Source organism: Phacochoerus africanus, chromosome 7 (genome assembly GCF_016906955.1).
Source record: "Phacochoerus africanus isolate WHEZ1 chromosome 7, ROS_Pafr_v1, whole genome shotgun sequence".
In the NCBI taxonomy this organism is placed as follows: domain Eukaryota; kingdom Metazoa; phylum Chordata; class Mammalia; order Artiodactyla; family Suidae; genus Phacochoerus; species Phacochoerus africanus.
Genome location: NC_062550.1, coordinates 91,433,261 through 91,577,439, shown reverse-complemented (window position 1 = coordinate 91,577,439; position 144,179 = coordinate 91,433,261). Strand labels below are relative to the sequence as shown.

At 39.5% G+C, this 144,179-nt stretch overlaps 1 protein-coding gene and 1 pseudogene across 3 annotated transcripts; both read right to left on the bottom strand.

Moving 5' to 3' along the window:
- Positions 1–27,088: 27,088 nt before the first annotated feature.
- Positions 27,089–139,990, bottom strand: NTN4 (netrin 4). 3 transcript variants are annotated; one of them, XM_047788243.1, is made up of 10 exons: positions 139,946–139,990; positions 135,714–136,243; positions 98,475–98,753; positions 71,732–71,858; positions 69,445–69,633; positions 41,593–41,806; positions 41,117–41,232; positions 37,732–37,800; positions 35,098–35,268; positions 27,089–28,522 (listed from the first exon to the last, which is right to left on the bottom strand). In XM_047788243.1, exons 2-10 carry the CDS (start codon positions 136,185–136,187, stop codon positions 28,386–28,388), a joined length of 1,776 nt encoding a protein of 591 aa, XP_047644199.1. In that variant the 5' UTR covers positions 136,188–136,243; positions 139,946–139,990; the 3' UTR covers positions 27,089–28,385. The 3 variants fall into 3 exon arrangements, with proteins under 3 accessions (XP_047644199.1, XP_047644201.1, XP_047644200.1); XM_047788245.1 differs by lacking the exon at positions 139,946–139,990 and adding an exon at positions 139,819–139,838; XM_047788244.1 differs by lacking the exon at positions 139,946–139,990 and adding an exon at positions 139,050–139,182.
- On the bottom strand, positions 93,333–97,086 carry LOC125131520 (receptor of activated protein C kinase 1-like; annotated as a pseudogene).
- Positions 139,991–144,179: the final 4,189 nt, after the last annotated feature.

Below are 144,179 nucleotides of genomic sequence, written 5' to 3'. Positions count from 1 at the left end.
GCGGCCCTGGAAAAGGCAAAAAGGCAACAACAAAAAAAGATTACATTTTAATGTAGCATTGAAAAGTTGTATATTCAGAAGGGCGTGAAAATAGAGCTTTGGGATATAAATGTTTTTCTGAAGGAACAAAAGTTTGTCATTCTAAGACTGGCCTACTGTCTATATTTTCTTGATTGGAATCAAACCACAATTCTGATACCAAGAAAAAGAGCCACACCAAAATAATTTTTCATTTCATTACTGTGACATGTGTTGTGGGCAGGATAATGCAATTAAAGGCAGTGGAAACTGCCAAATATGGGAAAGATTTGTATGACTGATTCACACATTACTAAAGACAGGCACTAAATATATATCAAAATTTTTTGGATTATAGTCAAGGAAAAGCTGTCTGATTTTTACAGTCAAATGTAATTCATCTAAGAAAATGGAAAACAAATGCAGAGTACAGAGTGTATCCTGGTATTCTTTATTTTTTTTTTATTTTTTTGCTTTTTAGGGCCGCACTCATGGCATATGGAGGTTCCCAGGTTAGGGGTCAAATGGGAGCGGTAGCCGCCGGCCACAGCCATAGCAACGCGGGATCTGAGCTGCGTCTGCACCCCACACCACAGCTCAGGGCAATGTCGAATCCTTAACCTACTGAGCAGGGCCAGGGATGGAGCCCGCAACCTCATGGCTCCTGTCTGATTTGCTTCCCCTGAGCCACAACGGGAGCTCCCATATCCTGCTATTCTGTAATTAATATGCTCTGAAAGTTTCTTGTTAATAGTAAAGTGGTGAAGAGGATCCGCAAGTGTATGCCAGCTGGAGGTCACCATTTGATGTCAAATATCATGCTGTCTGTAAGAAATGATTTAGAAATTGATAAATAAAGAAGTTCCGAACTTTGTAACATTGTATAATAAAGTAAAATAATTTTATAGCTAAATATATGCTATTCATCTATGAGTAAAACATTTCTCTGTACATTTAGTATATTGTTCTATTTTCATGCCCTATTATTTATTTATTTTTGGCCATGCTCTCAGCATATGGAATTTCCTGGGCCAGGGATCAAACCTGCGCCCCAGCATGGACCCAAGCTGCTGCAGTGACAATGCTGGATCATTAACCCACTGTGCCACAAGAGAACTCCTCATGCTCTTTTAAATACACACCTTTAAAAAAAAAAAATACACACCTTTTCAATCCTATATTAAAATGTGATCTTTTTGAAATTATTTTAAGTGACACCGAAGGACCCAAATTAAAATTTAAACATTTGTGATGATAGTGTGCAAGTAACTGAAAAAAATCCTGCATTATATTGATGTTCTCTCTGAGAATTGATGGCATTTTATTTTATTTTTGTTGTTGTTGTTTTTGTTGTTGTTATTGTTGTTGTTGTTGTTGCTATTTCTTGGGCCGCTCCTGCGGCATATGGAGGTTCCCAGGCTAGGGGTCGAATCGGAGCTGTAGCCACCGGCCTACGCCAGAGCCACAGCAACGCGGGATCCGAGCCGCGTCTGCAACCTACACCACAGCTCACAGCAACGCCGGATCGTTAACCCACTGAGCAAGGGCAGGGACCGAACCCGCAACCTCATGGTTCCTAGTTGGATTCGTTAACCACTGCGCCACGACGGGAACTCCTGATGGCATTTTAGAATCAAAGAATTTGAAATGTCTCTTTTCCAGGTATGGATCAAAACTCCTCTGTCTGTTACTACTTTTTCTTGGGATATCTGTTGTATTCTAGTTAAGCAAGATTAAACACATTGTCCAATCCAGGACCAAGAGAACTACAGGAAGAGGATATAGGCATTATCTTTATCTTAGAACAGAGGAGAGACTATAAAAAGAACTGGGCTGGCCTTGATGAAATCAGCTTGGACTGTTAATGCCTGAGCTATAGTGTTATTTGGGAAAGGAATGACCCAGGCTTCTGGAAATGCATTGAAGTGATAATCCTTGAGGCTCTCAGAGCAAAACCATACCTTTGTGGGTGATAGTTTCCATGGTGACTGTGGAAATTTGTCATCTGGGAAACTCAGACATTTTGGAAGAAGCAGATCCTGGGACTGGAAATAAAGCAGGACTTGGGCCCTTAGAATTCGGGGAGAACTCTTTTTTTTCACTGGACCTTTTGGCATTTTGACTTGATTTTGCTACATGGACATGCCAGTACACTACCAGTGGTGGGGGTGAGCCAGTGTTTGCCACATAAATGCAGGTTGAAAACTAGGCATAGAGGTGCCCTGAGGGTTCCTTGTGTTGGTTTCTGGTCCTGTAGGCTCGGAAATAAGCCACATCTTAGAGCTGTTGTAAATTACTTGCCGTGCCAGTGATTCAAACATTGGCGTGCGTATGTATTTCTTGTGGGGAGCTTGTCATGTGTGCAGATATCTGAGACTCACTTGCAGAAATTCTAAGTAAGTGTGAAGTGGGACTCATAATCTTGTTTGTAACAAATGTTTCAGATAATTCCTTTTTTTTTTTGTCTTTCTCTCTTTTTAGGGCTGCGCCTGTGGCATATGGAGGTTCTCAGGCTAGGGGCTCATTCGGAGCTGTAGTCGCCAGCCTACGCTACAGCCACAGCAACGTAGGATCCAAGCCGTGTCTGCAACCTACACCACAGCTTGTGGCAATGTCGGATCCTTAACCCACTCAGTGAGGCCAGGGATCGAACCTGCATCTTTATGGATGCCAGTCAGGTTCGTTAACCACTGAGCTACAACGGGAACTCCTGCCTCAGATAATTCTAATGCATTTAGTTCACAATCTAGCAGATAATCTTAGGAGCTGTTCCAGTTGGTTACTTTCGATCATTCGTTGACATCTTGTAGATGGTAGTCTGCTGTGATGAGTTAGTTATCAGAAAGACCTGTTGTCTACTTAAAAGGTATGGGGCAAAGAGGAGAGTGATGCCACACCTCCAAGGCCGTGACAGTGGGAGCAGTGGTGGTGACCAAGCTGAAGAAAGCTATTTTTCATAGAGTAACTACCTCATCAGGGGCATCGTGAGAGGCAGCAGCCTTAGGCTGCTGGGGAGGTGGCAAGGGTGAAGTCTGCAAGGGTTTTGCAGGGGGAGAAATAAGAGCAAAGAATTTGGAGTCAAGGATCCAATTTAGGATAATAGGGCTCAAGATCACAAAGTAGTTTTCAAAAGAAGGAAAGAGCACCGTTTCTCCCGCCCCATTCCTACCCCAGATGTAAGTAGTCGGTAAAGACTGACTTCAGTTTCCCTCAGGGGTGACGAACAGGAAGAAAAGGCAGAGGGTGACACTGCTGCTCTTGGGAACTGTTTGTATCAGCCAGGCTTCCATGGCTGCTCCCAGTGGTGCTGCTGCTCTTGGGGATTTTCTCCAGCTGTGTGTTTGGCAACTACTCCCCACCCTTTCCCTAACATGCTCAAGCCACCTGGTGGCTGGAAACCTCAGAGTTGCCTCTAGAGGGCGCCTGGGTCTCTACCAAAGTCCTCAATGGCCTGAATAGTTAGAGATTTTACTTATCTTCTAAGAAATTTCTTTGTGAAGGCTATACTAGTCAATGTCCTGTGCTTTCTATCTTCCTCATTGCTAGGCTCAGGTTTAGTTTCCTTCTCTCTCCTCTGGCCCAGAAAACATTTTTTTTTTTTTTTTTAAGGGCTGCACTTGGTGCATATGGAAGTTCCCATGCTAAGGGTTGAATCGGAGCTGCAGCTGTAGGCCTACACCACAGCCATAGCAATGCAGGATCCGAGCCATATCTGCAGCCTGTGCTACAGGTTGCAGCAGTGCTAGATCTGTAACCCGAGTGAGGCCAGGGATTGAACCCGCATCCTCATGGATACTAGTCAGGTTCGTAACCTGCTGTGCCACAACAAGAAGTCCATCAGGAAACATTCTTGAATCTTCCATTAGGTACCCCTTTCCCAGTGCTCCCCCTGTACTGCAGGATATTGATGGTAGAGGCCATCATTTTTTCCTGCCAGACCCATTCTCAGGAGTCTAATGATCTTGGCAATAGCCTTATTTTCCTCTTTTTGTGTTGCCCCAGGTAGGGTATGGGACCACAGAGGCAGACTGCTCAAGTACCACTATAGGAATGGATCCCAGAGAACCCTAAGGTAGGTTTGCAAACTAAACCTTAAAAACCACACACCTAGGAAGAAGCACCAATAATATCAATTTCCAGGCAAGAATAAGTGAAAAGAAGTTCTTCTCTGTCAACCTCAAAGAAAGGCAGTTTTGACCTTTTGTCCTCAATAGATTGTTTGCTTGAAATAAGAAATGTTCACATGGAATAGCTGCCATTAATATGGGTGACCTAAAGGTTAATATAGCCCAGGGAATGCTTTTCATTGTTCTGTATTGTTTGTTTCCCTTTTGTGAAATTCTGTGGCCAGGGAACTGCATAGTTCCAGTATGCGGTCCAGTAGCACATTACTAATTGCATTCTTTAAAATACAGATTTATGTTGGTTTGTTTGGCCATACCAGGAGAGAAACCAATGCAGGGGGTTATAAAATGTCAAGGTTATAAACTTCATGGGGCTTTCAGGCAAATGAGGAATTTTTATTAATTCTTTAAATGCAAATGTCTCATAATGTCTCTACTTGTCACATCCCCTGCAGCGCTCCAGTTAGGAAAGGATTGCAACCTGCTCGGTTGGGGGCCAAGTGGAGGGGAAAAAGAATCTGATTATTCAGAGGCTCTCTGTTGTCAAATTGTGCAGTTGAATAAAAAAGACCCTCCTTTCCCCAGACTCCTTTCCTAAAAGAACACATATCAAATACAGATGCAAAACAGAGGAATCCCTCTCATTTGTAGCCCCTCTCAGGATACATTTTAGAATGAAATCTGCAAGTACCTTGGCAAGCATCCAAGATATCAGGTAAATTGTTAACCATCTGACTATTCTTTTACAACACTAAAATTGAGTGTGGTATTAAAGGAAAACCTCTTTATTTTAGTCTAGTTGTTCATAGTCCCATTTTAGTCGCCCCTAAATAATCCTTCCTAAGAACTTAAAAAAGCGTGCTTTTCTTTTTCCACTTCTGTCCTGTAGCAACAAAAATCCAAACCTAGAAAAACAAATCAACATGTATCAATCACCTTCATTTTTCCTGTCAAGGACATATTGTATAACCATGAAAAAGATCCTAAATCTACCTTCTTGGAACCAACTCAGCAGAACCAACTTTTCACACTTTAATACATTACCTGTAGCCACGTGTTATTCCTGACCCGTGTTTTGTCTATAATGCCTAAGTATAGAGATTTGATGGTTAAAGAAGGAGATTACTTTGTAAGGTAGTTCTCAGCCTGTGAGCTGAGGACTCCTGAGATACTGGGGATTTAGAAACAGGGTTCTCTGATCACCATGTGAGACAGCGCTGTCTGTAGATCAGTAAATAACAAGTCTTGCACATAAATGTGCTTTATGAAGTCAATGCCATCGTTTTTTACTATTGTATTTTCAGTGCCTGCCTTGGTGCCTGAGACTTATTATGCATTCTATAAATAGATAGACAAATAAAGGAAATAATGAACATGATTGTCCTAGCATGTAAATGTAAAATATAAATTTATTTTAAAAGCATTACTAAATTCATAGTCTGTCATCATGATTTTTTTTTATTGTGGTAAGCTCTTCATTATATAAAATTTGCCATTTTAACCATTTTTAGGCAGACAGTTCTGTGGCATTAGTCATCATGAATTCTTAATAGATACTAAGAGCACAGATACTAACTTAAGGGATTCTAACTAAATTTATTTATTTATTTATTTATTTATTTATTTTGCTTTTTAGAGCCACACCCACAGTATATGGAGGTTCCCAGGCTAGGGGTCTAATGGGAGCTACAGCTGCCAGCCTACACCACAGCCACAGCCACGCCAGATCCAAGCCGTATCTGTGACCTACAACACAGCTCACAGCAACGCCAGATCCTCAACCCACTGAGCAAGGTCAGGAATAAAATCCGCAACCTCATGGTTCCTAGTCGGATTCATTTCCGCTGTGCCATGGTGGGAACTCCCCTAACTAAATTTAAACAGAGTCCTTATACCTACAAAGTATGGAAACCATTTATATTCAGTTTTCCTGGTGGGAAGTCATTCCATCTTAACTTTTTCCAGAGTTATAAATCTTACCTATTCAAGAGCTGGCATGTTTCATGATTGGGCCAATAAAAATGTTAAAAAGTTCTTATTTGTATTGAGTTGAAATGTCTCCCATTGGTCTCTCTTTTCCCATTGGTCTTACTGATTCTAGTTGGAAGAAAGGAATCAATAAATTGTGCTTTCTTCCAAAGAACAGCTCTTATTAATTGCCAGCTTTTCATTGTTTTCTGTTAGAGCAACTTTATTATAGAGTCTTGATTAAATCTAACCAAAATTCCTCCTATTGAAATTTAAAATTAAAAATTTTTTAAATTTCCTGCTTTATCTCAATTCTGGGCTTTAAAAGACATGGACAGTAATATAAAAAGCATATGTGGCTTGGATAAGCTGGGCATGTCTTCCCCAAACCCCAGAGACTAAGCCCTGGTGGGACAGTTCTGACCTTTGCTTGTGCAGGGGCGGCCTTACTCAAGAGAGAGCCTCACTCACGCCTCTTTCTGTTAGTACTGATGAAGCACATACTGGGCTCCTGCCCTTGTCCACAGCCAGCCCGGCCCAGAAGAGACTTGACATTTTCTCCCCACAACCCTATGTATGCCTACTTTTAAAAACATTTTTGAACTCAAAGCTTTCACAGAATTTCTTTTCCCTGATTCCCCTCTCCCCATATCTTCTGTTTCCCTCTTCATCAGATATTTGGGATGCATTTTTTAAACATGTTCTTTTTCCTCTTGTTTTCTTCTCTTGTCATTCTCTTTTCTCTCCACTATTCTGCCTTTGGCCATTGATTTCCTTCTGTGATTTGTTTACCAACAATAATCTCTATCTGAATTATCCATCTCAATTAAGAGTGAATGTCAGTGTTAAATCAGACTCCTGGCTTCATGTTTTGATGAAGAATTATTATAGTCAGAACACAGTGGGCCTAGTGCTAAGTCACACTCCAATGAATGATGAAGGAAGGCTGACTATTGAGTGAAAGACAAAATAACAAAACAAGCTCGTTGAAGCTGCCAGTCCATACTTGGCTGCCTCTTGTGTTTCCCTGATTACCAACACCAGAACTGGCTATGAGTGGCTATGCTTTCTCTTTTTTTTTTTTTTTGTCTTTTTGCCATTTCTTGGGCTGCTCCCGCGGCATATGGAGGTTCCCAGGCTAGGGGTCTAATTGGAGCTGTAGCTGCCAGCCTAAGCCAGAGCCACAGCAACGCGGGATCCGAGCCGCATCTGCAACCTACACCACAGCTCACGGCAACGCCGGATCGTTAACCCACTGAGCAAGGGCAGGGACCGAGCCCGCAACCTCATGGTTCCTAGTCGGATTCTTTAACCACTGCACTACGACAGGAACTCCCGGCTATGCTTTCTTTTTTCCAACTCCCATCCCATGTTGATTCACAGACACTTCAGAAGGATCCACAAGTCCAAAATAATTTGCAATTAATACAAATACTTTCATTCTAGCCTTTAATTAAGGCCTATAAAGGAGTTTTGTACTTAATGGTTAAATAAAGTATATGGGAACCAATATCTAAGTTTAAACATTTTTATCTGCTTCCAGAAGATCAGTTCCTAGACAAGATCTTGACAGTTTAGTGCTTTAGTAATTTCCACAAGTAAGCCTTTGGCAAAATTTATTCATTACACAATATGGAATCAACAACGGCTACTTTTACCTGGTTTTCTTTTCTCCCATCTCACAAAACCACTTATGCTCAATCAAAAGTTATCAGTTTCTCTTTAATTCTTTTGGGTTTGTTCTAAAGAATTAACCTGAAAAAACTTGTTGAGGCCAACTAACTCCAGCTATGATGTCAGAGTTGAATTTGGCTAAACCAACCCAGTTGGGCCATCACTTCTAAGGGCAATATAGGCCTTCCACAGTGATAAGTGACCTGTCCCCTTTTCACTAGAACGGGGAGTAATCTTGTTTTTTCTTACCAATAAGGAAAATTTTCTGTTTGCTTTTTAACATAAAATAGGAATTCTGTGGGTCATTATTCCATGGTGATCATCCAAATACATATCTAATGATAGGTTTCAGAGGATTCCAGAATGGAAGAAAGCCCTCAGGTAATACGGTCTGTTTCCACAACAGTCCTTTATGCCAGTGTTAAAGAGTCTAAGTTTGCTCTTGGTCATTTCCTCACCATGTCAAGTGGCATTTTCTCTGTAAGAGTTGATAGTGTTAATCTCCTCTTGGAAGAAGAAAATATTCTTCTTATTCTTCTCTGAAAGCACTTGGAATGTGTCTCCAGAACCATATGTAGGTTTCTTATCCTTTGCATATGGAGGGAACTTCACTCACCTGCCATTAATAGAGCATATCCTTCAAATTACAACTTCAAAAAGCAGACATCAGTGAAGGAAAAGAAAGGAGGAGGTACTGTTCGAGACAAAAGGAGACCTGAAGGCCGTATCAGCCAATGGAAATCTATGGGCCTGGTTTAGATACTGATTCCAGAAAAACAATTGTAGAAAGATTTCTTTGACATAACTGGGACACTTGACCCTGGAATGAATACTAAACTATATTAAGATGGTTAAAAAAAAAAAAAAAAGGAACTTATTGTTAGTTTTGTTAGACATGATCGTTGTATTGGGTTTATGTTAAAAAAAAGTTGTTTTTGGTTAGAGATACAACTGAAACATTTATAATTGAAATGATAATATATTTGAGATTTGCTTTAAAATATTCTAGATAAATAGGAAATTCCCTGGTGACTCAGCAGGTTAAGGATTTGGCGTTATGACTGCTGATTACTGCTATGGCGTGGCCCAGGAACGTTCGCATGATGTAGGTTTGGCCAAAAAAATTCCAGAAAAATGCTAATTGTTGACACTGTGTACATGGAGATTCATTAGATTACTTGCTTTAATTTTGAGTATGATTGGAAATTTCCTAAAATACAAAGTTGTTTTTTTTTTTTAATTTTTTTAAGGAGAGAGTAAGGGCACTTCCTTTATTTTTTTCCACTGTTAATTTGTTATTGTTATTATTCTTGTAGCAGAGAATAAATATTATTCAATCTGGGTCTTCCCTTATTATTTGTTATGATGGTAAAATAATCTAAAACCTAATCACTAAGTTAAATAATTATAATGGCTGGTTATTTTTAGTTTTAGTTTTTTAGTGCTAACTACTCTATTTCAGGTACTTTACAAATATTTCATTTAATTAACAACTCTGTAGAGTAGGTTATATTATTCTCCTTCTACAGTTGAAGAAACTGAAGTTCAAAGAGCTTAAACAATTAGTGTAAGTTTAATAAAGCAGCAGGTGATGGAGCCTGAGGTTGGACCCAGATCTGTCTCATCCCAAAGCCCATTAAATTTGCACTACCATCCTACCTCTCAGTCTATGTGTAGTTTGGGGCTTTGCTGACTAGAGACAGCCAAGTCTACAGGCTGATTAGCAATGATTCTCCTAAAACATAACCCAGAGTGTGTCACTCCTCAGCTGAAAACCTCACAAAAACTTTCTGGCTCACCTAGTGAAATTCAAAATGTTTACAGAATCTATAGGGTCATTAATGTTAACCCTCCCTATCACCCATTCACCCATCTCTTTCAACTCTCCCCTTTGCTTACTCTGCTCAGCCACACCGGCATCTTCAGTGCTTTTCCTTAAATGTGCAGAGCACCCTCCTTAGGTCCTTCACTTGGTGTTCCCTCTGCCTGAAATACTTTCTCCTGTGTTCCCTCCTTTCCTTCCGTCATTGCTCAGATGTCTTCCCATCAGGGAGGACTTCCCTGCCCATCTGAATTGGGTAGCACCTCTACTGAAGTTTTCTCTCTTCCTTTTCTACTGTCATTATTTTTCTTCATAGTTCGTGTCACTACCTGATGTTATTATATACTTCTTTGTTTGTCTGTTTTCCTTTATTAGAATCTAAACCCAGTGAGGACAGGAACTTTGTCTCTTTATTCACTGCTGTATCTGTCACACCTAGAATGGGGCCTGGCACATAGTAGTTTCTTAATAATATTTTTTTATGACTGAATGACTCTAGGCCTCTTCAGCACAATGACCTGAGTCACCAGGTCGCATACATCATGTCCAGTAACCAGGCAGTATGTGGGACTGACATGGAATCACTGATGAAGACCAGCAGCACTCTCTGATACCCTGTTTTATGATGTGGTCATTATGTCAAGGTTAACATTCCGGGTTCATCATTTTCCAGCTGCCTGACTATGAGCAAATTTCTTAACTCCTTTTAGTCTTATTTCCTCATATGTAAAATGAGATAGTAATTATTAGCTAATTACAAGATTATTAGATACTCAGGTAGAATACTGAACAAGTTGTGTAGTTCACATCTTCTTTTTATGATAAATCAGACATTTCCCCTCAACTCCAAAAACTTTCTTTGCTTTCTTAATTCCAGACATCTAACCGGGCAGCCAAGAACTCTGAAAGGCCTTTGGCTGGAAACTGAGGGTATATTAAAGCCGATGTACTCTCCCTTTTGTCTGAGCATGTAGATGACATGGAGTAATCTCTATGATTTATTGAATTAGCTTTCCCAGGATTTTTTATGTTGCCAGATAAAATGATCACTTTCCATTTTGATAAAAATCACTTCATAATGGGGATTAGATGGTACCAAAATGACAGTGGTCTCTGGGGCTCTATCATGGTTTTTTTTTTTTTTTTTTTTAAAAATCCAAAAATCTCCAGCATGCCAAAAGTTTGCACAAAGACTTACTGTTATTATAATTTTCCAGGACTTAATAAATTATCCATTGTTTTGCTATAACCTCAAAACATTCAAAGATCCTAGCTAGGAGGTTAACAAAAAAATGGTGCAAAAGTATGGATGCATTGCTAAAAAAATTTTCTTAATCCCATGTAGTATTTTTTTCAAGTTTGAATGAAAAGTAGTATAACCACAGGAATGTACATTAACAAAAGCAATAAGCTAATTAAGTAACACACAGATATTGTATTGTCTGGGTATTAATGCTTGAAGGTCATGTCTTAGTTTACAATGGCAAAGGAAATTTATTAAGGGAGGGTATTTGGCAGGAGTCTTTTTGTCCTGCAAGGTATGTACAAGTTAAGATAATCAACAATCCTTTTCTTTTTTTGTTTTTCTTTTTTTTTTTTTTACATTGAGTATAACCTTAAAGAAGAGAAATATCTGCAACATATTCTTCTTGCTTATTGTATTATGGTGTTTGACTCACGGGATCTTGGGAAAAGAAGAGAAGTATACCAAGAGAAGAGGACAGGAGGAAAACACTCATTGGGCATAAAGCCTGGGAGTTAGTATTCTAGTCAGTTGGCTCCAGTAAGGGAGACAAAGCCTTGTGCAGGTTTCTGGGATTTAATACCTAAGAGAGCAGGAAGCAAATGAGCACTGAGACATGTGGCACCCTTTTCCTGCCATCTCTAAACAAACATAGCAACAGTCCGAAAGTACAAAGGTGGGTCTGGCATGTGGAGCTGAGTTTCCTGGTTGATTTTATCTCTTCCTTGGCATTTGGTCTGTGTTTACAGTCTAAGTAACAAATATGAAGTAATGAAGCAAAGGAGGGAAATACAAAGTAATGACCATAACACAAAGGTATTGTTTACTTTGAGCCTTTTGGAGGGTGGAGGAGGGATGGAGGAGGCAGCTGTACTCCTTCTATCTTTTGTTCATCTGTGGCCCAGGCTTGCTGCAATCAACAGTCCACAGTTACCCAGTATTGCACCATAGCTACTGGAGGGCAGTGAAGGCTGTGAAAAGCATGGGATGTAATTGTAACTTTCAGGGAAACCTGTGGGGACTAGTGATAACAGCTGGGTGCCAAGGACTCCTCAGTATTGGTCATAAAGAAGATTCTCAATAAATATTTGAAGTGACGTGACTCTGACACAGTCTCTAGTCATAGACTCTAGTGCTTTACCAGTATAGCTTAGGGTGTTGTAGGTCTGTGTTGGGAGAACTAAGAAATACTCAAGGTTTATTTTGCACATGTGTCCCTGTTATATCTGTGGGTAGTAGAAGGGGTGGGAGTCATGGAAGAGAGACCAGAAACATACTCAAAGAAGTGGACTAAAAGAGAGACAGTGGGCCCATGTCCTACCTCAGAGACCCAAATGACAGAGTCAAGTGGCAGCTTTGAGTGTGACTGTGGTGTGTTTCTTTAGGTTCTCTACTTTGTCTAGGGCTTTTCCAAGTTTGATTCCAAAAGGTGTTTTATAAAGAACTGTGGGGCACAACCTATGCAAGCAGTATGTACAGTCAGTAGAGAAACTGCTGTGACCCATCTTTGATGAGGGTAATGCAGAGTCCTTAAGTATATATAAGAGTGTATATATAAGAGCTTTGCCACTGGGGAGAGTCATGGCTGAAGGGAGCAACAGGAAATGTGAGACTGAAGAGACTGGTTCCTACCAGACAAGAGTCACTCAGCCTGGTGGCACAAATTCTGAAGTAAATCAAATAATGAAATAGTCTGAGAGCAGAGACCAGAGTTAAAGCTGCTTCTGAAGGTGCCTAATGTAATGTGAGAACAGGCCGCTCTGAGTGGCTGTGCCATAGGCGGCCAACATAGTTACTCTTCGCTTTATTTGCAAGGCAAAACAATGGAGGAAGGGGCAGAGACCACAAAAGGATTTTATGACAAGGAGATGTAACTAGAACCCAAGAGTAATGAAATCTGAGAGATTTCATGTGTCATTTGGCAGTTTCCCAGTGAGCACCACTGCCAGATGAAGTACCACTGCATTCAGGAACATACATTTTTACTAAATGGCAGTGACCAAGTAGCAGTTAGCAGTTTCCAAGTTTGACAAATTCAATTCTCTGTTGATAGGGTGAACTAGGATTAAAGCAGAATATAGTCAGTCTTCCCTACCCATGGGTTCTATATCTGTGGCTTCAACCAATCTTTCATCAACAATATTTGAAAAAGAAAGTTTCAAAAAGCAAAATTTGAATTTTCCACACACTGTCAACTATTTACATAGCAGTTACATTGTATAGGTTATAAGTAATCTAGAAATGATTTAAAGTATATAGAAGGATGTGAGGATGTCCATAGGTTTTACGCAAATACCATGTCATTTTATGTAAGGGACTTGAACATCCATGGATTTTGGCATCTCTGGAGTTTCCTGGAACCAACCCCCTGTACATACCAAGGGAGGTACTTGGACTGTATTCGTTTCCATGTTTTCTTTTGTGATTTGAACACTGATGTCATTACTTCCTAATTTCCAGTTTTATGATTGTCTTTATTCTCTCCTAGGACCAGTCAGTGAAAGAATATTTAGCTAACAGATAACAGGCAAATACCATACATAGCAACTGAAGACATATGGGTTATGAAAAAACATCATGTCCCCATAAATTCAACAAGGAAAATCCTAGCACATATCCAGTAATGACTTCTCATTTTAAACTGCAGTTCATTTCACGTAGTCCTCGTGTTCTAGAAAACAGCACCTATTCATCCTTTGCAGCCTATTGGAAGGCCTGGCATGAGAATGCAGGAAATGTTCTCCAAGCCAAACACCTGTGTGATACCAATAATATTTCACTGCGTGAGACATTTGTTGGTACCTTTTAGGCTTCTTGGGACAGGGTGCAGATTGAGCCACAAAGTAGACAGAATGGCTGCTTTTCAGGATCATTGCTTGCTCACACCCTCTCTCCACTTCAGCTCCCTGCTAAGAGTCCCTAGAGGGGCCAAGTAGAATTTTAAGAAGGAAAAGCATTTGCACAAGGTGGAAGTCACTAAGATGTGGAGCCTGAGGCAAAGAGGACTAGAGATGAAAGAACAGAGCCTATGCTAGCAGGGTGGGGGCTATCACCACGTTCTGAACTCTGTGAACTTTCAGTGTGCTGTGAGTAGTCCAGGAGAATGGACAGGGCTGGGCTGGGGGAAGGAGAGCAGCAGGGACTGGGAGAGCAAGTCTATAAACAGCAGCCTGGGATTGGGAACCTGGCCTAAGCACCATTCTATTCAGTTTTATGTTTGGCTTTTTTAGATTCCACATGTTAGTGATATAAAATATTTGTCTTTGTTTGGCTTATCTCACTAAGCCTAATGCTTTGGAGGTCCATCTATGTTGAGCAAATAGCAGGATTTCCTTCTTTCTCATGGCTGAGTAATATTCTACTACATGTAGTAGAATATTACACACACACACAAACACACACTCCACATCTTTCTTTGTCCATTCATCCCACTGACAGACACTCAGGTTTCTGCATCTCTGCTACCGTGAATAATGCTGCAGTAAGCATGATAGTGCAGATATCTTTTCCACATCCTGTTTTCATTTCCTAGGACTTTCTCAAGGCCTTTTCCTGGCTGGCCTGCTGGCCCTAGGAGGACGAGAGACATATAAAGTAGAACTACCTGCCTGGCCCGCAGACCTGCAGATAGAAGCAGAGATGCCTAGATTAAACCCCAGTCAATCGACAGGAGAAAAATTAAATTATTGTTGTTTGTGCCACTGAGTGTTGGAAATGGTTATGGGGCAATAGCAACTTCTGTTTACCTATGACTCCCAAATATGAATCTTTAGCCTTTGACCTCTCTTCTTTTGTGTTCCAGACTTACACATCCAGCCGACTACTTGGCATCTCCACTTGATGTCTAATAGGCATCTTACCCACCCCCCCCGAAACAACCAAGATGGACTCTCTATTTTTATCCTTAAATTTGCCTTTTTTCCATATCAGTAGAAACTGTCATCCTTCCTATTGTTCAAGCCAAAAACCTAGAGGTCATTCCTGGGTCTCCATTTCTTCACTTTCCACATTTAATCCATTAGCAAGTCCTATGGGGCTTCCTGAAGAGTACTGCATATAAATACAGCCACTTTTCTCATCTTCGTCAACATATCATCTCTTATTTGGAAAGTTTCAATAACCTTTTCATTGGTCTTTCTGTCTTCACTTGTATCCTTTTTAAAATCTATTCTCCACATATCAGCCAGAAGGACTTTTTAAAAGAGTAAATCAGATCCTGCCTCTTCCCTCTGATTGCTGACTCATTACTTAGAATAAAATCTGGGCTCCTGAAAGATTCTCATGTTCTGGCCCCTGCCTGCCTCTTCAGACCTCACATGATACCACTCTCCAGCCTGAGTGGCTGTTTGCACTTCTCCCACTCCCGTGTTCTGCCCTGGGGGACACTGTACTGGCTATTTCCTTTACTAAGAATGCTCCACCTCCTCACTGTAGAGTTCCCAGCTTAAATATTACCTCCTTCGAGAGGCCTTCCCTGGCCGCTTTTGTTTAAGTGGTGACCCACCCCCATCACATCTGCTCGGTAGAATTCATACCGTGTTGCGCTGCCCTGTCTCCTTCAGTGGCAGCAGATGGTCTTTAGCTATTGGTCTCCTTAGGGACTGTTTCAGCTGTAGGAAGCAAGGTCACATCCAAAGAGGTGTCAAAAGGCCTGGTCACCTGAGTCCAACTCACAACAACCATGCAGGATCATTCCACTCCTACTATCCTCGTGGCAGGGCCCGAAGCTGTTGTTGGGCCTGTTTTGCAGGGCACCTTCTCCCGCTGCCCTCTCTGGTTCCTTCTCCTCCCTTTCCACAGATATTGATCCCTGCTGTTAAACATTCTAAATTCCACCTCAGTGTTCATTTCTCAACACCAGAAAAGTGTCATTTCCTTCAAGTGTTTAAAACTCTTTGAATTGTTTCATTGATGAGTTTGTAAATGTATCATTTGTTTCTCCTACTGGAATGTTTGTTGCATGTGCCGGAACCTGATTTCTTTACTGTCGTGCCCTCGGTTTCCTCAGGCTCAGAACCTCATCATCATCACCAGAGCAATCGCTCTTCTCTGGTGGCCTAGCAGTTTAAGGATCTGGTGTTGTCGCTGCCGTGGCTGGGTCCGATCCCTGGCCTGGGAACTTCTGCGTCCTGAGGGCGTGGCCAAACAAACAAAAAACCACATGTAATAGCAAACACCTAGTATTTATTATATGCGAGGTACCGTTCTAAATACTTTACAATTCACTTCATCCTCACAACAACCCTGTAAGGTAGGTACTATTATTTCCCCATTTTAGAGATTGGAAATACGAAATACAGAAATGTTAGTTGGCTAGTGGAGGGCCACACAGCTGGTAAGTGACAGAATGAGTGAATATTTGAATCTAGGCAATCAGAGTTTAAATTTTGTGTACTTAACCACTCCTTATGCTGTTTCTTTTTGTAGCTGCTGTTCAACATAAATGTTAAATGATTGAATAAAGGGAATAGTTGAATTTTTTTTTTTTTTTTTTTTTTTGCTTTTTAGGGCTGCACCAGTAGCATATGGAGGTTCTCAGGCTAGGGGGTCTAATCAGAGCTATAGCTGCCAGCCTATGTCAGAGCCACAGCAATGCCAGATCCAAGCCGCTTCTGTGACCTACACCACCCCTCACAGCAACGCCAGATCCTTAACCCACTGAGCGAGGCCAGGGATTGAACCCGAAACCTCATCGTTCCTAGTCGGATTTGTTGCCAATGTGCCATGACAGGAACTCCTGAATATGCTTTTAGGAATATTTGTTTATTCATTTGACAGGTATTTTCTGAGTATCTGCTGTATGCCAGGCACTTTGGTATGCGTAGGGATACAGTATGAACCAAATAGATATGATCTCTGCCCTCAAAGAGCTTGTAGAATTTAATAGAGGAGATAGACTAACTAAATGTGAAAATGAGTAATTATGTTATTACGATGTGTTACTTTCCCTCCTTCTAAGGTGATGGTCTAGAAGTAGTGTTACTCTCATTGCTGTCTAAGATGTTTGCTTTCCTTTTTAGGCAATCATAGCACCACCTATACCTGTTCCCTACGGTATACTATTAAGTAATGGTGCCATGATGGCACCATTTTCTACATTTAGTGATTTTTTTAAGAAAACATTATAGGGAAGTCATCATTTCCCAAGCTTAGTAGGGAGAAGAAAATGGAGATGCTGAGGTTCTTATTGATGGTGGTACCTAGCTATAGGGAGAGTTACTGGTTCCTTGTCTCAGGACTCAGTCTCTAAGTCCTTTGAGCAAGTGATCCAGAGGACCAGAAGGAAGAGAGAGATTCAGGGAGAGCCAGAGCAGCTGGCTGGCTCAAGAGACCGAGAAAGCACATGTTAAAAAAGAAATGCTACAGTATAACCACTAAAAGCACAGACTCTGGGGCTCAGAACTGGCCTTGTAATTTTGCTCTATTACCTACTGCCTTTGATGCAAAGGCCTAGTTGCTCACTTGGGCTTCCTCCTCCTCGTGTGTAAAATGAGAATAGTAATAACACCTGCCTCAAGGTTAGCATCAGTTGTTGTGAAGGTCATGCATATAAAGCAGATCTCAACAACAATGGAATTTGGATTTCAAGGGAGATATGGCATCAGAATTATCCCGGTCATTATTATAAACTGCATTGTAGAGTCCATCTCCTTTGCCTAATGAAATTGAAAAGCAGAGAAGTTGCTAATCAACATAATTCAAATCGCCTTCTCTGTAATGTCTCTCAGACTGTCTCATTCAGGGCTTCCTTGGCACTACTTACTTGTGATTCATTAATAGCACTTATCCCAGTGTGACATATTATCACTTGTTTGTATTGTCTCCCCAATTAGATTTCTATTGGCTAGTGTTTGAATTGCATTTATAGTCTTCTCCCTCTTCCACCTTTCAGTTATTGGAATAAGGGCACATGTTCTCAGTATTGGAGGAAATACGTATTGAATCTGTGGCTCTGTAAAGAAATGGTTTCTCTTTGCTGTGTAATAATTATCCCCGCAATGTTAGCATGGTCAGTGTTTTTGACTCCTGGTAACAGTAGCCTAAGTTTTTTTCGTTGAAGCTTCATACCTCTAAAATGCCATTGCCCAAAGCCTGAGGATAATTCACCAAATTCCAGATTGGCCTCCCTATAGGATCAGCTTATAGTTCATGATGATACAAGGCAGGGAGAGAACTTGTGGAGTTAATCACTAGGCTCTGGTCTATTAAGTGTGCAAAGCATATACAGATGGTGCTAAAGCTTTGGTATAAGTGGAGGAACCTGAATTTTTCTGCAGCTGGAATGTACTAGAACTTCCCAATGGCTTGAAAGAATGCGTAGAATTTCTCTGTCTATTATGGTCACTGTTATTTCTCACAGGAACAAGTGAATCTTCCCTAGCTGCCGTGACTGGAATAGATGAGCCCCCAGCAGGCTTGTGGGGAGCAAAGCCGGCCAGTGCACCATGGCTTGGGCACATGGGAGCCCTCTGTTTCTCACGCATGGGTGTCTGACAGAGCTGTTATAAATCTTTAAAGCCAACAGGAAAATTAATGAGCACCACACAGAGCAGGACCTTGTCAGCTCCATAATGGGTGGTGGGAGGAAGAATTCTGCTGCTTCCCCTCAGGCATTTCGTGTAACTCAAAAAACGCCTTTGTGATCATTTGCCAATTTTAACAGCTTTCCACTCTGAAAAATTTAGTCATTTATTGCTTTCAGTTCATCTGGCAAAAAACAGTGTTCAGTACAATCAAAGTGATGGGGGTCCATTGCATTGAATTTTCCCTTTAGTGATTAAAAAAATATATGTCTCTTAAATCATTTAGGGCATTAAATGCTCTATAAATAATCCCTACAAGGTATATATAGAGCAGGAATTATTATCCCTATCTTCTGAAGGACCTCCCCAACTACAGTATAAGCTCTATGATAGAGGGATTTTGTTTTGTTCACGACTGTACCTGCAGAATAATGCCCACTGCATAGGGGGTCTTAACTATCTGTCTTCAAAGTGTTATTCTGAGAGTTAATTGAGATAATGATTGTGATGGTGTTTGGCACTCTGATAATGCTGGTTCTCCCTCTCCCTTCCATAAATTCTGCTGTTTGAGTAAGGAATTTACGTAATGGATGACCTACTCAATGGGAGAATAAGCTAGGCAAGCATCTACTGATTGCCACAAAAGTAGATTTTTGTTTGTTTGTTTGTTTGTTTTTGCCCTTTCTAGGGCCGCTCCCGTGGCATATGGAGGTTCCCAGGCTAGGGGTTGAATTGGGGCTGCAGCTGCTAGTCTACGCCAGAGCCATAGCAACGCCGGATCCGAGCTGCGTCTGCAACCTACACCACAGCTCACGGCAACGCCGGATCCTTAACCCACTGATCAAGGCCAGGGATCAAACCTGCAACCTCATGGTTCCTAGTCAGATTCGCACCACGACGGGAACTCCCACAAAAGTAGATTTTTAAAGAACTCTTCGTGTTGCAGAGTACTTATTGTTTTGTTTGTACACCTGTAATTTTTATTTTCTGTTAAACAAAGGAAAATACATTTCATAAAGGTATTGAATCAAAGTCCTGAAAAATCAACTGTGGCCAATATGAAGCTTTAAAATACCACTTCCCAAGTAGCTTTTACCTAATCCTGGTAGGGTAACATCTGGGGGCAAGTAAAAACTTGGAGGGATCTTTCTTTCTTTCTTTTTTTAATCTAAGAAATACATATATTTTTAATTCTGTTATATATAATGATTTTAATTTTTTTTTCCATTATAGGTGGTTTACAGTGTTCTGTCAGTTTTCTACTGTACAGCATGGTGACCCAGTTACACATACATGAATACATTCTTTTTTCTAATATTATCATGCTCCATCATAAGTGACTAGACATAGTTCCCAGTGCTGCACAGCAGGATCTCATTGCTAATCCATTCCAAAGGCAATAGTCTGCATCTATTAACCTCAAGCTTCACATCCACCCCACTCCCTCCCCCTCCCCCTTGGCAACCACAAGCCTGTTCTCCAAGTCCATGATTTTCTTTTCTGTGGAAAGGTTCATTTGTGCCATATATTAGATTCCAGATATAAGTGATATCATATGGTATTTGTCTTTCTCTTTCTGACTTCCTTCACTCAGTATGAGAGTCTCTAGTTCCATCCATTTTGCTGCAAATGGCATTATTCTTCTTTATGGCTGAGTAGTATTCCATTGTGTATATATACCACATCATCCTAATCCAATCATCTGTTGATGGACATTTGGGTTGTTTCCATGTCTTGGCTATTGTGAATAGTGCTGCAGTGCACACGTGGGTGCATGTGTCTTTTTCAAGGAAAGTTTTGTCTGGATATGTGCCAAAGAGTGGGATTGCTGAGTCATATGGTAGTTCTATGTATAGATTTCTAAGGTACCTCCATACTGTTCTCCATAGTGGTTGTACCAGCTTACATTTCCACCAACAGTACAGGAGGGTTCCCTTTGCTCCACACCCCCTCTAGCATTTTGTATTTGTTGACCTATTAATGATGGTCATTCTGACTGGTGTGAGGTGGTATCTTGTGTGAGGGATCTTTCTTTTTTTTTTTGTCTTTTTTTTTTGTCTTTTTTGTTGTTGTTGTTGTTGTTGCTATTTCTTGGGCCGCTCCTGTGGCATATGGAAGTTCCCAGGCTAGGGGTCGAATCGGAGCTGTAGCCACCAGCCTACGCCAGAGCCACAGCAATGCGGGATCCGAGCCGCGTCTGCAACCTACACCACAGCTCACGGCAACGCCGGATCGTTAACCCACTGAGCAAGGGCAGGGACCGAGCCCGCAACCTCATGGTTCCTAGTCGGATTCGTTAACCACTGCGCCACGACGGGAACTCCGGATCTTTCTTATAGTTAGTCTTCTTTCCTGAGACATTTGGTGAGACTTGTAAAATTTTGGAGGATGCAAATTAAGTATACTTATAAATACCTCATTAAAAACAATCTATTCACAGTGTTTTTGCTCCAAAATGCTTAGTACAACTTTTATCCAAGGCAGAGAACAAACCGATAAGAATATCCAGTTTTGTATTCTCTATTGTTATAAAAAGCTCTCAAGGTTGCTGAAGGTCACTGCTGGGCAAGTCTCCATGTGTAAGAGGTTGGAGTGTGCACATGTATATAACAAATATTTCTGAGGTTAAGGAATTCTATTTGCTGTGATGCAAATTGTGTACTTTCCCTTGAGTTTTCTCCCAATATGTATCAAGGAAAATATTGTCCTAGATTTTATTTCTCATTTATACGAATGGGAAAGAAAAATGTGAAGTCCATGTAGATTATTTGTGGCTTGAATCCTTATTTCTGAGAGAGGTTAAGTTAAATGGTCCCTAATGCTTTCCTTTCCCAATGTCACTGCTTTTTACCTCTCTCCTTACTTCTTAAGCTTCTGAGTGGGGTGCAGTTGAATATGTGAACAGGACTGGCACTGCCTAAGGAAAATTAGGAAGCTGCCTAAGCAGCCTGATTTATGAGGCATTGAAAAGCACAGCTGACCAAAAATATCTCCTTCACTGGACCGTCATCAGTGCCTGAAATTCCCATGATAAGAGTTACCCATTAAAAGTTTTCTGCAGACATGCATGGTTTATTTGAGTCAATAAAACATCTTGTTTGGGAGAAATAGGAAGATGGGAAAATGGGAAAATATCTCATTAGAATGATTTATTTATCTTATCAGTCTCTCCATCTCTTGGTCCAGAGTAGCATCTTAAATAGTAAGTATACCGTTTAAGGCTGGAGGGAAAGTCGAGAGTTCAGAGTTTTGCATAGACTCTGAGCAGCATGGAGTCAGTAAGCACCTGGGAGGAGATTGCCCAAAATGGACCAAGGAACTAAGGTACCAAAGACAAATTTAGGTGTTTCACAGTTCTGTTTCAGGCCAGGTTAAAAAGTAGGGTACATGATAGTTGGAGGGATATCCTTTCAATTCCCTTTCTCCACCATCATCTTAGTTCTTAGGTACCATAATAGGATTAATGATTCTGTTATTCATAAAATAGTATTTGTGGTGAAGGCCAAGTAACTTTATGACCAGAGGGAGGTACATCATAGAAATGGAATCAGTGATAATTCTAACTTGGCTGAGACGGTAAGAGTGTCTAAGACCAGTGTTTCACAAAGTCTTGTCTGTAGACCACTGGTATCTGCGTCCCCACTGGTACTTATTAAATTGTCCCTTCCACGGAGTTCCCGTCGTGGCGCAGTGGTTAACGAATCCGACTAGGAACCATGAGGTTGCGGGTTCGGTCCCTGCCCTTGCTCAGTGGGTTAACCATCCGGCGTTGCCGTGAGCTGTGGTGTAGGTTGCAGACGCGGCTCGGATCCCACGTTGCTGTGGCTCTGGCGTAGGCTAGTGGCTACAGCTCCGATTCAACCCCTAGCCTGGGAACCTCCATATGCCGCAGGAGCGGCCCAAGAAATAGCAACAACAACAACAACAACAACAAAAAGACAAAAAAAAAATTTGTCCCTTCCTGGTTCCCACCCAGACCTGAAACAGATATTCCGAGGTAGGGGCCTTGGACTCTGCACTTTAAGAAACATGTCTCTTGATTGTTTATGCACATTATTTGAGAATCATTGGTTTAGAGGCCTCAATAGATCAAAAAGGTTAAACATATGGGTCCTAGGAGTTCACTGATGGTGCAGTGGATTAAGGATCCAGTGTTGTCACTGCTGTGGCTCAGGTACTGCTGTGAAATAGGTTTAATCCCTGGCCTCTGTATGCTGTGAGTACAGTCAAAAAAAAAAAGAAAAGAAAAAGAAAAAGGTGTAAATTCAAGCTTCAAATCCCAGCTCTGCTGCTTACTTATTTGGTGACCTTGGACACCCTCTGGCCCTCAGTTTCTGCCTAATTACAGTACCAACTTCACAAGGTTATTAAGTGATGCCTGAAGAGCTAAGTCATGTAAAGTTTAGCACAGTACCTGACACTTAATAAGGGCAAAGTGATAGCCGTTATCAAGATGAGTATGTTTATTAGAAAAGACTCAGGCAATGTTTATTGGTACTTTGTCAAAGATAAATTTAAAATGTATTTCAATATATGGCAGAACCGTTTGGTTCCCTGATTTCCTAATTACCCATTACCTAAGGTTTTTCTGTTGTTTTATACTCTTTAGCTTTTCTGGCTCTTTAAACATAACTAACAGCAAAAGAGTTAGGTGGAAAAATTTTGTAATAAATATTCAGAACTATCTCACACAAATCATGATATCTAGCCGAGGAGGAATTGGTTGACTATGTTCTACTTTGCAGTGTTTGCATATCCTTACTAAAACACACCACCTATTCCTTTTCTGGCTGTTGCTTTCCTTTGTTCTCTTTAGCTCTACCTTTGTTTCTTGCCTCTTGCTCACCTTGGCTGACAAAGTGCCTACATTCTCTATTTTTTTCTGTTTCCTTGTCTCTCTCTGGTGTAGTTCCTTCTCATTCATCTTGCAACCGGAATTGCTCTACAGAACAAGATTAAGAGTTGAGAGAACTGATTTGAAATGCTGTTGAATTGCATGGTAGTTTATTCAGGGTCATTACTGATAAATTCAAAAGTGGACCTTATGACTAAAGAGATGTTAGAAAATCAGACCAAGAGGAAAAGAGCAAAGATAAACATGGACTCATTATTTTATCTTAGTATAAATTATGGAGAACAGTTTTACCCTAATGGCAATGTAACAGTGGGAAAGATAGTAGAAAGTTATGTAATCGCAGGGTAGAATAATGGGATACATTATACTTTGGAATAAAGGGAAGGGAAACTGGCACAAATATTGACCGTCGATGTTCTTCCTTCAGCTACGATCTGAAAGAAGCAGCCAATGAGGAAGATGGTGCGCTCGGCATGATCTCTCATAGATTCCTTTCTGCATGCTAGGATCCCCTTTTGGTGGTTGAATTATGAACTCTGCAAGTTAGAATGCTTGGGTTTAAACCCAGGCTCTGCAATTATTAGCTGAGTGTCCTTGGACAGTTTAGTGTTTCTTTGTCTAAGTTTCCTTATCTAGGAAATGCAAATAATAAGAGCATTCCTTTAGGAGTGCTTAGGAGGATCAGATGAGAACACATATAAAGAACTTAGAAAAGTTCCTTCTTTGTAGTAAATTCTTAATTGTTGCTTTCTCTTTGTGTGTTATCTTACTTTGTTCTATTTACTGAGTTTGAAATCCTCGGTGGTGTCTTGGCTGAGGAGGAGGTGTCCAGGGAGTTTCTGAGCAGACCATTTTGCTCACACTCTGAAAATCTGCTAACCATGGTTATTTTTCTTCCTGAGGAGCAAGGTTCCCTGTCAGGCTGCCATTCCCCTTTATTCACATAAGTGCATTATGATTTATTTGGTCATCCCTAAAAAATCTTGCATAGCCTTGGATTTATAAATTAATGTATTACTAATGTACCCACTTTGAAACACAGTCATCCGCCTATAACTACATATTAAGAAGCTAGAAATATATTCAACATTTACCAAAACCCTCTCATAACAGAATATGCATCTTAATTCTGGAACTATCTATTTGGCCGAGTGCACATTTGTTTCCCTCTCATAACTAGCATTCTGTTTTGTTGTTGTTGTTATTCAGCATGTATAAGCTGACAAATAATAGAGCTGAGAATTTGTCACTTAAAATATTTCTTGTCTCAAACATGGTAATGCTTGAAAAGCAAAGAAATGTTTATATCCCTTTGGCAGGAGTGTAGGAAAGCAGGAACAAGGGCATCATTTTTCAAAAAGTATTCTCAGACAAATCATTCTCTGAGAGACTGAAAAAAAAAAAATCAGTCATGCAAGGCACACCCTTTTGCTTCTATTCCATTTTTATCATACCAATCTCCCTTGCAAAATTGAGGTTGTTCATAAATATTTTCCTTCCAAACTGTGGGAAATAAATTGTGAGTAACTTTGGCTCTTTGATAAAGTTAGGTTAGGGGACTGCTTATCATTGAAACAATGAGCACAAAAGCAGTTCAGTCCTGGGGCCTCTGACAGAACTCTGGGCAGCAGAGGCGGTGCTCATGCTCCTTGTTCTCAGGCATTCCAGGGCAGTGGCAAAGGGACAGCCAGCACAAGGAATTTTCAAGGTTCTTTTTCCCACCCCTCAGAGTTGATAAGCTTCTAATCATTGAGAAAGGGATTTGTTCTGCAAGGACCCAAAGTATCCCAAAGAACTGTGTTTACCCACAACAGGCCTTGCTCTCTGTTTAACATCTCCAGATGGACACTGCGTTTTGGACTCATGGTCACATCCCCACAGATTTGACCTCATTTAGTAGACACTATTAAAAGATTATCCTTTATTGAGAATTTCCATTGCATCAAATACTAAATATTCGAAACATTCCTCTATGGGGAAAGTGATGTAATAAGAGTGCGTAGGCCGGGGTGACCTCAGGCAAATTATACAGGTAGCTCTGTGGAGATTATGTAACTAATCTGCTGACTAATAAAGCCCAGCAGCACAGAGAGTAAAGCTCTGGGGGCAGAGACTTTCCCACTAGCTCTTAAAGGAAGTGTTCATGTTCATCTGAAGCCGTAGATGGAAGTTTTGTATAATTCTGTTGCCTTGGTACTGTGATGATTATTTTGAAAGATGCCAGAGATTAGAAAGTGTGGTAGAATGATGGAATGGAAATGGGATCACAGGATGGCTTGCTCACATTTCATTTTGTTGTTTATTTTTACAAATGTGGAGCTTGCTTGCTTGCTTGCTTTCTCTTTTTTCCTTCTTTTCCTTCTTCCCTTTGGAAGCCCGTAACGTTCTGTTCACAGGAAGTTGAAACTGCAGTGAAACGGCTACAAGTGATTTGAAAATCAAGGCATTAAGAAACGATTATAACAGTGACCTTTTTTTGGAATGTTGCCAGAAAAGGTGTTGAAAGAGCACCTAATAAAGATTCTGTCAAAAGGACTGGAAATATAGGGGCCAGCAATTTGGCAAACTAGCTAAAGTAAACCTTCGGTTAATGTTTTCTTGAATAGACTTTAAATAATTGGTTAAATTTGAATTGAAAAAATAAATTATAAAAGCAATAAGTAATAAATGAAGCAAAGTCAAGCAATGCAGATATATGCAAAATAAAAGGTGAAAATCTCTCTCCTTCCCTTGCAGGGGGAAATACTGCTATAATCTGTTAGTCTTTCAGGCTTTTTGAAACACTGTATATATTATTTATTTATTTGAAACACTGTACATATTCTGTGTTTCTGGGGGTGAGGACTAATACTATGAGTATTGTTCTGTCATTTTCTTTCACTGAATAATATATCATGGACATCTTTCTTCTCTTTAAAAAGTAAACATTATTTATATTCTTTTTAATGGGCAATAGTTGTTTTATATAAAGTAAAATGGAAAAGAAGGTAACCTGGCAATTTTGAAACTTAAGAAAATCCCATATTTGATGTATTTAAAATATTTTCTAGGTATAGTATACTTACAACATGTTTTATAAGTTGCTTGTAAATGATGCCTACTAGATAGCATCCTACCTACCAGGATAAGAGAGGACTAAGTAAGAAATTTAGAGATAACAGGTTATAAAAGCAGTTTTCATGAGAGTATGTATAATTCCAGTTCTATAAAAGGTATGTATATGTGTAGAAACAGTCTAGTACCATCTATACTAAAATGCTAACAGCTGTTATCACAGGATGGTTGGAATATAGGTATTTTTTTCTCGTTATAGCTTATTGTATTCTTAACAACTTTTTTTTTTTTTTTCTTTTTAGGGCCATACCTGTGGCATGTGGAAGTTCTTAGGCTAGAGGTTGAATTGGAGCTGCAGCCGCTGGCCTGTACCACTGCCACAGCAATGCCAGATCCAAGCCATGTCTGCGACCTACACCGCAGCTCACCGCCAGGCCAGATCCTTAACCCACTGAGCGAGGGCAGGGATTGAACCCGTTTCCTCATGGATACTAGTTGTGTTCTTAACCTCCTGAGTCACAATGGGAACTCCTCAATGATTAGTTTTATTACTTTTTAAGTTAGTTAAAAAGTAAATGTAATATAAAAAATGCAGTGCATCTGATGGAAAAATTGCATGTCCAACACCTACAGAAATTAAACCCATATGAATTAGCTTCCACTCCCCCCCCAAACACCAGAAAGGAGTTAGAAATACCGGGTCCTTATTTGATTTTCTTAATTTAAGGAGTTTGGTTTGAGTTCCCTCATTAACAGAAGGTGATCTTTAGCGTCAATGAAAGAGATGATCAGGAAATGAAACAAAAATCAACAGATCATATTCCTTTATTACATATATGAAATATAAAAAAATTAACAGAGCAATATATATATATTTTTTGCAAGTCCACAGGACCTCAGGAAAAAATATGTTCTGTATGTGAAGTTAATCTTATGGCACTGTGGTTCACGTTGTGTGTATTCAAGTACAGAAGAAATGGTATGTATAGTGGTTATGCATGGGTACAGAAGATGAATAATAATGAAAAAAATTGTAATTTGGTGAACTATCACATACATTGTGTCAAAAAATGAGTAAATAGAATGACCATATACTGTTAATAAAGACAAGGAGGAAACAGTTTCAATATTCAGGTTTAAATACTAAACACAAAAATAAAACCAATTCTGTGTCTACAATCATTTTTGAAGTGTATACAAGTGCACTGCAAATAAATGGGCTTTTTAAAATTTAAAGTCCATTTCCTCTTTATCCAAACATATTATTACACATATGACTCCTTTCTCTTATTTTAAAGTTTCTTCTTGTTTTGTTTTTTTAAAAAGTTTCATCCTGGCCAGTGTCCGTGGAATCTAACCTCTAGCCTGAAGCGGAGACTTCATGCAAATATATTCTCCTTTCAGGTTGCCTCTTCACATAGTTTCTCCAAGTGTTCAAGGTTAAAGGGTACAACTTCCTTTATATGGTCACTTTTTTCCCACACATAGTAGTAGTGCTTCTGTTTCAGCAGGTTTCCTTATATGCCCTTTTCTTTTCTTTCTGTCAACAGCAGTCTCCAAACTTTCACAACACAAGTGGTAGGTAGTAAAGTGCTTTATACAATGGAATACTATATACAGGTGGAGAGATTCCATTTAACACCCCACAGACCAAAGTTCACACACACCACGTAAGAGAAGGCTCTTTTTAAGAAACACCTTTTCTGATAGTAGGGTTGGGGATTCCTTAAAATCTCATTAATTACTTCAAGTAGCACAAAATGGAAGTAACATATCTGAAGCTGAGAGGAGTCCTTGTTAGATGCATTGCCCTTAATGGATCACTGCTAAATATCATACTGCTATTAACATATCCTTGACAGTTAGGAATTTCAGAATCAGTCCCAAAGAAAACAGGTATAGAATTTTTCATTTCTCTTTATGAAACAAACTATATTTAAACATGGACCCCAAAGAAATAGGTTAGACAAGGCCCATGCATTAGAACATGTCTATATATTTTGGCACTTAAAAAAAATTCCAGTTTCATTTTTGAGGTCTCCTTTCCATTAGGTTTGTGTTTTGTACAAAGAGAAATGCCATTATGTGCTATACACCTCTCCTGCTACTTGCACTCTCTTTTCAAAATATCCATGACTTTTCTTCCAAGAGATGGTTTCCAGTGCTGGACAAAACTCTTCATATTCACCACTAGTTTGCCTGTTCTTATATCCTCATGTCCTGCTACAAGGTACTCCAAACCTAAAAGAGAACAAAATTAGAGGCTATCTAGTATCATAATTTGTTGAAGGGGAGATGTGACTTTAGCAGTTTTATACATGCATGGTTCATGGTTTTATAAATTCATAGCTGGAGTAGAGAGTCATAGGTAATAACAGCTAACATTTAGTAAATATTATGTACCAAGTGCTTTAAATGCATTATCTCATTTAATCTTGAAAATAACCCTGTGAAGTAGGTATTATTTTTTTTCTGTCCTTGTTTTGCAAATGAGGAAACTTCAGTTTGGTATGATTAAGGATCAGTGCTTCCCAGGAAGCAGCAGCACTCTGACTCAAGCTCTGGCCTGAGTGTAGAACCTTTTTTTTTCCCTTTTATGGCCAACCCATGGCGTATGAAGTTCCTAGGCAGGGACTGAATTTGAGCCACAGCTGTGACCTATGCCGCAGCTGTGACAATGCTGGATCCTTTAACCTACTGCTGCCAGGCCAGGGATGGAACCTGTGCCTCCACAGCAACCCGAGGCGCTGAGTCAGATTCTTAATCCACTGTGCCACACTGGGAACTCCTGAGGGTAGAACTTTTGCTCTTTACTATACCACCTTTTATGGTAAAGAAGTCAGGATCCTATGGGTACTTAACATTTTGCTATAAATCATTATTTCTTAGAGACTCACTGTATGTGGTAGTGTATATTAAGGAGGATTTTATAAAAGTGAAACAGCCATTTGAGAAAACATTTGAGAAACAACCAGTTGAGAAAACTTTTCAGAAAACATTTGAGAAAACATTTGAGAAAACCATTTGGAAGATAGCTAGGGTTATAGAGAATAACACATATTTCCTATGTAAAGTTTGTATGTTTTGGAATATTGGATGTTTGTTTGTTATACTTAAAAAAATGATAAGACTTAACCAGATCTAGTGCTGATTTTATAATTCAAAGTTCTTTTCAGGCTTCAAGTAAAAATTTTTGGCAAACAGCCACAAAATAATGAAAGGACACTCTCATTACCTGTATATTAATAAAAAGAAATATGATAATCTCCTTCAGTAGTTGTTTATAGTAATATTGATATAGGTATTTTAAAACAATTTTATTTAATATTATAGGATAGAGAAAATAAGTAATTACACTTGTAAAATAAAACTTTTCAATGTAAGATAAAAAGACACATACTTTAAAACTCAGGGGAAAACATGAGATGTTACCATTCAATTGAAAATGTCTGTTTAAACTCATGGTTTATGTATAGTCTTGTTCATTCACTGAAATGGCTTAAAAAATGTCATTCCAGTAGTAATGAACACCTGTAACAAACATAATGTGGTCTCTAATAACAGGTATCACTAAAAACAAACCAAGGCTTCTTGGTGAAATGCTTTTTCTAGGTCCAGGGCAGGAAGATACAAGGGAAGCATGGGACTTCTTAATGTGCTTAAAAGCAAGGAAGCTTTCAGAGATTAATGGGGATTTTATTCATTTATTTATTTAGTCTTTTGTCTTTTTAGGGCCGCACCCACGGCATACGGAGGTTCCCGGTTAGGGGTTCAATCAGATCTGTAGCTGCCAGCCTACACCACAGCCACACAACGCCAGATCCGAGCCGCGCCTGTGACCTACACCACAGCTCAGGGCAACACCAGATCCTTAACCCACTGAGCAAGGCCAGGGATTGAACCTGCAACCTCATGGTTCCTAGTTGGGTTTGTTTCTGCTGCGACACGATGGGAACTCCTAATGGGGATTTTAAAAGAACACAGGAACCAGTAGGAGAGGGTTATAACTTGCTAAAGTTTTGAAAATTTGAACACTAAGAACGTAATAATTGTGTGTTGAAACATGTCAACACAACAAAAATCCCTAATTCCAAAGTGGTACTCAAACAAGAGAAATCCAAAGAAAAATTAGGTTATCATCTTGAGGTGGTTGTTAAAACTGTGGAAATTGGAAATTAAAGGGGAAGAATTTAGCATTTATCCTGCTTTTACAGTAGGAACTATATTTCACAGTAACCTAATAGCCCAGCTTGGGAGAGAAAGTTCCCTTACAGAATAATGTCAACTAATAAATGAAGGGAATTAGATGAAATTAGAAAAACATTATTTCTCAAACTCTAATGAAACAATTCATTCAGGAAAGGATTGCCAATTGGTGATAAAATCATTAAATGAATAGTTAATGAGAAGCTGGATGTTTGTATAGTGACTAAGTAACTCACACTCATTGTTTTCTAGCCTCGAAAGGGAAAACAAAACTGCCCAATGGAGAGATCAGACTCATCATTCTAACCCCCGAGTCAACTTTAGCAACCCCGATGGTGGGTCATCCAGGTACTATGTATTATCTGATGAGATTTAACATGAAGCACACAACAATATCTATAATGAATTCTGGTCAAAATGTTTGTGTTGAGTCTATCAAGCTATTCTTCAGATATCATAAGAAATGTAGGAAGTAGAGGGACAAACTAAATGATACCACAAAGAACCAGCCAAACAAATATAAAAGGCAGGATAATCGGCAGGATACCTGGTCTGATTTCTTCAACACTAAAAAGAAATTGTGCTTGAATAAAAGAGACGTGAGGGACTTAAAAACCAGATACAATGTGTAATTCAAGACTGAACACTGGCAAGGACAACCAGCTTCTAAAGGACCTTTTGAGATCAGTAGGGAAATTGGGATATAATCTGAGTATTAGAGTATATGAAATAAACTAAAATTTAAGTTAACGGTCATTAACTGAATAAAGTAGGCTACGTACAGACTAAAGCATGTACTATAATTTCATTTTTGTTAAAAAATACAATATATACATGCATAGAGATTGCTGTGGAAGGATTTGCCCTCGGATGTTAACAGAGATCATCTCCGGGGAGTAGGAGTGTAAAATTTATTTTTTTAAATTTTCTTTTAGAAGTGTAAAGTTTTTAAAAATTCCCCTAAATTTCTATAATGTACCTGTATTGCTTCTATAATAATAAAAGGGTTATTAAAGACTATTAAAAGAAATGTCCTAAACTTAAAAATAGCTATGATGGGATTTTCAAAAAAAAGAGAGAAAATAATGACACAGGTTTCAAATACTGGAGAGCATTAATGTAAGATGAATTATAAGGTATTTAAAATTTTTTATTTTTATTTTATTATTATTATTTTTTTTGTCTTTTTGCCTTTTCTAGGGCCGCTCCCTTGGCATATGGAGGTTCCCAGGCTAGGGGTCTAATCGGAGCTGCAGCAGCCAGCCTGCGCCAGAGCCATAGCAACGTGGGATCCGAGCCGTATCTGCAACCTACACCACAGCCCACGGCAACACCGGATCCTTAACCCACTGAGCAAGGCCAGGGATCGAACCCGCAACCTCATGGTTCCTAGTCAGATTCGTTAACCCCTGCGCCAATACGGGAACGTCCTAAAAATTTTTAAAGGGTAATCCTTACCTTCTGCATGAAAAAGAATCCCAAGTATTTGATTAACAGACTAGTTAAAATATAACGGACTTTTTTTTTTCTTTTCTTTTCTTTCTTTTTTTTAAACGTGCCATATGGAATTTCCCAGGGACTGAATCCAAACCACAGCTGTGATCTATGCTGCAGCTGCGGCAAAGCTGGATCCTTTAATCTACTGTGCTGGGCTGGGGATTGAATCCTGGCCTCTGCAGTGACCCCAAACCACTTCAGTTGGAATCTTAACCCAATGCACCATAACGGGAACTCCAACATAATGGGATGTTGTTTGTATCATCTCTAAATTAAGAAATCCACATTTTTTTTAAGGGTTGCACCTGTGGCATATGGAGGTTCCCAGGCTAGGGGTCAAATTAGAGCTGTAGCCAGTGGCCTAAACCACAGCCACAGCAATGCCAGATCTGAACCTCGTCTGCCACCTACACCACAGCTCACAGCAGTGCTGGATCCTTAACCCAGTGAGCAAGGCTAGGGATCAAACCTGCGTCCTCGTGGATGCTAGTCAGATTCCTTTCTGTTGAGCCACGACAGGAACTCCCTGAAATCCACATTTAAACATACAACAGGAGTGTCTGTCGTGGCTCAGTGGGTTAAGGACCTGACATTGTCTCTGTGAGGATGCAGGTTCAATCCTCGGCCTTGCTTAGTATGTTAAGGATCCGGCATTGTTGTAAGCTGAAGGGTAGGTTGCTGGTGTGACTCAGATAGGTGCTGCCATGGTTGTGGTATAAGCCTCAGCTGTAGCTCTGATTCAACCCCTAGCCCAGGAACTTCATATGCCACAGTTGTGGCCTTAAAAAAATATATCTATGTAATAATTTTCAGTGTTAAGTCTAGTATTTTAAAGGACTTTCCTATAAATAGAACAAATATAGGAATTTGCCATCATTTTGCAGTATATACATAAATTAATTAAAATGATGGTGAATAAACCCATAAATTATGGGATAGCATCATGCCAAAAATTATTGTGGAAAACAATGTTATCTGTTGCATCACTTATTAGCATGTTCATTTTATTTTCCTATCTCTATGCTTTTGACATCTACCTAGCTACAAGTTTGAGGGCACAAAGTTTACTTTGTATCTATAGAAAAAGAAAATATACTTTAGTGCTAGTCTTGGTATTCTAAAATATATAATTGATGAATGAGTAGATATATGCATGCATGCAGGAATGAATGAAGTAGCAGGGATGCCAATTAGACTCCTTTTCGAAAGTAGCAAAAGGAACAAGTTGGAGTGTAAGGTTTCAGAGTTTTCTTATCAGCTTTCTCTGGCTTTTTCTGTTGAACTTGTAAAAATGGAAAAACAAAGTGAAATGAAAGAGTGTCTGGTTTTGCTTTGGCAGGTTCCAGTCTTTTCATCAAAGCGAATAAACATGTTTTCAAGAATTCTTTGAATAATTGTTCTTATGTTTTCAATCATGATGAACTCAGTTGATTCTTTTACCCTGTTTGGCAGAAACCCTATTAGGAAGTATAGCTCACTTCCTGGAGGGTGGCTCAGATGCTCAAAGCTTTTGTTTTTAATGTCTTACTAAAAAACTGGATGGATTTCTTTTCTTTTGCCAGGATAGTAGAAAGTGCTTATAGGGATAACTCCCAGGTAGAGATCATTGGGAAATAAAATTTAATGACTCTCAGTTTCTGGTATTCAAACTCCAAGATTCTGATTACTTCATTTGTTCTTTGGAAACATTTATTATTTAAAATGTCTGTAAAATTTTTCCTTATTAAAATTTAGATTAATTTAAATAAAATGCAAAGAGTATGAAAGATTAGACAACGATCAAAAGTCAAGAGTTTTGGCATTCTTGCTGTGAGGCCCAGCTGGTTAAGGATCCGGCTTTGTCTCTGCAATGGCTCACTCAGATCGCTGCTGAGGCACAGATTCAGTCTCTGGCCTTGTGCAGTGGGTTAAGGATCTGGCATTGTAGCAGCTGTGGTATTGGTCACGGCTGTGTCTTGGATTCAGTCCCTGGCCTAGGGAACTTCCATATACCAAGGGTGTGGCAAAAAAAAAAAAAAAAGTCAGGAGTTTCATATTACTCTTCAGTTTAGATTGGGAGATGGGGATATTTTATTGATAATTTCTTTCTTTCTCTTTCTCTCAGTTATCTGTTTCTGTCAAATTTATTAACCAAAGACCATAATGGCTTCTTTTAATATAACTGTCGCTTCCTGGACTTAAATTTGAAAAGAATTAGACCAGAACACAAATTATGAACCTGTCTTAGCAGTGCCGTTAAGACATAGATGGCAACTATGTGAACAGGGAAATACAGAAGATTTTAAAATATATTGTCTTACTAGAACATACTGTCTGGGTACTACATTATAATTATTTCAGTATTAAAGTAGGTCCTGGAGATAGTATTATCAAAAATCTAAATTCCATCCTCACATGTAATGAGAGAGACAGAGAAATAAACATCTTATGACATAGCGTGAAGAGTGTACTTATTGAGTGAACAGGAAAGAATCCTATGCTCACTTGCTTGCTTCTATGTCTGCCATAACATTGAAGGTGCAAATTTCCCTCCATTCCAAATTTCTCTAAGATTCTGTAGTGGCTTTTGTTGTTTGTTTATTTTTGCTGCTTCTAATTTGAAACCAGAATGATCATTTAGTGAAAAACGAGATGATGAAAACTTGAGAGTTGTTTTTTATCCAGGAGAAACAGATGCTTCTCATGCAATAGTAAAAATGAATTCAATATTATTTGCACAGATGGAATTTTGGGATTTGAACTTCCTTTGGGAGCAAGTTCTAACCAGGACAATGTAATAGGACCTAGTTTTCCAGTACAGTATTAGCAGCAGATAAATTCATGAAAGTGCTTTCCTTGCTACTGGCACCTGGAACCGATCTGAGACTTCTCTTTCAGGATAGAGAATATCATATTGCTGGATTTAAAATAGTTTATTTTTATAGAGCATGTAAAAGAGAAACTTTTTTTATATCAGTTCAAAGAATTCCATTTGGATTTCCCCCAGAATTCAGATGGTGAAAAGGAGAGATGCTCTTGCTGAGTTTATTTAGGATGTAGTTCAGAGAATGTAAGACAAGCAGCAAATCAGCAGAGACAAGGTAGGTATCAAGCTAGAAAAGTCTAATGCTCACCAGGGTTGAGGATTGGACAAGTGCAGCCTCTGTTAGTCCATGATTCTGGGTATAATGTTCGCTTTCCTCGTAAAATTTTCAATTTGGTAGATTTTAAGACTTTTTTAATCTTCACATTGACCTCAGCATGAGATCCTTTATCATGAGCTGATAAAATCTTTATTTTTAGCACTGTAACAACATAATCCCAAAAGTCAAAATGCATGGAATTTTATACTATCCTTTGAACTGTGAACAACTTAAATAAGCATTTCAGAGTATAACGGAGAAGTGAACTAATGATGATAATGTGGAAATTTTCTTTAAAAGTCATTAGAAATTAAGAAGTACAAACAACTATGTATAAAATAAATCTACAAGGATATATTGTACAATACAAGGAATATAGCCAATATTTTATAATAACTATAAATGGAATATAACCTTTAAAATCGTGAATCACTAGTTGTACACCTAAAACTTTTTTTTTTTTTTTTGTCTTTTTGCCATTTCTTGGGCTGCTCCCATGGCATTGGAGATTCCCAGGCTAGGGATCAAATCGGGGCTGTAGTCTCTAGCCTACACCACAGCCACAACAACGCCAGATCCGAGCCACATCTGCAACCTACACCACAGCTCACGGCAACGCTGGATCCTTAACCTGCTGAGCAAGGCCAGGGATTGAACCGCAACCTCATGGTTCCTAGTCGGATTTGTTAACCACTGAGCCACGATGGGAACTCCACATATATATATAATTTTTTTTGGTCAAATATGTCTTTTTAAAAAAATTTTTATTAGAGTATAGTTGACTCACAATGTTATATTAGTTTCAGGTGTACGGCAAATTGAATCAGATATATATATATATATATATATATCTGATATATATATATATATCTGATATATATATATATCTGATATATATATGTATATATATATATCTGATATATATATATCTGATATATATATATCTATCTGACATATATATATATATATGTCCATTCTTTTTCAGATTCGTTTCCCATATAGGTTATTACAGAACATTGAGATTTCCCTGTGCCATATAGTAGGTCCTTGTTACTTACCTATTTTATATGTAGCAGTGTATATATGTTAATCCCAACCTTGTAATTTATCCCTCCCCCCAACATTTTTCCTTTGGTAATCATAAATTTTGTTTTAAAATCTTTTGAGTCTATTTCTGTGAAACTTCTGTAATATTGAGGTCAACTATTTATACCTCATTAAAAAGAAAGAAAATCAATAATTAGGCTCATTGATTTTGTACCAACTTCATCTCATTTATCTGTATTGACTATCTTCTTTCTTTGATGTTTTCAACTGCTGTTTCTTTCCATATCACTATGCTAAAAGAATATCACCCATTTGCCTACGGCAAATAAATTCCGCTTTTTAAATAGAAAAAAGATGCACAGGAAGTAGAATTGTTATCCTGGTTTTTATTTAGATTCAACTATATTATATACTCTTATGGCTAGCTTTGTGTTATGGCAAAGAGCAAAATGTTACTGCCAGAATGTATTTTACATATTCTAAAGAGATTAAATAATATTATTAATTACTTGATTTTTTTTCTCCTGGTATAAAATTCAGACTGACTGAGGTTAGGAAGCTGTCCTTCTACGTGATGGCAGAGATCCAGTTTTCCATATGACTCATGATTCTACTATGCTCTTCCGTCTATGAAATGGTTGTGGGCAGAGATTAATTAATGGGCTAAGTTGCAGTGGAGAAGAAAGTAGACCTCAAGAACATTGACTGCAATATTCTGTATTATTAGGAGAGTTCCTACTGGTTCATCTATGTCTTGATGGACAATTTTGTGTAATAAGAGAACCTATCTTTAATATACTTAAAGATAAACATAAAGCCATTTAGAATTTGAAGACAGCAATAGTCTTTACTTAGGGCAATGACATTTCCCTTTGTCCATACACTTTATTTTCCTGGTATTTGAAAGGTAGAGGAGTCTAGAGTATATAGAGAGGGCAGGGAAGAGACTCAGGCAGAGAGCTAGTCTCAATGCAAATATATTTCCTCTTCCTTCTCCCTACCACTTACTGAGCATCTAGTATGTGCAAGGTAATATGCTGTGTGTTTTTCAAAAATCTCATTTCATGGAGATGTGGCGTCATCCTTATTTTACAGATCGGGAAGTCTGGAGAGACTACCCACCCAATAAACCAGAAATAAAACCCATGTAGTCTGAATCCAAAGTCTGAACTTTTAATCACTGTAAAATATACTGCTTTCAGCTGATTGCTTCGTAGTCCTAAGTAGGAAAAAGTAGCCCAGGAATCATTATAGATTCCCTTTTAGATGAATAAAACAGGAAGTATCCATAAGAAAGGATTATGGTCATGATTTTTCTCTCTTTGTTGTTTGCCTCTTTTCCACATAGTAGGATGACCTTGCCTTTGATTTAAAAGCCTCCTGCTCTCACCAGGACATCCAACACCTTCTCTATTAGGGAAATCTAGGTCAAGACCAGAATACTGTGTTTACTATTATTATATAAAACTGGTGCTTTGATTTATTGAGAATGTCATAGACCAGGCCACCCATTTCCTTTAAAACTCTTTGTATTTAGTTAAATAGATCCTTAGAAGCATTCAAAGACTTCAAACTTACCATATGAATATTTCATTCCACAGAATGCCTTGGAGTTTCCTAATACCTGTTCCTTACACTCGCATTTACCTACACAAAGTAAGTGAAAAAATGCTGTTAGTCATTTAGAAACTAGCAAAAAATTGGCAAGTAAATCCAAGTGGCATAACCCTTTAAGGCTTGAGAGATTCATACAATATAATCCATAAGAAACCATAAAATCACTCAAAAAAAATAGAGTCATTTAACTAAATTAGTTATCATCCAATATTGACCTAAAAGAAATATAGAAATGTGGAAGCAATGATATAGTATAATGTTTATAATAGATATTATAAATATAGTCTGGCATTAATATTCATGCTAATGGAATGGAACAACTGAATGGATAACCTACAGGAAAGACATTGTCTTTTTACAATTGATATTCACCATAGTAAAAGTCAAGAAAGATAAAATAATGGAGCAATCCTTTGAAGATAATGCTATCCAATTTTTAAAGTATTTATTAAGGACCTATCATAGGCAGGACATGGTATTTTATACTTCAGAGTATGTAAAGATGAGCAAGATACAATTCTTGCCTTAAGGCCCATAATTCAGTAAGGTGAATAAAGCAAGCGTAGGCACAGTGATACATGTTCTAGGACAGGTACGATATGCTTGGATGAGAGGGCCACCTATCTGGGAAGATGGAAAAAGGCTTCATAGCTGAAGAAGAATTTGAAATGGACTTTGAAGAATAACTAGGCTATTTCTCCCAGCAGTTAAAAGTATGTATCGCAGTTATTGAGTATGAAAGATTTGCCAGGCCCCATGAAGACTTTCAGTGCCTTTGTATATAGTCTATAATAGCATGCTTATATTTACTTACCTGTTTTCTCTCTAGACTGTGATCCTTGAGGACAATGGGTGTGTCTTATTCATCTTTATATTCTTAGAGCCCAGAACAGATAGGATTTTGATGCTTGCTGATTTAACAACTGCATAGAATTCTATCCCTTCCCTGACCCCTCTCCTCTGCCCTCACGCATTGCATTTTTTAGGGATTGAGTGGTATACCAGCAGGTAGCATTTATTCAGGAGCACTTAACTACGTGCCACATGCTGTTTTGAGTGTTTCACATTTCTTTACTCATCTCAGGCTCAAACAAAGAGAAATGTGATGGGAATACAGAGAAAAGGGGATGAGCAAAGAAAGGTAAGAGAGAAAGGGCAGAGTGCATTCATGGAAGAGTCAGTTGTTCTGTTTATCCTCAGTACAGATTGAGTTGAAAATAGAAAGTATCATGGAGGACTTTGATTGATTTTTAGTTAAGGCCTGAATTCAGTTTGTTAGATGAAGGAGAATTTTCAGAGCTGCTAGCTTAAAGAAATTATATGAATTAAAACATATATATGAACATTAATCTGACATTACTTTATCAAACTATTAGAATGATGGAAAAAATGTAGGTAGGAACCAATTAGAAACTAGTGAAATTGGTAACACATGACAGCAATTAAACTGAGTTCCAACTATAAGACATAAACTTTATAAAGAATTTTATTGAGGCGTTCCCGTCGTGGCTCAGTGGTTAACGAGTCCGACTAGGTAGCATGAGGTTGCAGGTTCGATCCCTGGCCTTGCTCAGTGGGTTAAGGATCCGGCATTGCCGTGAGCTGTGGTGTAGGTCGAAGATGCAGCTTGGATCCCGCGTTGCTGTGGCAGTGGCGTAAGCCAGTGGCTACAGCTCCGATTCGACCCCTAGCCTGGGAATCTCCATATGCCCCAGGAGCAGCCCAAGAAATGGCAAAAAGACCAAAAAAAAAAAAAAATTTATCAGTATGATCTATTTAATATTTATAATAAGTATCTGATATAGGTATTATTAATAAATGAAAAAAGGCTCAGAAAAATTAATTAGCTTGTTCAAGGTAGCATAGCTAGCAAGTAGAAAAGCCAGATTTTAATCCTGGGTTTGGGAGAATCTTAGGCTCCTGATCTTTCCACTGTACTGTCTTTCTAAGGTAGATGCAATGTGGGTCTGAGAGGTGGCCATGGGTATAGATAGGGATAAGTATCAAGGGATGCCACAGAGTTAGGGTCTACAAATCCTTTTAATGGATTGGATGAGGACACGAGGAGAGGAAGCTAAAAATGTACTTGAACTTTTTAAGCCAAGGTGACAGAGACAATTGTAGTTTCACTAACAGAAATAGGGAAATTAAGAGAAGGAGAACATTTTAGGGGTGCATTTTTTTTTTTGTCTTTTTGTTGTTGTTGCTATTTCTTGGGCTGCTCCCGCGGCATATGGAGGTTTCCAGGCTAGGGGTTGAATCGGAGCTGTAGCCACCGGCCTACGCCAGAGCCACAGCAACGCGGGATCCGAGCCGCGTCTGCAACCTACACCCCAGCTCACGGCAACGCCGGATCGTTAACCCACTGAGCAAGGGCAGGGACCGAACCCGAAACCTCATGGTTCCTAGTCGGATTCGTTAACCACTGCGCCACGACGGGAACTCCAGGGGTGCATAATTTAAGGAGAAATAGTACTATAGAATTGATAAAACTAAAAATCACATTTAGGTAGTACACAGTATTCTGGCTTCAGTAAAAATCATTTTTCATATTCAATTAATGTCGATTTAAATTTTATTAGTTTTATTGGCTTATGCTTAGTTTGTAAAATTATTTTGTTTTATAGTTGTAAAAAAACTGTAAACATAAGGAGTTCACAGCTAGCTTTTGCTTTATGCGTATTGAGTTGCACTAGATCTGTAAGAATATTTTTCTTTTCTTTTTTTTTTTTTTTGTCTATTTGTTATTTCTTGGGCCGCTTCCGCGGCATGTGGAGGTTCCCAGGCTAGGGGTCTAATCGGAGCTGTAGCCACCGGCCTACACCAGAGCCACAGCAACTTGGGATCCGAGCCGCGTCTGCAACCTACACCACAGCTCACGGCAAGGCCGGATCCTAACCCACTGAGCAAGGGCAGGGACCGAACCCGAAACCTCATGGTTCCTAGTCGGATTCGTTAACCACTGCGCCACGACGGGAACTCCAGAATATTTTTCTTTTAAATGGATCTCTGCATTTCCATTGGGTTATCTCTCAACTGTGTAAAACATCCAAGTATTAACAGTGGCATCACCAGATTTGGGCTTTTTTCTTTTACTGTGATGTTTTGCATTTTCTGAATTTTCCATGATAACTGAATGTTACTCTTACAATCAGAAAATAAGCAAAAGCTTGTTAAAATACCACTTAGCTATATATTTAGTAGTGTTATACTTACGGGGTTCACTACTCTGTCAACCTCGGAACTAAAGAGTTCCCCTTATAAGATCCAAAATGTTTTCTCTGGTTTGTCATGAATCATTGTTACTCAAGACCAGACCTGGAAATGAGATTATCTATTGTCTCACCTGAATGTCGAAGCGCAGAAAATCCTTGCTCATCTTCCCACTCCCACGTTGGTTCACTCTTATTGTGCATAGAATGGAAGTCAGGAATGTCATGATACCAGTCTATGTCTGTGTTGCTGATAAAACAGAAAACGATGAAGAGTTTATTAAGGAATTTCTTAGAACTTGAATGAAATGAGTATATTTGTACAGATTTAAACCCTATCAGCCACCTTCCCATCCTTCCACTTTTCAGAAGTAATGTTGTAAAGGCCTATTGTTAAAAGGAACAATTTACTTTGCAAAGTGAACCAGGCCCTCTCTATAATCTTGCAAGAGCATATTACTTGGTTCTGCAATTTGACAGAAATTCTTTAAAAAGATATGCAAATACACCTTTGCTACACTAGTAGCGTGCAAGGTTTTCCAAATCACTACAGGATCTCCAAAAGAATCTGAAAGACACATAGATGAGAGCAAGAGCCATGCAGAGCTACCTGCTTGTGCAGTCTCCTGTGAGAGGGTCGCAGCTTCCAGCACAGTCACATGGCCTGCATCCGTACTCTCCAAAGCCCCAGTATCCCACCATACATCTGTCACAATGTGGCCCTGCCACCCCAGGCTTGCAAGGGCAGTCACCATTGCTAGGGTCACAGAAGGTCACCGAACTGAAAGGAAGGACAGCTGATCCAACTGGATGACAGGAACACACTACAAAAGAGAGGACACACAGGAGCCAATGAGTGACTAGATTGTCTGTGGAGTCTACTAGGCCCAGCAATCCCACAATGGCTTCCTTTCACCGCACAGCAGTGTCTCTGAGACTCCTCCTTTACCAACTTGATGTGTGCTCAGTGAATGAAAGCTAATTAAATCACAGATAAGAGGGTATCATCAGAAAAGCACATCTTACTGCTAAACCACCTAATTTATTCTAAAATTAAAGGCATTGCAGGAGTCCCCATCGTGGCTCAGTGGTTAATGAACCTGACTAGCATCTATGAGGATGTGGGTTCAATCCCTGTCCTGCTCAGTGGGTTAAGGATCTGGTGTTGCTGTGAGCTGTCGTATAGGTCGAAGATGAGGCTTGGATCCTGAGTTGCTGTGGCCGTGGCGTAGGCCAGCAGCTACAGCTCCAATTCAACACCTAGCCTGGGAACCTCCATATGCCGAGGGTGAGGTCCTAAAAAAAAAGACAAAAAAAATTAAGTTAAATTAAAGGCATTATGTTATGAATGGCTTTTGTTTGGAGTGATGAGAATGAATCAGCAAAGACAAAGGAGCAGTATGTGAGAAAGGGAAAAAAACATGAGCGCATGGTGTTCTGGAAGCTAAACAAAGAAAGTTTCAAGGAGGTGGACAATATCAACTATGTTACATGCTGATAAATCCACAAAGATAGGGAACAGGAATGGATTATTGCACTGACAGCACGAAAACCATTGCTGTCCTTGACAGGAACAGTTTCAATGTAATAGTGATTGGAGAACCTCATTAAAGAAAACTCGGGGAGTTCCTGTCGTGGCCCAGTGGTTAATGAACCCGACTAGCATCCATGAAGACGGGGGTTGGATCCCTGGCCTCACTCAGTGGGTTAGGGATCCAGCGTTGCCGTGACCTGTGGTGTAGGTTGCAGACTTGGCTCAGATGCTGTGTTGCTGTGACTCTGGTGTAGGCTGGCAGCTCTGATTCCACCCCTTGCCTGGGAACCTCTGTATGCCACGGGTGCAGCCCTGAGAAGCAAAAAAAGAAAGAAAAAGAACACTCAAGAGAGAATGGTAGTAGAGGAATTTGAGCATGAGAGCGGACAGCTCTGTTGAGAACTTTTCTATAAGGGCACAGAAATGGGGTAGCTAAAATTGAATTGGAGCTATGAACTGAAATGAAGTTTGGAGTTTTTGTTTTGTTTGAAGATTGGAGAAGTTACAGCATGTTTGATGTTGATGGAAATGATCTAGTAGAAAGGGAAAGATTGACGACTAAAAGAAAGATGGGAGAGGAGCCACAACGAATCCTACTAGCACCCATGAGGATGCAGGTGTGTTCCCTGGCCTCACTCGGTGGGTTAAGGATCCCGTGTTGCCATGAGCTGTGGTGTAGGTCGAAGACGCAGCTTGGATCTGGCATTGCTGTGGCTCTGGCATAGGCCGGTGGCTACAGCTCCGATTGGACCCCTAGCCTGGGAACCTCCATGTGCTGCAGGTGCAGCCCTAAAAAGACAAAAAAAAAAAAAAAAAAAGGAAAGAATTTTAAAAGGGATGTTTTAACATACTTGAGTAAGGATAAAAGTATGGGGTCTGGTGTAGAAGAGGAGATATTGGTCTTTGGTGGGAAAACTGTAGTTCACAGTAACAAGGCGAAAAGCAGAGCATATGGATACCAGTGCAGGGAAGCGGCTAATTTCAGTGATGGGAGCTGGTGGGATTTTTCTTCTCATTGCTTGTATTTTCTGGGTGAAATGGAAAGCAAGATCATCAGGTGAGAGAGATGATGAATAGTGGAAGTGGGAGAGTGAATTAGAAACTTAAGAAGTGAAAAATAATTGCCAGGTAGCATAAAGACCACCTTTTGAGGTTAGAAGTCACGTATTTCTAGTGACTGCACTAAAATGGTTGGTTATAGCTCCAGTCCTGTACAGCTGGGAGAGTTTGGGTTTGGTATAGGAAGAAAGCTTGATTCGATTTGCATAATGCTATGGACTGAGTGTTTGTGACCCCCTAAAATTCGTATGTTGAATCATAATCCCCAATATGATGATGTTTAGAGGTGGGGCCTTTGGGTGGTTTGAATACAGTTTCATAAAGAGACTGGTGCCCTTAGAAGGGGATGCAGAGTGCAGAGCCCTCCTCTTTGTGGAGAGTGTGAGGCCACAGCGGAAGATGGGAGTCTGCAGCCTGAAAGAGAGCTGTCACCAGAACTGGACCATGCTGGCACCATATCTTGGACTCCAGCCTCTGGAACTGTAAGAAATAAATGTCTTGCTTAAGCCGCCTAGTCTATGGTATTTTGTTATAGCAGCCTGTTTGGGTGAAGACAGCTCCTCAGACTGGAATCTATCATTAGCCCTTTCTGCAAGTCCTTTCTGTTAATCAAGAGTCCTTCCCTCAGCCCTCTCTCAATTCCCGCAGTCCCCTTCTGCTTACAGTTTGACAATCCCCAATACTTTCTTTGTTCCCAGGATAGCAAAAAGAGCTGAATAAAACAAACAAAAAAGTTCTTTTTGGGTTTTTCACAAATTCATGTACCCTGACCTCATCAGGGTCCCCTAACTAATGCTCATTGTTCCTATTTATTCAACTTTACTTGGCCCTTTAAAAAAAAAAATTCCTCACAGTACTATCCCAGAATTTCTCCAGGTGTTTTTTTATTGTTTTTGTTTTTTTGTTGTTGTTGTTTTTAGGGCCGTACATGTAGCATGTGGAACTTCCCAGGCTAGGGGTCAAATTGGTGCTGCAGCTGCCAGCCACAGCCACAGCCACAGCAATGTGGAATCCAAGCCATGTCTTCAACCTACACTATAGTTCCCAGAAATGCTGGATTCTTAACCCACTGAGTAAGGCCAGGGATTGAACCCACATCTGTGGATACTAGCCAGGTTCTTAACCCACTGAGCCACAACAGGAACTCCTCTCCAGGCTTTTTTAATTCACCCTAACCACTTGATCTGAAGATTCTAATTCACTGATAAGGTCCTTGAATAATCTTTTCTCTACCTCAAAAACCTCTTTATCTTTCCACTCTTTTTTCTCTGAGAATCAAATGAAAAAGTTAGTTTATAGCCTTGACTCTCACAAGCTCTGTGATCTTGGGCAAGAAATACAACTTTCCTGAACTACGGGTTTTTTTCTGGTTTTTGTTTTTTGCTTTTCCAGTGAGGTTTCTACATCTCTTGGAGAGTTCATGAGGATGAGGATGAAACGAAACTATTTTAAATGAAATTATTTCAGCAAGGGGCATAGCACAGCGTCTGATTCTTATCAGGCAACTCTTCCTGCTGAGTCTTCTCCACTAACTTTGTAGGTCCCATTCCCTCCTTTATCCCCTTTGAAACTTAGTTTATTGAACTTGGAACTTATTTTAGACTTACTTTCTTTGTCATTAAAAGGTCAATTTGGCTTCAAAGGAACTACTAGTTTGACTTTTGGCAAATACCTAGCCTCTCATTATCTCAATGTTCATGTCATAAAATGGAGACGAGAACAACATCTATCCTCTGCACAGTCGTAAGGATGAAAGGAGATCATGTACGTAAAGCATTTAGTGTAGTGTTTGGCACGTGGTTAACTAATAATGAACTAACTAACTAACTAATGAATTCAGTAGATCATTCTTGTAAAAGTGTAGGGTCCACGCTTGGATCACTTGCAGTGCCAGTTCTCCAGGAACTCGTACACGTTTCCCTAATCTGTGATTGGTACTGTACTGAAGGTTTCTAAGAGCACAGAGGAGGGGAGCACAGGCTGAGGGAGTCACATAGGATCCACAAAGGAGGGCTCGCTCAGACATTTGACTTGATCGTAAAAGATGATAAGGAGTTTGCAAGTTGAAAAAGGAGGGGAAGATAGGCAGGTACTTCTTCTAGCCTCTCCTTAGATACTCTCCTTGGTGCATTTCTTTTAAATAATTAAAAAAAAATTTTAATTGTAAAAAAACTACAAACCATAAGATTTACCATCTTAACCATTTTTAAGTATATAGTTCATCTTCACTGCGTTTTATGTTTCTGTATTGTATGTGGAAGCTCTTCCTGCTTCCTGGAAATGAAACTCGTTCATGCCTCAGTGCCCCTTGCCATGCCTGCATTGCCTTTACCTTTGCAAGTTTCCTTGTTGTGCCCTCCAGACAGTTAGCTATTCTCTCTTCCGTGCTGCCTCTGTTCTTTGTATATAGTTCTATCTTGTGTATATCATGGTGTGTCATTATTTGTTTATGTGCCTGTCTCCCTTATTACCAGAGACTGAACTCACTGACAGAAGGATTTTCATCATCTTATTTTTGTTTTCTATGTCCCCAAACAGAGTCTGGTAAAAGAATTTTTGGAATTGACCTGAAAGACATTCCTGATGTGGAAATCATATGTGAAAGGGCACGGCCTGTTTGGGAAATGCGAAAAATTTACTGTGTCTATATGTACACTGAGTGGAAGGCAGTTGGAGCTGATGAAGCAGAAGAGAAAGCCTTAGAGTTACAGGTTTGGAGCCAAACCCAGGAAGCTGAATTTTACCTTATCAGTATAAAGAATCATAGGAAGTAAAATGCTAAAAAAGCAGAATTATGACACGGTTATAAATTTAATTTTGATAGTTACTTGGTGGCATTGTAAGAAACAGACTGGAGTAGGGAGAGACTGATGACAGGGAAACCAAAGAAATGGTGAGAGAATAGGAACAATGAAATGTAGAAATGGGAGAAAAAGTTGGATGGAAAAAACTTTTTTTTTTTCTTTGAGGGCCACATGCACGGCATAGGGAAGTTCCCAGGCTAGGGGTCAAATCAGAGCTGCAGCTACCGGCCTACACCACAGCCACAGTAACATGGGATCCAAGCCGCATCTGCAACCTACACCTCAGATCACAGCAACCCTGGATCCTTAACCCACTGAGCGAGACCAGGGATCAAACCTGAGTCCTCACGGATGCTAGCTGGATTTGTTATCATTGAGGCACGATGGGAACTCCCACTAGTCAGATTCTTAACCCGCTGCTCCACAACGGGAACTCCTGAAAAAAAAATTTTTTTTTTAAAGAGTGAATTGATAGGATTTGGAGGCCATCTGCATGAGGAGGAAAAATGCGTTGCTGAGGGACAAACAGGAAATGAGGAAGATGTTAAGATTTTCTAGTTTATGAAAGTGAATGACTAAAGCAAGTTGAGGTAGAGACAGAGAAGGGAAGGAGAAGAGCATGGGTTCAGGGTTAGACATATTAGGTTTGAGACGTCTGAAGGATACACCAATGAGTTATAATAGGCAACTGGAACTAACAATCTGAAGCACAGGAGAGAGGGTGGGGTCACAAATACAGTTGTGAGATTTGTCAGCAGATGAGAATTGAAACTAGGAGGGCTGGATGAGATTTTGCGGGGAGAGTGTATCGGATGGGAAGATCACCCAGGATGGAACCCTGGAGCAAGCACACTCACTCGCATCGTCCGGCAGTGAGAGGAGCAGCAGCTTGTGAAGGAGATAAGGACCAGATGGGGAGGGGGAAGAGCCGAGTCGCTGTTGTTATAGAAACCAAAGGATAAGAAAGTTTCAAGTGATTAACAATGTCAAACAATGAAGCCTGTGTAAGTCACATAAAATTTATAATAGAACAGAAATGCTGTCCAACGGGAGGGTGGTGTTGGTGCCTTGTGAGAAGAGGAGCTGGAGAAATGGAGGCATTGATGGTGTAACACTCTGCTTAGGTCTCTTTCATTTGGTTAAACCTGTAATCGTTAGAGCAGTGGTTCTCAAATCATTGGGCAGGTGACAAGTTTGCAGAAGATCCTCACATCTTATATCTTTCATCTGTGACACAGACTCTTCCCTCCCTCGCTCACGCTCTCCCTGGTTGAGAACCACTATGATAAGAACATGGACTCTTGCTTTTTTTTTGAAACAAAAGGTATGAATTATCTTCTTGGGAATAATGTGTGTTCGTTAACAATAACTAACATGTGCTAGTTATCATTCTAATGTTTATGAAGCATTTGTAGTTTACAAGTTACCCCTGAATCGAATATTTGAAGTTCTTCATACCATGGCCCTAGCCCACGTTTCCAGTCTTAACCTCTCATTACTCTTGCCTCCTGCCCTTATTCTAATTGAAGGGGACAAATTCTTGCAGAGGGCCTTCATTCTAATTAAATGGAACCCCCATCTTTTCTGTTTCTGTACCTTTATTAATTTCAATAGGGAATCTTCCTATATCTATCTTGCAAATTTCAACACTGTTCTTTAAGATCTACTCAAGTGCATCCCTAAAGGCTGCCTCTGGAAAGATGTGGTCAAACAATTCAACCATTTGGAGAAGGTAGTAGCTCTGTGTGCATCTTTCCTGTAAAGAAAGAACTTGTGGAACTTGAAGGTTAATGATATTCAGAAAGGAGTGAGATGCAGCACCATTCCCTCTGCCACCCTCTCCCCCGTCACCAAGTATGAAGCCCACGAGGACCATTCCAGTTGCTCATCTAATAGACAAGTTTTCTTTCTTTTAGAAGTCATTCCTTATTTCAGCACAGTTGAATACAGGTTCATCCTTTCTTTGAAAGCTTCCAGTGTTTTAAAAATAACATTTCTTCTCTAGGTCTAGTCACTTCTGCTCTGCGTTGCAGACAGTCAGATGTTTACTTTTCTTTGTCAAACCAGTATGTAAATTCCTTGTCTCACTCACCTATCCCTAAAATGTCAGTGGAGGCAGACTTGGGTTCAACTCCTAGCTAAATTTTTACCTTTATGAGCCCCACATTTTTATTTTACCAGATTGTATTGAGAGTTAACTGAGACATAATGTACATCCCTCGCACTTAACAAGCAATTAGCAAATAGTAAATGATGCCTGCTAAAAAAAGACTGTTTAATTGAATTAAAAGGCAGTGATGAAAAAGCTATTTATAGGTTAAGGATCAGGCATTGTCTGTGCAGTGGTGTGGGCTTGATACCCTGCCTGGCACAGTGGGTTAAGGCTCTGGCAGTTGCCACAGCTGTGGTGTAGGTCACAGCTGCAACTTGGATTCTCTCCCTGGCTTGGTAATTTCCACATGCCACACATGCAGCCAAAAAAGAATGGGGAGCTATTTACAAAGAGTGGTGGAGGAAAACACTATAATAGACATTGTTTGAAAGGATAACAGTGTGTGTTTGTTTAAGGCAGCATTTATTTATCGGTTCACTTACTCAACAGACATTAAATGAGCATATACTATGTTCTAAGTACTGAGAAAACTCCTAGGGATCAATTTGAATAAGATAGTCTTGACCCTTAAAGAGATCTATAATTTAGAAGAATAATTATTATAATATTTTTTAAAAACTTACCTAATACAAGGAGAGAAGGAAACATTTTGCCTAAAACATTGAATTTCTTTTTTTTTTTGTCTTCTTTTTGGCATTTCTTGGGCCGCTCCCACGGCATATGGAGGTTCCCAGGCTAGGGGTCTAATTGGAGCTGTAGCCACCAGCCTATGCCAGAGGCACAGCAACGCAGTATCCGAACCGCATCTGCAACCTACACCACAGCTCACGGCAACGCCGGATCGTTAACCCACTGAGCAAGGGCAGGGACCGAACCCGCAACCTCATGGTTCCTAGTCGGATTTGTTAACTACTGCGCCACGACGGGAACTCCAAACATTGAATTTCTTAGGAGAACGGCTTTATTTCCATTCATACAGTTATAGTGATTGCTGTTTTCACATTAAATCCCCCAATCTTTTTTCTTTTAGTTGGATTTCTTTATGAAAACATTAGGCATTTTCTCTTAGGATAGCAAAGCTCTTTTGATTTTTCATTTGTTTTAACTAAATAATTTAGAGAGATTATATAACATGCAATGCGAATGTATCAAAATGCTATGTGAAGACTTTAAATTTTTTTTGAAGACTTTAAATTAAAGCCCATAATCCACTATAAACATTTCATCATTTTGAGGTGACTAAACCAATAGTTATTTTTCACTCAGTTAAGTCAACTCGGTTCTTGACAGAAGATAGCAGGGCTCCCATCTATTGTATTATATGGTATTCCACACCCGCCCCTCCCCCTCCCCCCCCCCCCCGTTATCTTTTACTCTTAGTAGAAAATTCAGTCCTTTGTAAGACTTGACTCTCTCTACTGCCATACATTTTAAAACCTATACACATTTCAGGAATGGCCAGAAAAGAATGTGACTCTATCACATGTGCTAGTGGATTTCTGTCAATGTGACTTTTCGCATAATTACAAGATAAAAATACCATTTGGAAACTATGCAGAACTAGCTCCAGGCAGAAGGCCTTGACACCTTTCATGGCATACTTTCTCAGATTGCACACTGAGGCTTGCCTTGCATACCTATCTCCTGAGGTTTGTATAGCAGGCAATATCTGACACACATAATCTGCATTTCTTGTTTCTTCCAAAGTGGATATCTGTTTTCTTCTTGCTTGGGGGCAAAAGGTCCTTCTTAGATGCCGGTTCAGGTTCTGATCCTCCAGCATATATTTCTTACTATTTGTTGATTCTAAAGTGCAACCCAAGCACTTTTTATGCATTTATCATGATGAATATCAAAGTTAAAACCCACTCAGAATGACATAAATCTGGAATTCCCATTGGGGCTCAGTGGTTAACGAATCCAACTAGGAACCATGAGGTTATGGGTTTGATCCCTGGCCTTGCTCAGTGGGTTAGGGATCCAGCGTTGCCATGAGCTGTGGTGTAGGTCACAGCTGTGGCTTGGATCCCACATTGCTGTGGCTGTGGTGTGGGCCAGTGGCTGCAGCTCTGATTAGACCCCTAGCCTGGGAAGCTCCAAGTGCCATAGGTGCGGCCCTAAAAAAGATAAAAAAAAAAGAAAAAAAAAAAGAAGGACATAAATCTTTGACTTCAGCTTTGTCTTCTCCTTGTTAGACATAAAACAAAAACCCAATAGTAAAAATTGAACTAACATCATATGCTATTATTCAGAACTTAATTACTTGTTTCGCTACAATTTTTGGTGTATTCAGCTGTAGGGAACTGTGAATTGTTCTTGACGGTCAAAATCATGGTTTGAGTGGTAGCCAGATTATATTTTGAAGTGGTGTGGCCTGTCTAGGTGGCAAATCATTATTGTAGTAATTACTACCACTGCTCCCCCAAAAGAAAATTTGCCCTAGGGGCTGCTCTCACATGACCATATTGGCAAAGCAAAATTATTAAAAATGTCATTTTAATTCCTAAATATCATCACAGTATTTCTTTAATAGTGAAAACAACTTATTTTAAATAGTATGTTCTGAACTGGTATGTCCTATTATAGGAAAACCCAACATAGTAATACAAAACTTTCAGAACAGATGACGTAGAGGAAATGGTACTTTACAAAAGATTTCAGAATTTTCCTTCAAATAATGAACTTAGATAACTGCAAAATGTACACTTTTTATTTACAGATATATATTTGTTGCATTACATCTATTATGTGAAGTACTGTCCCTCCATAGGAGATGCTCAGAAAAGACTTAGGACAATAGTCTGCTTTTCTCCCGGGAAACATAACTATGAATGAAACAATGGATGAACATATTTTTAAAATAACCTTGTGTATCTGTGAGGCTGTGAAACTAGTAACTGTTTCAGTCACAAAGGCTGACAAATGCAGCTGTTTAGAAATTACCTGTAATATCTCAGGAACACCATAAAATAAAGGCAATATAATAGAATTGGTAAGGGCACAAACTTAGGAGTCAGACTAGGAGAGTTCAAATTCTGGTTATGAGGCTTACTCCCTGAATGTGAAATTAACCCTCTCAAGCCTCAATTTTCTCATTCATAAAGTAAGAGTAATAATACCTGTGTTATAGAGTTGTTTGTGTGAGGATTAAAGAGGATAATGTATGTACATAGCAATGTTTCAGGTATTTAGTGGCACCATATGCTCAGATAATAACCATTATTGTTATCTGGATGAAACATACTAGTTTTCAAATGTCTACCAGTCACTCATTCATTCATTCACCACCCCTTCACCAAAGAGATCTTGAACTTTAGTGTTAACATGAACTATGGTAGGTGCTTAAGATACAAAGACACACAGAGTCATATCTCCTCAGGGAGGGAAGAGAGATGTGCAAATAAATAATTACAGGGAAGTAAATGGTACAACAGAGATAGACCAGGAAGTATGGAAACAGAGAAAGAATGATGACTGCCTCATTGCAGAAATGGGTGGTTTTTTAAGATTAATGAATTAACTAGCTTTCAAAATAGGATGAAATTCCTTGCTTTGCACTCAGGAGGAATTTGGTGGCAAAGAGCTTTCTTGACTAGATTAAGTCCTATAGAACTAGGTTACTCTTCTGTTACATGTTCCTTTCTCTGGATGCAAACAAAAGAGGCTATTTCTCTCATTTTGTGGATCAAAGTATGTTGAGAAAAGCTAAGGTATTATCTACGGTCCTGGTGCTTATAGGGAGATCCCCTGCAATGGAATGTAGGACAAGAGCCACAGCTGTCAATCTGCATGAACACCGTTAGCATGTAAATGTGGGTACAGAATGGCCAGGAATATTATGGAAGAGTTATGGCTGTCTTCACTCTGATGGGTTAAAGCCTTTGGTGGTGGAGTCACAGGAGACCACTGCTGCCTTTCATCTTTAGACCCACCTTCACTAGAGCTTTAGGAGTTTTTCTGTATATCTCTTCACTCAGGGAGTTAACCAGATGCCCAGCATATGGTTGAAACAACCTACTGTGTTTCTCACCTTTTTTTAAATTGCCAGGGCTCCTTAGTATTACCTGATGGCTCCAGCTTTTGCTGTTTTGTTAGTAAAAGCTATACTGGAAGCAAAATAGCCTGGAAGTATTTGCTCCTGATTTAGCTTTTCTAAAAACAGAACTCAAAGTTCAAGGCCCTCAGCTGGGAGAGAGGCTGCTCATCAAGCCCTTTCACCACTGCTCAGCGGCCACTCCTTCAGCAGCGCCTCCCAGCCTCCCAACATTGTTTTCTCCTGAAAAGGCCAAGGCCCTACAGAATTTCTGATGGGGAATTTTTCATATCAAAACCATTTCAAAAGCTGCTTAGCTTCCTGCCAAGCTTCTTAGAAGGAGTGGGAAATGACTTTGAGATGCAGCTCCAAAGAGGAGGCAGTGTGAACTGCCATTACTATGTTAACTGTGAAGTTAAATGTTAGATAAAATGAAGTCTTCCACCTTTTTTTGGTATTGCTTTCTCCTTCTACTATCAACTTTATTTTTTTTTCTAGTGGATGAATAGCTATAAAAAAACAAAGAAAAAAAATTGTAGATGAACTTGACTCTGTCAAAGACAGTATGGTTTGCCCCTTTACTCTCTTAAGGAGCATTGTTCTATTCATTCTTTAAATGTTTTATATATATATATATATATATACACACACACACACATATATATATAGTTCAAAGATATCTAGTTACACAATATTCAAGGTATATGTTAGTTTCAAAAAAATTACACTAGAATACATTTCATAAGAAAATAATCGAAATTAAGATTTGCCTTCTAGTTACTGAAATGCAGTGTCTCCTGAATTGGACATCCTACGCAAAAGAGAGAGATCCATTTATGCATGAGATCTAGTTATTCCTGCCTCTATTGATTGCTTTTAAAAACTAAGTATAATGTATTTAAGTATATTTCTTATCTCTCTTCTATAAACTTTTAAAATGGGTAATACAAATAAATAGAAAAGTCATGCCCTTAATTTTTAATGCTTTACTCTGTGACCACCGCTCAAAGTGTCAATTTGATTTCTGTATCATTCCTTTCCTGTCTAGTAGTTGTAACTAAGCCAGTTATTATTTATTCCTGGGTATTTCTAAGAGATCTTAGCTAAATAACGAATTTTATATTCCTGGGTTGCTACTTCAGTTAAAACTGAAGAAAGTGGAGTTCCCATCATGGCACAGCGGAAATGAATCCAACTAGGAACCATGAGGTTGCAGGTTTGGTCCCTGGCCTCAATCAGAGGGTTAAGGATCTGACGTTGCCCTGAGCTGTGGTGTAGGTCGCAGACGCGGCTTGGATCTGGAGTAGGCTCTGGCGTAGGCTCTGGCGTAGGCCAGCAGCTGCAGTTCCAGTTCAACCCCTAGCCTGGGAACCTCCATGTGCCATGGGTGTGGCCCTAAAAAAGCAAAAAAAAAAAAAACCCTGAAGAAAGTATTTTTTGGTGTACAGATACATTTTATTATGGGGAAATATTTTTGGTTTAATTTTGGACACTGTATTTTGCTTTGGAGAATTCGGTTAGCTCATACACCATCGTGTTTTTGTTGAAGACAGCCTTCGACATTCCCCGTCCACTGAGGCACCACCCACCTAGGCACCTAGTCAGGAGCTGGGGTCATCTCTAACGTCTTTTTCCTTTGGAGAAAGAACCCCTACTGATTCCATTTATCTCCACGGAACTGATGGGGTAGCCCCTGCTATAATCCATTACATATTTATTTGGGTGAATTTATTTATAGCTTGTTTCCATGGGGTTAGGGACTCTGTTTTATTGTATATACCATCAATAAGATAGGCCTGCCACAGGGTGCACACTGAGAAATCTGTGTTAACTTTTTAAAAAATAGATTACAGTCACATAATAAATATCTCTTTCTTTTTTTCTTTCTTTCTGTCTGTCTGTCTGTCTGTCTGTCTTTCTTTCTTTCTTTCTTTCTTTCTTTCTTTCTTTCTTTCTTTCTTTCTTTCTTTCTTTCTTTCTTTTTTGGGCTGCACCTGCGGTATATGAAAGTTCCCAAGTTAGGGGCTGAATTGGAGCTACAGCTGCTGGCCACAGCCACAGCCACAGCCACAAAAACTCAGGAGCTCAGCTGCATCAGCGACCTACACAACAGCTCACAGCAACCGTGGATCCTTAACCATGGAGCAAGCTCAGGCATCAGATCTGTATCCTCTTGGGTACCAGTCAAGTTCATAACCACTGAGCCAAAACAGGAACTCCTAAATATTTAATGACTGATGGTCTTCTTGCCTCCAGTGTAATCTCATGTTTTTTTACCTCACTGTTGTCTCTATAGTACATTGTGAAGGCCTAGAAGGTAGGAGCCATGTCATTTCATCTCTGTATCCCCAAAACCTAGGACCATGACTGACTCATTTTCAGGACTTAGTGTCTGTTGAGTAAATGTGCCTCTCAATGAGTGACAGCCAGGAAATGATTTTATGTTTTGGTGAACCTCCTCAAAGGCTCATTCTGTCTCTTTTACAGGTTTTTAGTATCTCAGCATCACAAGCATTGCAACACATGATTAACAGAAATTCAACAAATTCATAAAAAAACTGAAATGGTCAAACAGAACAGAATATTCTGAATCTTGCCAGTGTAAGACTATTCCATACAAGAGTGCAAAACTGTTTCCTACATTTAATGCTTCACTCAGCCAAGTATTATTGCTTTTATTTGTAATAAAAGTTCTTTATTCTAACTCTGTGGGAGACATTCCCCACCCATAAATGCCTCTCACTGGCAGCTAATTTTTTTTCCCATTAATCAATCTGAAATTCCTTTCCTCACTTTCATCCAATTATATCTAATTGTGACTCTTTGTTCTAGGAAAGTTAAATTATTCTTTGCCACTCCCTATATCCCCTTATACGTTTAAAGTATATGCAAAAAGTTGTATTCTCCCTGAGCAGTTTCCTAGTTGATCTGCAAATGTTTATCTTCTTTTATATTTATCCCTCAGTATCACTCTTTTCCTGATTGTTTAGTTGATTTATTTGAAAAACCTTTCATTTACCTTCACTTTTCTTATACTAAGATTCCTTAAGATAATGCAGTTCTTTAGATCTAAACTTTACATGGCTAGTTATCAGTAAGCAAGGTCTTACTCAAAACCAAATTCCATAAATTTAAAAAAAACCTAAGCCCTCATAAGAAATTTTTTTTTCTTTTTAGGGCCATACTTGCAGCATATGGAAGTTCCTGGGCTAGGGGTTGAATTGGAGCTGCAGCTGTAGTCCTACGCCACAGCAGTGTGGGCTCTGGGCTGCCTCTGAGACCTGCACTGCAGTTTGTGGCAATGCCAGATCCTTAACCCACTAAGCAAGGCCAGGGACCAAACCTTTATCCTCATGGTTACTAGTCTGGCTCTTAACCTGCTGAGCCACAATGGGAACTCACTCATAAGAAATATTTTTAGCTGTCATATTTTGTGTTCATCAGCTAGGTCACAGAGTGTAATCAAGTTCTTTGGATCTTTATAGGTCTTTGGATTAAAGTATTTGGGGTCAGACACACCTGGGTTTAAATCTCTGCTTTTGACCAGCTGTGTGAACTTGGGCAAATTATATAATCAGTTTAAACCTCAGTGTCCTCATTTATAAAATACAAAAGACACTACCTAACTCAAAAAGATTGCGAAGTAAGATAACTGATGTAAATTGTCCAGTGCAGTGTCTGTCCTCTAGTAGCCACTCAACAAATGCTAGTTTTCTTTTTTATACCCCATCTAATTCTGACTTTCTGAGAGTTTTGATATTTTATAGTTATTTTCTTCACTATTTAATGCTTCTCATCAAATGCAGGATAGCATGTTATTTATTTATTCAGTGAGTTGCTCTGGAGACATTTTAGAGAATTCCATACCTCTCCCACTTCTCTTCCCAAATTTGACTGACTTTTATTATTTATCAGTTCATAAAATGTCTCCTTTTGGGGGTGAATTTTAATATGCTGTTTAATCTCTTTAAAAGATAGTCCTGTATGATTATTACATAATTATATATGTATTTTTTATCTATTCTTTCACTTCTTAACCTTCTGGCTTTTCATCCTAGATTGTTTTAAACTGGGATTAAAGTTTCCCAACTCTTATTGCCAAGTCACTGTTCTATTTAAAGTTTGCTTTTCAACAACAGTTACTTCATATTGATTCTATGCTAGAATCATTCACAGTTGCTTCCAAAAGAAAACAAAGATTTCTATGTTGTTTATATGACACAAGATGAACTCATGTGGCTTTGCTAAAACTACACTTTGAAAGAAAAAAACCCACTAAGCTCCTACTGAAAAAAAGTGTCAGTAACCCTTGGGGAACAATTCTTTTCTGAAATGGACTAGAATACAGGCACAAGGATGAAAACTGGAAGGTGATGTTGTGGTAAGGCATTCTGGATTTAATTAATTAAAGAATTTCACCTCAGAGACCATTTGAAGGTAAAGAATAACCATGCTAGAGGTAGAGGCCGTAACTGTTAAACGGAGACTCGAGCACGGAGAGAGGCAGCAGCCCCTCTGGAGAGCACGATGGGAAGGCGGTGTCTGAGTCGACTGCGAGGAGGGAAGGATGCTCTGCAGCAAGCCAGGCACCCACTCTGGGCACTCGTATTTCCATCAGCTGGGCAGTTTTCGCCCAAGCCCGAAAGAAGAAAAGCAAGAAAGGACAAAAGAGACTGGGATGGGTGACAGAAGGCTTTCTTTACAAAGATAGCTGGCTAGTTGGGGTAATGGTAACCAAGTAACCAGACAGTATCTTGGTAAACATTTGGTATGGGTTTTAGGGCCCAGAGACCAAGTTTATTTTTATTCGCTCTTTGCTAAAAGGCAGTTGGCTACATTTATTTTGTCCCACCAGGGAGGAAGGAAGGGCACGTCAGTTTTTCAAGAGGTTGTTTACTTTGACAGGGAGTGAATTCCACTTTCTTTTCCATTTGCTGATGTTTCTTTAAATGTGGAAAGAGATTATGCAATGGTTAAAAATACGTCTTGACATAAAAGTCAATTCATTTATTGTAAACTAACGAACTGGCTGTTTCCTAAAAAGGAAGATAATTCTGTTTTACAAAGCATTTTTTCAAACATCTGCCTCAATCTATGTTTCTCACTAAAGTAAGGGAAAGTTTCTATAGAAAAGCGTCATAGACTAGCTGTCGATATTCCATACTCAATCAATTTCCATCTGTCAAAAACATTTAATATATCTCTTGGTGTTCAAAGAATAGGTAAGGATTGAGGACGGGACTTCATGAAGTACTGCGTTCATAATTACTTAAATACTAACATAACATACTTACAATAGTTTAACACTATGTTCTGGTATATCTCAGTATGGAACTGAAAGTAAATTGTCACTGTAGCAATAAGCTATTTTTTAAAATAAATTCCAGCCTCATTATAATAATTCACTTTAAACTATGAGATATTTATGGTAGATAGATTTGTATACTATGAATAAGAGCGAGCTCTCTGAATGGAATTGCTGGGTATTTATTTTGAAACTGTTACATGAAAAACAGACATTCTAGAATTCTGCCAGAAATTTTCCTGGAGAAAAACAGAGGTTCTGAGTTAGACATTCGTAAGTGGGAGAAGATAACTGAATGAATGTTTATCAGCATTTGTATCTGTCGAGTTAGGAAAATCTTGTCTCGCCAGGAGTAGTATGTGTATTGGTTCTCACATGCTAGCCTGGAGACCAAAAGGCTGAACTAGAATCACCAGTGATGCTCTTAAAATGGGGACACAGATTTGTGTCCTCATCCCTGTTGGAGATTCTACTTCAGTAGATCTAGGGCCAGGCTCTGAGAGTTCATATTTCAACACGTTTTCCCAAGTGAGTCTGTCTCACATACACGTTTGGGAACCAATGACTAGATAGCAACAGTGCTTGAGGTCAGAGAAGGGGACTGTGAAAGTGGAGGCAAGACCTCGCTCAAAGGAGAGAAACCATTCCACTTTTGGTTTAGAGTCTATCTGAGTCTAAGTTCCCGATTTTAAAAAAATCTGGTAGCTCGAAATTGGCCATGGTGGGAATATTAAACCATAGAAATTGGCCAATGCTACAAATCAGGGCTTCTTCCCTCCCTAGAAATCCAACATGCCACTTTCCAGTAGGGTTATTCTCATATTTTTAATAGGCCTGCCACTGGAAAATCTACTTAGGTTATAGGATACCAAAGGCACACGGTGACCTTAAAGATTTCAGGTGAGTCATGCTGGAAGAGACTGCCTTTAAGAACAAAGAGGAGTTCCCGTCGTGGCGCAGTGGTTAACGAATCCGACTAGGAACCATGAGGTTGCGGGTTCAGTCCCTGCCCTTGCTCAGTGGGTTAAGGATCCGGCGTTGCCGTGAGCTGTGGTGTAGGTTGCAGACGCGGCTCGGATCCTGCGTTGTTGTGGCTCTGGCGTAGGCTGGTGGCCACAGCTCCGATTAGACCCCTAGCCTGGGAACCTCCATATGCCGCAGGAGCGGCCCAAGAAATAGCAAAAAAGACAAAAAAAAAAAGAACAAAGAGACAGTATTCCTCCAAGTGTCTCAGTACACTGTGAGAACTTTGTTTCTCATTTTACTTCTCTATCTTAACAACTAGCCAATTCGTGCCTCCCTTCTGCTTTCAGCCCTAGATTTAGCTATAGAGATTCACATTGTCCTTTGTGTTTACAGACCTTAAATGCACTGTCCTTAAAAAAAATTTTTTTTTCTTTTTTCTGAGTTGTAGAAATAAATTCAGTTTCAGTGATCTCTACTAGCCTTAAAAAAACAAACATCTCTGAAATCCTCAGGAGTGATTTCCTGGCTATGAACATGTGTAGTTGATTGTTTGGGTCCCATATTTGACTCTAGTTAAGGTGAAAATAAAGAGGAAGTGAGAACAGAGATGATTTAATTGCTCCCAAGGATAAATCTATTTGTTAGTAGATTTGGTGCAGGGCCCTATTTATTCAGCTTTGGTGAATTTATGGCCATTAACTAAAAGTGTACACATAATGCCGTAGTATTTGGCATGGTGTTTGTTAGGAGGGAAAAATAGCCTAGGACATTTATGGGGCCAATAAGTCTTGGGCTTATTTGACAGGCAACTAGTTACCTAACTGTGAATAGAGTACTAAGAATAATGTCACTGGTATTTGCTGAACCCTTTAATGTGGTCAGGTTAAGTATTTTATTAAATGTGTAGTAGATTCAGTGAGGGAGAATAACATCCATTCATTCCCTTTTCTAGATCATCTCATTAAAGGCAACAAAGGCACTCCCTGATTAGAAAGTAGCACAAACTTTGTGTTTCGGCACTTTAGAGGAAAAAGTAAAAACGTCCCCCGAGAGAGTGTGAAGCATCTCTTCGGGAAATTCTCTCCTTAATTGCCCTCACACCGCTCCCACCCTCTCCTTAAGGTACTTCATGGATCACTTTTATGGCATGTTCCTCATTATTCCTGGGGCACAATAATACTACCTACACCAAAGTGCTTTTGTGAAAGTTAAGTGAATTAATACATACACAGCCCTTTTAACAGTGGACGGAAAAGAATAGGCAATAAATGCCAGTGTTACTGTTATATCATCACTATCATCTCCGTGGATTAAAATGACCTGTTAGTATAAATTCCTTCCCATCTAGAATGTGAGATCCTTTAGGGAAGATCTTTTGTCTTTACAGGTCTAGGACTGACCACAGTGCCTGCCATAAAGGAGACACTCAATAAGTTTCTCCAGCTAAACTGACCTATGATTTACATACTTCCAGTAAATTTTATCTGGCCTACTGTTTCAGGTTTTCAATAGTTCCAACACCCGAGAGGACATAAACTAAGAAATAAGGGAGAGAAGAGTTTTGATAACTCATCACTGGCAGTCTTATAGACTGTAGACTAACCAGGCCTATTTAATATGATGTCTGTGATTATTTCACCGATGGAAATATAATGTTTATTATTTCTTCGAGATACAATTGTAAGTCTAACACTTGGAAAAGAAGAGCAAACACACAGAAGGAATCTTCTAGGCTACATCTTCTTAAGTGATTTCTTCATGTAGATGCGGCCACTCTACAATAGGAACATTTCCAATGTATTCTGGTCTCACAAGATGCTTGTAAGAAAAGCCTTCTCTGGTTAAATTTGAGAGACATATTTCAAAGCTCCATAGGAGTTTTATAAAACACTAGCATATTAAAGGGTGTGAGAAATCCTGAGAAAAAGAAATTTGGAAAGAAAACCTTTGATTAATTCACCATATCCTGAATTGGAAGGCTGTGGAGAAATTTTCCCCATATCTAGTTCTTATTAACATCTTTTGGAGTAAGTGTGCCATGAGTCAAACTTTGGAAAATGCTATACCATAAAAACACACTTATCAGTAAATCTCTATGTCACTCTTTTTTTTTTTTGTCTTTTTGCTATTTCTTGGGCCGCTCCTGCGGCATATGGAGGTTCCCAGGCTAGGGGTCTAATCGGAGCTGTGGCCGCCAGCCTACGCCAGAGCCACAGCAACGCAGGATCCGAGCCTCGTCTGCAACCTACACCACAGCTCACGGCAACGCCGGATCGTTAACCCACTGAGCAAGGGCAGGGACCGAACCCGCAACCTCATGGTTCCTAGTCGGATTCGTTAACCACTGCACCACGATGGGAACTCCTATGTCAGTCATTTTAAAAAATCTAAATCTATATGCATTCAAAGAGAGACACACACTTTAGTTAATTTGGATGTTCAGGGAACAGTAGGATATTGTTTGGCTGACTAAAAAAAACCTGTAGAGTAAATGCTCAATGCATTTAATCCTTGATGAAGAGTATTCTGCAGCTCTATCAAACTTTAACATAGTACAGTCACCTGAGAATTTTGGTAAAGTGCATGTTTGATTCAGTAGGTCTGGGGTGGGATCAGAGGTTCTGCAATTTCTAATTGGCAACTGGATGATGCCATTGCAGCTGGTCTTGGGACCACACACTGAGTATCATGTTACTTTTTTGCCTTGTAAGCCTAGTAGAATAAATATAATAAAATTGTTATTTGAATAACATTGTGCATGTTGTTTATGGAGCCACACACTGAGATGGTTTAAATTTTTAGAAATATCCACTTGTTTTCTTGATACTACCTTCCTCATAAAAGTAAAGTGGGAACCAATGGGCAGAAAAGTTGTGGCTAGAGTGCTGTCTCTGTTAGCACTTAGCATGAAATATGGTACACTGTAGGTACTTAATAAATGTTAAGTGTATTAACCACTTTGTCATAAACTTTATTATCAGCCTTAGTAACTCTAAAGGGGATATAGGGACACATCTGCTAAGGAAGGAGTTAATGATATGCGAAGATTATTAATAAAAATGAAACTGTTTACAAGATAAAGTCTAAAACTATTATAGCCTATCTGGACTTCTGTGAGCTGGCTTCTGCCTCCCTCCCCAACTTCAGTTCCTGCCATTCTCAACATACAACCCATGTTGTAGCTTTACTAAGTGACTTAAAAAAACTTCAAGCAAATGCCACACTGTATCATGCCTTGATTAAAAATATTTAGTTTGGGGACCAAAACCTATAAAGCCTTTTTGGCATAAGGTAGCGTAAGTCATGTTTTAGATAATCTCTTTCATGCTCTTTTTATAAAACTCTGAATCCATGAGATCTCTAGGATTTAAAAATCTAGAGCTGGCAACCTTTTTACATTTTGTAAGAATAAGAGCCATAGCTTGAACACAGAACAGTAATAAAAAACAAAACAAAACAAAAACAAACACAAAGTATTTATTTTGGCTCCATGTCTGCCAATAAACCTTTTCTATTTCTCTTTTTATTGGTAAGATGTAGACATTTTAAAAATTATCTGTTTTAATCCTTTGTACATTTATTCATCTTACAATTTTGCACAGCTGAAGAATTTAAAATTTGATTAGTAAAATGCAATAAATTATACACAGTGCTTTCAAATTAATATAAACATTACAAATATGTGGGAAATATATGAAACTTTCCTAATCAAATCACTGCAATGGCTCCCAGTACCCTAGAGAATAAACATGAAAAATTTTAGGCTAACTACAAGGCCCTCTAAAATGTGGCCTCAATCAATGTTGGAAAGTTTTCTTTGACCATTCCCCTAGGTCTTCTGTTGGTTAGCCTAGTGAAAATGGATACCTGTTTTCTATACCAGCACAGATGCTTAAATATTAGTTAAATATTAGAAACTGGGTTTGCTTTAATGAATGTAAATAAAATTTGGGGGGCCTTCTTCTAGACCAGTGTTTCTCAAACTTGAGTTGGCCTCAGAATCACCTGGAGGGTTTGTTTGTAAAACTCAGATTTCTGGGTCCCACCAACAGAATTTCTGTTCACTTGGTCTGGGTTGGAATCAGAATTGCATTTCTTTTTTTCTTTTTAAAATTTTTTTGTCTTTTAGAGCCACACCCATGGCATATGGGGGTTCCCAGGCTAGGGGTCCAATCAGAGCTGTAGCCCGTGGGCCTAAGCCAGAGCCACAGCAACGTGGGATCTGAGCCGCGTCTGCAACCTACACCGCAGCTCATAGCAATGCTGGATCCTTAACCTGCTGGAGGAGGCCAGGGATTGAACCCACATCCTCATAGATGCTAGCTGGGTTTGCTAACTGCTGAGCCACAACGGGAACTCCGAGAATTGCAATTCTAACACATTTCCCAAGTGACGTTGATGCCGGTGGTCCAGGGACCACAATTTAAGAATCACTAGTTTGCTTGTTGACTTCGACTAAACTTGATTGCTAAAAGTGCAAATGCAATATGAATTGAGCTGCCTTTGTCTAACACAAGAATGATCCTTTAAAAACTAAGTCAGATTATGCCTCTTTTCTGCGCAAAAACCTGTGCTGGCTCATCATTTCACTCCAAGTAAAAGCTGCCATGTTTTCAGGGGCCTATGCGACCATATTATTTGCCTCACACTTTTAGTCTCATCTTCTGCTACCCACCAAATCCTTTTCTGATGCAGCCAAACTGACCTCATTGTTTTTATTTTGACATAGTAGACACCTTCTTGTCTTAGGATGTTCTATTTGCTTAGATTTTTCTCTTCCAGTTAAATATTTGGCCAACTTTTTTAGTATCTTCAAATCTTTGCTCAAATCTTACCTTCTTAGTGATGAGGCCTATCCTCTTTTAATACTGCATCTTGTCTATAATCTCATTTATATGTGGAATCTAAAGAAACAACTCAGGAACAGAGAACAGATTGGTAGTTCCAGAGGCAGGAAGTGGGGGTTGCTGGGACGAAATGGGTGAAGGTGGTTAAAAAAAAACCAAACCTTCCAGTTATAAGATCAGCAAGTTTGGGGAATGTAACGTATGACATGATAACTATCGTTAATACTATACCGTATATATGAAATTTGCTAAGAGAGATCTTAAAAGTTCTGTTCACAATGAGAAAAAATTGTAACCATGTGAAGCGATGGATGTAAACTAAACTTATTGTGGTGATCATTTCATAATTATCCATATACAAAATGATTATGTTGTAGATATTAAACTTATACAATGCTATATGTCAATTATTCCCCAATAACACTAGGGTGAAGGAGTTTCTGTTGTGGCTCAGTGGGTTAAGGACTTGACATTATCTCTGTGGGGATGCAGGTTCAATCCCTGCCTTACTCAGTGGATTAAGGATCCAACATTGCTGCAAACTATGGCATAGGTCACAAGTCTAGCTCGGATCTACTGTTGCTGTGGCTGTGGCATAGGCCATAGCTACAGCTCCAATTCGACCCTTGGCCTGGGAACTGTCATATGCCACAGGTGCAGCCGTAAAACAAAACAAAACAAAACAAAAAACTGGGGAAAAATGGAAAAAAAAAGTGCTGCATCTTGTCATTACTTTTCTCTTTCCAAATCTCTGGCACCTTGGATCCCTCTTAATATGTTTTATTTTTATTTCTTTGGTGATAATAACACATATCACCTTCTAAAAACTACATACTTTACTTATTAATTATGTATTATCTGTCTTCTCTGCTAGAATATAAGCTCATTAAATACAGGGGTCTTTGCATACCATGTTCTTGGATTGGAAGAATAAATATCAAAATGACTATGCTACCCAAGGCCATCTACAGACTCAGTACAATCCCTATCAAATTACCAAGGGCATTTTTCACAGAACTAGAACAAAATATTTTAAAGTTTGTTTGGAAGCCATCCTGAGATAGCCAAAGCCATCCTGAGAAAAAAAAGTGGAGCTGGAGGAATCAGGCTCCCTGACTTCAGAGTAAACTGCAAGGATACAGTCCTCAAAACTGTATGGTACTGGCACAAAGACAGAAATATAGATCAGTGAAACAGGATAGAAAGCCCAGAATTAAACCCACGCACCTACGGCCAACTTATCTATGACAAAGGTGGCAAGAATATACAATGGAGAAGAGGCAGTCCCTTCAGTAAGTGGTGCTGGGGAGTTCCCATCATGGCTCAGTGGTTGACGAATCCGACTAGGAACCATGAGGTTGCAGGTTCGATCCCTGCCCTTGCTCAGTGGGTTGGGGATCCGGTGTTGCCATGAGCTGTGGTGTAGGTCGAAGATGTGGCTTGGATCCCACGTTGCTGTGGCTCTGGTGTAGGCCAGTGGCTGCAGCTCCAATTGGACTCCTAGCGTGGGAACCTCCATATGCCAAGGGAGCAGCCCGATAAATGGCAAAAAGACAAAAAAAAAAAAAGTGGTGCTGAGAAAACTGGACAGTCACATGTAAAAGAATGAAATTAGAACACTTCCTAACACTGTACACAAAAATAAACTCAAAATGGATTAAAGACCTAAATATAAGACCAAAACTATAAAACTCTTAGAGGAAAACATAGACCAAACACTCTCTGACATAAACCAGAGCGATGTCTTCTCAGATTCATCTCTTAGAGTAATGACAATAAAAACGAAAATAAACAAATGGGACTTAATTAAACTTAAAAGTTTCTGCACAGCAAAGGAAACCCCAAACAAAACGAAAAGACAACCCACAGAATGGGAAAAAATATTTGCAAATGAATCGACTGACAAGGGATTAATCTCCAAAATGTATAAATACCTCTTGCAGCTCAATACTCAAAAAATGAACAACCCCATCAAAAAATGGGCAGAAGATCTAAACAGACAATTCTCTAAAGAAGACATGCAGATGGCCAAAAAACACACAAAAAGATGTTCAACATCATTCATTATTCAAGAAATGCAAATCAAAACCACTATGAGGTACCACCTTACACCGGGCAGAATGGCCATCATCAAAAAGTCTACAAACAATAAGTGCTGGAAGAGGGTGTGGAGAAAAAGGAACCCTATTACGCTGTTGGTGGGAATGTAAATGGGTGCAACCACTGTGGGAAACAGTATGGAGATTCTACAGAAAACTAAAAATAGAACTACCATTTGATCTAGCAATCCCACTCCTGGGCATCTATCCAGAGAAAACCGTGACTCAAAAAGATACATGTGCCCCAGTGTTCATTGCAGCACTCTTTGCAATAGCCAAGACATAGAAACAACCTAAATGTCCATTGACAGAAGAGTGGATCAAGAAGATGTGGTACATACACACAATGGAATATTACTCAGCCATTGAAAGGAAAGAAATAACCCGACATTTGCAGCAACATGGATGAACCTAGGAATTATCCTGCTAAGTGAAGTCAGTCAGACAGTGAGACACCAACATCATATACTATCACTTACATGTGAAATCTAGAAAAAAGACACAGGAGTTCCCGTCGTGGCTCAGTGGTTAACGAATCTGACTAGGAACCATGAGGTTGTGGGTTTGATCCCTGGACGTGCTTTGTGGGTTAAGGACCCGGCGTTGCCATGAGCTGTGGTGTAGGTCGAAGACACGGATTGGATCCTGCGTTGCTGTGACTGTGGTGTAAGCTGGCGGCTACAGCTCTGATTCGACCCCTAGCCTGGGAACCTCCATATGCCACGGGAGCGGCCCAAGAAATGGCAAAAAGACAAAAAATAATAATAATAATAATAAAATAAATAAATAAATAAAAGACACAACGAACTTCTTTGCAGAACAAATATGGACTCACAGACTTTGGAAAACTTGTTTTCCAAATGAGACAGGTTGAGGGGCGGAGGGATACGCTGGGGTTTTGGGATGGAAATGCTATAAATTTGGGTTGTGATGATCATTGTACAACTATAAATGTAATAAAATTCATTGAATAATTTAAAAAAAAAAGAATACAGGGGTCTTTGTTTTGTTCCTGAATGTAATCGAGCCTGGGGCATATAATAGGCCCTCGATATATATGCATTGAATGAATGAATAAATAAACGAGTGAATATGTTAGGTACATTGTACTACATGCTGTTTCAAGTCAATGCTATTTAACCATATCTTTTTGAAAATGTTGCCTGTTGTATAAAATATAGTTAATTTACTCACAGACAAATTAATTTCCTTCCCTGTTTTTTCTGCTTGTTAATCTATACTTCCTTATTTTTAGACATTTTTGCTAGTGATCTAAGGCTATGAAATATACACATATATGTATCTATTTAAATACATCCTGTACAAAATGGTTTTAGGGCTGAATATGTTCTATATTGAAGCAATTTCATAAGCAGGCCCTTCAGTCAGCACATGGAGTTAAGGAGACTATATTTTAGTCCCTAATGTACTGTGAATTTTTAAAGAAGTAATTTATCTTTGACATAAGGTATTTTTAGTCAATAAAGAGTAGAGGGGTTCCCGTCGTGGCACAGTGGTTAACGAATCTGACTGGGAACCATGAGGTTTCGGGTTCGATCCCTGGCCTTGCTCAGTGGGTTAAAGGATCCGGCGTTGCAGTGAGCTGTGGTGTAGGTTGCAGACACGGCTCGGATCCCACGTTGCTGTGGCTCTGGTGTAGGCCGGTGGCTGCAGTTCCGATTGGACCCCTAACCTGGGAACCTCCACATGCCGCAGGAGCAGCCCTAGAAAATGCAAAAAGACCAAAAATAAAATAAAATAAAATAAAAAAATAAATAAATAAAAAGTAGAAACTTTATCATATTTCCCACTGCCTATCTTTTTTTTTTTTCCAAAGGTAAAAAGGAGAAAAAATATATTTATTGGTAAGGCAATCACTACTATGTACAAGCACTCAGTCCACAAAGCTGGTAGTTATTCCCATTCTCGAACTGTATAGAATTGAACAGAATCATCTTAAATAAGACCAAATGAGATGTGAACTTCACAGGGTATGGAATTTGTTTCAAGAGATACATATTTTAAAAGGCACAGAGTTTGTATTTGGCGTCTGCACTTGCATTAGGAAACCCTGAGGTCATCTGTGGGATGAGGAGGAGGGAGGACCGAATGTCCCACTGCCTATCTTATAGGGCAAGAGTTATTATAATACTCGTTTTCATTTCTCGAGGGCTTACTATATGACAGGCAACATGCTAAGCACTGCACACACCTTAGCGTATGTAATTCTCATTACAACCCTGCGGGAGAATGAGATCGAAGTCCAAATAGCTTCAGTAGCTGGCATAGGGTTACACAGCGGTAAGAGGAAGGGAAAGCTTCAATTCTAGGTCTGTTTGAAACCTAAACTAAAATGAAAGTCTGAGTACAAACAAGGAACAGGAGTAAAACAGAATTCTCGGAGAAATATTATGATGCAAATCCAAATGTGAGGCTCATTGTTGAAAGTAAGCTGTGCCATGCTCTGCCTTCCACAATCCAAGAGAGAAAGCTTGTGGAAAAGTAAGCCCACCCATATTTCATGTAGATATATCCTGCCTGATGTTAAAACTATGTATTTTCAAGAGTAATCGAATTTTTCCTTTAAATTAAAAACAAACCCAGATTTTAAATTATTGTCTCCCATTGTATTGCTCCTTTCCTGTCATTGTGTTTACATGGAGTCCTTGGTGGGGCAAGGAAGGGCAGGATCATTCATCTCCATTAACAGTCTTGAGTGGTTTCTGTTATATAATAATTTCTAAGCTGATAAATACGTAAATACGCACGTAGTTAGAGAAACTATTCATCCACACTGGACTTTTACTTCCGCTCTGCATACATCCTTTGTAGTCACATGTTTCAGATAATGTGCGATTAACTGAGAAAATCTTTTAAAATTCTACTCTTTTCTCTCTCTCTCTTCCTTTTTTAGAGCCACACCTGTGGCATATGGAAGTTCTCAGGCTGGGGGAGAGTTGGAGCGGCAGCTGCCAGCCTACGCCCCAGCCCCAGCCACAGCAGTGCTGGATCCAGGCAGCTTCTGTGACCTCCACCACAGCTCACGGCAACGCCAGATCCTTAACCCACGGAGCGAGGCCAGGGATCAAACCCCCATGCTCATGGATACTAGTCAGATTCATTTCCACTGAGCCACGACAGGAACTCCTGTAACAGTTTTTTATCTTGTAAGAGAGCAGGGAGTTATTGTTATCCTCCAAATTCACTTATGATACAATAGTACATTAGAGCAGAGTCAACCAAATTGCACTCACAATGAAACCAAAATCTGTCATTTTGCAGGTGTTGAAGTTCAATGCAAAAATGAAAACTAGAACGACCAAAATGCACATAACCGCTCTTTATTTCTTCATTTGAGTCCATTATTGTCTGTGTTCTACTCATATATTTGGCCTTAAGATAATCTTAAGTGTATCTTCCTCTTCATCAGTCTTTTTTCTCTTTTAGTCATCTTGTTTTCAAAATGTGGTGCTATAGGAAACAGTTTTATTTCATGGTGTGTGAGAAAGGGGATTGCTTTTATGAATATTGTACTGCTTGTACCTAACAGATAGAAAATTCTTACCCCTTATCAGTGAAATTAGCTGAAGTGTATGAATGAGTTGTCTGAGAATTTCATGACCTGTCTTCATTGAGCCAGCAAAAAAAGGATGATTTTGTACAAATCAACCTTTTTTCCCCAGTAACCACAAGTTCACTTACATTTGCAAGCATCTGGAGCAGAGAACGGTCTCCGGAGGTCCCGGTAGAAGCCTGGCTTACACCTCTGGCAATGCTGACCTTCTGTGTTGTGCTGGCAGTCATTGCAGACGCCACCACTACGGTTTCCTGATGCCTCCCACACATTAATGTCAAAGTGACAGGCATCAGCATGTCCATTGCACTTGCAGGCTGGAGAAAAGCATGGGAAGGGAACAAAGAATTAAAGATACAATGACAGGCTCTCTAATATTCAGGCAGTTAGTAGTAGGGTAAGCCAACTGCTAATTTTTTAAATAATTTAGTTTTTGAATATTGTACCTTTTTACAGTATAAGAATCAAAACAACATAAAAAAAATATACACACTGAGAACTCTCCTCTTTCCATCCCCATTCACCCTGTTTCCTCTGGCCTTCAGTAGCCTCTTTCCTTTCTTCCTTCTTTCTTTCTCTTTCTCCCCTCCCTCCCTCCTTCCATCGATCCTGGAAGGAACTGTCTGGTGAGCAGGAGTTAGTAACTTGGCAGGTAGTACTTTCTTTTTTTTATTTTTATTTATTTTATTTATTTATTTTTTTTGTCTTTTTGCTATTTCTTGGGCTGCTCCCGCGGCATATGGAGGTTCCCAGGCTAGGGGTCTAATCGGAGCTGTAGCCACCAGCCTACACCAGAGCCACAGCAACGCGGGATCCGAGCCACATCTGCAACCTACACCACAGCTCACGGCAACGCCGGATCCCCAACCCACTGAGCAAGGGCAGGGACCGAACCCGCAACCTCATGGTTCCTAGTCGGATTCGTTAACCACTGTACCATGACGGGAACTCCATGGTAGTACTTTCATGCGTACTATTCCTCAGCTATTGTTGTACTGGTGAGTGCAAGATAATCTCCTATAGGGGCCTTAATTTTCTTAGAGAAGCGGTCTGCAAAGTTTCTTACGCAACAGTTTCTCAAAGGCGTTTCTAAGATTATCAGGCAATAGTGCCAAGTGACAGGTCTCAGGTCACTGTGTTCTATATGTATTTAGATATGCAGTTGGTTTCTGTGGAAAGGACCAGAATGGCATTCTAGGAATTTAGGAGAAATTCTTTAGATTCTCTTGATGAGTGATTTAGAATAAGAATCCGGACTTTTTCCTGGAGGTCAACTGTATTTGAAAATATTCGTGCTATTGTTTTTCATTGTTTCCTTGATGTGTTATGATATTTTGACCAGATTCATAATCTTTAAAAAGCATAAGATAATTTAAGATTTATACTTAGAGGAAATCCTTTACATTTCTGAGAAACTAAAATAAATCAGTTCATGACTTCAGATTATGTATGGGAAGTGACGTCTCAATTTTACCCGTTGTACTTGTTTTTAAATCCTAGTAAAATTGAAATTTGTGAATGTAAACATTGTTATGGGCATGTGTATTTCTCTCTGCATATATGTTTCTATTTCATGTGTATTCCATTTTGAATTGCAAAGAAGGAAAAAAAAAGATTTATATTCCTATGTGTTTTAGCCTTCTATCTAATCTCCAATCTCAAACCTAAAGTTAGTCATGGCTTAATTTCACATCTAACTCATCATTATGAGTATCATACGTGAAAAGAAAGGCATTATGGTATTACGGAGAAAAGCATTTAATTTGGAGTCTTAAGACTAGGGATCAAGTCCTGACACTGTCATTTACTAACTTTGGCAAGTTACTTAATCTTACTAAGCCTCAATTTCCTGATCTCTGAAATGGGATTAACATTCACCTGCTTTATAGGATTATTATGAGAATTGAATTCAAGAAAGCTATTTTCATGTTTATAATTCACTATTTCAGCTATGAAGGTGACTGCATACACTTATCCTCAGTTGCTTTTGTGTCTAGCCATATATTTTTCTTTGTTTGTTTGGTTTTGGTTTTTTGGCTATGGCCACAACATGTGGAAGTTCTGGGCCAGAGCTTGAACTCCCGCCACAGCAGCGACCCGAGCAGCTGCAATGATGATCCTAGGTCTTTAACCCACTGCACCACAAGGGAACTCCTAGCCATGGAACTCAAGGAGAGACTCAGGTCCCACATAGTGTCCAGCAAATGGGCAACACATCCTTGGTAAGATAGTCATATCAGTGAGTTTGCAAGCAGTAACTGATTTCAACGGGTGATGTCACAGTGGGCAGTGTAATGGGCTCTGTTTGTGTAGGTTATGGTGTCTGTCACCCTCCACTTTATATTATACTTCTAGAGACAGTGAGGTCCACAGACAAGTTTACAAAGACTTTGAGTCTGTGGGCTTGGCACTTACTTCTGCACTCTTTTGGAGACCCTGTTTTGCCATCAGCTGCTTCCCAGGGGCGGTCATTGTATAAAGGTGCACAATGTTGGCAGTGGGTCCCTGCTGTGTTGTGCTTACACATACACTTCCCGTGGACCTGCAAACAAAAATAAGTAAGAGCAATGAGCACAAACAATGCTAGGAGAAAGCAGTCTTCCCACAACTTCATCTTCTTGGTTGGCTTTAGCCATATCACTTTCGTTTACTTTTCTGAACAAGTCATCAAGATGAGAGATCCTTTCTTTAACTTGCCTTGTGGTTATTCAAAAGATTACATAATGTATTTCCTTGGCTGTAGGATATGTGATCCTAATAGCAATTCTGAGGTACTGGTTAGATATTTGCTTAAATTTTTAATGACTTTAAAATTTTTAATTATTTATGCAAAAGTAATACATCCTCACTGCAGAAAATTTGGAAACCTGTAATCCCATCACAATGTGACATCATTATCAACATTTGAAGCATATATTTCCAGTACTTTAAAAATGCAGTTATATTTAAAACTTTTTTTCCCACATAATGTATTGAGATCATCTTTCTATTTCGTTTAATATTCTTCTACAACACACATTTTAATGACTCCCTTATATGATGTGCAATTTATTTGACCAATCATCTATTTTTAGTTATTTAGTCTTTTAGATATTTTTAAATCCTGTATTTAGATTCTATAATGAATATCCTTGTAGCTATTTGTGTACATCTTTGTTTATTTGGAATGTGTTTTCTATAGATAAAATTGAGCAGCCAATATTTATATGTTTTTTAAGACTTTGAAGACATATTGTCATAATGACTGGGCATTTTCTTTTAATCCCACAATTCAGAGCAGTTCAGGATTTTTTTTTTTTTGCTATTTCTTGGGCAGCCCCTGCGGCATGTGGAGGTTTCCCAGGCTAGGGGTCGAATCGGAGTCATAGCCACCGGCCTACGCCAGAGCCACAGCAACTCGGGATCCGAGCCGTGTCTGCAACCTACACCACAGCTCACGGCAACGCCGGATCGTTCACCCACTGAGCAAGGGCCGGGACCGAACCCGCAACCTCATGGTTCCTAGTCGGATTCGTTAACCACTGCACCACGACGGGAACTCCAGGATTTTTTTTAAATAGTACTTCTCCCAGTGAGGAATACTTCAGTGGAATTATCTGAGATCTGAGACTTCTATGAGATTTTAATATCTTTTGTATTACCTCACCAATAATTTCTAAAAATTAATATTTGGGATCATCTGGAATAATTCTTAATAACTGTTGCCACAAATTTCAGTAACAAGATGCTTTTATTGGCACATGATGTCCTGACTATACAAATGAACGTTTTGTAAAGTAGCTCAGAATGGGATTCCCCAGTTTGGATCTATGAGGTGTTGTTGTTTTTCTTAAGAAACAATATAAAAAGGGAATTCCTGTCATGGCTCAGTGGTTAATGAATCCGGACTATGAACCATGAGGTTGCCGGTTCCATCCCTGGCCTTGCTCAGTGGGTTGAGGATCCGGCGTTGCCGTGAGCTGTGGTGTAGGTTGCAGACACGGCTCGGATCCTGCGTTGCTGTGGCTCTGGTGTAGGCTGGCGGCTGCAACTCCGATTGGACCCCTAGCCTGGGAACCTCCATGTGCCGGGGGAGCAGCCCTAGAAAAGGCAAAAAGACAAAAAAAAAAAAAGAAACAGTATAAAAGGTAAATCAGCATAAAGGTAATAAATCGTATCAACCAGTCAACAAATTTTTAATGAATATCTACGAGAGAGTAACTATGTTAGACTCCATATTTGATACAAAAACCATTACAAAATGTGATTTCTGTCTAAGCAAAGTAAAATGTATAATGTAGCTGGAGAAAAAAGATTTACAGTAGAAAAAAATTACAGATAAACAAGACTGTAAATAAGTACCTAAGAGACAAAATAAAGTTAGAATTCAAAAGATGCAGAAGTCACCATAGCTGGGCATTTATTGAGGGCATTATGAGAGGGATTGGGTTCGGAGCTGGTCCTTGAACATGGGTGGTATTTCTGACAGGCCGAAGGGAAGAGACTTTTCAGGAAGAGAATCAAAAGTAACCAAAGTGAAGTGCTAGGGAAACTATGAACAAAGTTCATTTCAATACATCTAAAATATTCTGACTGCAGTGATAAAGGAAGTACTAAAAAGCAGCAAGTACTTAGAGTGGCCAGAAATAAAATAGTCCCTAGAGTTTAACAAACGTGGCCATAGCCACACCAGTACATTGATGTATTCCTGCTTGACCTAATTCAACCCTTGAGTAAGTTGTGTTATCTTATCCAGGACCTCTTTTCTCTTTTCCTTCTCTTGGTATATGTATGTCTTTGGCTCCACCAGTAGAGGCACTCTGAAAATAGCATATGCATTGTCCAAGTGTGTTATATATCTACTGTGGACCTTATGCACACATAAAATTCAGGTGCATGAATTATTTAGGGCTTGGAGAACCACAGGCTACTTGGGAATGAGGCCTAAGAGTTTTAATCTGGAAATTTTCGTAAATAATTATTTTGGTGGCCACCTTACTCAATTTAGGTTCTATGTATTGTAATATCAAGTTTTTATGCTTAATTATAGCTGTCCTTTCAGTTCTCAGGGATTAGTTAGGATATAGATTTTTTTTTTTCCCCTGGCTGTGCCTATGGCATGTGGAAGTTTCCGGGTCAAGGATCGAACCCACACCACAGCAGCGACCCAAGCTGCTACAGTGACAATGCCAGATTCTTAACCCACTGTGCCACGGAGAACTTCCAGGATACAGATTTTTTACATGAGAGAATTTTCTCCTTAGAGTACAGTGATGTTGTAGATTGTTTTTTTGCTTTTATTTATGGAAACTCTACTCATAGATTCAATTTATTGGTTTTGCTTCTGGAATGTCCAAGTGTGAGGTAAGTTATAGTTACCTATTTTCTTGGCCTTCTCTTTGTGACTATGTCTGTTGGGAGCTATTTATACGTAAAGTCCCGTGGGGTTGCAAGAGTTTATTGTACATCACTATTCATGTGTCCAGGCAAGAGCCAAAGACAAATTTGCACTTAAATTTGGAGACCTGCAGGAATTCAATTTCACTGCTCTATAAGAATGAGGTCTTTCATCCTAGCTCCTGGATATCTGCTTTTTCATATATTTGGTAGAAATGCTTCAGCCCAAGTCTTTTATTAAATCTTTTAAATTCCACATTCCTTTTCATCATGAAAAAAATAAAAATTCTATCAAATAACTTATGCATGGTGAGATTCTTTTAAAGCTTTCATTGAAAGGTGGATTCTTTGTTTACTTGTACTAGATGCTGATTTCAAAGAAAATGAAATCCATTGAAAAACTAAATGAGAAAAATCTTCCAAAGTTGAAGAATTTAGTAAAGTGAAGGCATACTTATGTAGCTGACAGCAGTTGTTAGCATAATGAAGATTCGTGGAAAAAGCAGTTTTGTAATTGTCTAAATTCTATAACCTGTTAAAAGAACAAAAACAAAAAACAAACCACCATATATAAAACACTCAGAATACAAGTATTTTATAGAATTCAAGTGAAAATTCCTAGAATAAACCATCCCTAATCCATCACTGATGTTAAGGAGATTATACGGAATACTACTCCAGGAGTGCATTTGCAACAATGTTAAGAAGTCTAAAGTAACTATAGTAGAGATCAAAGTGGGTAACTCCCGCTCTGTCTAAGTAAACCAGAGGGCATGTGTTGAGTAAGTCCCCTTCTATCTAGATCGTGAAATATATTACACGGTTTTAGTATGCTGAATTTATCTTGTAATACTGAAGATCCACTGAAGATTTCTGGGAAAGGTAGTGATTAAATATACCTAATTTTCCTCTCTTTAAAAAATTGCCTTCTATCTCCTATGTTTCTTATGTTCTTTCTTCTCCTTCCTTTATTCTTTTTTTTTTTTAACCTCTGCTTATACTTTCCAATAGCCAGTGGCAGTCATACATATTTTCTGATAATGTTTAGAATTTTAAAAGGTTGCTAATTCTTATTTTTGCCTTTTTGTATCCTTCCTACTTTTAAAACAATATATTAAATATTATATAAAGATAGATGCTGCAAACTATTGTTAGTTTTAAGAGGAAATAAGCTATCATTATAAGTCAGTTTTTCAGGTTTAGTCTTGCAATGCCCAAGGCCTATATATAACCCAACTCATAAGTTAGTCCTGGCTCACAAATTCCAGGCCTCAGGAGGCCATAGATATTTAGGGAAACCTCACCAAACATTCACATGTATCACAAGATAATGTGGACAGGTCAGTTCCCTCTGGAGTAAGGATTTCAGAGCATTCCCTCATTCCTACATGCCGAGAATTGGGATGAATCTCCTGGGGTCTGAAAGATGCCAGCCCAGCAAATATTTCTGCACACAGAAAAATTCAAAGAGCTGTCATTTTGAGAATTACCAAAAATAGCTGTAAATCATTACCTAGACCATTTGAAACAAGAAATCCTTCCTCAGCGATACAACTCTTTCTGTTCAAGCTTGAAAGATCACCCACTATTTGATGCTCGTGAAAAATGTGCAAGTAAAACTAGGTCTTCATTGAAAAAAAAAAAAAAAAGAAAAGAAAACAGAAAAAGGAAACTTTAGTAACAAGTTAAACATAGCTCTTGTTTGATACACAAACATAAGCTAAAGAGCAGGAAAATGGGATTATGTATTTAAAGTTTAGCTGAGAAAAGTCCTATCTGGCTGTGTAATTGGAAAATGAGAAATCTACTTTAAAAACAAATCTACTATTCCTAATTATCCAAGAGCTATACCTTAGTGTTTTGGATTTACTGTGGATTTCATAAACTCTTCTGTTATACTCAGTGTATGTTTCTCTGTTGATGTGAAAAGTTTTCCTACCTATATCTAATAGTATTTATTTGTTACTAACATTAACCTACTTGCAAATCATTTTTAGCATACTTATCTTACAAGAAAGGAAACTTACAAACTTTAAACCAGTAATTTAAGGAATTACTGGAACAGCTTGCTCATGAATACTTGTGCTCTTTGCTGACAAATATTATACATTAGAGGCAAACAGACATGGAAGAGAAAATAACACTCCATATTTAAGATTGTAGACATAAGGTGGGGGCAAAATGAGAAAGTTACCTTTCAAATCCATCATTAGAAGGTACACATGCCTTACTTAGAAAAGCTGCTTTTTAATTGTTCTTTTTGGGTCAGAAGGCCTTCTAGTAGTCAGCAAACATAGAGTTGAGGAAATTGGCCATGGCAGGAGATTGTGAGAATCTAGTTGGTTATTGGCAGCGTCACGCATATGAGTTGGACAATCACTTACCAAGATGTTGGAGACGATTTAAACATTAGATGGAAGACTGGCTTTGCCAACTTTTAGGGTCCTTCTCAATCTTAAGTTTCTGTGATTTTTAAGGCCTGCTTCTCTGTATTGTGAATACTGCTTGGTTGTAGGCAACCACCCATAATCTTTCCGAGCTACCTGATAAGACTTAAAAATCATATGGCTGGGTCCTATTACCATCTCACCAAAGCAGAATGTTTCCAAATGATGTGAAAATCAAATAAGGGAAAGCTAGGAGACATCCCTTCTTTCTTGCAGGCACTACCTCTGATGTGGCACAAATGAAAAAGTAAATGTTAATTGTCTCTGAAGATGGATTTGCATTTGTTGATAATGACTACATGTAAACTGAGTTGTATTCTTTCTGATTTTTCTCCTACTGTTTTCCTCCTTCTATATTTCATTTCCTCATTGCTTGTGACTAGAGTAATCATAGACTATCCTTCTAGCACCTGCCTTCCAAATAAAGCAGTATTTCATCATCTAGTGATGCTCACTGTTGACATTCGCCATGATGGAATTACCACAGTAAATAATCTTTCACCCAAATTAACTGAATCCTTTTATGAATGTCTGATAAAATTTGCTTCCCAGAAAAGAAAGGAACCACTATTTTTAGTGTCCCACTAAAATTTAAAATGTAAGTTAGTGGAAAAAATATTTTACAGCTAAATATTCAGTTGAATTTCATCAACTGAATAATTTCCTTGAGCTCTTGTGCCATTGTTTACATATATATGATTTTATTTTCATTCTTTATCATTCAACTTTGAATTCCAATGGAAAATGAATACTCTTTCACATTATCATTGGAACTTTAAAAAATGTTTGTGAAAAGAGGATACAAACAGTGCCTACTCTGTGAACCTAAAAAAAAAAAAAAAAGCCCACTTAAAGGCAGCTGTGGCAATTCACAGACCTCCATTTAGCTATGACAAGTGATTTAGAAAGTGGAACAATGCTTAGCAGCAACTTGAGACAAAATGTAAAGGCAAAAACTGATTTAATTTCTAAAGAGATAGTATGTCCCTTTTAGAGAAAAGGATTAACTTCTAAAAGAATGAACTTCTTATGCATGAAAAGAGATAAATTCTAATAATGGGCTAGCCTGTTAGAACCTGCTCCTCTTGAGCGGGACAAAAACATGCACAACAATGCTACAGCACAAACCTCTGAATAGAAACCCTTGTGAGGAAAACATGTCTTTTCATTAACGAATAAAATATTCCTCTACCCTTCTTAAAGGTTTGCCTGTTTTAATTTAACAGAAAAAGTCGTAGTTCTGTGGTGAATATGAAGCATAATAACTGAGTTTGGTTAAAGGGGGCTTGAAACATACTATCAGAATGGGATAAAATAGGTTGAAGCTGAATATTCCAAACCCTTGTCCAATAATATATATAACAAGAATGGACGTAACTGAAAAGCTCCACAATCTATTCTTTGCTCTATAGTTGAACACTAGAGAAAGCACATCTTGGAAGAAAGCATGGGCAATAAAAGAAAGATAGGTACACAGCAGAATCAATGATGACTAAAGAATGAAAATCAGCCTTGAGAGACCTCCCTCTTCTCAGTCAGCTTGTTGCCTGAAATTCTTCCTATTGGGACTCATTCCTTTAAGCTTCTGAATGGTATTTTAGATTCAAGAGCTACCTACAAAAATGCACTTATGCTCAGAGAGGGTAAATCCTAAAATTATTAGCAACAAACATATCAGCAGGGATTATAACCATCTGTTCTCAATCCTAGAACTGAACACAGAATTGCCTAAAGGAGGAAGTATCTTGCAGGTGGAGGGAAAGGGAATGTCTGAAGGGGAGAGGGAAGGAGCCAAAGACAAACCGAGTCTGCTTCAGTAAAAAGAGTCTTGCTCTGGCTGACGAGCCCAGCAGGGATGGGGTGGGGGTGAGGGGGCGAGGACCAAAGAACATGAATGGAACCAATGCAAATTTCATAGGAAGACTGCATTTTAGTACACTGTATGGTAGTCATGTGTTTATATGCCTGTCTCCACTAGATTGTAAGCTTTTGCAGGGAAGAAACCGTGGCTTAAATTTCTTTCAAGTCCCAGTAACTGGCATTAATAAGTTTTCAATCAATATGTGTTAATTTTTTTTTCATCCAGCCAATATATTTTCAGTGGGGCATTGAGAATCTTAATTATTGAGTTAGTTCCATTTAGAAAACTTCCCAAGAAAGCAGGGTGCTAATTATGCATTCAAAGTGGGAATGGGACACTTTTAATTGTTTGTCACAGAGCAGGATTTTAGGCAGAGTGGGACTGAAAGACATTCAGCTTTGTCCAGAGTGCTTCTGGGCAAAGCATATTGGTAAATATGACGTTATGTACAGTGGTCATATATAGTTCCCTGGGGGAGCTACCATAAGCACAAGGAACATGAGGAGGGAAATGGGAATAGTAAAGATGATGATGAATAGTAACAGTAATAGTACCTGCTAGTATTGATTAGCACTTACTATATACCAGGCACTGTTGGAAGGTATTTTATAAATATTAATTCATTGGATTTACACAAGAACCCTATAAGGGAGGTATAATTATTGCTGCCATTTCACAAATGAGGAAACTGAAGCCCAGAGAGTTTTAAGTAATTTGCCCAAGGTCACAAAGACAATACATGATGGAGCTATTTTAATTCTAGCAATCTGACTCCAGATTCACCACCCTAACCCTTAAACTATATTATTATAAGACCTTGGGAAACAGCACTTTTTTCTTTTCTTTTCTTTTTCTTTTTTGGCCATCTGGCTGTATATGGAGTTCCTGGGCCAGGGATCTGATCTGAGCCACAGTTGTGACCTTCACTGCAAGTGTGGCAACACTGAATCGTTTAACCCACTGTGCTTTGGGTCGAAGATCACACCTGTGTCCTGGCACTGCAGAGATGGTGTCCATCCTGTTGTGACACAGCAGGTGCTCTGGGAAGTAGGATTTTTGAGGGATTTATTTTGACCAAATTTCTTTCGTATGTTACCTAAATAAAATTGGTACGTTTCAAACCAGTTTGTCCTTGAAGAGCTCTTTGGGACAAAGATTGGTTTGGACTCAAAGTGAGCCATTTCAAGGGTATTCTTTTTTTTTTTTTTTAAATTAAAGTATAGTTGATTTACGGTGTTGTGAAGGGTAGTCTGTTCTTGAGTGCATTATTTGTCTTGTTCCTCTGGGAGAAGTCTAGCAGTTTTGGAGGTGGGTGAATATAGAAAGCTTGGCTCCCATTTCCCACACCTGGCATGAATACATTCAGGGCATGTACAGGTAGAAAATACTTTTAGATTCTCATCAGTTCAATGTAAAATCTGTCTGTACACTGAAAATTCTGATGCCTCCTAGGGGAATTTCTGGGCCACTGCAAGTGTTAGCAGGTCTTATCAGAAATGCCCCTGCGTAAATTTGACAATGGAGACAAATGGATCTAAATGAATTCTAATGAAAGATTTGCTCTTTGTGAAAAGCCTTCCTTTTGTTATTTGCTCTCCCTATTAGATATTTTTGGGTTAGGCAGTAATATCATGTAGTGTGATGGCTTTTATAGTTAGTTTTAATTTAGGTTATCAAGAATGGTGAGAACACTGTGCAGACCTAAAGCTTCAGGTCAATTTTTTTTTTGTCTTTTTGTCTTTTTGTTGTTGTTGTTGTTGCTATTTCTTGGGCCGCTCCCACGGCATATGGAGGTTCCCAGGCTAGGAGTCTAATCGGAGCTGTAGCCACCAGCCTACGCCAGAGCCACAGCAACTCGGGATCCGAGCCACGTCTGCAACCTACACCACAGCTCACGGCAACGCCGGATCCTTAACCCACTGAGCAAGGGCAGGGACCGAACCCGCAACCTCATGGTTCCTAGTCGGATTCGTTAACCACTGCGCCACGACGGGAACTCCCTCAGGTCAATTTTTAGATTCAGGTTGCTAGCTTATTTCCATTTTTTCACATACACAACTTTGAACTCCCCAAAGCTTTGACTTATATATCTGAATAGCAGGTTTTTTTTCTGTGCCATTGTGCATACTATTTATCATAAGACATCAGGAGTTGAAAGATTATTTAGAAGCATGAATCCACATATGGAAAATTTCCAAATGCTACCAAATCTGTGTACTCCAAATTGTGGACATTTGAGTCCAAGATTGCTTTAAGATGTGTTTCAACAGACCTTTGTTTTGAAGTATTACAGCTAGAACTATGAACTAAAGTCAAGTTTTGTGGTTTATCTTTCAACGTATATCATAGCCCTTTCTGCGATGATTGGTCAAAACCAAAACAAAACAAAGCAAAAACAAACTCTCCAAACCCACCCATCTGCAGAAAGGAAGACAAACTGCTCAGGGCAGAGAGAAACATTTGGGGCCTTTCAATAAATTTCAAAACACTTTTGAGTTAAAAAATATTGTTAATAAAGTAAGTTCATTTAAAAAGCCAAGTGAAAGAAGCTTTTAAAATATTCCCATTGTTTGAAAATGTACCATTAAAAAAAATAGAATGTACTGTTAACAATGTTTTTTTGTAACTGAGCCCTTTAGTTTAATTTTTGTGTTCTTAAGTAAATTTTAAGTAGGATCCTCTCTTCCCTTTCAGAGTGATGATTTCCTAGAATAAAGAAAATCTGTTTTCTTTGTGAGTCCAGGGATAGGGACTACTTTTATTTATAACAGTGGGCTCAAAAGGTTCAAATATAGCATCTTTTGGGAAACCGTAATATCAGAAAACTTTCCTTGCATATTTCCTTAATTAACAAAGTCTAATATTCTTTTTGTTGGGTAAAATTACGATAGACTTTGAAATACCCTCCCACCAAAAAAAAAAAGGAAAAAAGACTAAGTATTCCGGCTAGCATACTTTTCTGGGTTATCTCTGCCTTTTTTTTTTTTTAATGGAAGCATAGTTGATTTACAAAGTCGTCTTAGTTTCAGGTGTACAGCAAACTATATACATATATATCTGAACTATATTATTATAATATATATTATATACCTGTATCACTTTGTATATATGAATGTACATATATAAACCAAGAGAAAAACACAGTTTGAAAAGATACATGCACCCCAATGTTCATAGCACTATTTACAATAGCCGAGACATGGAAGCAACCTAAATGCCCACCAACAGAGGAATGGATAAAAAAGAGGTGGTACATGTACAGAACGGAACATTACTTGGTCATAAAAAAGAACGAAATAATGCCATTGGCAGCAACACGGATGGACCTAAAAATTATCATACAAAGTGAAGTAAGTCAGAGAAAGACAAGTATCATATGAGATCACTAATAAGTGTTACCTAATAAAATAATACAAAAGGACTTATTCACGAAACAGAAACAGACTCAAAGATTCTGAAACCAAACTCACGGTATATCCCAGGAGTGGAATTTCAGGCTTATACGGCAATTCTATTTTTAGCTTTTTAAGAAACCTCCATGCTGTTTTCCATAGCAAGGGTATCAATTCACATTCCCACCAACAGAGCAGGAGGGTTCCCTTTTCTCCACTCCCTCTCCAGCGTTTATTATCTATAGACTTTTTGATGATGGCCATTCTGACTGGTGTGAGGTGATACCTCATTATACTTTTGATTTGCATTTCTCTAGTAATTAGTGATGTTGAGCATCTTTCCGTATGCCCGTTGGCTATATGTATGTCTTCTTTAGAGAAATGTCTTTTTAGGTCTTCTGCTCATATCTGCATTTTATTATCACTGATTTATTTTACAACTCTGTATGTTGTAGAAAATTAATAATAGTGCAAATAATTCTTGTCCATAGAAATGTAAATCAGTTGTGTCTGGCAGTGCAATTGATCATTGTCCTTCATACTGACCTTTTTGTGCCTCTTTGTTTTGTTTGTTTGTTTGTTTGTTTTTGTCTTTTTGCCTTTTCTGGGGCTGCTCCCGCGGCATATAGAGGTTCCCAGGCTAGGGGTCCAATCAAATCTACACCATGTCTAGCCTACACCACAGCTCACAGCAACCACCACAGCTCACAGCAACGCCAGATCCTTGACCCACTGAGCGATGCCAGGGATTGAACCCGCAACCTCATGGTTCTTAGTTTCGTTAACCACTGAGCCATGACAGGAACTGCCATTTTTTTATTTTTTATTTTTTCCTCTTTGTAAATATATTTGTTTGCCTATGTACATGTGGTTCTTTGAATTTTGCTTTGAAGCAGTTGTAAGGTCTTACTGGTCCTTCATTAATTACTGAGTTAAGTAAAATTGTTTATTTTTACCTGTGTGAGAGTCATGACTTTATGCTTTAAAAATGTATCCTTTAACACTGCCATTTCTTGTTCTCCATATATTACCTGAAGTTCTTCTATCTAGATTACTTGAGGATATACTGCTAAAAATGGAGTTTCAACATGCTTTATATACCTCAATGAGTTTTGAATGTCTCATATCTTTATCAGATTAATTCTACTAGCTTCATTTGTTCAGTATCATCAGGCACTTTATCTTTCCTGTGGGGACTGTAATAAATATTTCTGCCATAAAAGTGCAAATAGCATTAAACTACGAAGTATGATGCCCGGGAAACTTATAAAGATCACATGTAGATAAGATCATATTATTACCAATTGGTGTGATTTTGTTTCTGTTATTACTTCATTACATAGAACTATTTCTTATTTGCTTTTTGTGTCTAATGAATTTTAAGAATTATTTCTGACTACTGGGCTTTTAAAAATAATGTCTGTCCAACAGATATATTTATTTGGATAAATCCTACAGGTGAATAGTTAAGTTATATGCATAATTTAGTTTCTGATTTGCATGTGTACAATGGCAATAAAGTAAGGCATTCTGATTTTAAGGCATTTATTTCAGTATATCTAAGGAATTGCCTCATAATATCAAATTAGCTCCTTTTCTATCACAGCTACTATTTCTTCAAGATGGAGAGGAAGATAAATATCATGAGAGTCTTGCTGCAGTTTTTGTTGATAGGCAGGCTTTGACTTTTCTATGACACTATATAAGAAACTATCTTAGTATAGTTTCTTAGTATACAGCTAAAGCATGTGAAATTTCATTCTTAGTATGCAGATAAAGCGTGTAAAATTTCTTTCAAGCCAAACTGCTACCCGGTTACTGTGTTGAGTTACTGGGACAGTTGCTGCAGAACCATTTGACCCTCTCCATCTCTGCTCTTCTTTTGATCTCAGTTAAGTCTTGTTTTCATGAGCTCACTTTGCACTTGTCTTTTTATATTTAAACTTTTCCAAGGTCACAATACAAATCAGTGGCAAAACAGGGAACAGAACTCCCCAGAGAGTCCTAAAATATTAGAGGCTCCATCTTGGAACAGTGATGTCATCAGGAAGATTTTTTTTCCTTCCCACAAACACCTAAAGTAACTTCTTATGATAAAAAGAAAAGAGAGAGAAAGAGGGATCATATCAATTTCAATTTTTAGTACCTATTTAATTTGAATAATTTTAGAAAGAAATAGCCAAAAAGTGAAATTAACAATATATAACTTCTGTGCTATTAAAACTATTAACACAACTATCAGACAAGAACGTAAGAAACTAAGTGAAAGCAAAAATTAGAACTCATTTTGTAGGCAATTTATCTGTCAAACAGCATTTGATACGAGAATGAAGGAAGGTCCTATCGGGTTTTGTTCAATGCCTTTTAGGATTTAGGTGGGTTTTTATAATCAGTTGGGGACCAGGTAAATTCTATTAGAAATGCTGTGGGAGATAATTATTAAGTACTTTTCACCCCATTGACGTTCACTTGTTCAGTGTGTTTACATAGCTTCTGGTTATTTTAAAGGAAAATTCCTTGTCACGAACTATTTTGCATTCTCTCACAAAGTTTTTTTTTTTTTTAATTCATTCTTACATTTCCCACTGTTCTCCTTTTTTTGACAGTTCTGTTAACTGTCACTCAGTAGTCTCTACAGTGCAGAGGGTGTTACAGAAGTTGAGTTGTTTAAGATAAATTAGCCCCTGATTGTAGTACATGAAGCCAGTTGCTACGGCATGTTTTCTTCCATAGTTTTTTGTTGTCAAATTAATTCATTTGAATGCTTCTTTTCATATTAGAAAATTGCTTGTTTCCTGGTGAATCTTGTAAAGCATAGTCTTTATTATTGAGTATTATCATGTGAAAGATCAAGATGGAAATACTGGCTTACTAAAAACTTACATTTCTTTGGAAACTATCAGAATGCAGATTTATTGCCAAATCTGTGTTCATTTGTATATGTTCAGAAACAACAGTCACAGTTATTGAAAGAATTGGTTTTCTTCAATGCCCATACATCCAAAGCTATTGCTTTTAAAACAGTCAGCTTAATGACTGGAACTTGTAAAGAAATATATTCATTTTGTAAAATTCATTTATAACCAGCCATGGGTTTGTTTGTTTTTTAGCTATTGATTGTTTCTTATTGAGATTATATTCATACAGAATAAAATTCATTATTTTAATAATTTTAAAGCATACAATTTAGTAGGTTTTAGTATATTCAAAAATTTGTGCAGTCATTGCTATCATCTAATTCCAGGGCATTTCCATCACCCCAAAAAGAAAACTTGTGCCAATTAAGCAGTCACTTCCCCTTTTTCCCTGAGCTCCAACTCCTGGCAACCACCAACCTACTTTGTCTTTATGAATTTGCATTTTCTGGACATTTCATATGAAAAGAATAATATGTGTCCTTGTGTCTGGCTTCTCAGCATAATGTTTTCAAGGTTCATTCATGTTGTAGCATATATCAGTACTATATTCCTTTTTTAAATTTTTTGAAAATTAAAGTGTATTTACAATGTTGTATCAATTTCTGCTGTACAGCAAAGTGACCCAGTCATACATATATATATACATTTTTTTCTCATATTATCTCCCATCATGTTCTATCACAAGATACTGGATATAGTTCCTATGGTTGGAGGATACTCCCCACTGGATGGATATATACCACATTTTGTTTATTCATTCATCAGTTGTCGAATACTGGGTTGTTTCCACTTTTTGGCTACTACGAATAATGCTGCTATACATATTCATGTACAGATTTTATGTAGGGATTTTATGTAGGCATATGTTTTCAGTTCACTTGGGCAGAAACTGAGGAATAGAACTGCAGAATCATACGTATAATCTATGTTGAACTTTTTGAGCACCTGCCAGACTATAGCAGCAGCACCATTTGACATCCCCACCAGCAATGTATGAGGCTCCCAGTTTCTCTACATCCTCGTCAATACTTGCTATTATCTCTTTTTGGTTACAGTCATTCTAGTGGATGCGAAGCAGTATCTCATTGTGGTTCTGATTTGCATTTCCCTGATGACTAAGGATGTCAAGCATCTTTTCATGTGCTTGTTAGCCATTTGCATATCTTCTCTGGAAAAATATCTATTTAAACCTTTGCCCATTTTTCCCTTTTTTTTTTTGTCTTTTGTCTTTTCAGGGCTGAACTCTTGGCATATGGAGGTTCCCAGGTTAGGGCTCTAATTGGAGCTACAGCTGCCAGCCTACACTACAGCCACAGCAACGCCAGATCTGAGCCTCGTCTGTGACCTACACCATAGGTCACAGCAACACCAGATCCTTAACCCACTGATCGAGGCCAGGAATCGAACCTGCAACCTCATGGTTCCAAGTTGGGTTGGTTTCCGCTGTGCCAGACAGAAACTCCACCTTTGCCCATTTTCAATTGAGTTCTTTTCTTAGCATTATGTGGATGAATGTGACATAAAGAGAACAAATTTTGGAATTAAATGCATAGGGTTTCCAATACTTGTTCTCAATAATCTTGAGTAAGTTCCTTAATAACAAGACATAGTTTCTTGGAGTTCCTGTCGTGGCTCAGTGGTTAACAAATCTGACTAGGAACTCTGAGGTTGTGGGCTCGATCCCTGGCCTTGCTCAGTGGGTTAAGGATCCAGTGTTGCCGTGAGCTGTGGTGTAGGTTGTAGATTCGGCTCGGATCCCGAGTTGCTGTGGCTCTTGTGTAGGCTGGTGGCTATGGCTCCGATTCAGCCCTAGCCTGGGAATCTCCATATGCCGCGGGAGCGGCCCAAAGAAATAGCAAAAAGACAAAAACAAAACAAACAAAAAAAACAAGACATAGTTTCTTATCCATAAAATAAATATAATAGTAGGGCTCCATGTATTTGAAGATTAAAAGAGAAAATGTATGTAGATGTTTGACACAATCAATCAAGAACAATCAAAATTACTGATTTTTTTTTTTTTTTGGTCTTTTTAGGGCTGCACCTGCGGCATATGGAGGTTCCCAGGCTAGGGGTCTAATTGGTGCTGTAGCCTCTGGCGTACACCACAGTCGCAGCATCACCAGATCTGAGCTGCATCTGCAACCTACACCATAGCTCATGGCAACACCGGATCCTTAACCCACTGAGCGAGATCAGGGATCGAAACCACAACCTCAGGTGCCTAGTCAGATTCATTTCAGCTGTGCCACGATGGGAACTCCCAAGAACAATCATAATGACTGATATTTTTAACACGAATATCTGAAATGGATCTCTTATTTTTTAAATGCTATTGATTAATTCATTCATATATTGACCCAAGATTTTTTGAACCCATTATATGTTAGACATTACGACTATTCTAGCATTTGTCACTAAGGAGTTAGATAGTTTACTAGGTAGGGAAAGCTGGATATGTAATCAAATAATACAGTGAGGTAAATATTGTAGTAGTAAGAACAGAGGACTCTTGGAGGCCTAAGAAATGACTGGGGTTTTGTATCAAGGCCACTAATAATCTATTTGTTTGACAAAATAGGCTGTAATTCTTTTCTTTGCATGTTAGTGAAATTAAGTGGCAAAGTGTAATCCTACAGAGTTAAATTACTTTTATTACCTTAGAAAATTGAATTAAATTATGAATGAGAATTAGAAGATAAATATACTACAGCTAAAATCTTTAGCCTCTATTCAGCACATAGAAATACTAGGATCCCATGTTCCCTTTAATTTTAATGCCTACCAGGGCCTTATCTGGGAAACAATGAAACTGCTGCCCTTCAGGAATTCTGAAAGCTGACTGAGCTAACTAAATTACATGCTTGGCACTGGTGCCCTCAGACATGCAAAAATAAAAGGCCAAGGACACTTGATCAGTGTTTACTTTTACAAAATTCATAGTTATCTATATTATACAAAATATTTCATAGTGGAAAAAAGTAATAACGTTTCCATTTCCATATACAATATAGTGTAGTTTTTGAAGCCATAATTTTGTTTTTTCTTTCTATCTAAAGAGCTAGAGAGAAAAGTTAAAAAGATATCAGAATTTCATATGATTAAAAAATCTTATTGTGAATTAACAAATATTATACTCTTTCTGTATTCCCACACATGTACTATTTTATTTCATTAAACATTTCTATTGCTAAGAAATAATATGACTGTAGTTCCAACTATAGTAGTAAGGTTTTGAACACCAAGATTAAAAGACCTGTTTTCCTCACTATTTGAAATGATTGCGAGTTTTCTGTCAACAGCTGTTGTCTTGTGGAATTATAATATATATGTGTGTGTGTGTGTGTGTGTGTGTGTGTGTATTTTAAACTTATGTATCTGGTGTGATAACTGAAAGTCGCCTCATAAGAGGGAATAGGACTTAAATTACAACTTATCTTCTTTTGAATGTAATTGTTTTAAAACAAATTCAAGTACATTTCCAGCTCTTGCAAAGTTGGCAAGACACAAATGAAATACCACAGAGATACGAATCCTGGGGTTGTGAACCAGAAGTTAGATATCTGTAACCTCAGCTTTTCTTTTTCCATGTAGCTGTCCCCTCCATTCTCTCCATTGTATTAGCAATTAAACAGGGAAACTAGGCTTTCCAGACCCAGAGATCTGACTCTCGGCTCCCAACTATTCTATAGGATGGATCCCCAAATGCTACTGAACTGAAAAGGAATTATTCACAAGAAAATGTGCAAAGTGAGATATGCCTTGACTATCTGAGGAGTATTTTACAGTAAGAAAAATGTCAAACTTAAGCTGTTGCTTCCCAATTTATAGAACTAGCAACTTAAGCCTGTTAAAGTTATTTTTGTACATTTACAGGGCCTGAATTTTTACCTAAATCTCTATGTGATTCACTTTCTGCAAAGCATATTCATAAAAAGTTAAATGTACAAATATTATACTATTTGAAGAATCAACCTTACCTTCCTATTGGCTTATTTTTTACTTTCAGAGATGTCTGCTCTCACACATTAACATTTTAGCTTTCCGATGTTTTTATCCTCTAACTTCTCTGTGAAGTAGTCAAAGGCCTACACACTAATACTTAAATGTTCTAGGGGACTTCTTGTAAAGAACCACACAGGTAATCCCTTTCTTGAGTGCAAAAACTATTTTGTAATGCCTCCAGTTCTGACATCTGGTGATTTCCTAATCATCAAAGAAAAAGAGTCATCTCAGGCAACTCTGCCATTGAAAGAGAGTGTGTCTTACTGTTTAGAGGGAAAGTAAGGCTAGATTCATTGGAAGTCTTATAGTCAAAACACTAACAATTTCCAGGAACACATTTTACTGACTTGCGCTTCTACTAGGAAACTCAAGATAGTAAATGGAGTATAAAAAACATTCTGTACACCTTCTATGGTATCTGCAGTTTCTCATTGCCAGGGGGCTGCTGGCAAAGCTATATACTAACATAGGAACATTGAAATAAGAACATTAAGATGTTGAAATGAATTGAGGATAGTCTCACACTAACTGTATCAAGTTGACAGTTTCTATTTTGTTAATATTAGAAATACAACGTTGCACCCCCTTTGGTGAGAGGATTACCCATTCCTCCAGGTCTAGTGTGACAAATGGAAGCATTAGGATTGCTGCTGTCTTTTGTTTGCAGTGAAAATGATTGAGGGCTAGAGATGAAGTAAAGAAATCCTACTTCTTAATACAACCGAAGATACTCATCAAAGATGATTCATCCCCCCAAAAGACAGTCACTTCTAAATTATTTTCTTTGTAGATTTCCCAAACTTACTGCTTTTTCTCTTTCTTTCTTCCCTTTGGGCCCTTGTGGTAATGACTAGAAGAGAATCAATGATAATTACTTGTTCAACATTAAAATGTAGATGACTTAGACAGATTACCTATCCTTATAAAAATAGTCTTTTTTTTTTTTTTTTTTTGCTTTTTAGGGCCGAACTTGCGGCATATGGGGGTTCCCGGGCTACGGGTCCAATCAGAGCTATAGCTGCCAGCCTGCGCCACAACCACAGCAACATGGGATCCAAGCCGCGGCTGCAACCTACACCAAAGCTCACGGCAACGCCAGGTCCTTGACGCACTGAGTGAGGCCAAGGATCAAACCTGCAACCTCATGGTACCTAGATAGATTTGTTTCCACTGCGCCACGATGTGAACTCCAAAAATAGTTTGGTTTTTTTTTTTGTTTTTTTCCATTATAGCTGGTTTACAGTGTTCTGTCAGTTTTCTACTGTACAGCATGGTGACCCAGTCACACATACAGGTATACATTCTTTTTTCTCACGTTATCATGATCCATCATAAGTGACTAGACAGTTCCCAGTACTGCACAGCAGGACCTCATTGCTAATCCATTCCAAAGGCAATACTCCTCATCTATTAACTCCAAGCTCCCAATCTATCCCACTCCCTCCCCCTCCCACTTGGCAACCACAAGTCTATTCTCCAAGTTCATGATTTTCTTTTCTTTTCTTTTCTTTCCTTTCCTTTCCTTTCCGTTCCTTTCCTTTCCTTTCCTTTCCTTTTCTTTTCTAATACCATACATTAGATTCCAGACAAAAACAGTCTTTTTAATGAGAGTTTTTTTTTCTTGGTAGCATATTGTGGGTGGAGGCGGGGTACAGTAGCAGAAACTCTGAATGTGAGTAATTGCTTCTATCACTGTGACTACAAGCAAGTAAATTAATCTCTCTGTACTACAGTTTCCCTTGTCTGCAGAATAGAAGCAAAAATACTTATCTTCTAGGGTTGTAGTAAGGATCAAGTGAAATAATGCATGGAAAAGGGCTTTATAAAATGTAAAGCAGTGAACCTCTCTGGTGGTGGGAATAGTCTTTGCTCTCTTGTGTCTTCACTTAGATTCCATGATCCATGATGCTAATTGCTCCTCTGATCCCACCCTCACCTCTCCTGCCCTTCCGTCCTTCCTCCCCTCTTTTTCACCCTATTCTTGGCATAATATCAACCCTATATAGATTAAGTTTTTACTAGCACAACAACAACAAGAAGAGAATGGGCTTTGGTGTCTGATGATGCATTTAACTTGAACTCTACTCTTCACTGACTTTTGGGAAGTCCGTTAACATTCCCAAGCTTCACTTTGTCATCTATGAAAGAAAGTGATAATGATACTTCATCCAGTTGTTGTGAAGATTAAATTCAGTAACACTTGTAGCATGACAGTTCAAGCCCTGGCACCCCATAAGCATTCAATAAGTGGTAAATACTAGTTGTAGTATTTATAATCCATCATAATTACTTTTTCTCTGCTAAGAAGACTTGACACTAATTTACAGATGTTCATTTCCAAATACACATGGATGACCGCTATAAAAAATAGTTTAAAATTCCAATTTAATAATCTTATTTAATAACTTTACTGATTGTTTTTAAACCTTTGTACTTTTCCTTAATACCTTGAAGATCCAAGAGCCTTCTAATTATTACATTCACAGTACAGTAAAGAATTTTTAGGAGTGCCTGCTGTGGCACAGCAGAAACGAATCCGACTAGGAACCATGAGGTTGCAGGTTCGACCCCTGGCCTCGCTTAGTACGTTAAGGATCCGGTGTGCTGCCATGAGCTGTGGTGTAGGTCGCAGACGCAGCTTGGATTTGGCGTTGCTGTGGTTCTGGCATAAGTCGGCGGCTACAGCTCAAATTGCACCCCTAGCCCAGGCACTTCCATGGGTGGGTGCGCCTCAAAAGACAAAAGACAAAAAAAAAAGAATTTTTAAAAAGAAGAGAGAAACTATGGTCTTAAATCCATCCTGAATTTTCCTAACACAACTTCTGAAGAGACGGTCTTTTTTCTGTTGTATAGTCTTGCCTCCTTTGTTGTAGATAAGTTGACCATAGGTGTGTGGGCAAAAGAATGAAATTAGAACACTATCATACACAAAAATAAACTCAAAACAGATTTAGAGACCTAAATGTAAGACCTGATACTATAAATCCTGTAGAGAAAAGCACAGGCAGAACAACTCTCTGACATAAACTGCAGTAATATCTTCTCAGATTCACCTCCTAGAGTAATGAAAATAAAAAGAGAAATAAACAAATGGGCCTAATTAAACTTAAAAGTTTTTGCATAGCAAGGAAACCGAGGCAACGCCAGATCCTTACCCACTGAGCAAGGCCAGGGATCGAATCCGTTCTCATGGATTTTAGTCAGACTTGTTTCCGCTGAGCCACAATGGGAACTCCTCCAAACTCTTATATAGCTTAAGAAACAGCTTAACTTCCCTAATTCTCTATCATCAGCCATCAAAAAGTCTAGCCCATAAAGCCAGATTTCATTAGTTAATTTTTCATCCTCACAACATTAGCTGCAGTGATTTGGCAGTTTATGAAGCAGCAGCTCTCAAACTTCAGCAAGCACTGGAATCACCTGAGGGCTTGTTAAACACAGATTCCTGGGCCCCATCTCTAGAATTTCTGATTCAGTGAAACTGGAGTATAGCCTGAAAATCTGCAATTATAACAAGTACCCAGGTAATCCTAATTCTGCTGGTGCAGAGACCACACTTTGACAATGACTGTTATAAAGAAAAACTGCTAAAGGAAGTCAGATTTATACACACATACCTACGACAAGCTGACTAGTAAAAGAACAGTCTCTCAAGAGGCTACCTTCCATTGTGAAGGCACAGTTTATGAATACGGTTACTTACAGCTGCATATGTATAATGAATGGTGTTCACAGAGACACAAATGTGGGAGGACAATTGACCTCATGACTATGTTCTGAATGAGGCAAAAGACTAAGCTTTTAATAGGCAGTTCGCCCAGCTAAGCAATCATAGGGATAAGAATATCATATTTGGAAGAGGCAACCATGTCCAAATTTAATACCAACTCTTTATAATCCAGAAAAATTATACATAAAATAAAATGCACCTAAGCTTAGGGAAGGGAAAAAGCTGAAACCAGAACCAGTCACATTTCCAGTTATAAGCCTCTGTGGGTCCAAGTGCTTATGGCTTTGGTTTTTGTTTTGTTTTGTTTTGTTTTTAGAGAGAGTAGAGACAGCAAGGATTCTCATGGAACCGGCTCCCTGGAAGCCATCATGGCATTGGCCACTTATCTGTTTCTTACTGGTTACTGAGCCCTAGCTCCATGTTTGACTTGGTCTTGCTTGGTTTTGTTAAGTGCAATAGTTTCAGCACTGGGGGCTACCATCATTACTGCAGAAGTTAAAATCAGTATGAAAGCTGGGGAGCAGGATGTCATAAGTATTATTTTAAGAAGAAATTGTTTCCAATTTCAAAGGAGCCTGAGATTAGTAGGGAAATGAGGTTTCCATCTCATAAATTCTTCTAGGATGGGGACTTCTCATTCTAACATCATTTTGAAATGGAAAAACACTTACTGTATAATCCCCCTTACTTGCTCTTTTTTAAGCTGGTAGTTATCTATTTTTGGATGGGGGAGAGGGTCTACAGTAACTTTATTGAAACCAGGCTGCAATAAGTCTACATAATTAGAGCAGATAGAGGTTATCTTCCTAAAGGGAGAAGCCTGAGCCCAGCTATTAGCACACAAAGGTTAAAAAGCAAAGCCCAGGGAATTCGCTTTCCTGGTACAGCCCTGCATTGCCTAACTCATGATATGCAACGAGTGACTGCGCAACCATGTTGAGTGAAAGTATGAGGTTCAACTGGGCAGAGGCAACCTCCTGACAGGAGACAAAGAATCACTGAAGAAGATGCTGAAATAAAGTGCAGTTACCTACTCTCCGCTACACCTTGCTGAAAGAGGTGAGGGTGTGGGATGAGCAGTAAGTGATATTTTTCATTCTTCAAGTAGGCAAATCCTGACAGGGTGATGCTGATGATCAGTCAAGTAGTAGAACAGAAGGAAAATCTAGGCTAGGTACAGTTCTTTTCAAGGAGAAGAACAGCAGCGATAAGGGGAAAGAGGACAGTTGAAATGCCTGCAAGCTTTAAAAAGGAGTCTTCTTTCTTTTTTCTTGTATAAGCCAGGAAAACAGCATCTTTTCTTTTCCTTACTGCAGTGGCAGCAGACTCAATGGTTTTCATAGAACACGATTTCTATAATATGATCCGTCAATGAGGCTGCTCAATCATGGGAGGACGAACGGGCTGGCCGTTAATGTTAGAACTTGGTCTTCTCATGAAGCCTCCAAAATGAGCTCTTTCTCATGCTGGATCCACAGAGGAACCCCCGACACCATCAGGCGCTTCAGTTGAAGCTTCTGCAATAGTACAGTGGAGTGATTGGCAGGTTTGGCGTAGGGGTGGGGGCTCTGACTTTCTCGCACACATAAACTCTTTCAGAAAAGCTGGAAACATAAGGATGAGGGAGAGTGTAGTTTAGAGCCACACAGTGCCAGCCACGACATGTTCTTTTCTGAGAAGCACAAGGCTGAGTGTTAAGCACCGTGGCTGAAAAAGATGGTTTGCTTACCACCATCTTCCCTCCCTCATCCTCCATGTGAGTCTCACAACTGCAGAAACTGAAGACAGGAGGGTTGTCCCTGTTCCCTCTCATCAGGGAAGTCACTTGGTGACCTGGTAGATGTCATGAGTAAGGTAACCCCAGTTGTCCAAGATGTGCCCTGCTACAGAGATGCGGCTGACCTTTGTCATGTGGATGGAGACCTCCTTGGTCAGCCACTCCACCTGTTCGGGCTTTATCCCTGAGAAACAAAACATGCTGTTTTGATCAGGGACGTGCTGCCGACTGTGGGAGAAGTCTTCCTTCTTGAGGTTGGAAACAGGCTGAATCCAAATGCTAATAACACAAGCCATGGCTTTCACTTCTTGCAACCATTGTTTTTATAAATCTAGGCTGGTCAGAATGGTCAAGGCAAACAGGGCTCCACAGAGAAAAGATAGGATGGATCAAGATCTTCAAATGCGACTCCACCCTTTTAGCTTTATCAGCAACTTTGCAGGACCGCAGTGAAGGCTCCCCCATGCTTACCATGTAAGCCCATGTTCTCGGCATAGGATTAGCAGAGACAAACATTAATGCCCTCTTTAATGAAGTGGTACACAGCCCAGATGTTCTTGTTACCATCACCACTGGCAAAGCCTTGGTAGGCTGACAGAAGATTGTATAGGATAGTTGGAATCTAATACTTTTGCCATCAGCAGACTAGATCAGAGAGGTGCACTGGGGTGGCTCTGTTTTGCTGCTGGTACTGATAACTTCTTGCTTCATTTCATTCATAATGATCTTGCCCTCCAAGTCCCAGATCTTGATGTTGGGGTCTATGGTTGGGGCTGAAGCACAAGGAATTGATGATGTCCCCACTGTCTAGCTTATAAAGGTCCTTGCTTTTGTTGAAGCTCCACAGCATGGCCTGGCCATCCTTGCCTTCAGAAGCACAGAGGGATCCATCTGGAGAGATAATCACAGCGTTCAGAAAGCCCAAGCGGCTGGTATGGCTGGTCTTCAGTTTGCAGTTTGCCAGGTTCCATACTTTGACCTGCTCGTCCCAGGCACAGGAGATGATGATGGAATTGCTGCTACTGGATGAGAAGCAGATGCAAGACACCCACTCCCAGTGGCTTCACCCTGTACAGTGTATTTGCATACAGGCATCCAGAGTATATAATAAAAACTTCTAGAATGTTCTCTTCAGCCTTAGAAAGTGTTGCTCACTCTTTGAAAGTTTACACTGTGAGGATTTACTTTTTAAAAAAAGAGATTATTACTTTTAAGTGCATACTCATGAATGTTTTATAAGTCTCTTGAGGCTCTGGTAATTTAGTTTGGTTGATCAGAACCATTCAGGTGGTCTCCTAGGTCATGAGACTAATCAAATATGGTTTATTCTGGGCCATATTATGGGGGCCTCCAGGCTTGTCTGTCCTTTTTCTCAGGACTCTACCCTGAAATGATCCTATAACGCTTGGATTATAAGAGTCAGGGGAGGAAGCAAAAGACGATGTGGGCTGTTAGAACAAAGTACCATAGACTGGGTGGATTATAAACAATAGAAATTTCTTTCTCACAGTTTTAGAGGCTGGAAGTCTGAGATCAGAGTGTCAGGATGGTCAGGTACTAATGCAAGCCTTCTTCCAGGCTGCAGACTGCAGATTGCTCATTATGTCCTCGTATGGCAGAAAGAGAGCTGGCTGTCTAGCCTCTTCTTTTAAGAGCACTAATCCCATTCACAAGGGCAGCACTCTCATGACCTAATTACTTCCCAAAGGCTCCACCTGCATATACCATTGCATTGGGATTAGGGTTTCAACATGCAAATTTAGGGCTGGGGACACAGACATTCAGTCCATTGCAGCCTGTAGGCTCTCACTAATGCACTTAAATATAATGGCAGAAATGTTAGAGCATCTTATACAAACCTTCTTGTTTATCGCCTAGTTGGTTGACACGTCTCTAGAATTTTCTATTTGAATGATACCTGAACCAAATCAATTTAGGTATAACAAATTAGTCCGTCCTTTATTTGAAACAACATTGGTCAAAAATCCATTGAGTAGAAACTACTCAATGTTTGTTTAATGAATATTATACTTTCTTCAACTTGGGAGCCCCAGCTTCACTTCCAGAAGTAATAGCATTATTTCTATTTTTATTACTTCCTACTGCTGTCCATTTTAGTTACCCAAGTGCTGCCCTGCACCCCATCATCTCAGCCTAATTAACACAGGCCTCATGGCTAATTGGTTCATGGTCCCTCATGGCCCTATCCCTTATCAGGGCTGGGAGAGAGAAGACAGATGTGGAAGTCTACTCTTTTTTTTTTTTTTAAGGACTGAACCTGCGGCATACAAAAATTCCCAGGCTGGGGTCAAACTGGAGCTGTGGCTGCCGGTCTACACCACAGCAACACCAGGTCTGAGCCGTGTCTGTGACCTACACCACAGCTTGCAGCAATGCCAAATCCTTAATCCACTGAGTGAGGCCAGGGATAGAACCCCCATCCTTACTGATACCAGTTGGGCTCTTAACCTGCTGAGACACACAACAAGAACTCCAGAAGTCTACTCCTTTTTTTTTTTTTTTGTCTTTTCTCGGGCGGCACCTGCGGCATATGGAGGTTCCCAGGCTAGGGGTGGAATCGGAGCTGTAGCTGCCAGCCTACACCACGGCCACAGCAACGCCAGATCCAAGCCGCGTCTGCGACCTACACCACAGCTCATGGCAACGCCAGATCGTTAACCCATTGAACAAGGGCAGGGATTGAACCTGCAACCTCATGGTTCCTGGTCGGATTCGTTAACCCACTGCGCCACGATGGGAACTCCCAGAAGTCTACTCTTAAGATAAGGAAGTGAGGATACTCTGAGAGCTTTTAAATTTTATTTATTTACTTTTGGTTTGGTTTTTTCAGAATATCATAGCAAAATATAAAATTAAAGAATTAGAGTGCCCTCTTAAGTTGCCTAATCGCCATTCATAGCTCTGGATGCATCCCAACAGGGTTCTTGCTATCTGAGCCGCTTTGTAGCTTTTTTGGAAGATGAGGTGATGACAATAATTTTCATCATCTTCCTATTCCTATGCTGCTATCATTCAACCAAACACCTACCAAATACCTTCTTCTGTCTCAGGTAACTCACTAGGTCCTGAGGATACGAAGATCACATAGTCCCTGTCCTCAGGGAGGTCGTGATCTCCTGGGAGATGCAAACAAGTACAAGTTGAGAGGAAAGCACAATGTGAAGAAATGAGCATTTAACTCTGTCTTGGGATGAGAGGCCACTCTTCACAGAGGAGAATCATCAGTGATTCTGCTGGCTGGCCAGCAAAAGACACTGGGTATTAAACTGAGGTTCTTGTTTTTTCCACCTTCAAATCTACTCAACAATAGTACCCATTTACCGTCAAAGTTGGTCTCTATGCGATAATGCCAACCTTTCCTACTGCTCACCTTACACTTTATATCTGACGGTCACAGTGCTAAAAACTGGCATGGATGTTTTCCAAGGAACCTCGTTATCAGGCTTGACTATAATTCTACAATGAAGATTAAAGAACAAGCTAACAGGCCCTTTTTAGGATGGGCATGGAGTCAGAGGAGTGAATCAGCAGCAAAAGAAACAAGGAGCGCTGTGTGAGCGCAGACCCACGTGAAGGGAACTGGGACGGCCTCAGGATTTGTTTTTCATCAGCGGGGACTTGTTCTACATACCACGTGGAATGCTCCAGGGGCCTTGACAGGTTTGAAGCCATCAACGGGTACGCACTGGTCAGCATGGCCGTTACAGAAGCAGCTGCCCTTGACAATGAAATCATAGATTGCATAGTGTGTAAAATGTTGAGGCTTTGCATTCGGGTCATTTCTCTGACAGGGACAAGACTGTCGTTTTAGCAGCTGCACACGGAGGTTGGTGATCTTGAGCTGCTCCTGTGCTTTGGCACTGTAAGGGTCCTCCACGTCATACGGTGGTGACAGAGCTCTGAAAATAACCTGTAAAGAGAAAGAAAATGTTGCGCACATATAAGACTGTGTGCAAACCCTCAACTCTTGGCCCCATATGGTCCTGGTTTGATTTATACATTTCGTCATCTACAAATGACAAGATAGCAAGAGTTTTTAAACCTTGTTCACATCTGGGGAAGAGCTTGCCCTGTAATTCCAAGGAACAAATGTTGTTTGGATGTAGAAGAAGTACAATTTATTGAGTAACCAGCAGAAACCTGTCTCTTTGGATGAAGGCAGCCATACAAAGATCTTTGGGGAAGAACATTCTTGGGCAGAAGAAACAGCCAGTTTAAAGGCCCTGAAGTGGATTCAAACTTGGCTTAATTCAAGGGAGAACCAGGCCAGCGTGACTGGCGTCAGGGAAGAAGGGGGAGTGTTTGGAGAAGAGGACAGAGCCCGTGTTTGACAGATCATGAGTAGAGAGCCCTTTAAAGGCCATGGTAGGGTTACTCTAACTGTAGCTGGAAGGAGAAGCCACTGGAAGGTAATAGGCAGAGAAGTGATGATTTGATTTATATTTTTTAAAAAGGTAACTCTCACTTCTGTGAGGAGAGTGGATTATGAAAGGTAAAAAAAATAGAAGCAGGAAGACCAGTTAGGAAATGATTGCAAAATCAAGATCCAGGCATTTGTTTCTAAATGAGGTGTGACCCTTTCAAAGACTCATCAGTTATTAATTGGGGCCACTTTGGCCACGAATATTTCTGGTTCTCCTTTTCTAGATCTGCCTTGCAAGTCTGTAGCATATACTTGAAATGTCCTTGCTGGTAGTAAATATACAGTCCTTTAAGGGCCGGTTGGATTTCTGAAATGAGTGAAAAATCACTTAAATCCAGTGCAGTGCGTAACATGCTTGATCAAGTTAAATCAAGGTGTAATTAAGTAATAAAACTTTTTATTGTGCAGGTTATAGACATGCTCTATAGGCAATTTAGGGCTTTTGTTCTGAGGAAGAAGCCAGAGGGAGGAGGACTCAGCAGGGATGGACTTCGGGTGTGTGTGTGTCTGTACATCAAGGGAGTAGAAACATGGGCCCTGGGTGGGGTGGTACAAAATCTCTAGCGGGCCTCTTATTTCAGAGGAATAGAGGTTGGTGGAAAAGGAAATCACTGTCCATGAAAACCAATGAATATAAATATACTGTAACATGAAACAGTATTATAAGGAGGTCACTACTAAGTTATACCTCATTATGCAGCTAAAAACAGACAATACCTCAATCAATCTTGTTGATTTATATAAGAAACATAAAGCTCCCCTGAAAAATTCTTTAACATCTCTTGGGTTTTAAAGAATATGTCAAGGGAGCTCCCATCTTGGCGCAGTGGTTAACGAATCCGACTAGGAACCATGAGGTGGCGGGTTCGATCCCTGGCCTCGCTCAGTGGGTTAAGGATCTGGCATTGCCGTGAGCTGTGGTGTAGGTTGCAGACGCGGCTCAGATCTGGCGTTGCTGTGGCTCTAGCCTAGGCCGGCGACTACAGCTCTGATTCGATCCCTAGCCTGGGAATCTCCATATGCCGCGGGAGCGGCCCTAGAAAAGGCAAAAAGGCAAAAAAAAAAAAAGAATATGTCAAAATCCAGAGTTTCCGTCATGGCACAGTGGGAGTGAATCCGACTAGGAACCATGAAGTTGCGGGTTCCATCCCTGGCCTCGCTCAGTGGGTTAAGGATCTGGCATCGCCATGAGCTGTAGGTCACAGATGTGGCTCGGATCTGGCGTGGCTGTGGTATAGGCCGGTAGCTGTAGCTCCTATTGGACCCCTAGCCCTAAAAAGACAAAAAAAAAAAAAAAAAAAAGAGGTAGGCTTTGGAGGAGTTCCTGTTATGGCTCAGTGGTAACAAACCTAACTAGTATGCATGAGTATGTGGGTTCCATCCCTGGCCCTGCTCAGTGGGTTAATGATCTGGCATTCCCGTGAGCTGAGGTGTAGGTTGCAGATTCAGCTCAGATCTGGTGTTGCTGTGGCTGTGGTATAGTCTGGCAGCTGTAGCCCCAGTTTGACCCCTAGCCTGGGGACAACAACAACAACAAAAAAGTAGGCTTTGGATAAACTCCCATTCAGAAAGAATGTATCTAAAAGTAACTTTCCAGAAAACAAAAACAAAAACAAAAAACTTTAAAGAATACTTTGGATAGAAAAATTTCATTTTACAAGTAGATTTTGCACTGATAGTATGAAAAGGCAAGAATCTACTGTGTAGGATCACAACTCCAGGCCTACTGGTACAGAACTGTCCTCAGTGAAATACAACTTCAGGGGAAGGTGATAATTCAGTGAACACTAGGCCTCCTGTAGTGGATTCTCCCTCTAGCAGCCAGAGAGATTCTCTATAAACAAAAGTTGGATGGTGTTCCTTGCTTAAATCCACATCCACTCAAAGACCTCCCATTTCTCTCAGAATAAAATACAAAGTCCTTATAATGGCCCTGGTCTGTTTTTTTTCTTAGTGCTTTACCACCTGCACATTACAATTGTAGCTGTTTAATGTTTTACTGTCTTCCCAGTCTAGGGTGTAAACTTCTTGAGAGGAGTCACGAATGTATCCCAGGACAGTGCCTGGCACAGAATTCAATAGATTGGGGGGAAATGAAATGATGGACTATAGCATTTTTCTTGGCATTCAAATTAATAGGTGAGGATTTCAAATAACTTCCTTTTACAGGGTCCTAAACAAATTCACATATGGAATTAATGTCATAGCACCAGAAGGGGATGGGTAAGAACTTGTATTAAAGCAACAGTTGTAAATCCTGAATTATTAGCCAATATCTGCATATCTAGCTAATTTTGAATTTGTAAAACTTAGAAAAAGTTTTATCTTAAATGATATTCTGACCCATTTATTCACATGTAAAATGATAGGGAGCAACATATTATGGAGTAAAATTTTCAAACAAACCATATATCACCTATTTGAAAGTTGATATAGAAGTAATGTCTCTTTCTTTTAACAACAGCCTAAATCAGAACATGATTTTACATTTCGAGTCATTAAAAAAAACTTAAGGAGTTCCTGCTGTGGCGCAGTGGGAAGGAATCTGACTAGTATCCAAGAGGATGCGGGTTTGATCCCTGGCCTCGCTCAGTGGGTTAAGGATCCGGGGTTGCCGTGAGCTGTGGTGCAGGTCACAGATGCAGCTTGGATCCCGCATTGCTGTGACTGAGGGGAAGGCCGGCAGCTGTAGCTCCAGTTCAACCCCTAGCCTGGACACTTCCATATGTTGCTGGCATGGCCCTAAAAAGCAAAAAAAACAACCCAAAACTTAAAAGAAACTTTGAATCCATTGTGAGCTTTACATGGGGTTAATTTTCCATTTGACTCACTCATTATGTTACCTATTTTTGAAGAACTCATACCCTAAGTAAGATCCATAATGTGGCTCCCTCCCAATTTATCAACCACAGTGGTGCAAGGACACAGAAGCGAGTAACCAGGGCTTACTAAATACGTCTTCCACTGAAAAGTCTATGGCACAGTAACCTGTTGCCCATCCTTCCTTTTCCTGAACACTGGTGGCAACTACTCTCTGTGTTCCTGGCACATATTTACCCTTGACTTTTACTCTAGTTCCTTCTCTCTCCCTCCCCATGAGAACTGTTCAGCACATGCAAGGCTAGAGGAAGATCTGTCAAGGTTTGTAGGAACTTAGAAGCTCTTTTGCTTCCTGAACCCAGACAGTGGAAGCTGAATGGTGGCTCTGTGCTTGGTGTGCATGACACCACAGTTGGCATGCTGATATTAGCAGGGAACGGACGTCATGACCCCTGAGGCTTTTTGCTGGAATGGAGACAGCAGAGTGCTACAGACACAAAAGTGAACGGGAATTTAAACCATGAAATCTTTTTTCCAGAAAGGAGACGCCTTAATCTGATACCCTGGGAAATGGATCTACCCTGCATCAGGAAACAAAGAGGGTGCCAATCCAGATGCTTCAGGCTTCTGGCAGGTCGCCTTTTGGGTCCCGCCCAGTTTTTCTTCAAACATCCCCAGAAGAAGCCTGTATGGCACTCCTAAAATGAGGGAAGGCAAAAATGTAGATGCCTTCCATACAATAGCAGCCTCTTCTGTTTTTGTCTCTTTAAGAACAGGAGGTACCTATGGACCCATCAATGTTCCTCTGTCTGTGACTGCTTCTGAAGAAGCACTCCCAGCAAGACGTAGTTAAAAAGCCAGAGGAGGACAAGAATCAAGCCCACTTCAGTGTTTCCGGCTTATTATTGCCATTGGCCAGGACTTCATGATCTTATTTTTTCAATTAAGAAATTTGAAGACATTTTAGTGATTAATACGATGCGTATTACAGAAGTATGTCACGCAAAATGTGGAAGACATTAAGAAACAATTCTGTCCACCCCAGGGACAACCAGGGATACCAGCTTGATAGTATTTTTCCATCTAAACTTCTGTATGTGTACATATAGAATATAATACAAACAGTTTTGTTTATAATACCTTGTATTTTTCCAAATCATTAATACCTAACAATACCTTGTAAATAATTTCCCAATCAGTTTTTCTGAAAGTTTGGTTCTCCAAACCAACGTCATCAGTATCAACCTGCGAACTTGTTAGAAATGCAAATTCTTGGGTCTTATACCAGATTGACAAATTAAAACTCTGGAAGTGGGGCCCAGCCATCTGTCTTTCAACAAGCCTTCCAGGTGATTCTGCTGCACAATAAAGTTTGAGAAACACTGCTACATAATTTAACAACCTGATTAGCATTCCATTGTGTGGGTATGACATGATTTATTCAGCCAGGCTGCTATTGTCAGGCATCTAGGTTGTTTCCAACTTTTCAGCATAACCAATTACCATGAACAATCTTATAGCTAAAATATAGACGTTTTTAATAATAGTTCAACACATCTCCAAATGTGAAAGTCAATAGTGAAAGGAAATGCATAGTTTTAAAACCTGTCTGAGCTTCTTGAATAAATCATGGACCTTTCCTACCAAATCTTTGGAGTCTTCACATTTCCCAGGCCTTGCCTCACTTCTCTAAGCCTGGAATGCTTCAGACTTTGCCTAAGGATCTGGATTCTTGGCTTAAATTCTGCCATTTCTTATGCCGTAGCGAAACAAAGAGATCTTTAAAAACTTCTGAATCACCTGTATGTTCTTTCTTTTCTAGGACGCCTATAAAAATTCTCAATAATACTGACAATTAGTAAAAACAGCATTCTATATGTTATTTATACTCTGAGACAGAAATTTCAACAGAGTATTAATAGAGTTTGAACAGAATAAGAAGTAGAGTAAATATTAGGTATGTAATGGTCAAGGAGTTCTTTCAGTATTGAACTTATACCTTACATATTGCTTCATATCTAAAATTTTATTGCCTGTGTTGAATCATGCTAATTCAAGAAACTTAGCTATTACATTAAAAAAAAATTTCTTAGCTGCTAGCTTGCAGAATATTTCAGGGCCAAGTTGATTACCCATTCCATGGATTCCCCTGGCACTTGTTCTTTCCATGACAGCATTTTTACACTGGCACATTGTTATTGCCTATTTACTTGTCTGTATTTCACATTAGACTCTGCTCAGTGGGCAGGGATCGTGTTTGTCTGGTTAACAGCTGTGTCCCCCAGCATGTCCCACAGTCTTTGGCATATTGTAGCATTTCATAATTATGTTGAATAAATAAATGAGCTATTTCTCCAAATAGCATTTTTTTTAAAAAAAAGGAGAAGCCAAATTGAGAATAAGGTTTAGAAAAATAAAGAAAGCAAGATGTTCTTACCACAAGTTCTGTACTCTTAATGAGTAGGTGAGCACACACATTTGTATAAATACCTATGTAAAAATAGGTAGTACATTTCAGATGGCTTTATGGATTCTTTCTCCTTAGTAGCACACAAGATATTTCATGTTTTTCAGAAAACAAATGAGGTAGGCACAGCAAGCATCCAAACTTGTACAAATATTAGATGCTTCCCATGGTTTCTGGTCTAGTTTTCTTATTTACCAAAAACAGATGCTTCAGTATCGTACTGTGGTTGATATTTAATGGTTTTTGAAGTCCTGATCTTTATGTTCTCCAAAGAGCAGCTTTTGGTTTCAGTGATTTTCTCTAGTTTTCTATTTCATTTTGGCTTTTATCTTTATTACTTTCTTCTGCTTCCTTTGGGTTGACTTTTCTTTTCTTTTACTAGTTTCTTAAAATGGAACTGTAGATTACTGATTTGAGACCTTCTTTTCCCCAAGTGCTTCTTTACTCGCAGTTCATAAATTTTTGTAGGTTGTGTTTTCATTTTTAGTTCAGCTTAAATGCTTTCTAATTTTCCTTTTCAGGTATTCTTTGACCCATGGCTAATTCAAAAATATGTTTTTAATTTCCAAATATTTGGTGATTTCCCAGATACTTTCCTATTATTGATTTCTAAGTAATCCTCTTGTGGTCAAAGAATATACTTTGTATGATTTGAAACCTTTCACATTTAATGGTACTTTTTTCATGGCCCAGTATGTAGTCTAACTCAATAAGCACTCCTGCCCTTGAAAAGATTATATATTCTACTGTTGTTGGTGAAATGTTATATAAATGTTAATTAGATCAATCTAGTTGTTAATGTTATTCAAATCTTCTATATCCTTATTGATTTGCTCTACTTGTTCTGTCAATTTCAGAGAGAAAGTTGTTGAAATATCCAACTATAATGATCAATTTATCCATGTCTTCGTGCAGTTTTTACTTTATGAATTCTGAAGTCTTGTTATTAAGTACATAAAAATTTGGGTTATCATATCTTCTTGATGAATTGTCTCCCTAATCATTATGAAATATCCCTCTTTATCCCTGGTAATGCTCTTTGATCTCTACTTTGATAATAATACAGCCACTATCAAAAGCTTTTGATTAGTGTTAGCATGGTATATCTTTTTCTATTCTTGTCCTTTTAACTTATTTATGTCTTAAAATCTTATGTCTTAAGATTTTTTTATAAGTAGCATGGTTGTATCTTTTAAAATTTTTTATTCAATTTGATAATCTCTTCCTTTAGTTGGAGTGTTTAGACCTTTTAAATTTAATGTGATTGTTGATATTGTTGTGTTTGATCTACTGTCTTGCTTTTTGTTTTATCATCTAGTTTCCTTTTTTCTGTCCTCTGTTGGATTTAATATTTTAAGGTCCCTTTTATTTCGATTTCTGTTTATTAGTTACAACTTTTTTTAAAAACAGTGATTGCTTTCAAGTTTATAATATACATCTTTACATTAACAATTCTTATCTTTAAGTAATATTTACCACTTCACATATAGTATAAGAAACTTACAATAGTATACTCCCTTTTTTTCCCCTCAGTGTTGTATTTTGCTGTCATGCTACTTCTATGTATATTATAAACTCCAAAATGCATTGTTCATATTTTTTCTCTAAAAAGTTAATTATCTTTTACAGAAATTTTAAAAATAAAAAAGTATTTTACATAAAGCTACCTATTTTCCCTTTTTGATGATCTTCATTCTTTGTGTAGATCCAGATATCCACAAAGATGGACTTTTGCCTAATGGACTTCTTTTAACATTTCCTGTAAAGCAGGCATGCTGGTAAAAACCCTTTTTTTCTTTTCTATGCCTAAAAAAAATCTTTATTCTTCATTTTTGAAAGATATTTTTGCTGGATATGGAAGTCTGTGTTGACAATTTTTTTCTGTCAATACTTTCAGAATTTTGTCCCACTGTGTTTTGGCTTGCATTGTTCCTATCTGAAAGCTGCCATTCTTGTATGTATTCTTCTGTACATAATATGTTATCTTCCCCCTCTCTGGCTGCTTTGAAAGTTTTCTCTTTATTATTGGCTTTTAATGTGTATGATTATGATGTACCTTGGGGTAGTTTTCTTCTTCTTTCATGTGTTTAAGTTTTGTTGTTCTTCTTGGGTCTGTGGATTTATAGTTACAATCAAAGTTAGAAATACTTCAGCCATTCTTTCTTTTTTTTTTTCCTTGTCTTTTTGCCTTTTCTAGGGCCACTCCTATGGCATATGGAGGTTCCTATGCTAGCAGTCTAATTGGAGCTGTAGCTGCCAGCCTACACACAGCCACAGCAACTCAGATCCTTAACCCACTGAGTAAGGCTAGGGATTGAACCCACAACCTCATGGTTCCTAGTCGGGATTCATTAACCACTGAGCCATGACGGGAACTCCAAGCCATTATTTCTTAATATTTCTTTTCTGTTCCCTTCCTCTTTCTTCTTTCCTTTGTGGATTTCAACTACACATATATTAGATTGCTTGAAGTTGTTCTATAGCTCACTGATTTATTTATTTAAATTGCTGATTGATTTGTTTATTTTTGGGTTTTTTTTCTCCCTGTGTTTCATATTAGATCATTTCTATTGCTATGTATTGAACTTCACAAATCTTCTCTTCTGTAATGTCTAACCCATGAATCCCATTCAATGTATTATTCATCTAAGACATTGTATTTTTCAACAGTGGAAGTTCAATTTGGATTTTTGCCATATTTCCCATGCCCTGTATGGTCAGCCTTTTCCTTTACATTTTTTTTTTTTCCCTTTTCTAGGGCCGCTTCTCACAGCATATGGAGGTTCCCAGGCTAGGGGTCGAATCGGAGCTGTAGCCACCAGCCTACACCACAGCTCACAGCAACACCAGATCCTTAACCCACTGAGCAAGGCCAAGGATTGAACCCACAACCTCATGGTTCCTAGTCAGATTCGTCAACCACTGTGCCACGACAGGAACTCCTCCTCTACATTTTTGAACATAAGGAACATAGTTATAATAACTCTTTTAATGTCCATGATGATTAATTCTATAATTTATTTGTGTCATTTCCAGATCTGTTTCTGTTGAATTATTTTTCTACTCATTAGGGTTGTATTTTCCCAGTTTTTTTGCATGGCTCTGTTGGCTGCAAGATAATGTGAACTTTGTCTTGTTGAGTGCTGTATATTTTGATTCTTGAGCTTTCTTCTGGAATGCAGTTACTTGAAAACAGCTTAATTTTGAGGCTTACTTTTAAGTTTTGTTAGATGGGATCCATGCATCCTTTGGGACAGGGCTAGTTCTGCCCTTTCATTGAGGCAGTACCCTACTGATGAATTACAGGGTTTTCCACTCTGGCTGATTAGTCCTGGTCCCATGTGACCTCTGAGGATCTGCCTGCTCTCTGTCCTTTAGGTCATTCTCTCTCTGGCCTCAAGTAGTTTTCTTACACACGTATTGATCGTACTCAGCTAAAGACTGGAGGGGGACCATGTGTACATCTCTGGAAGCCTCTCCCAGTGCAACTCTTTCTTTTCTGGTACTTGGTCCTGCAAACTCTAGCCATCTTGGCCTTCCCAGACTCTCCGCTCCTTGATTCAGGGCATCATTAGGCCTCTCTTAGGTTTCTCCTCCCTGTATTCCAGCCTGGAAACTAGGAAATAAGCTGGGGCAATCATAGAGCTCACCTTATTTGTTTCTGCTCTCTCAGGGAATCACTGTCTTCTGCTGCCTGATGTCCAATACCTGAAAATATTTGTTTCATATATTTTGCCCATTTTTTTTAGTTGTTTCAGGCAGCAGGATTAGTCTGGTTCTTATTACTGCATCTTGGCTGAGCGCTGAAGTCTAAAAAATCAACACAGCTTAATTGTATAAAATACAATTTATAAAATTGTAAATGGACTAAACCCTTATTTTTGTATAAAAATATCATAGAAATGACATATAAAAAGATTCATAATAAAGCCAGGAGTGTGGTTACATTTAATAGATTAAAAAGGCTTGAAAAACAAATTTGTTGTTTTATTGGGCACATCAAGTTAAGAAATATGAGAAATAATTTAAAATGTAAGTATCTAAACTTTATGTTTAATAATTCTCTTTTAGTAATTTGTGTAACAGACAGATAAGTCCTCATTATACTTTCTTTCTAATTTATATTACTTGTTATAATCTACTTTATGCTTTTATGTTTTTGCTATGCTTTGATGCATCTTTGTATTCCTATCTAGTACTGTCTGATAGATTCTCAATAATACATATTAAGAGTAAGTCATATAGAATCACATTAAGACAAATTTACTTTAATTTTCCTATATAAAAGTAATAATACAAAAATAAAAATTTTATTTATATGTGAGTTTTATTCATAAGAGAATTTACTATGCACATAGATGTTATTTATATAATGTGAGTTTTATAAGAGAATTCACTATTCACAAGCAACTTTATCATCTTGCAAAATATCTTAGTTGTTTGCTAATCTTTTACCTCTTAATAGCTTTACTTAAAAATTTTACTTTATAGAAAAGTGGATTTACTATTTAACAATATTAACTTTTGAGTAGCAGGTTTGAATGATGCATTTTCAGTTATAAATTTATACCAACTGCCAGAATGGCAACACATTTAGAGAGGAATCCCAGGTACTTTGCCTAATATAATCTAATAAAAAGATAGTTTCCACAGTAAAAACTAACTATATACTAGAAAAGTAATCACACTTCTTCCCTACTCCTACTTAAGCCTGGTTCGAATAACATCTGTATTGAGAAATATTTCCAATTACACTATAAAGCCATCATTTGTTTTATGTGGTTATTTACCAGTTGTTTACAAATAGCATCTGGTTAATTCATTTGAATCTTGTTATTACCCATTGACAACTGCTCTGTTTATTGTTAGGTTGATGACACACCTAAGACCTAAACGTAGAAACTGATAAATTTGTCTCCATTTCTGTTTATCAAGCTCTCTCAAAACTGCAAACTCCCATACTTTTTAAGTTCCTAAAATTTAGTGGAATTCACACTCTAGTTTTGTATTGTCTCCTCACTAACAAGGAAGGCATTATGTCAATTGACTTCTGAAGCTAGTTGCTGACACCATTTAAGTTGAAGTTTTAGGAATTTGAGATGAAAAGCTCAAAGAGCATAGCTTGTCTGAGTATATGCACCTTAATATGCTCTTGAAACTGCCTTTCTGCTTTCCTGGGTAGGTAACCTTTGGGAAAGTATGTGAAGTTTCAGGCTTTTAAAGGGTTGCAGTGAGTGGAGTTCTGGCTTCATGGAGAGAAAGCTGAAGGAGAAGAAGATAACAGAATTAACAGATGGGCGTCTGGGGCCGAGCAGCTGGTTGGTTTAATTTTAGAACGTTTGTCCTTGACTGTGCCACTTGAAGTGGAGCACCTACTTGTCTTGGAGAAGTGTGTCTGTCTTTCGGCTGTGCCAAAATCCTTTTGCTTACACTCTGGAGCATTAAGCACCCTGTTTCATCAGATAGCCCACCTTTTAAAGCGGGAGAGTCTTATCTACTCAACTAGTCCTTCTAAGATAGGACAGTATAACCTAATAAAGCTCTCAGTGGAGCAAGCTGAGGAATGCAGTGCACTCAAGTGACCTACTTGTACGATAATAACCTCGATTTGTAAGTACACAAAAGCCTCTTTGCATGTTTCAAGGGCATATTTACAGTTTTAAAATGATGAAAAGACAGCTTCTTAAATATCTTCAGGGGAAAGGAAATGACAGAGCTGCAAGGAGGAACAAGAAGCAAGACAGAAGACCAAAACAAAAATAAAGATTGGGGCTAAAAATACATTCTTAAAAATTCGCCAATACATTTGGAATTCTAGCTTTTCCTTTGCTCTCAGTACTTGGAGTCATAGCATTTGAGAGTCAGAAGAGTCCTTAGAAACTGATGATCTAGTTCAGCTAGAGGAAACCGAGGTGCAGTGTGCTTAAAGTGATTCGCCAAAGGCCAATCAATAGATGTGTGACAGGGCTAAGACTAGAACCCTTTCTTGACCTCCAATGTAATGATTTTCCCATTACATCCCACTTTATACTTGTTTGGCAGCCATCTATTACTAAATTAAAGTTAGATTTTAAATGGAGGATTAAGGAAAATATTGTAAGTGGTTTATCCCACCTCCCCTTATCATCCTAATAATGGATGGGACTAACTGTACCACCTTTATTTTATTCGTGGGTATGACTAACTATGATACCTACTCCTGTTTGGCTCACAGTGGTGCAGTGAAGATTTTTTTAAAAAGATATCAGATGTAGAAACACCTTGAAAAAATCACTGCTCTTTATAAATAAAATTGATTAGTGAAAATAGCCTTTATTAGGGATCTGCCTTGTTTTTGCCAATCTACCTTCTTTGGCACTGAGCCCTATCAGTAAATGCAGCCCCGTGGTTAGGACTCACCATGTGTGGCTCGTAGTCTGGAATGCCCTCTGCTTCATCTTGGATCGTCTATACTTCCTGTGTGTCTCACCTGTGCTGGAAAATGTATGCATGAACTCTCTGCTTTCACTGCACATCTCTTTCAACTCTTGCTTCCTCTCTTTGTACTCAACTTTATATACTCCAGTCATACTGAATTCCTTTCTATTCCTAGAAAGCTCCGTGGTCTCTCTCCCTTCCCCTTTCCAGCCTTTGCTTAGACAATTCGCCTGCCTGGAATACTTTTCACACCTATTTGCCACTGTCACCCACTGTTGACGTCCTTACTTGGCTAACTCATATCTATCATTTAGATGTCATCTTAGATGTCACTTTACTTGGGAAGCTTCTTCACATTCCTCTCCCCTGCAAGTCTAGATGAGATGTGCCTCCAATGTACTACTTCAAACACTTAGAACTCACCATGTCTATTTTAATTGCTTATATTCTTCTCTAGACTATGAGTCCCATGAGTGCAGAGGACCTTGTCAGCTTGCCCACTGGTGTATAGCCAATACTTGGCACATAAAAGAGGTAACACATATTTGTTGAAAACTCATACTCATGCTCAATCATGATTTACATGTCACAAACTGTTTTCACCTTAACTTATCTCATTTCATCATTACAATAAGCCTAGGGTGTTATATTATTCATTCTCATTTTTCAGATACAGAAACTCTGAGAAGATATTCATTGACTTGTCCAAACTCACCTAGCTAGTTAGTAAATGGCAGAGCTAGTGTTTGAACCCAGATTGTTGGAGTCCAAGTTCAGTGTTGTTACCATTATGTCACAGCTAACTTTGGTTGTAGAATAACTGAAGGTCTTAAGCAGATGATCAGAGGAGAGAAGAAATTAGAGCTTCCCTTGAGGAGAATAAATCTGGCCCAGAGAAGAGTTTGAACCATGGTGGAGGCAGTGGGGGCAGGATGGGGCAGAAATGAACATCAGAACAAAACTAAGAATGAAAGGCAAAGCTTTTGGGGCTATGCATAGTTAGAGGTCAGAAGGAAGGAGATGAACCAGAAATAATATAAAAGAAGGATTGGTGAGCAATATAGAAAAATAATGAAAATTCATTTTCCTAGAAGCCAAAGGAAGTGAGAATGCAAAGAAAGAAAATATAATTAATAATAGAAAATTCAATTCAGGAGGCAAGAAAGAGAAAAAAAAAGGAGGGGAGGATTTGGCTGGTTCATAGAAGACTTTTGAGAGCCTAGATGGAATAAGGGATGGTTTGTAAAGGTTTGAAGAAAGAATAAGGGGCAAAGAAATGGAAGCAAGAAAGAAGTGATTGAAGAATTTTGGCAGTTTTTTTATTCATTCATCAGTTGATAGACATTTGGGTTGTTTACAGATTTGGGCTATTATGAATAAAAGTGCTATGGACAGTCACACAGAAGTCATTGTGAGAAGCTAAGTTATTTGTCTTGGGTGCTTAGGAAAGGAATTGCTAGGTGGTATGACGAAAGTGTGTTTAACTTTACTGGGAACTGCAAGAGTGTTTTCCAAGCTGATACCCTATTTTGCATATCCCCGAGCAAGGCATGATGAAAGTTTTAGTTACTACACATTCGCACCAACACTTGATATTGTCAGTCTTCTTCATTTCAGCCTGATAGTGAATGTCAACAGTCTTTCATTCTGGTTTCAATGTGCATTTCCCAGTTGCCTAATGGTGTTGAATGTCTTTTCATGTGTTTATTTGACATACATCTTCTTTAGTGAAGTACCTGTTCAAATCTTTTGTCCACTTTTATTCTTATTGTTTTTCTTCTCGTTGAGTTATAAGAGCACTTTATAATTCATATCAATGTATGTGTCTATCTAAGATATGTCATTGGCAGATATTTTCTCCCAGTTTGTGGTTTGTCTTTTCGTTTTCTTAACCGCGTCTTAAAAACGATAGTTTTTATTTTTATGAAATTAGATTATCCGTATTTTTCTTTTATGGTTTGTGCTTGCCTGCCTGCCTGTTTGCTTGCTTCCTTCCTCCCTCTCCCTCTTTTCCTTTCTTTCTTTTTTCCTTCTTTACATATGGATATCCAATTATTCCGACACTGTTTGTTGAAAAGACTGCCTTTTAGCTTCATTGAATCACCTTGGTATAGTTTTCCTCATGTTCCTTTTGCTTGAAATTTACTGATCTTATTAGATCTGTGGATTTATTGTTTCCATCAAGCTTAGAAAATTTTTGCCTGTTATTTCTTTAAAAAATCTGGGGAGGGGGGTCCTTTGCTTCTTTTAGACTCCAACTACATGAATGTTAGATTACTCAGTAATGTCCCACAGTTCACTAATGCTCTTTTCATTCAATTCTCTTTTCTCCATGTGCTTCATTAATTTATAGTTTCCATTGCAGTGCTGTCAGGTTCATCAGTTTTTTCTTTTGCACTGACTAATCTGCTTTTAATCCCTCGTAGTATATTTTCATTTCAGGTATTGCATTTTTTTATATTTAGAATTTCCATTTGAATTTTTTTTGTATCTTCTGTTTCTATCTTAAATGTGTTTGTGTTTTCTTGAACATATGGGGTGTATTTATAATAGCTGCTTTAATGCTTTTGTCTGCTCATTCTACTAGCTATATCATTTCTGGGTGTGTTTCTATTAACTGATTTTTCTTCTAGTCAGGAGTCATATCTCACGGTTGCTAATTTTGTTTGAACATTAGACATTGTGAATATTATGTTGTTGGTTGCTGGATTTTGACACATTTCCCTAAGAAGGGTTAGACTTTGTTCTGACATGCAGTTAATTTACTTGGGGTCAGCTTAATCTTTTTGAGTGTCATTTTTAATTTTTATTAGGGTGAATCCAGTCTAGCCTTTATTCTCGGGCTAATTTAACCCCACCAGTAAGGCCATCTGAGGGCCCTTCTAAGGACTCTTCCCAGTGCCTGTGAATTGTGAGGTCTTTCCACTTTAGATGGTAGGAACATGAACGATTCTCAGCCTTGTGAGAATACCAGGAATTGTTCAGCTAGCCACTATGTTCAAGCAGCTCAATATTCAGCCAAAGATTTGAAGAGACCTTTGGACAGATCTCTGAACTTCTCTCTTTTTGCAGCTTCCTCTTCTTCAGTATTCTTCCCCACAAAACCTAGCTGCCTTGGTCTCCTCGAGCACTGATCTCTGTCACCTCAATGCAGTGAGACCACTTGACTCTGGGTTCCCTCCCCTTCCTATGCCAGGCCTTAGAAATGCCTCATCAGTAAACTGGACAGTCACGGGGCTTGCCATGTTTGTTTCCCCTGTCAGAGATCAGTCTTGTGCTGCCTGTTGGCCAATGTCTGAAATAACTGTACAACATTTTTTTTTTTATGGTTTTCTAGTTTGCTGATGTGGGAAGGTAATTCCGATTGTAGTTAACTCTTCACAAATAGAAGTGGAAATCCTATTTCAAATGGCTAACTTTTAAGATTTGCAACTTCTGATATGTCAGATATGACACAAAAAGAAAAACCTGATTTTAGGGAGATCAGTTTGAATGCTTAAATGTAATTATTCTTTTCTTGTTCCTTTCCTATTCATCTCTTCTTCACCCCCTAAGGTAGAGGATTCTCCTTGAGATTTTTCCCTTGAGTGAAAGAAACTTGCAAATGAAATTGCTTTCTATAATTTGTTATATTTGGAGGCCTACTTAGTATTTAAGTAGCAGAAACTGTGGTGCTGCAGATATCCTTTTTTTTTTTTTTTTTTAAGTAGGTGAAATCACAACAGTTCTAGGTAACTGTTTCACTTATTGAATTACAAGTTCCTATATTTCACTTTGGCCCTGCTATCATTCAGCATGATCAGAACAAAGTTATTTACATTCTTCCTGCCTCATGCGCTTAATTGTAATATCAAGGTACTTTAATGCAGAATAGAAGAGTGTGCACATGGTAAAAGTGAATGTTCCTGCAGTACAGCAAAGAGATATCCCTTTAAATGAAGTGCACTAAGGGTCATCCTTGGATCTCCAATTTACTTACAAAACTGAGCTACATTTTAAAAAAAGATAAACCCTGAACACTCAGTTTTTAAAATTCAGAATTCTCTGCCTACCTAACTATATCTACATTTCTATAAATACAGTTTTTTTTTCCTTCTATCCAAATGCTGGTAAGATTGTCCATTGTGGCAAAAACGTTCAGCTATTTTTTTAGCTAGTTTTTCAGTTTGTTTTCCCTCTGTTTATCCCCTCAATTAATCTTCCTTATAAAAATTCATACATGTATGTATAGAATCTTATATATATAATATCACACCTTTCCTATCTGGGTACCATAGATAACCACAGTTGGCAATTAGTTTGACATTATTTTCTTTTTAAAATGATTTTTATTTTTTCCATTATAGCTGGTTTACAGTGTTCTGTCAATTTTCTACTGTACAGTAAAGTGACCCAGTAGCTTGACTTTAAAACTAGCTTTCTTGGAGTTCTTGTCGTGGCTCAGTGGTTAACAAATCTGACTAGGAACCATGAGGTTGTGGGTTCAATCCCTGGCCTCGCTCAGTGGGTTAAGGATCCAGCATTGCCGTGAGCTGTGGTGTAGGTTGCAGATGTGGCTCTGATCCTCTGTTGCTATGGCTGTGGTGTAGGCCAGAGGCTACAGGCTACAGCTCCAATTAGACCCCTATCCTGGGAACCTCCACATGCCACAGGTGCAGCCCTAAAAGACAAAAAACAAACAAACAAACTAGCTTTCTTGTTGAACATTTGTGTGCCTGTTGGGGGATTTCCATAATTCAAACCTATACTAGAATGTGCTTTCAACTTTCCATTCGAAGGACTTAATCAGGAGCAACCAAAATGTCCTGCTTAAGGTTTAAAAAAATATATCAAACTTTAAACACTCTTACCCTGGTGGGGAGATCCTAGCTACCAAACAAATAGACTTCAAAGGGACCTCCTGACTTTCCCTAAACCACAGACAAATATTTGCTATGACTGCGGTAAAAGGTAGCATGGGGCCACTTTGTCCTTCCCTTGTAGGAGACCTTGAAGATGGGTGTTAATCGCCGCCACAAAAAGCTTTCCTGGTAGAGATAAATCTCACGAATGTTTTCCCATTCGGTTCTAGTGTGGCATAGAAGGATGAGCTGAAAGCAATCAATCAGGGAAGAGAGCTGAAAGCTGAATTCGAAGGAAAGTCTTGTGGAAATAAAAGTCAGTCACCCAGCTTAGAAGTAGGTATTCTTTTCTCTCCTTTGACCTACATGTAGTGAAGTACCATCAGTTCAACTGAGAGACCGGTATTCCTAATTTATATGATTCATAAAGATAGACAACAATAATACTATAAAATTAGTTTATGTTTCCTTCCGCTCCAGAGTAGAAATTTAAAGAGAAGAACTACAAGTATGCATTTTTTAGGATGTTTAAGCCACAAAGCTTACAGAGCATGAAAGCCCATAATAGAAACTCTGACCTCCAAAGAGAAATTAAATCTCACTTCAGTTTCTAAAAACGTTTCTTTCTCATTCTTTAGATAAGAAAAAGATATTTCCAACCTGGATAGATTGCAAGCTTGGCTAATAAAATCCTAATTGTGTCTCTTATCAGCTGTGTCATTTTGGTTTATGTGTGGTGACAGAGCCATGATTAAATAAGACAAAATCCCAGGTCTATGTGACATTAAGTGTTTTAATAGAAGCAGCATTTATTAATTCAACTATTATGTATCAGGCACTGTGCTGGGTACTCTAGATATAAAACCGAATAAGAAAAATCCATCATACATAGGATTTCAGTTGTTCCCTAATTCCTGAAAACTGAGCGAGCTCTGCTAAACATGGTGTTAGAAAACAGTTCGAAATATTTTTTTTAAATAGGAGCAGAATAGAGGCCATTTAGGCCAAATTTCTCAATGCTGTACGTTCTGCTAGAATAGCTAATTTCCATCTATTCTCTACTGGATCTCATACCCTCATCTGACAGCATGTTTCATTTTTTGATGGTTCTAATTATCAAAAATTTCCTCTGTGTTGGGAGTTCCCATTGTGGCTCAGCAGGTTAAGAACCCAGCTAGTGTCCATGAGGATGTGGGTTCAATCCCTGGTATTGTTTAGTGGGTTAAGTATCTGGCATTGCCTTAAGCTGTGGTGTAGGTTGGCAGCTACAACTCCCATTCAACCCCTAGCCTGGGAACTTTTACATGCCTCGGGTGCAGCCCTAAAAAGACCCCCCAAAAAAAAAAAAGTCCTCTGTGTTAAGCTAGGATCTGTCCTCTGTAACTTCTAATACTGATCTTGGAGCTATACAAAATATTTTATCTTCAAAAAGTTCAATAAGGAAGTCCTTCAAACACACATCCTCATGGATACTAGTCAGGTTCTTAACTCTCTGAGCCACAATGGGAACTCCAGTTTAACTTTAATTTTCCAGGTAAAATATCTGCAGTGTCTCATATCACATAGTTTCTAGACCATTTACCACTCTGGCTAGGTAGCAGATGACCTCTGTTTTATTTATATATGTAAGCTATTGATGACACTAATTTCTTTTTCTTTTTTTGTCCTTGGTCTTTTTAGGGCGGCACCTGCGGCACATGGAGGTTCCCAGGTGAGGGGTGTAATTGGAGCTGTTGCTGCCAGGCTAGGCCAGAGCCACAGCAACGCCAGATCTGAGCTGTGTCTTCGACCTACACCACTGCTCATGGCAACGCCGGATCCTTAACCGAGCGAGGCCAGGGATGGAACCTGCAGCCTCACGGCTCCTAGTCGGTTTCGTTTCCGCTACGCCAAGACAGAAACTCCTGATGACACTAATTTCATCACATCTCCCCCTCTAAGGTGTCAAACAAATTCTAATCTCTACTGCTGAACATTTTTTTTTTTTCAGTTCTTTTTCAATCCAAATGCATTTCAAAGATGTTTCTGTAACCTAAGGTATATTCAGATTTTAAAAGATCTATAGTATTTCAAAACAGCTATTTGGGAAGAAATTGAGTTGATAAATGGAGACAGTGGTATGAAAATAAAAAATGAATTCACTGTGTAAATATTATTTGTGTAGCCTCCTGAGCACTCATTTACAATCATAGTAAAACAGGAGGCAAGACTGCAGTTCTAATGCCATTATTTTGGGAGGTAGAGAAGGGGAGGAAAGAATCCCTTCTAGAACCCTCCTGCACTGTTGGTGGGAATGTAAACTGGTACAGCCACTATGGAGAACAGTTTGGAGATACCTTAGAAATCTATACATAGAACTTCCATATGACCCCACAATCCCACTCTTGGGCATCTATCCGGACAAAACTCTACTTAAAAGAGACACGTGCACCCGCATGTTCATTGCAGCACTATTCACAATAGCCAGGACATGGAAACAACCCAAATGTCCATCGACAGATGATTGGATTCGGAAGAGGTGGTATATATACACAATGGAATACTACTCAGCCATAAAAGAGAATGACATAATGCCACTTGCAGCAACATGGATGGAACGAGAGACTCTCATCCTGAGTGAAATGAGCCAGAAAGACAAAGACAAATACCATATGATATCACTTATAACTGGAATCTAATATCCAGCACAAATGAACATCTCCTTAGAAAAGAAAATCATGGACTTGGAGTAGAGACTTGTGGCTGCCTGATGGGAGGGGGAGGGAGTGGGAGGGATCGGGAGCTTGGACTTATCAGACACAACTTAGAGTAGATTTACAAGGAGATCCTGCTAAATAGCATTGAGAACTTTGTGTAGATACTCATGTTGCCACAGAAGAAAGGCTGGGGGAAAAATGTAATTGTAATGTATACATGTAAGGATAACCTGACCCCCTTGCTGTACAGTGGGAAAATAAAAAAAATTATTAAAAAAAAAAGAATCCCTTCTATATCTGAATAAAATGTTGTGGTATTATCTGTATATTCCCATAGCATTTGTCATTACATTATTTAGTTCACGAGAAAATAATATTTCTGGTTAAACACCACCCAAACTACCAGGCAAACTGGCAGGTAAGGCTGAGGTAACAAAGAGGGGTTGGGAGGAGGCCACGGCAGTCTAAATATTCAGTAGCTCTGTACGAACGGAATTGATTCCCCATGTTTCCATAAGCAGTTGAAGTGATCAGAGTGACTGGTTGGAAACTGACCAAGAGATTAAAACAACCTTTGAGGATGAAAGTACCAGGGGCCAGCTCCACAAGTAACATATCCTCCGGTTACACTTACAGCACTTGCTAGACCATCCGGAAGTAGCTATGTGCTTTCTCAATGAGCTTTTACAAGGGGGGAACTAAAAAGGAGCAGAAATAATACATCACTGAACTTCTGGCCCATGAATTTCACACGTGTCTGATGTGTATTTTATAAAGTTCTTAGAAAACAGGTGTTTTCCACCTACTCTAGTTACTGTATTTCAAATTGATAATCTTTTAAACATGTTATAATTCCCTAACTTGAACAGGACATCAAGAGAGACTTTTTCAAGCATATTATTTAAAAAAAAAAACATTAATCTTAACAACAAACCTACTGTACAAAATCATGAAGAGTATCTATTCTTAACAAAAGAATAAAGGCAGGTCCAAATAGAAAGTACAGACTGAGGCCAGGAATTGAACTTTGCTCACTCACTCTCTGTTCACTACAGAGGAGTCTCTTCCTGAGACCACTTGAGAATTCCTCCTTGAGTCTGAAACATCAACAAGATGTGGGTGGATACCTTTTTTTTCAGTTTTGATAAGAAGTTTTACTTTAAGCTCATACTGCTGTCTTAACATAACTTTGCCATCTAAAAATATCTCTAAGAGTTCCTTCTGTGGTGCAGTGGGTTAGGAATCCAACTGCAGCAGCTCAGGTTGCTGCAGATGCATGAGTTCAATCCCTGGCGTGGCAGCCATGGGTTAAAGGATCCAGCAATGCCACAGCTACAGATCAGGAAGTTACATATGCTTCAGGTATGGCCATGAAAAAAAAAAATAAATGAAAATTAAAGTATCATTTAAAACTTAGTTCCTTATCTTGTACTTGACACTCATAATGTAGTTTAAAAGAATCTATAGAGTCACAAGAGATATGTAGAACTAAATATGGAGTGAAGAAACACGATTTGTTCTTTGTACATCTGATTCGTTCGTTTTTCTCTAAATCTAACTCATAGTCTTCTTTGCCTGTTTGTAAAGATGACTGGGCTCTCGGCTAATAAAAAGTGTATAATTCGTTCTATCTACCACTAAATGGCCAAGACTGATGTTCTCTAACTAATTATCTGTCTAAAAGCACTAAGAAAAGTGCAGATCCTTGATGCTCTTGAAAAACACTGACAGCTAGTCAGTGTTGGTATGGGATGTCCCTGACTTAAAAGTGGTTTGTGTTCTAAAAAAAATTATTTGCAAGTCACGCGCCTGGGCTTTAGATTTTAGCATTTTGTGTCTATTCTTGTTTACTACTGTATCCCCAGAGCCCGAGATAGTTCTAAACACATTCTGAATGTTTGCTGAATGACTGGATGAACTGACCCAAAAGTCCACTTCACTAATAATGTAGTTGAATTCTCTTGTTAATAACAATTAGCATTTATATAGTACTTAGCCATTTATAAAACACATTTAAATGTGCTTTATTTTACCCTTTCTCACATTGATTCAATTTACAAATGAAGAGTCTAAGACCCTAAATTAAAGGGAGATCTGTTTAAGCTACTTAAGACGTCTGGGTATGAGAATGAGGTAGCTTGAATTAAAGTGGCAACAATGGAAGTTCCCACTGTAGTTCAGCGGGTTAAGAACCTGACTAGTATCCATGAGAATGTGGGTTCAATCCCTGGCCTCGTTCAGTGGGTTAAGGATCCAACACTGCCGGATCCTGCACTGCTGTGGCTGTGGTCTAGGCCACCAGCTTCAGCTCCGATTCAACCCCCAGCCTGGGAACCACCATATGCTGTAAGCGCAGCTCTAAAAAGCAAAAGCAAAATAAATAAATGAAGTAATAGTGGAGGTGAGAACCAACCTACAACCACCAGAACCTGCTGATGGACCTGATATAGAACCCCAACTCCTACACTTATGCTACCACATTGCATCTAGTAATATAAGCTGTAAGTAAGATCATCTATTACTACAAAGTAAGAGACTCAGAGTAAAGACCCATATCTTTTTCTCCTGTCACCCCTTTCTTTAGCAGTTAAGTGGCTTTCTTATGTTAAGTTATTAAGAATAAGGACCACTTATTTTGCAAGAAATGAGATCTCCTCAAAAAGTTTGCCCCAAATTGAGGGCATCTCCCTAGCTAGCAGGAAGACACTAGCTAAGCAGTATGTAACACAAGACCTCTGCTATTGGAGTAGTTTGGATATAAAGAATTTTCTGTGGCATATTCTGTGTATCGGAGGTGGAAGAGACATTAAAGGGTCCCAGGACAAACCTCCAAATCCGTACGCAATATCTTCTCTGTAACATCTCTCACAGAGGCTCATTCAGCCCTTGCTGAAGCATTTCATGGGATGAGAAACTCAAGGGATCTCACTTTGTCTTTTGGCTACAGCCAGTTTTTAAGAAAGCCTTTCTTTGGTCAAACCCTTGCCTTCTGAAAACATCAGAGTCCATTTAATCCCTCTTCAAACATCTGAAGAATGCTAGCAATTCCTGAACATCCATAAATCCTCTCATAGGCGAAATATCCGAAGTTAATTGTTCATTATATAATGAGGTTTCTAATTGATCTCACCCATTCTGCTCAGCTTTCTCTAAATAGGAATATCTTGACCTGAACATAATATTCTAGCTATGCTTTGACTAGGGAACACAACAGAAGGACTATTCTCTTTTGTTTGGAGCATTATTCTTCTATTAATGCAGCCTAAGATTGCATTAGCTTTTTTGGCAGTCATGATGTATTGTTACTCACATTGAGATTACAGTCAGTTGAAACCCTCAGGTCTTTTTCACATAAATAGTTGATAAGTGACACCTCTTTGATGGTAGCACAGCTGATTTTTGCAAAGAAGAATTTATCACTATTAAGTTTAATCTTGTATTTTCTACTCAAGAATCTTTCACATTGCTCCCCGAGTTGTCTTTCTTAAACAGCTCTGACTATGTCATTCCTACCCGGAAGAACTATTGATTGCTCTCCACTACCCACAGGATCAAGTCCAAAATACTTCACACACTAGACCCTGTATAATCTGACCTGAGCCTCTAGGGTTGGCCTAGTGTTCCCTGATCCCTTTCTCTCTCCACCATACCATACTTTCCAACCATTCTGAGGGTTGGCTTTTTTCATACATGTGCAGTTTTCCATGGAAATCCCTTCTTTACCTTTCAGTGATTTTTTTTTTATACTTTAAGAGACAGCAGTTTAAAAGTCCCAGTCAACTTAAGATTTTATTGCAAAGCTACAGTCATTAAAACAGTATGGTACTGGCACAAAAACAGAAATATAGATCAGTGGAACAGAATAGAAAGCTCAGAAATAAACCTACACACCTATGGTCAATTAATCTATGACAAAGGAGGCAAGAATATACAATAGAGAAAAGACAGCATCTTCAATAAATGGTGCTGGGAAAATTGGAAAGCTACATGTAAAAGAATGAAGTTGGAACACTCTAACGCCATGCACAAAAATAAACTCAAAGCCCAAACACAGGACTAGATACTATAAAGCTCTTAGAGGAAAACAAGCAGAACACTCTTTGACATAAATTGCAGCAATATCCTTCTTGATCCACCTCCTAAAGTAATAAAAATAAAAACAAAAATAAACAAATGGGACCTAATTAAACTTAAAAGCTTTTGCACAGCAAAGAAAACTATAAACAAAATGAAAAGACAACCCATAGAATGGGAGAAAATCTTTGCAAATGAAGCGACTGACAAGGAATTAATTGCCAGAATATACCAACAACTCATGCAGCTTGATATCACGATAAAAAAAATCCAATCAAAAATGGGCAGAAGATCTATGTAGATATTTCTCCAAAGAAGTCACACAGATGGCCAAAAAACACATGAAAAGATGTTCAACATCACTAATTATTAGAGAAATGCAAATCACAACTACAGTGAGGTATCACCTCACACCAATAAGAATGGCCATCATCAAAAAATCTGCAAGTGGAGGTCCCGTCGTGGCTCAGCAGAAACGAATCTAACGAGGATCCATGAGGATGCAGGTCCGATCCCTGGCCTCGCTCAGAGGATCAAGGACCTGATGTTGCCGTGAGCTGTGGTGTAGGCCACAGATGTGGCTTGGATCTGGCATTGCTGTGGCTGTAGTGTAGGCCAGCAGCTACAGCTCCAATTTGACCCCTCGCCTGGGAACCTCCATGTGCTGAGGGTGCGACCCTAAAAAAGAAAAAAAAGAAAAAAAAAATCTACAAGCAGCAAATGGGTGTGGAGAAAAGGGAATCCTCCTACACTGCTGACAGGAATGTAAGCTGGTGCAATCACTATGGAGAACAGTGTGGCGGTTCCTTAAAAAAAAACTAAATATGGTCCTACCAGATGATCCAGTAATCCCACTCCTGGACATATGTCTGGAGAAATAATTCAAAAAGATACATGCATCCCAGTGTTTACTGCAGCACTATTTACAGTAGCCAAGGCATGGAAGCAACCTAAATGTCCATCAGCAGAGGAAATGGATAAAGAAGATGTGGTACATATACACAATGACATATTACTCAGCCACAAGAAGAGTGAAAGAATGCCATCTGCAGCAACATGGATGGACTTAAAAATTATCATACTAAATGAAGTAAGACGGAGAAAGACATATATCGTATGAGATCACTAATATGTGGAATCTAACAAAAAGTGATACAAAAGAACTTACAAAACAGAAAGACTCAAAGATTTTGAAAACAAACTTATAGTTACCGAAGGGGAAATGCGGGGCAGGAAGGATAAATTAGGAGATTGGGACTGACATATACACACTACTGTATATAAAATAGATAAGTAGCAATGACCTGCTGCATAGCACAGGAAAGTCTACACAATACTGTGTAATAGCTTATGTAGGAAAAGAATCGGAAAAGAAATGGATGTATGTATTTGTATAACTGATTTACTTTGCTGTACACCTGGAACTATCACAACTTTCTACATCAACCATACTCCAATAAAATTTATTTAAAAATAAATGAAAGTCCCACTCAGACAGAACACCCTGGAGTCAGGACTATACTACAATGAAGCTCCGGTAATAGGAAAGAAGCATAGCTTACAAGTTTTTTGTATTTTAGGATGGTTTTTTTTTTTTTTCTTCAAAGAAAAGCATAAATATTCTTTCTTTAAATAAAGCTCTCTTCAAAGCTAGTTTCTCCTCCTAAGTCAAGAAATGAAGGTGAGTAGGATTTGGCTTACTTGAAATAGCAGTTTTTTGGGGTTTTTTTTAAAATAATCTTTTCCCCCTTGGGCTGCATCTGCGGTTCATGGGAGTTCCCAGGTTCAGGGTCTAATCAGAGCTGCAGCTACTGGCCACAGCCACAGCCACAGCAATGTCAGGTCTGAGTCACATCTGCCACCTTCACCACAGCTTGCAGCAACGCTGGATCTTTAACTCACAGAGCAAGGCCAAGCATCGAACCCTCTCGTCCGGGTTCTTAACTCACTGAGCCACAACAGGTCCTCCCAAAATAGCAGTTCTTAGGGAGAAGGAATAACAAGCTTAGCAGTTTATCTGAGTGAACCAAATAGTTGCACAGGTTTATCCAGAGGTAGTGTCACAGGTAATTGTCCTCCAGAATCACAAAACAACCGCCTCTGCACCTAGCCCAGCATTGTGGAAAAAAGCCCACCTGGAAGCACTGCAGCAGCAGAAGCAGAAGCCCCTCTCCAGTCATTTCCAATGATACTGAGGAAAAACCTCAACAAAATCCCTCGGTAAACTTCGCATGTACTTTCCACCACTTCCAAGAATGTTGATAGATTTGTACCTTTACATCTAAACTGCAACCCTTTACGCCAGGCCGTTGTAGGTTAGGAATAGAGCCTGTGGTTTGGGTTTGCAGAGGGATGGAAGAACACTGTCCTTGTTGAGAAACTGTACTAATCAACTATCTGCCTTAGGATCTGTCGTACTAAATGGCTAACTCAACAGCTATTTAGCAAGTCATCTCTCAGACCATTTAGGGTGTCAGCACACCAGGTACTCCGCCATAAATTAAATAGCAAAAAGCAATAGATAGTTATTACTGATAATATTAATGACAGTGATGCTTCAGAGTTCATGTATGTGCTAAGCAGCTATTTAATGTCAGGAAACATGTTGGATGCTAGGGTAGTGTTTCTTGGCGTGTGGTCTAGACCATCTTAAGGAGCTCGTACAACGATGTGATAAATGGCAAGATAGAGGTGAACCGGTGCTAAGGGTGTACATGTGTGATGCACGTACATAGTGCACCTAACCCAGAATCTGGGAAGAGCTCGTGAAGTTTAGGCAAAGTCCTTACGGATGAGTAGGAATTATCTATCCTTCCATTCATCCATCCAAAAATTACTTGAGCAACAACTTAGCTAAGTGGATGAGAGATAGGACTCTGGGAGAGGAGCAGAAGCGAGGAAGAGCTCAGGGAAAAGATGCCTGTGTGCAAGGGTCAGAGGATGAAAAAGAGCATGGCACCTTGGAGTAATACGAGTAGTTCAATAGATAGAGCTGGAGGCTGGGAGGTAAGAGGCAGAGATGAGAGATGAGGGACTGGGCATTCAGAAGGGGCCTAGAGCACGCCACCTTAAAGAATGTGGACTAGGAGTTCCTGCTGTGGCTCAGCAGGTTAGGAACCCAACTAGTACCCATGAGGATGCAGGTTTGATCCCTGGCCTCTATCAGTGGGTTAAGGATCCTGCACTGCCGCAAGCTGTGGCGTAGGTCACAGATGTGGCTCGGATCTGGTGTTGCTATGGCTGTGGTGTAGGCAGGCAGCCATGACTCTGATTCAACATCTAGCCTGGGAACTTTGATATGCCACTGGTTTGGCCCTTAAAAAAAAAAAGAAAGAAAGAAAAGTTGGACTAGGTTATAAGGAAACTGGAGAGTCACTGAAGGGATGTGCCATTTTGGATTTCATAAAGATCCTTCAGGAGTTCCCACTGTGGCAGAAGCGGATTGGTGTTATCTCTGGAGTGCCAGGATCGGGGGCAGGTTTGATCCCCAGCCCAGCAAAGTGGGTTAACAATTGAAACTTGGGGCAGATTTGATCCCTGGCCCAGGAGCTCCATATGCTACAGGGCAGCCAAAAAAGAAAAAAAAAAATCCTTCCGAGTGTGGTGTAGAGAATAGATTGGGGAGCAAGCAAGTCAGAATAGAGAGGAACCTTCAGGAGAACATTGCAATAATGCACAGAATAGTCTGCACCACCATTCTTAGCTGTAGGGATGGAGAGAAGCATCCGTACTCAGGAGAGACTCCTGTAGCAGAATGGGAAGGCCCTGGGGAAAGACTAAGGCTGGGTGAAGGAGGGAAAGGAATCGAGAATGGATTTCAGTTTTTACCTTGACGGGCCTTTCTGGGTGAGACAGAGATGCCATTTGCTTAGGTTTTTATTTGCTCAGTGAAGTAACAGGCAAGCTCTTTGGCTGAGAGCAAGCAACAGGTGTGAGAAGGGGTCTTAGGGAGAGAAGACACTTTGAAAGAAGTGAAAAGGACGAAAGGGAGCTGAAGGAAAAAGGGTTTCCAGAGAAATCTGAGGGCCAAATTCAGGCTGGAAAACCCCAATTTGTAGAGGCGTCTCTCAGCACAGTTGTTATTATTTTCCCCACTAGTGTTCAGCTGTTTAGCTGGAGGAGCAAGAAGGCAAACAGCAGAACTGATCTAGAATCAGGATGTGATGGAAAGACAAGGGGGCAATGGTCTTGAGAGAACAAATAGAAGATTCCAGAGAGAAATTCATGGGAGCAAGCTAGGTATCATATTTATTTTTGCATGCAAATAGGTATTTGGGGGCCAGAGAAGAGATAAAAGAAGTGGCCTAATGTGACATAACTAGATTATTAGAGGGAAGAAATAAAAATCAGAAAAGTGGCCAGAAGTAAAAAATAGGAATTTATAGCGCTGTGGGAAGAAAGGGAGTTAGGGATTTGGAAAGCAGAAGTTTTATGTTTTTGCAAACTACACCGCTTCACTCTACCCCCTGCCCCAGAAAGGATCCCTCTTCTTCTGAACTCTGATACTCATCAGAAAGGGAGCTACTGTTACAGCAGTGCGAGTGTAGAGTCCTATCCCTTTGAGTGGATTGAGATGGGAAATATGGGTTGTTGGAAAGTGAGGTGCCTAGTTCTCCTGACAGAGCACTGGTTTGTGTGGTCTCCATTTACCTTTGCTTTTTATTTGAAGGTGGGGTGGGGTTAGGGGGTTATTTATTGGGACACAGCATATGAGAGAAATGTAGCATCAGTTACAAAAGAAACTGATGGAAAACCTCGAAGACCTCGGAAAGGTCAGGTTGGCTGAAATAAAAAGAAACACAAATTCTTAATGGAGATTAAGCAGCTAAGAGTGTGATTAAATTTACTCTCTTCAATTTAATTTTAAAACACCGAAACCTTTTTCAGTAGCTGCTGAAAGATAGAGTGTTAGTGCAAATGATGTCACACAGAAAGCATTTGAATGTTTTTCATAACTTTTTGCTTGGTTTAGGAACTGTGATTACGAAGTGTAAAGTAACATTGGCAAACACAGCTGATGCCTTGAAAGGCTTCTGCTCCTCTTTCAGTTGCAGGAACGTTAGGAAGAGAAGTGAAGTATGACATAGAAAGAGAGTCATTATTTTGATTTTCTTTGTTAACAAGACAAACCATCCGGGAAAAGAATTTGTTTCTTAGAGATAAAGTGAAATGTATGCAAAATGCCCAACAGAGAAACTGGTACATTCTGCTAAGATGTCTAAAGGATGGTTTTCTCTTCTCCTCCTTAACAGATTACACATGAACACAGTAAACATTAATTAAAACATTAATAGTTTTTGAGACTCTGAAAATGTAAATACTTTTACATACATAGGTTTAATTGCACAGCACTGTTACCTTAGGTAGATGTTCTCCGTCACATTCTGCAAATCAAATGTCACAACACACTAAGCAGGTAAAATGGGTACAATGCTACATTTTAATTTCATTTCCAATACAGTGATAGCTCGGCATTAAAATGACTTTTTTTTAATCATCCCCCAAAATTGCTCCTATCCCTGGGATTTGGGGTCAAAAAAGGAGTCAAAGCTGGATGAGTCAGGATAAAATGTGAGGCTGCTAAAATCTGCAAATCAGCATTTCTCTTTCAGCATGGTATTTTCAAAAGTGTATTTCTCCACCACACTGTTCTCTCTCCCTTTTCTATCATCATTCATTGTCTGTTCAGTGCTTTCACTTCTCCCTATTTGTTTTGGTTCATCTTTTGAAAAACTAAAGTTGCGACTCTCTGCCTTTCCTTTCACTTTTCATTTTAGAATCTGTACCCACTGTTTCAACTGTGGCAAGTCAATGTTACTCACATTCATGTTGTTGCTTAATTAAACAGCCATTGGACCACAGATTGGTAAGACTGCTTCTTGTATAAGCCTTGGAAGTTGCAAAAGTGTTTTTGGTAATGGCAGCATTGATGGACTAACTTTGATCCTCCCCTGAGCTCAGTTCTTGGACTTTCCTCTTTTCTGTCCACACCCACTCCCTTGATGATCTCATCCAGTTTCATGGCTTTAAATATCATCTCTACACATGACTCCCAAATTTATATATTTAGTCCAGACCTCTCCTCTGAACTTTAAACTCACAGATCCAACTGCCTACTCAGTATTTCCACTTGGATGTCTCACAGGCAACTCATACCTAACATGTCCAAATATGAGCTCCTGGCCATCCTCTCTAAATCTGCTCTGCCTCGAGTTCTCCACCTCAGTAACTGGCTATCTCATTCTTCCAGGTGCTCAGGCTAAAAATATCCTCGCCTCTCTCGCTCTCACAGCCTACCTCCAACCTGCCAGCAAATGCTGTTGGCTTTATGCATAAAACGGATCCAGAATTTGACCACTTTTCACCATTTCCACCACAGCCTCTATGCATGTACCATCAGATCTAGCCTGAATTACTGCAACAGCATTCTAAATGGTCTCCCTGCTTCCTCCTTTGGTCTTAACACACAAACCAGAGAAATCCTATTAAAAATAAATTAATCATATTGCCCGTCTGCTTAAAACCTCTAATGGTTTCCAATATCATTCAGAATAAAACCCAGCGACTTTATAGTAACTTACGGTCCAAATCGGGACCACTCTGAGAATGAAAGGGAAGGCTATGAAATAACTAACAGGCTTTCATTGATTTAGGTGTAATCCTGGGCACCCTAGGCACCGACCTATGAGATTCCACATAATCTCCCACCCTTCCCATTCTCTCTCTGACCTCTGACCTCTCCTGTTACACAGCACCTCAACCCCTCTGCTTCCGCACTAGCCCCTCGCTGTCCTAACAGCATGAGGCACCTTCCTCAGGGCCTCAGATCCTCCCCTAGATATGCCCACAACTCATTTCTGCTTCCCTTCAGGTCCTTATTCAAAAGTCCCAGGGAGGCTTTCCCTTGGAGCCCTGCCTAAACTTTTCCAACCCCTCCCTACTTCCCAGCCCTCTTCCCTGCCTTTTTAACAGCGATTACTATCTAATCCGCCATATATTTTACTTACCTTGTTTAGTACCTTACATTTAGAACATAAGCTCAAGGGAAGGAATTTTTGACTTTTTGCTCTGAATCCCCAGTTCCTAAAATAGTTGGCACATAAGAGACACTATATAAATATTTGTAGTAAGAAGGAACAAATCATGACTAGTTTCAAAGGATACTTAGGAGTTGTGTAATATCCAACATAGTAAACATTATCATTTAATGATTATATGTATTATCATTTTATAGTTATTTTCATATAATTCAATTCCACAAATGTATTTTGGACATTTGTGCCTTTTGGGGATCTGCGCTAGGTACAGAGGTTGGGGGTCTGGGAGCCACAGAGTGAATACAGTGAGAGAGAGTGGTTGTGTTCTCCATTCCCTGGTAGGAAGCTGCCCTGCATGCCCAGATATACCTGACCTCCAGGTGTCTGCTTTTCACTGTCTGGCTTTAAATTTTCAACATGAATCATCAGTTACTACTCGGCATTTTGCAATCAGACCTCTCAAAGTTTCCAGAATATTTCAAGCAATTATTGGCAAAGTTAAACCATGAAATGTGAAACAAGCAGATGAGAAACAGATTTTTTTTTTTTTTTTTTTTTTGGTAATAGCTGGAAAGAAGGTATTGGGTGGGGAATCTAGCCTTTGAAATCAATAAATCAAAGTTTATTGATTTAATCTCTAGGTGTATTCCAATTTTTATACAGCTTCTTCAAATAATTTTAATTGATAACCACCCTGTGGGTTAAACTAAAGGCATTTTTTTTTTTTAATGTGCTATTACAAGTTTCAAGCCCTGCCCCTACAGGAAGGGAGTCGCCCCAGGGTGTGGATAATCGAAGCACTCTAAACAAATATATACGACATTTTATTTTCAAGGAAGTTCAACAAAATTAGAGCTGAGAATATGCTTCAAAGCATAATGTTAATACACTGATGACTATAGCTAGGAAAATTACTTAAAGCAGTTAGCAATAGATAAAAAGTATTTCCCTTCCCCCAACAAATAAACCAATCAAATAGAAAGTATGCTAAATGGTACTGAAGAGCTGTGATACTCATATAACTAATTTTAAATCATCTAAGTAACATTAAGTGCAAAGAGTCTTTACTTTTATTTTTCTATCTGATGTAAAAAAATATTAGCTTCATTATGCAAGGTTCACACAACCATGTTGTGCATTATCAACTAAACTGTAGGTTTTATAGTTTAATCATTGCCAGAGCAATTTAGTTTTGTTTGTCTTTTTAAATTTTGGAATTATAATAAAACCTAATCATATAAATAATTTTAAAGCAAGCTAATCATCCCAGCTCTGGCATAGATTAGCTCATTATTTATTTAAACTGACCAAGTTGCTCTGACTCACTGTCTCAGGTACTTTGTTGACAAAATGGGGTCAATATTGGTACCCAGTTAACAGGGTTCTTGTGAAAATAAAGGATGCAGGGCACTCTGTAGAATGTCTGGCATATGGGAAGGACCGAGAAGGAAAGGAATATATATAGGTTCTGTTATCTTCCACACTGCATGGCTTGGCATAGAGGAATCTCAGACTAGTATAGTGGAAATAGCACTGGGCTAGAAGTCAGGAAACACGGATTTCAGCTGAGTAATTGTACACAAGTCACTTAACTCTCTCCAGGCTTCAGATTACTCATCAGTCATGTGCTTTTCCATTGATGACATTCAGGTTCCTTTTCAAATGCTCTCATTTAAGAAACCCTAGCAAGAGGGATTTTTACCAGCGTTTGTCATTTTAATACAGAACTTCATTTTCCCATATGTACAGATAGAAAGAAATGAGACCCTTAATTACAGATTTTGTTCACTCCTGAAAACTTGCCAGGAACTCAGAGTTCTTGTTCCCGTCTCTTCCATCAAACACAAATCCTTCAATGTGTTTTAAAAACAGCAAGCCCTTCCCTGCCAGCATTCGCCATCCCCTGCCCTTCTTTATTTTTTCCATAGTACTTAGCACGCTCTGGCTTACTGTATACTCTACTTAGTTGTTTGTTTTCTACCTCCTCATTCCCCACCCCACTCCCAGGACCATGCCAAGCACCAGGCTGGCTGTGCCTCTTTTTCTTTTAATTAACCTATATTTGAAAATTAAGAATGGTATGTAGTAAAGGTGTAAAACGTGATGAATTGATAGACACTGATGCAATATCAATGCAATATAACAATATATTGTGCAATAACTGCCACATTCAACCTAATACATACCCATCGCCTCAGACAGTCACCATGTTTTGGGTGTGTGTGTGTGTGTGTGTGTGTGTGTGTGTGGTGAGAACACTTAAGCTCTACCCTCTTGCTACTTCAATTAAAAAAAAAAGATCCACCCTCTTAGCAAATGTCAAGTATACAATCAAGTCTCGTTAACGATCGATCGACATATTGTTGTCAGAATTTATTCCTGTCGTGTGAACGACACGTTGTACCCCTTGAACAACATCTCCCCCTGCCTGTGCCTTTTACCAGGATTTGGGGAACACTTAATACCTTCACCCCTGCATTTCCCAAGTGTGCTCGCTGGATCTCTAGAGTCCAGAAAGAGAGTAAACAGAGCTGCGCAAAAAGAGGAGTGCATGGACAAGGAAGTCTGGCCATGTCCCCTCCTATACACCCCCCTTGGAGACCCAGGACACATAATGAGATTATTTATGTATTTATACATGTCTGATCGTGTTAGACCCAGTCAGTCTTTCGATTCTGACCATGGAAGCGTTTATTCCCAGAGCATCACTGACATCTCAGAGGACATTCCTGCTCAGGAGCAAGCTGTTTGGTACGCTCTTTTTTACCTTCGGGTCACATCCAAATGAACGGCGACTGTGCGCGAGTGAGCAAGGAGAAAGGCAGGCATGTGTCTCTGGACAAAGAACATGGTTTTATGAAACAAATGCTACACCTACAGTCAGAGGCTTGTAATTCCGTCCTAGCTCCGTCACATAACTGACTATGTCGTTGGGCAAATTGCCTTACCTCTGAGCTTCAGTCTTCTCTCCTGCAAAGGAGTCACATTTTAGGATAATCATATCCCATTCTTCAAAACTGCCGACCAGTTTAGAAAGTTCCTGTGTAGTAGATTTAACCTATTTTTAAAAGTACTCTGGGTGAAGTTGGGGGCCTATATTTTAAAAACCCTCTTTCAGATGACTAGTGCCTTCAAGCTCTGAAGATGGATGTATCTGATTTCTTAAACGTGAAGCTACAGAACTCTCTGAGGCCTTAAAATCCCAAAGAAATATTTTAGAATGAACAATGGAAACAAATTAAGTCTGGGAGATACTTACGTTAGCCTGAGTAGTAGGATAATACCCAGAGAAGTCCTAAGAGGTCTTAATTAGAATGGAGGAAGATACAGGTCTATAGTATTAAAAATACAGAATAAATGAAATTTGAGACTACTTATTTGATGCTAGATTAATTTGCTTATTTTTCTTTTTTAATTTTTAAAGTCATTTTATTTTTATTTTATTTTACTTTATTTTTTAGCTCTCTAGGGCCATGCCCAGGGCATATGGAGGTTCCCAGGCTAGGGGTCAAATCGGAGCTACAATTGACAGCCTCACACTACTGCCACAGCAGTGCAGGATCTGAGCCGCATCTGTGACCTACACCACAGCTCACTGCAATATCATCTGATCCTTAACCCACTGAGCGAGGCCAGGGATCGAACCTGCGTCTTCATGGATACTAGTCAGATTGGTTACCACTGAGCCATGATGGGAACTCCTGCTTATTTTTCTGATCACCCAATGTTCAAATAGTGATTGATGATATAGATCTGTGTTGTAAAATTCATTTGTAGCTCAGCACTAGTTAATATTCCAAAGCAACAAAGGAGAGGTAGGTGAGCCTCATTGCCAAGGAGGCCTCCTCGGGTCCTTATCTTCGAGGAAGGCTTTCTTCTCCACTCCAGCTCAGGAGGGAAAAGATCCGTCCCCAAACCTGTCTCTGAAGGGAAGAAATTCTATGAGAGTTTAATGCACACTTGCAAAAATAATGCTCTAGATAGAATCAGGTGGCACTTCAAGTTCTTCTTACCATGGAAATATAAGCCGACTGAAATAACAACCACAACAAAAACTTTTAAAACTGGTTATAAAAGGTGACTGCGCATGGAGAGATCTGCGTAACATAAACTTTAGTGTCTCCTTGAAATCTGATGAAAGCACTGATGAAAAGAAGTAGTTTGCCTTTAAAGAAGATAAGAAATGTTACTTTAGTCATCTCTAAATAATCACTGGGCCGTTGTAACACATTCAGTGTGATATTTGCTAAGCAAGCAAGCTTGCCATCTGGTTACTGAAGCTCTATTTTTGCTACTTCATAGATACACAGGGCCCAGTAGCACTGAGATGTAGGGAACTGATACCAGCCTGTGGACCAATTCCAAAGCACCTTTGAGAGTTCAAGCCATTCATTTATTTGCAACTCAAAGTGTTCTCCACAGAAGAAAACAATAAGTCTAACTTATTTGTTTCTTTCCTGTCCTGGCATTTTTTTAAATATCCATCATGACAGGGCCAATACAGGTTTTCAATATTAAGCCAACTTTAGGGAAGACTGGAAAGAAGAAAAAGAATGGAAAATAGTCTGTGTGCTGCTTGTGCCACATCCTATTTGATTCTTTCTGGTGCCAGCAGCACCGTTCCTGGTCTCCAGAGTGTACCCAGAAGCAGCTTGATTACACTGCAAAAGCCCATATGTGTCTATAGTAGTCGGAAGAAAAAGAAGCTCCCAAACCAATCTTTCCATCCAGTCCCCGGCAAGTACCCCTTTTCCCCAAACCAGACAGAATTAGTAGCACTGTGTAGAGTGCCTGACATATAGTAGGGGCTCAATAAATGTTTACTAAAGATAATCACCTGGGAAGGCTGTGGATAGTAATAGAAATGATTTCTAGAAGAGTGTTTATCTTAGTCTCTGTAGCCATTGTAATACATGCACTGAATGTGTGCTTAACACCTGGTCATCTTCGGCACTGTTGACGTTTTGAGCGAATAATTCTTCGTTGGGGGTGGGAGTGGAAGGGGTTACTGTCTTGCAGACTGTGGGAGGCTTAGTGGCATCCCAAGCCTCCATCCACTAGGTGCCAACAGTGTCCTCCCTCTACCCCGGGCAAAACTGTCTCCAGATATTGCCAAATGTTTCCTAGGAATAGTGGTGGAAAAAACCATCCCTAAATGAGAACCGTCTAGTCTCTGTGTTTGCGTCAGTTGCCAGAATTCGAAGCATTATACTCTTTCTTTTCTTTGTTTCTGCATTGACATTTCTTGATCTACGTGTTGAAGGTGTTTGATGCTCTTAATCTGCTTTCACTCAATTTTCTCTAAATTCCATGTTTTTATATATCACAGTTGGGGGTGTGGGCTCTCTAGGTACATCCATACAAGTTAAAAAGACATGTTTCTCCCTTAGGGGAGGGGAAATACAGAACAAAGAGTAACCATTCAGAAATTGGATTAGTAGTTAAGGAGGCTATTTTGCAGAATGATATTGAGATGGTCTTGTGCCCAGAATAGATCTAAGACCTTAAGCTGGAATCCATGTGTCTATGTGTCTAAAAAGAACTACTGCATCTGAAAAGAAACTCTCTCTTTTGTTTGCTATGCCTTTTGTAATCTTAACAATAAAACTCCTCTGTTATACAAAAGTATCCTTCTGACAAACAGATTTTTTTTTCCCTCCGTTGGCTTTGTTTTTATTTACTTCCTATTTATATTAACTGTTACAGGAAGATACCAGCATGGGTTCCAGGAATAGGCCTTCTCAGTAAATCTTGCCCCTTCAGAAGCACAGAGTGTCCCACTAACTGAAGAAATCAGTAGCCTTTTAAGCCTCTAAAGTAAAATGATGATGTCACATATCTCCTCTTTCTTAAAATGAAAAAAAAATTTAAATCTTCGAATTCCAACTGAAACCTAGCCAGTGGGCAACCTTCTTGAAAATGACTACACATCCATGTCTAAGGGTGAGAAATCATTTATGACAAATAAAGCTCATGAAAAATTCTAATTTCATTCATGTTACTACAAGTATACCTTCATGCTTTAAAAAAAAAAATGTGGGCTGGTAACATTTTTCTACCTTCCTTGCAGTGTAGAGTTAAACATGTGCCCTTACCTCTCCTCCAGTGCACGGGAAAGGATTGGAGTATCTAGAAGTGCAAATAGCTCCTTTCTTGACAACATCATCTTCCAGGCCAAACGTCGCCGAGCAGTTAGTTGCAAAGTACTTGTAAGGCATCCATGTCTTCCCAAAGTCCTGGGACCGGTCCAGCACCATGGCTGCTGGCCTGGGGGACTTAAACACCATGATTAGATGAGTGAAGTAGAATTCAGCTTCCAAGTCCAACTGGATCTTTTCTCTGTGCACATCCTCAGCAGACTGCCACCACGTGCGAGGAAACCTGAAGGATGAGTCTGCCATGGCAGCTGGCAGGTGAGCCAGGTGAGGCTGGGCAGCATTGCATTTGTCACATTTGGGCTGCTGACAAGTCAGATCAGTGTTCTCACTGTAGAAGCAGTACAGTTCAGTGGCGTTCTGACCACAGGTGGTGTCTGCCCAGAGTTTTCTCCCTAAAGCCAAATTGCCCATCTGAGGGTTACAGGCTTTTTCACAGCGGGAACTCCGTCCAGCCACTCCGTTCAGTCCTAGAGAAGGGAAAGCATATGTTATTCAAGACATACCCATCTGGAAAGCTCTTCTGTCCACCTAGTCCATCTTCAACAGTCAGGTTATCCCCATAGAGCCCAAGACTGTCAGTAAAGAGGATATTTTACCAAATTTGAGCATGAAGACTGTTCCGCATTTATACTATTTGTATATGCAAGTGTATGAATGTGCACGTGTGTGTCTGCAAGTGTGTTTCATGTTTGGATGTAAAATTCACACAAAAGAAAATAAAATCACTTCCGTTTACTAAAGTGCGAGAGGAAGGAAAGTGGAAACACTAGGGTAGAAATAGCGGGCCTAACCTTTTCTTGCTTTCTGAATAGCCTCTATATTTAAAATACACTCATTTGTTTTGGAAGTCATGACATAAATAATACCCAAAATCAATAACAGTTTTAAGATCACTCAATTTAGTCTTTAAAATATAATTTGAGCCCTTAGTATTACCTAACATATTTATGAGAACCCATTAAAGAGGAAATGTAGAATTCTACTATATTTTTAAGATAAAAACAATTTCCTGGGAAAAGTAATATGCGATAGTTAATCAAAATACAATGGGATTGCATTTAGGGAGGCAAAGCTAGGGACTATTAGAGCTCAGATGTGCAATTGTGCAATATCTATTTTTAATATTAGGTAAATGAGACTAAGAAAAATCCCTCTAAACTGCCATATGATAGAAAAGTTTCTTTTACATGCGCTCTGCCTCTCCAGTGCTTCTATCTATGACAGGTTATGTAGTAGTTACCTGTTTGCTTAACAGGAGAATGTTTACAGTCTGGCAGCCACTAATAGCACCTTTAAACATTATCTGTGAACTGAAACACCTTCTTAAAGAAACATACACTTCCACTCAAACAAAGGCCCAACAGCCCTTAATGTTTCAAAATTACTTAAAATGATCAACATTATCCCCCTGTCAACGTCCTGAGTAGATAATGTAATCCTTTAATTTGGGCTTGTCATTTTAATTATCAATACCTTAAGCAAAATTATCTATTTTAAAATTTGAAACAGAGAGGGAAAGAAGGAAAAGGAAGTCAAACCCCAAATTCCAGCAAATTGAATGTTGCTGCCTCTTAAGAGAGAACACCTCTGAAAGGTTACCACTGTACAGCTAGAGAAGCCAAATGACAGCTTAGACTGAAAAAGAGATATTTCACACACTCATTAACTATCATGAACCTCACATAGCCTTTGCAGCTAAAGGAAGGGGCTTCCGTAGTATATTTTTAAATGTCAAATACAAGTGTGCAAAATGCCTGGACTCTGCCACTTTTCTGATTAGCTGGTGCAACAGTTGCTTGTGGCCAGGACCTCCCAAACACACAGTGTGCTATGACTCACCCGTAAAGCATTTCAGAGAAAATCATATACTGCCTGTACAAGTATTTTTGACTTGAAACACTTGCCTTGTGATATTTATTTACAACCTCTTAATTGCCTGCATGTTTTTGCCATAATATGGTTTGAAAAGGGAAAGGTTTATTAAAGTTCATTCTGTGGCTGGGGAAGCATACATAAAGTGCAGGCAGGGGTGCATATTAGCAGAATTAAAATAAAAGCTTAGACTTTCCCATGCTCCTTGGGGAAAGTACTGGGAATTTTAGATGCCGCCCAAACCAAGCCGAAGTTCAGAAAAGTTTGGAGCCAGATAAATAATCAGTGGACAGCATATCAAAGATATCTAAAGCGTACCAAGGATGCTCCTAAGAATCTTACTGATTTGGGATGCAGTTTCTAAAGCCTGGCTTTTACTTCGTGCCAGGGTCTCTGGGGGCGGAAGGGAAGAAGCTGAGGGAAGGGAGAAGTGAAGTGTGCCAATGCTCTCTCTCCATCAGTCCATCCCTGCAGCCCACACTCCCCTTTCTGGAGCAAAAGTGAGATGCGTTTGAGAGACCAGCTCATCAAAGATCCCTCACTTTCTTTCCTCCTTCCACCCTGAACTGCACTTACGCCTAACTGGAGACCAGGTGCCCTACAAGAGGGAGGAAGAGGAGCAGAAGCGGTCCGAATTGAGAAATGGCAAGCTAGAAACCGTGGCCAAGGGCAGCCCAAGGAAGCCTGAATGGGAGTGGGAGGGAGAGCGCATCTGACGGCTCCTCCGCCAGCCGTCCAGTTACCGAGACAGGAAGCAGACCCGCCTCCGACCTCCTGCGGAGCCTCGGCCAGGGTACCAATTCTCCAAGGGCGGCTAGCCAGCTCCGTGAAACCCGGGGAGATCACCACCTATCGTCCCAACCCGGGGTCTCACAGAGTTCCAGCCACTGCCCCGGTGAGGGGGCACTCACCTCGCCCCAGGTGTTCCTACCTGGCTCCCTAGTACCCAGCATGAGGTCGGGGACGACGGCAGTCGCTCTCAACAAGAGAGCGGCCCAGGCCCACGCGCGCCCAGGGTCGCTGGGCCACCCCTCCCCATCATTCCTCAGGCCATGAAGGGCCGGGGGATGGCGAGCTTGGTCCTTTGTTCCCTGACGAAGTGGAGAGGCAGTTTTTTACAAGCCCTAACCGAGAAAGAAACCAAGGTCGCGATATCTCCGACAGGGCGCACCCAGGATATCGGGTTATTCAAGGGCATGTGTATCGCAGTTGCAAAAAAAAATCAATAGTATTTTAAACTGCGGAGACCCGGGGAAGGAGGCGGAACATGGCCACTCATTTCATCCTTGGGAGCTGAGCTCGGCGCTCTCAGCCAGCACTCCCCTGCACCCCCGAGTCCCAAGGAGGGGAACAGAAGAAGCGAGGGAAGGGGGGTGGGGGCCCGGCAGCGTCACCACCCACCTGCGGCCAACGCGGAGCAGCCCCAGAGCAGCAGCAGCCGCGCGCAGCTCCCCATGGCCGGGAGGAGCCGGGAGGACCCGAGCCGGGCGGGTGCGAGAGGGAGCCGAGCCCTCGCGGCTGTGGGATGAAGCGCCAACAGTCCTCGGGAGGAATCGGGGCTCTTTATTTCCTCCTCCTCCTCCTGGGGCGCCAGGCTCGGTCAGTGGGCGCCGGCGGCGGGGAGCTGCGGGCTGAGGCCGCTCCGGGCGGCGGGATGACCCTCGCGCACCGGCCTGGAGGGGCCCGGGCACCGCGGGGGCGGCGGGAGCCCCGGGACCATAGCCGGCCTGGCCGCGCTGCCCCGTGGAGCAGTCCTGAGGGCTCCTCCGCCGCAAGCCCGGGGCTCGGCGCCCGCAGCAGCCGCTGAACTTTGCGAGACCTTTCACTTCCCGGCCGCCGCCGCCGCCACCGCCTCCTGGGCGTCCTCCTCCGCTTTTACCACCTCCTCTTGCTGCCGCGTCTCGGTCCCGTCCTTCTCCATGGGCAGTTCCATGGGATGCATTTTTATTGCACCGGCACCGCGGCGCTCCGGTGCCAGCCCTCCTCCCCTCGCACCTCCACCCCTTCCTCCCGCCCGCCCCCAGCGTTCGCTTGACAGCCCCGGCTCAGTCGCCCGCGCGGTCAGGTCGCCGCTGCCGCGCGGGGAGGAATCCCCTCGCCCTCCCGGCTGCCCCAGCTGCCTCGCTGCCAGCCCGACCCGCCCGCCTCAGCCCCCGCGCGCGCCCATCACCTCGGCCCTCAGCTTCCCTCGTGCCACTCCTGGCTCTGGCCCTACCTCCCCCTGCGTGACCCCACCCCACCCCCCCGCCCCGGTGCCCTCCAGCACCCACAGGCCTCCTCTGGAAGCAGTCTCCCACCTTCTCCCAGAACATTCCAGAGAGCAGTTGACTCCCTCTTGTTCAGGTCAGGGCACGCCAAGGGGCTTAAAAAACCGCGAAACAGGCTAGCGCCTACTTCCCACATCCCCCAGCAGACACAAGCCCTCCCTCTTCTCCCGCCATCCCTTCTCCCGGAGGCTCAGAACCCAGGCATGGAACCCCTCGCCCAGCCAGGGTCACGGGCAAGGGGGAGCGCAGTGACTGGAGGGGCATTCGCCGCTTCGCTGCCGGCTTTCGGGGACAGAGGAGGGCATTTGGCGCAGCAGCCAATGCTGACTTTCTCCGAGGTGTGTCGGTTTTGATGTGAAAGGTGTTCCTTACTTCGAGGTGCCAGGAGAGTCACAGCATTACTTGGTGCGCAGTTTAGGAACATCCCTTCTAGGGGCAGGGGCACGACAAACAAAACCTCTTTGGTCCTTCCGAGCACTCTCACTCCAGTTGTGCTGCAAAACAATAATGTTGTGAAACAACTCATGAGGAACAGTTTAGTAGCAACTACAAGCAGATAATTGTGGACAGGATTGCTCAGGGCGGCCGCTTATGGAAGACGATTACGTAGCCTTGAGTCTGGGACTTTTGCAAGTTCGGTGAAAATAGAAGTCTATGTACACATCCAGGGAAATTGGCAAAAGTTAAGCACAAAGCAGCTTTTTTATTGCGGTGTTCATTTTGTGCTTTTTAATGCTTTCCAGAAAACTCCTTTACAGATACCATTCAGTTGTGTGTGTTACTGATGATAACAATTCAGAGCTTTGGAACACATGTAGATATTATTTATGACTCCGCCAAGGAATATATAAGAAGTTTATGTCTCCCAGGAGGGACTGGGATGAGGTTGGCATCCATTTGGGAGAAATTAAAATTATTCTGGCCAACACTGGGAAGTGGAAAAGGTATGGGACAACAATTTATATATAAACACTTTGGAAAATAAACTCTCGGAATTTTCAGATATTGGCAGTGTTGGGGATTTCTTCGTGTCTTAGAGACAGACTCCCGATGGAGTCAGTGAAACACCTCTCCAGGTTATTCTTCTTACCAAATAAATAAGAAATTATAATAAAGGCTCTTAGCACCAATATTAACCTAATGACCAACGCAAACTTTAAAAAAAGAAAGAAAATGTCCATTTATTATTAACTTCTGATTCTACTATACTGAGGCAGAACTACGCCATTTTCATTACAGGTTTCAGGGGCATTACAATCTGTACCAATCCTGCCTTGATGATACACTTCCTTGATTGCTCTGTAACTGGTTCCTATTTCCTATAACAAGACACTAAGTTACTTCATGGTCAAGAAGTCTTTTATACTGAGTCTATACAAAACATTATTATGTTTTTCTTTTATTCTTAACTGAGAAAACCTGCCAGATGTATAGTAAATTTTCATTAAATGTTTTTGACTGAGTTAAGTTAAAACTTGCTATATACTAAGATCAGGGATTAAAAAGAAAACCAGGAGTTCCCATCGTGACGCAGTGGTTAACGAATCAGACTAGGAACTATGAGGTTGCAGGTTCGATCCCTGGCCTTGCTCAGTGGGTTAAAGATCCGGCATTGCGGTGAGCTGTGGTGTAGGTCGCAGATGCGGCTCAGGTCCTGAGTTGCTTTGGCTGTGGCGTAGGCCATCGGCTGCAGCTCCGATTCGACCCCTAGCCTGGGAACCTCCATATACTTCAGGTGTGGCCCTAAAAAAAGGAAGGAAAAAAAAAAAGAATTAGTAGGACCCTTAGTAAACCTATGGAATTTCAATATCAAGTTTCCAGAAACCGTATATTTGACCAATTAAATCTAGAATACTCCTGAGAACTTGAAAGTAAGTTTAAAAAAAAAAAGCATTCGAGAACTAAAATAGATGGCCAAAAGTCCATATGCACCAAAGAGCTTATTCATGGGAGAGCTCTTTATTTCTTCCACTTAAATTATTCATTTGGTGTTGATAAGTTTGGTTAAGCTATTATCTTCGATCATAGCATATTATATGTAACAAAGTAGAGTGAAGCAGTATCCTGTTAAAACAGGGAATGAGTTGAGGAGGCAATCTGATAATAAGAAGGATGGTAGAACTAAAAAGTAGCCGAAATGGGAATTCCCCACTGTGTCGCAATGGGTTAAGAATCCGACTGAAGCTCCGGTTGCTACAGAGGCACAGGTTGGATCCCAAGCCTAGTTCAGTGGGTTAAAGGATCCAGTGTTGCCAGGCTGCAGCTTGGATTCAACCCCTGGCCTGGGAAATCCCAGATACTGAAGGTGTGGCCAAAAAATTAAAGAGAAAAAAAAAAAAAGAAAGTAGCTGTGATCATCAAACCCCCCACAGTAATCTGAGGCCTTTTAGTTTGAAGGCAAAGCCCCAAATGGCTGCAAAGCTGTCACTCTAACTTAGTGCCGTAAGGTTTCTAATGTATTGTGGGATATTTGGCATCAGAAGGATCTTTGGGGTCTTTGAAGCCAACTTCTCACCCCATCAGGGATCCCCTCCACAAAAATCTCTGTCCAATGGCCATTCTGTTTCTGTTCTAGAAATCTCTGTAAACAAAACCCTCGAAAACAGCCCCTTTCATTTTTGCTACTATTTTGTTTAACTGTGACGTCTCTCTTAAAATTCTGCCTTAAGGTTCTATGTTTATAGTTTAGTTGTCTGCTCTGCAACAGCACAGAATAGGTCCAACTTCTTTTCCAATAGGTATTTGAAAATTTGAAGTCATTTTATTGCTCCTCCTAACTATTTTCGTCTCCAAATGTTTGTTTAATTGTCCATGTAGCATGATTTCCAAACCTTTAACCATCCTAATCACTCCTTTTCAGATATACTACAGTTTTTCAATGTTGATCTTTTACTGTGCACCTAGAACTCAATTCCAGGTTTGTCTAGAATTGGTGGAGAATAAAACTTAGGCGGAGGGCTTATATTTCTATAACTTAAAAATGTATTAGAAACTTTATAATGTCAGCTGATATTATAATTAAAGCAAACTAAAATCTCCTTTTTATATATCAGTGTCTTAAAAAGTAAAGGTAAAATATATTTTGTATAACCAGAAGGAAAGAGTTCCATTAAAATACATTGCAGATAGCAACCATTCAAAAAACATTAAAGAAAAAAAAAATCAACAAATTCAAATTGCTAAATTTGAAACATGGTTAGAAATCTTTCAAGGAACCTGTTAGTCCTGAATGGGCTAAGTATCTATTTTCCGAAAAAATAATCACTTCTGCGGAAAATTTGATTCTTCAACAACACCGTATATATCAGTGTTACTGTGCATTTCCAAGGAGAGGAGGGACTTCGAATGAGTGATATTTTTAGAATACCAACTATCTTTCCTTCATGGAACTATCAACATTCACTTATCCTGGAAGCATCAATGTGTGGGAAGGAACAGGAATAGTTTTGCACATTTTCAGAGAGAGAAAGTGATATGAATGAGGTAAATGCCAAATTTAGATCATCCAATAAATATACACTGGAGATAGGACAGGGGTTTCCAGATTTTGTTTTGTTTTATTTTAATCACTGTTTATCCATCAATTTTCTGTGAGGACAGTCTTACCTCTTTTTGAATAAGAAGACTATTCAGAGAAAATGAAATGGAGGAATTGTTATCATTGCCATTATCCTATATTTTGTTCTGTGCCCTTTGAATGCCCTTTAAAACCATCATCTTGGGAATTTCCTCACGCTTTCATCTAAGCCTTCTGCCACTGGCACTATGTTTCTTATTTCATCTGCTCCCTGGCTACAGTTGCTCATTCCTAGGAAAATACATGTGCTTTTCTAGGAAGGTAAGCAGTACTTTTCTTTAAAAAAAAAAAAATGCACGCATGGTCTCTCCTATTCAAATTAATTATATAGATTCTGGAAAATTCAAACAAGAATAGTTCTTTTACTACAAAGATAGCTACTCTGGACAGCACTATACTGACACAAATTCTAAAGACTTACTCTTCAAAATAGCTCTTAGCTAAAATTTTCTATATATATATATATATATATATATAGCTATTTCTATATATATAGATAGCTATTTATGACATTAATGAAAAGAACCTTGGAGGCAAATAGCTACTTTTTAAAATGTAGGGAAATAAATAAAGAAACAGTTACCAAAAAGCCTCATGAGAATGCGAGGACAGCAAGAAGAGTAATTCCTTTTATTTATTTATATCTTTTATATTGTAGTTTAGTAATTGGAAGCATGAACTATGGGA

Coding starts and splice junctions, on each gene's coding strand:
- NTN4 (XM_047788244.1), bottom strand. CDS start 139,104: ATGGGGAGCTGCGCGCGGCTGCTGCTGCTCTGGGGCTGCTCCGCGTTG. Junction 69,634..71,731: donor GTCTCCAAAAGAGTGCAGAA/GTAAGTGCCAAG, acceptor GCTTTTCTCCAG/CCTGCAAGTGCAATGGACAT. Junction 37,801..41,116: donor TTCTGCGCTTCGACATTCAG/GTGAGACAATAG, acceptor TACTTTGTGTAG/GTAAATGCGAGTGTAAGGAA.